Below are 144,179 nucleotides of genomic sequence, written 5' to 3'. Positions count from 1 at the left end.
ACCACGTGTGCTTAACCCATTGTGCTACCGTCGGACCCCCATGTACTCATTTTTAATCGTCCTGCCTTCTTTTCCCTTCTAAGTCATACCTTCACCTATTGCTACCTCTGAATGTCCTTCCTTTTTTCCTCTTCTATCTCCAGGTCTTGATAGAATTGGAGTTCAGAGCCCTCTGGTCATTTTCCCCTATCATTTCTCTCTAAGGACCAGAATTCTTTTGGAGATGCAAAAGATCAGAGTTTGTGCTTCTATAATTGGTTCTTTGCCGGACAGGAACATTGGCAGGTCAATCCATACCCGTAGACTGTTTTTATTTTTCCCCAATGTGGTAGAAGCCATTTTAGCTCCTGACATGGGTCAGTCTCTTGCTGTGTACTATATCTTTTTATTTTCCTCTTGCTAAGAACATTGCTCTAATAACTCACATGGAAGAGAATGTGGGCATGATGTACAAGGAGTGACAGGGAGAACTAGTTGGTATTAGGTCTATTCTAACTGTTTCTCTCATTTTCTCCACTAGAGAAGGGGTATTATCTCTGAGAGGAAGCATGAGCAAGAGAGGCTTATGTGTGGAGGCTTGAGTAGAAAGAAACCTATAGAAGCTTTTGAAGAAAGCAGCCTACAGTATTTACAAACAGCCTTTCAGTAAGGAAGTAATTGACCCTTGAAGTAGAAGAGAGAGTAAGTGAATAGGCACAGACTGTGCTATGTGAGGCAACAGGAGAGAGTTGGGCCAGGAGCTGGGCAGAATGTCAATCCACTAAATTCTCATCCAAATACTGCAAGTTAAATATTAATAACCCAATTTTTGAGAGGAGCTAATTGCTTTTTCCGGGAGGTTTTGTAACTTTCTCAAGGTCACAGGAAAGGAATTGGTGGGATAAAGACTTACTTAGCAAACATAAAAATACCCCAATTTTCTGTTTCTTCTCCACTTTGTCATGCTTCATTATAAATGATGGTGGCGGGGGCTGGGCAGTGGCACACTAGTTAAGCACACATATTAACCAAAAGCAAGGACTTTGGTTCTAGCCTTCATTCCCCACCTGCAGGGGGTCTGCTTCATGAGCAGTGAAGCAGGTCCACAGCTGAGTCTACCTTCCTCTCCCTCTCCCTATCTCCCAATCCTCTCTCAATTTCTCTCTGACATATCTAATAAAAATTAGAAAGAAAAGAGGAAAAAGATGGCCACCGGGAGTGGAAGATTGGTAGTGCCAGCAGTGAGCCCCAGAAATAGCCCCGGAGGCAATAAGAAAATAAGTAATAAATGCGTAATGATGGTAGAGTTAAGTCCCTGTGTCTGCAACTGCAAAGTGACCTAGCAGCAGAGCCGCAAGCATCAAACAAATTATCTTGAGATCTGCATGTAGACCTCAACTTCCTCTTGCTGACTTTGTGCTCTGGAATAAGGTAGGTCACATTCCAAGTCTCCATTTGTCTCACTTAACAAGTCAGATTAATAGTCATCGAGTCATCTGAAGTGACTGTTGTGCAATCATTTTGACTTGCAAAATGGCAATTGATATGGTTCAAATTAACACCTACTAATCAAAGATATTGTATGCATTGACACTGATGTATTTAAAGCACAAGTTCTATGTTGAAACTTAAATAGTAGCTATTTTATGGACACTCAGGAAAGGAAATGTCTTATGGTGAAAGATGTCTTCATGACTTATTGTGGAGAGCCTAGAATTGAGCGCAGAGGTGGACTGAAGAAGACCACTCAGTGGCATCTTGCATGCTCATGGACTTGGTGCAGATTAAAAAACAATTTAAAAATTAAAGAGAGAATAGGGATCCAGGTGGTACCACAGAGTACGGAGCACCATAATAGCAACTGTAAGACCCCCAAACTACATATGCCAAGGATGCTCCGTATCTCTCTCCCTTTCTTTCTCTCTCTCTCTTTCTCTAACTCTCACAAATAAATTCATCTTATAAAAATGAGAAAAGTTGATAAGAGAATAGAACCAAAGTGAAATTTACTAAAAGTTAACACTAAATCCAGAGGACAAGAAGAGGGGCTGGAACTGGCTAGAAGGAAGTCCCTTCCTTCATGACATTTGGAAAGTAGACAGCAGAATGAAAACAGCCTTTGTTACATTGTAGTCGAACTGTCAGGAGCCAGGCGGTGGCACACCTGGTTGAGCACACAGGTTACAATGTTCAAAGACCCAGGTTCAAGCCCCTGGTCCCCACCTATAGGGGGAAAGCTTTGTGAGTGGTGAAGAAGTGTTGCAAGTGTCTCTCTGTCTCTCTCCCTCTCTCTCTCTCCCCCTTCTCTCTCAATTTCTGGCTATCTCTATCCAATCAATAAAGATAATTTTTAAAATAAAAATAAATAAATAAATAAATAAATAAATGTCAGTAGTATCATCTGAGAGTTTTGATGCCACTTAAGTGTGATGCAAAGTCAATGGCTAAGGGAGGGAGCCAGAAGAGGTAAGATCTGTGAGGGGGTTGAGGAGAACATAGTGAATTATTCTGAGAAACATAACTGGGCTTCGGGGTCATAGTTTGTGTAAGCTAGGGCTTTAGGTTTGCAAATTAAAGAGACACCAGTTCAGTTAGGTTCTCTCTGAGAATATGCAGTTGCTCAAATGCAGGTGCAGAGACACTGGGATGTTGGGGATACGTCAGACAAGTGTGTGAGGGTTAAGGACAGAGAGTGCTTATGAGGTCCTTGGAATATTCAAAGATTCATAAGAGAGCAAAAGCATAAAAGGAAATTCAAAAGGCATCAAAGGGATGTTTCTGAATAGAAAGAACACAGGTGCTTCACGTTTGTCATCGTTATGATGGCAGTACGCTCTAAATTTCCTATAATGTAGATACTTCAGTTCTAAATATAGTGATGAAAAAATAGCCAAGATACTATGAGTGCAGCTACACACTGAGTTTAAGAGATGTCCTCTTCAAATTAAAATAGAAACAAGTTGAGCACCCATTGCAATCCATTGCGGAGGGCTAAAATAATAAAATATGTTTTTAAAAAATATTCTAATAAATGAAAACTTAAATACATGAACTCCTTAATGCATATTAACATTATAAAATGTAAATTTCTTTGAAATATATAACATCTGGGAGTCAGGCGGTAACGCAGCAGGTTAAGTGCATGTGGGGCCGAGCGCAAGGACCAGCTTAAGGATCCCGGTTGGAGCCCCGGGCTCCCCACCTGCAGGGGCATTACTTCATAGGCGGTGAAGCAGGTCTGCAGGTGTCTGTCTTTCTCTCTGTCTTCCCCTCCTCTCTCCATTTCTCTCTGTCCTAGCCAACAATAACGACATCAATAATAACTACAACAATAAAACAATAAGGACAACAAAAGAGAATAAATAAATAAATATCTAATATATATATTATCATCGGAGCCTGGAAGTGGTGCACCTGGTTGAGTGCACATATTATAATTCTCAAGGACCCAGGTTCAAGCCCTCTGTCCTCACTTGCAGAGAGGAAAGCTTCATGATCAGTGAAGTGGTGCTGCGGGTATGTAACTCTCTCTGTCCTTATCTCCCCCTTCCCTCTCAATTTATCTCTGTCTCTATCCAATAAATAATAAATTAAAAAATATAATATATGAAATCCTTAACTGCACAATATTATTTTCTATGGCAAAAATCTGATTAATCACACCTGGACATACCATGCTCACTGCCCAAGGTTAAATGAAAGTGACAGCCAAGCATTTTTCTTGCCTCTTCTTTGTGAACTAAATAGGAGAGGAGATAGGGCATTCTTCCCCATAAGGAATCCAACTTATTTAGAAAGAAGGACTGATTTAGAAAAAAAATAATGTTGATTTTTCTCTAGTTTCATTTGCTCTATTCCCACCTGTGTTTGCCTGTTTATTGAGCAATTTGCTTTATATTATACTGTCTTTAAGCCACCAGATGCTACCGTCATGCTACCATGATGCCATCCTGACCTTCCTGGACAGATAATCTCATCAATGTGTCCTGGAACCCTACCTCCCCAGAGACCTACCCAACTAGGAAAAGATAGAAGCAGGCTGAGGTTGTGGATCAACCTGCCAATGCCCTGTCCAGTAGAGAGGCAATCACATCTTCTGCATCAATAAATAATTTTGTTCCATCTCCCAGAGAAGGATAAAGATAAACTTCCATTAGAAGGGATGGGACATGGAACTCTGATGTTGGGAACTATGTAGAACTGTGTTATCGTACAATCTTGGTAATTATTATTAAATCACTAATAAAAATTACAAAAAAATGTCAATTTGTAACACCCCTAGTGTAATGGGTCTAGACACTGGTTATCAGTGGAACCAACATCCAAAACCTACCCACCTCAGCCTTAACTAACATCATTAAAAGTGGAACAAAAAGCCATTAAGTGCCTCTTGATATGATGCAATAACAACTGCTAAAATACTGTTAAAGCATACCATGAAAACACTGGCTGTGAAATATTCTTGCCCCTCCCCAAAAGAAAATTATTAGACCCAAATTTAACCTTGTATCTTGGTATAGACACCAACTGTCAAGAAATAATGGGACATTTAGAATGAAGTTATATAATACTAGTAAACCAATACAGAACAAAGGAAATGTAACTCATGTCTTCAAAAGAGTGTTTGACAACAGAATCAAGGGAAAGCTATTAAACAAGGACAGAAGCAAGGGGATTGGGCCATGGTGCACTGGGTTAAGTCCACATAGTACCCAGAGTAAGGATTGCAAACATCCCAGCTCAAGCCCCAACTCCCCACCTGCAGGGTGATCATTTCACAAGTGGTGAAGCAGGTCTGCAGGTGCCTATCTTTCCCTTTCCCTCTTTAGCTCCCCTCCTCTTTCAATTTCTCTCTGTCTATCCAGCAAAATTGAAAAAAATAGCCTCCATGAGGAATGGTTTCATATCATAGGCACCGAGCCCCAGCGATAACCCTGGAGGCAAAAAAACAAGGACAGAAGCCTAAGCAAGTTATCAATCCCATTCAATAAACAATCTTGTTTGGGTCCTCATTTGAACAAACTGAGGTAATAAAAGTATTTTTGAGACAATAAAGGAAGTTTAAATATGTTCTGAATATATGAAAATTCTGTTACATATGATCATACTGTTGTGGTTACATTTTATTTACCTTGATGAAACCATAAAACACAAGCTACAAATAAAATTAATATGACCCAGGCATACAAACTGACTAAACATAAATGACAAGACACTGGTAATTGCAGGAGCCATACTGCTCTCTCCAATCTGGGGTCAATTTGAAATTTTCCATGCTAAAGTATTTTCACCAAGTTGAAATGAAAAAAAAAAAAAAAGACAGTCTTTTTTGAGGAGTCTTGAGAACTGAGGCTTGCAGAGCCCTTTCATAATCTCTGATCACCTGCAATTTCATATTATGCACGAATGATCCAAATATCAATGGATTTCATCACACAGTTGAACTGCCATTTACCTTTTTGCAATGTCTTAATAGGATGCAAAGTCATCCAGCAATCTGTAAAGAGATTCTTGTCTTTACCATTTGGCAGAGAACACACACACACACACAAAACCAATTACTAGAAGCACTAAAGTCCCCTCCCACTCCAATCTCTAAGAAGCTGAGTGGCTATGATGGGATGAAAATTCACAACCAGCTACCTCAAAGCCAGCAATTTCAACGTTTGACTCACAGGTTCCTTGAGACAGAGGAAAAAACATTAAGTGGTCATTGTGTGTAGCCAAATGTGCATAAACTTATTTAGTTTACTCCACCACAACTCAAGAATCTTCACACTTAGATTCTCTGAAAAACAGGTACTAGAACTGTACTAAGTCAGAGACATGACAAGGGAGCACAGTTTGAGACAAGTTGTTCGACTTGCTTCTTCTTCTTCTTCTAGCGTTTGCCTCGACTTGCTTGAAAAATGTCATTGGAATTTTGATAAGGATTGTATTGAAACTGTAGATTGCTTTTGATAGAATGACAATTTTAATAATGTTTATTCTTCCAATCCAGGAACAAGGAATGTTCTTCCACTCTGTGTGGCCTTCTCTATTTCTTTTGGTACTGTCCCACAGTTTTTGTTTTAAAGGTCCTTCACCTCCTTGGTGAGATTCACCCCAAGGTATGTTATCTTTTGGGATTTGATTGTAAATGATATTGAGTCTTTTATTTCCCTTTCTGTTGGTTCCTTGTTTGTACTCAGAAATGCCACCAATTTATGTGTATTGATTTTGTATCCTGCAACTTTACTAAATTTACTAATTATTTTCAACAGTTTTTTGGTGGTCTTTCAGGTTGTCTAGATATAATATCATGTCATCAGCAAATCGTTGATAGTTTGATTTATTCTTTTCCAATCTGTATGCCTTTAATTGTCTGAGTGCAGTGGTGAGGACCTCTAGAACTATGTTGAATAACTGTGGAGATAGTGAATATCTTTGCCTGGTTTTCAGTTTTAGGAGGAAAGCTTTCAGTTTTTCCCCAGTGAGAATGATGTTAGATGTCATAATGGTATTTATTATGTTGAGGAAATGTTCTATTCCCAGTTTCTGGATGACCTTTGACATAAATTGGTGTTAGATCTTATAGAATGCCTTTTAGAATCAATTGATGTGACTATGTGATTTTTATCTTTCCTTTTGTTGATGTGATGAATCACATTGATTGACTTGCAGATGCTGAACCATCCATATTGTTAAGGAAATCTACTGTAAGTCAACAAGACTGGAGCTGAGGTGGGTGAAGGAAGAAAGGAGGCTTTTATTTCGCGTGGACCAAGAGTTCAGATAGCTCTGAAAAACTCTGCCCTCGAACCAAGGAACGGTGTAAGCATTTATATAAGGTTGTAGGCTTTAGAGCAAAAAGCATCATTACAGAAGCAGCAGCTGCAAGGTTAAGGGGATGATAACTGGACACATTGCTCAGGGTCTGGTTGCCTTAGTTATTTTTTTTTAATTTTTTATTTAAGAAAGGATTAATGAACAAAAACATAAGGTAGGAGGGGTACAACTCCACACAATTCCCACCACCCAATCTCCATAACCCACTCCCTCCCATGATAGCTTTCCCATTCTCAAGCCCTCTGGGAGCATGGACCCAGGGTTGTTGAAGGTTGCAGAAGGTAGGAGGTCTGGCTTCTGTAATTGCTTCCCCGCTGAACATGGGCGTTGACTGGTCGGTCCATACTCCCAGTCTCTCTCTTTCCTTAGTAAGGTGTGTCTCTGAGGAAGCTGAGCTCCAGGACACATTGGTGGGGTCTTCAATCCAGGGAAGCCTGGCCAGCATCCTGGTGGCATCTGGAACCGGGTGATTGAAAAGAGAATTAACATACGAAGCCAAACAATTTGTTGAGCAATCATGGATCCCAAGCTTGGAATAGTGCAGAGGAAGTGTTAGGGAGGTACTCACTGCAAACTCTAGTGTATTTCTGCTTTCAGGTATATATTTTGCAGTAATTTATGGATACGTGTGCACATAAGCTCTCTCTCACAGAAACTGGTGTATATCTAGGTTATGGGACTTTGTTAGAAAGTGAACTACCTGAGATGAAATTAGAGTGTACTATAAAAGGAAAGGTCTCACCCGAGTAATGAAGCTGAAGGGTTGTCATTCCACACGTGAAGTCTCTGGACACAGTCTGAGGTGAAGCATGTTGAGGTGGCAATCGTTGCGTTGGTTAGGTTGTGATCGGCGGATGCAATATTATTTGGTTTGGATTGGGAGATGCATACGGGAAAGTGGGCCCTATCCAAGGGTTCCAGGACTGGGGGAAGTAGGGGCTCTATAGTGGAGATGTGAGGTTCCTGCTGTCTTAGGGTTCAAAAAGACAATCGATAGTTAATGTTATCATCACATTATTTGTTAATTGGGTTGAAAAGTCCCTTTGTTATGGTTTGCTGTACAGTATCCAGTATCTTGTATATAGCTGTGCTATTGGATGCTTCTAATCTACTTGGTCTAGGCTTTTGAGAGAGTCCGCATATCAAATACACAGCCTATATATTAAAAAGATTCAGTTTGTGTTTTGAGAAACTTTGAGACATACAATTGATTTTCCCCCTCTCATATTAATTAACTACTGATTTATATGTCTACATTTTGCTAGGAGTGTACATAAACACCATTCCCACCACCAAAGGACTGTGACCCATCCCTCCCGCCCACTCCTACCCCCCACTGGCCCAGGAAGCTGCATGTCTACCCCTCACCACTGGGTTTTTACTTTGGTGCCCTACTTACAATTTGATCAGGTCCTGCTTTTAGTTTCCCGCCTTAGTTATTGTTATGGATACTTGTTATCTTTCTGCACAGCTGTGTCTGGGAAAGTTTAGCCTCAGCATAAGATACACCACTCAGGGGGAGAAGGGGCTACCTTTTAGGACAGCAGAAGCTAGTCAGGGTTACAGAAGCTGACATGACAAGCAAGTAAAGAAAAAATATGGCAGTAGCCTTAGTTACAGTTGGTAGTACAGGTTGGTAGGCTTGCTTTTTCTCTATCAAACATCTTACTTTCTTTGCCCTCTGTGCTGAGTTGGAACTTTCTCAGTCAAAGTTTAGACTGACTTTCATTGTCTCAATTTTGCTTTTACTTACTTCAACCTTCCACTTTTACACAACCACCTGATCTGTCTCAAGGTTTCTGCACTTAGTCTTTCTACACATTCTTAACCCTTTATTCTCAGTTATTCTGTTCTGTGTTGAGGCCTTCTTGCAAACACACCACAATCATATTCTAAGCACATGTTCTGAAGCTAAAATTTTGGAAATTCCTTATTATTATTTCCCAGGGATGAATCCCACTTGGTCTTGGTGAATCATTCTCTTCATACATTGTTGGATTCAATTTGCCAAGATCTTTTTCAGGATCTTTGCATCAATGTTCATCAGGGATACAGATCTATAGTCTTCTTCTCTAGTAAAGTTCTTTTTTTTTTTCTTTGGTGCTCAAAGTGATGTTCCCCTCTTAGAATGTGTTTGGTAGTGTTAACCCCTCTACAATTTTCATGAATACTCTAAGGAGAAATGGTGTGAGATCTTTCCTTGAAAGTTTTAGAGAATTCACTAGTAAAGTCATCTGGGCCTGGGCTTTTATTCTTGGGGAGATTTTTTTTTATTACAGATTCTATTTCAATACTAGATATTGGCTTGTTTAAGTTATCTATGACCTCTTGGGCCATAGGCTTGGCAGGTGATATGATTCTAGAAATGCTCCCATCTCTTCTAGGTTATCCAACTCATTTTATAGAAGAAAATGGTGCAACTTTGCAGGGCCTTCATGTCAAAGATGTATTTGGAGACTCAACCTTCTGGGCATGCTAAAACAAGAATAAATAAATGGGATTACATGAAACTAAAAAGCTTCTACACATTGAAAGCAAACTACATAAGGATAACCAAGCAACTGAATAAATTGGAGAAGATATCTGCATATCACACATCAGACTGATATCAGACATCTGTACTGAATTGGGACAAATCTATAAGAGAAGCAAAATAACTCCATAAAAAGTGGGCCACAGAACTAAAGAGTATTCTAAAGAAATACACATGGCCCACAGACACATGAAGAAATGCTCTACTTACTTACCATTAGAGAAATGCAAATTAAGACCACACTGAAATACAATCTTACACTTGAGAGAATGGTTTACATAACAAAGCAAGAAATGACAGATGTTGGAGAGGTTGTGAAGACAAAAGACTCTGTAGAGGCCTGCTGGTGGCACACCTGGCTGAGAGCACATGTTATGATGCACAAGGACCTGGATTCAAGCCCCAGGGCCCCACCTGCAGGGAGAATGTTTTGCAAGTGGTGAATCAGTGCTGCAGATGTCTCTTTCTTTCTCACTCTCCATGTCCCCCTACCCTCTTGATTTCTGGCTGTCTCTGTCCAATAAATAAATAAAGATAATAAAAAATTAAAAAAGAAAAAAGAATTCTGCTATATTAGTGATGGGTATGCAAACTGGTGCAACCCCTTTGGAAGACTGTATGAAGAACAAATAAAAATTGAATTACTGGGAGTCATGTGGCATGAAGCACAAGGACTGACATAAGGATCCCAGTTGGTTCCACCTGCAAGAGAGTCGCTTCACAGGCGGTGAAGCAGGTCTGCAGGTGCCTATCTTTCTCTCCCCCTCTCTGTCTTCCCCTGTCTCCATTTCTCTCTGTCCTATCCAACAACGATGACATCAATAACAACAATAATAACTACAACAATAAAACAAGGGCAACAAAAGGGAAAATAAATAATAAATAATTTTTAAAATTGAATTACTTTATGATCCAGCAACACCACTGTTAGGCATTTATCCAGTGAACAAACACTAACTAGAAGGGTCATATACACCCCTGTGTTCATAGCTGCGTTATTCACAATAGCCAAAAAGTAGAAGCAGCCTAAATGCCCATCATCAGATGACTGGCTAAGGAAGTTATGGGATATATATTCCATGGACTACTACTGTGAATCAAAAAAGATGATGTTGTGTTCTTTGGGACAAAAAGAATGAAACTGAGGTGGTTACGCTTAACAAAGCAAGTAAAGAGATGAAAGGCACCGTACTAGATGATTTCACTCATATATGGAATCTAGAGATTTTATTCACATGAATTTGCCAAGAGAAAAAAAAAAGACAGAAGCAAGCAAACTATAAAACTTGTGAGAGCCAGTGGGAGAGATAGCATAATGGTTATGCAAACAGAGGCTCCAAAGTCCCAGGTTCAATCCCTAACACCACCATAAACCAGAGCTAAGCAGTGTTCTGGTGTTTCTCTATCTCCCTCAAAAAAATTTTTTTAAAGATTTAAGCAAAACTTGTGAGAACTATGATGGTTATCTTTGGAAGGGTGGGGATGCAGAAATTTGGGGGTGGGGTGTGGTATGAACTATACATTATAGTCTTACAATCTTGTAGCATACTATTAATAACAGGTAAAAAGTTAAAGAAATGAAGGAAAGGAGAGAGAGAGAGAGAGATGGAAAGAAATGGCCACCAAGAACAGTGGAATCTCAATGAGTGAGTCATGCAGACACCAAATCCCAGCAGTAAGCACGGTGGCAAAAAGAAAAAGAAAAATCTACATTTTTAAAGGAAGAAAAGAGTGAAACAATGATCAAAAGCTATGATTGTCTGCCCTGCGACTCAGTTCAAATGTGAAGCAAATTGTTGATACATTTGGGTTCAAAACTTAGGATGTATATTTGCAAGGGTCTGCTGAAATCTTATCCACAGGATTCACTTTGGAAAATCTCCAGAGAAAGAACTTCTAGAATGAGGATTCTGAAGTAAAACTATGTGGATAATGCTTCTAATTTCCCAGAATATATATAATGTCTCATAATTAAAATGCCCGGGATTTTTCTTTTACTTTGATTTTTATTAGGTTATAAAACTGGCAGGATCATTGTTTGTGTTGAAAAAGGTTTCTTTTTTCTTTTTTTCTTTTTTTGCTTTTTTTCACTCCATCTTAATTATGGTGAGGCTGTAACTGTTGAATAAAGTCACTCAGTATTATTTCAAATACTCCCTGTATTATTTTTAATTAATAAACCCACAAGCCATTTTTATTTGCAGAAATAACTGCTTTTAAGTCTCAAAAAAAATCTTTCAGCTTGAAAGTAACAAAGTGCAGCATTTTTAAACGGACTGTTATATTATAACTCTCTATAGTGACAGGAAACATTAGAAAACTGACCCAGGGGACTCGAGTGATAGCACAGTGGGCTAAGCGCATGTGGCACAAAGCACAAGGACTGATCAGGATCCTGGTTCAAGTCCCCAGCTCCCCACCTGCAGGGGAGTCGCTTCACAGGCGGTGAAGCCGGTCTGCAGGTGTCTCTCTGTCTCTCTTCCTCTCTATTTTCCCTTTCTCTCTCAATTTCTCTCTGTCTCTATCCAATAACAAATAAATAAATAAGTAAAGCTAAAAAAAAAAAAAAATTACAGCTTTAAAAAAAAAAAAAAAAGAAAGAAAACTGACCGAGGAGGAAATTCAAAATATCCTAAAAAAGGCATCCCCTCATTCCCTTAAGTTTTTAAAGATGACCAAAAAAAAAAAAGTTTTATATTCCTCTCTGCTCTATTTTGCCAATTTGCTGAAGGCCTCTATTTTGGATAATCTGTGTGACTAGTACTGAATTTATTTCTGTGGTAATACGTGCACACTAACCAAATTAGGTTAAGCAAAGGATGTTTATTCAGAGCTTGCTGTGTGAGGTCAGTCATCCACAATTCTCTTGCATTTCAGCAAAGGCCTTGGGAGCAAGCTGAGTGGGAACTGCTGATAGTACAAAAGAGGAAGATTGGGGGGTTGTATGGTAGCACAGCGACTTAAGTGCACATGGTGCAAAGCGCAAGGACAGGCCTAAGGACCCATGTTGGAGCCCCCGGCTCCCCACCAGCAGGGGCGTTGCTTCACAAGCTATGAAGCAGGTCTGCAGGTGTCTATCTTTCTCTCCCCTGTCTTCCCCTCCTCTCTCAATTTTTCTGTCCTATCCGGCAACAATAACAACAATAACAACAGCAACAAGGGCAACAACAACAACAACAAAATGGGGGAAATGGCTTCCAGGAGCAGTGGATTCGTAGGGCAGACACTAAGCGATAATCCTGGAGGCAAAAAAAAAAAAAAAAGAGGAAGATTTCGGTTATGCCCTGGTAGAGCCAATATGCCCAGAGAAGCTGGAGAAAGGGAATTAGCAGATTCTCTTCAGGGCTGGAGAGATAGCTCATCAGGTAGACCTCTGTCTTGCCATGTGTGCCGCCCACTCACCATGTGGAAAGAGCCATGACACCGAAGCAGGTACTGGGGCTGTGATGTCTGTCTCTTTCCCTCTTTGTCTCACTCTCTCTGAAAAAAAAAACAAAAACAGGGAGTCAGGTGGTAGCACAGTGGGTTAAGCACTGTGGCACAAAACACAAGGACTCACGTTAAGGATCCCGGTTCTGCCCTGGGCTCCTCACCTGCAGGGGAGCCGCTTCACAAGTGGTGAAGCAGGTGTCTATCTTTCTCTCCCCCTCTCTGTCTTCCCCTCCTCTCTCCATTTCTCTCCGTCCTATCTAAGAACGATGACATCAGTAACAACAACAATAATATCTACAATAACAATAAAAAACAACAAGGGCAACAAAAGGGAATAAATAAATAAATTTAAAAAAACAGAAAAAGAAAAAGAAAGGAAGAAAGAAAGAAAGAAAGTGGAAGTGGTGAAATTTCACATGCTTGAGGCCCAAACTCAAAGGATTAATAATACTCTGGAACAACAGCAAAAAAGGAGGTTGTAATCTTCAAGATAAAAATCAGTGAAACAATGGAACTAGAGGTTTTTATTTGTTTATGTATTATTGTATAGAGAAAGAGAGAAATTGAGAGGGAAGGAGGAGATAGAGAAGAGGAGAGACACCTGCAGCCCTGCTTCACCACTGATGAAGCTTTCCCCCTGTAGGTGGGGACCAGGGGCTTGAACCTGGATCCTTGTGCACTGTAATGTGTGCACTTAATTATTAAAATATATTGGAGAGATCCCAGCCAGACATCTGTGTATTCACAAGCCTTCTAGGTGATTCTCATATGTGCTGGACATAGACTCACACTCTTAATATACAGTTTCCAACCCAACTGACCAGAGACAATTATGGAGATTGTTACTAGTATCTTAGTGAGACTGCTAAATTGTTTTATTTTATATTATAGAATTTTAGGAGTACAGTTTCAAGATTGTATGTGTAGAAGATTCAGCATAACTCCCCTACAGATAAAGCATACCCACCTAGACGCAGACCCTTCTACATGTCCCCCTGCTCCTCAACCCCACTCCTTTGTACAATCTTCTCAGCTACCAAGGAGTCTCAGGGTTAGTTTGGTTATGATTCTTTTTGCAAGTTTGGTTTTTTCTTAGTTATTTACATTACACATGAATGAACCAGTCCCATAAATCTTCGTTCACTGCTAAGTCTTCATTATTGCTGCTGTTGTTACTGCTAGTATTGAAGGAATGTTAATTCACAAGGTTGCATGTTTTATGTCCACCATTCCACCTCTCTTTATGTGCTGCTACTTCATGCCCACCACTAATGAAACTATGATGCTAACCCCACACACACACAACCCCACAAATCCACTCTGTACTCTCTGTCTCCTCCGTTGAGTAATCCAATTCTGCTTCAGTCTAGTCTTCTTCTTGGCCTACATCACAACCAGGATCTCATTTTTCCCAACCTGTAAGAGTACAGTTGTCATCTTACCCAAGAATCACAAAACAAGTTAACAGTCACTTCCAAAAAGCTGCTTCCCAAAGTTTCACAAATAACAAAACATTTGCATAGCAGCTCCTGGAATGTTTCCATGAATCAGTGAAGCCAACAAAGCCCTGAGATCTCACACAGCTATTTCCAGCTCTAGATTGATGAGTCGGAGTGTCCCTAGGAAGTGATATTTACTAACTGAGAGCATCCTAATTGTTAAAGTAGCTCTTGTGAGCCAGATCACATTCCTGCTGAAGATAAGGAGGCAGAGAGTTAAAATCGCTGCCTAGAACATTTAGCAACAGCTCCCTGAGTAACCTGCCACACACAGGTTTGCTCTTCCTTAATTATCTGGGTAATTGCTTTGGTTCCTCTACCTGCCTTTACCAAGAGACACCTGGGCAGCAGAAGAGTGACTAATTAAAGTACTTACAGGGCGCCTGTTGAGCAAAGCTTGAGGCTGTCCATCCCAATGCATTTGCTTCTCCATTGTCTGTGGGATGCTCCCATCAACACCTCCTCCATTGGAACTAATGAGGCCTTTCTAATGAATCCAGTCCCTGCTCTTGTGAAGGTGTGTGGATTGATTTTAATGAACTTGAAACTATCAGCAGAAAAAATAAATCATTTCATGTGAGAGTATGACATACTCAGACTGCCTTCCTAACATACAAATCTGGAGAATAGTTTCAATAAAACACCAGGTTTTGTCCAATGTTTTTACACCTATAGTTTTAAACTCTTCCATACACATCAAGCCAAAGGGCATCAAATTCTCTTTCTCTGAACTACATTGAGTATAATGTTCTTGTTCAGCATTGTTTCATGATAATGTTAAGAAGAAAAAAGCAAGACCAGCCACCTTTGACCCCCATGATGTCATTTGAGGACTTACTTTTGCTATGCATCATTTTGCTTTAGTCTTAGTTTGCAAGAAACTATAGTCCAAGTTAACTGAGGACCTGTTATACATTGCTCATGAGATAGTTATCACTGAAGTCTCTGAACATTGATAGTCAAGTTAGCAGATATTCCACAGGGGAGGGGGAAGGGGAGGTAGCATAAAGGTTATGCAAAGAGACTCTCATGTCTGAGGCTCCAAAGTCCCAGGTTCAGGTTCAGTCCCCTGCACCACCATAAGCCAGAGCTGAGTAGCACTCAGATTAGAAAAAAAAAAAAAGTACAAACAGATATTCCACTTACATGGATAAAAAGACATTTTAGCCTAGAAGATTTCTGGCTTAAACATAAAAGTCTAAGCATCCAGTAGAGTGTACACACCATCATACATGAAGTCTGGGTTTGAGTCTTGGCCCTAGTCTGCAAAGAGGAAACTTCCTGAGTGGTGAGTGGTAGAATGAAGTAGGTATCTCCCCCCCACACACACTACTTCGGTCCCTCCCTCTCTATGAGGAAAAAAATGGCCACTGGGAGTGATGGCATGGTGCAGGTGCCACACCCCAGCTACACCTTGACGGCATAAAACAAAACAAACAAAAAGCCCATATCCAAATACAAGAGGAACCCTGGTAATCTACAGGTAGCAAATACTGTAATATAGATCAGCTCTCTCCACCGGATAGCAGCAGGAAATTCAGTCTTCTGTATTCTAATATCCTTGTATTTGGGAGACAAAAAAAAAAAAAAAAAGCATTGCATGAATCAGGACAGGGCAATTTATACTGTGGTAACATCTAACTCCATAACGTCAGTGAATTATGCCTACAGATATTTACTGCTTGAGGGCTATATTGGGTTTCTCCAAGGAACAGGAAAATTTTGACAGATAGATAGAAATATGTATACAGATATCATAAAGATAGTTAGGTGGGTAGGTAGATAACCAGATAGCTAGAGAGATGATAGATGATAGATACATAGATAGATGATAGATACTGATGGATGATAAATAATTGTATCACATAGTTAAAGAGCTTGAGAAATCCCATGATCTGAAAACAGAAGACCTGGGATAACTGGAAGTACAGTCTGAAGGCCTGTTGGTATACATTCAGTCCAAGCACAAGTGGCGGGAGCAAGGTCAGGCCTGCTGTACAGCACAGCCCCAGCAGGCTAGGGCTAACTGCAAAGCGGGGAGTCCTGGACTAAACTGAAGCTATTTTCCTTATATTGATCATATAAAGACTTATTGGCTATATTGGATATGCACAAATAATACCTGGGGACTGTAAAAGAAGATCCCTGGAGGAAGTACATTGTGACAACAATTATGGCAGTGAGTGTGACAAGATCAAACATCGCCTAGGAGCCGAAGATGCTGTACCCGTTGGGAGGCTTTCAGAAAAGGAGCTATTTGTCACCATTATAGTTTATCAATTAGCTGGACTCAGACCAAAAGCCAGAACTATGGATGGCTTGTAGCATGAGTGGCAGACTGTGACCTCCATCTAAATATAAAGAGGCCCTATTGCTTACCCTCAGCCACAAACACCCTGCTTCCACTTACAGGCATTCATCATGAGTATTAAGTTGTGTAGTTAATTAAATAGCTAATGTTAGGATATATCGGTAGAAGTAAGCAAACTTTCACTAGCTAAAAGTTAGTGAACTTTCATATATGCAAAGGTTAACCAGAAGAGAGTCCCCATGGTGTGTGCTTACTTTACAGCAGATTTCTTTAGGTGGACAGCCTACTATGATCTAGTTAGACCCATCCAAGAATCGGTTAAGAAGAAAAGCTATTAGATCTAGCTCCAGAGAAAAGTGTTTATTCATACAGAAGGTCAGAACAGGGAGATGGTCAAAACGCAGTTGGTCATTTCAAGGGAACTTTCAAGGGGAAATTTAGACCACTCCAGACCAAGGAAAGTTTCAAGGGTAGATTTAGACTACCCCAGACCCAGGAAACTTTCAAGGGTAGATTTAGGCTACCACAAACCCAAGAAACTTTCAAGGGGAGATCAGGATGTCCCAGACCTAGGGAACTTTCTAAGGAAAACATACCTATACTAATAATAATAATGTTGTTTAAGGTTATTCCTGATGTTAATGAAAACAATTATATATGATGTTATCTGTATCCTTGATGTTCATGTCAACTATATCCGGGCTAAAAGTGTTTAAATAATAAACCTCTGCAGATAGAGGACAGAGACGCCTCTCTTCTGCACCTGAAGCAGCTGACGAGCCTCTCATGTCATTCATCTCGCTGACTCCCCCTTTGCTTCAGGGACTCTTAATTACTTTCGCCGGGGCCAGCTCCCGACACACAAGAGAAGATGAGATGTCCCAGAAGAAGCACTTGAGGCAGAGAAAAGGGGTGAACTCCTTCTTCATCTTCCTGTTGTTCTAACCAGGGCCTCAGCAATGATGCCCACCCACATGTAGGAGGGCAACCCAGTGAACTGAACCCCCAATCCAAATGCTAATTCCATCTCAAAACACCTTTATCAATATGCCCAGAATTGTGTTGAGTCAAACAGAGGGGCATCCTATGATGCACTCAAAGTTCCACCTAAAATTAGACATTATACTCACAGTTGATGTCAAATGAAAGTGAACTGTAGCTCTGACACGCGCCTTCTCAGCCCTGGGTCCATGGTGATGGAGCAGTACTGACTAGAATGTTATCAGGAAGATGCACTGATTCTTAATGCTTTGCCCCAAAATGACCTTTGTCTCCTTTTCACATTTCATTGACCACAAGAAAACAAATGATCCCAACTTGGTTCAGCAGAGCCAGAAAATAAAATCCTTCTACAGCAAAATATGAAGGGGGAAAAAATAGAGCATATAGCATTCAGAAACAGGGTTTAGTGCACCAGTGAAATCCCTATGTGACCCACATATTCATTCTCATTCTAGACCATCACCCAGGGACTCCCCTGCCATCACTACTGCTCTTCTTATCTCTTCCATACAAGCCTGGATCCTGCTGTAGGCAAGGTGAGTGGCAGGATTCTCTACTAATCCCACAAGCATACTATACGTAGTTAGATGAGCATTTCAGGACATTTACTGACGGCTTGAGAAAAGCATGGAGAAAAAAAATAGAGCAACAGTAGGAAGGAAATGTAGTTCCTTGGCTTCAGAATGACAATGATACCTTCCACTGGCTTGCTTCCTTCTTGGCTTCCACCAACTCAGTCATGAGATCCCTGAGAACAAGCTCCAACCTCCTGTTCCTCACTGAAAGAGGCACATAATCCAACACACCCTTACCCACAGGAATATGACCAGAATCCCACAAAGATTCACACTTGCTCACCATCAGTTCAGAGTCTTGTTAAGTTTAGCAGGTAGAGTTCAAGCTTGCTCATTTTATAAACAAAAAGCCCACTGAAGAGTAATTTTACTCAAACATTATGAGTGTTGCTTACCTGAATTCAGAAAAATGCACAGATATTCTAAATACAATTTACTATTGCTTTCACACACAAAAATTTTTGTGTCTGTATGCAGATATCTCTGTGCGTGTTATTTTGTACTCTGTTCCTTTCTTTTGCCATATATAGACATAGACATGACACAGACATAGATCTAATATAGATATATATAGTGTCTGAAATGACCATATCTGCATAGTCATAAATTTCATGGAAATCCTATTTTAGACGGAGTAGATAGCATAACGGCTATGCAAAGAGACTCTCATACCCAAGGCTCCAGATTTCAATCTCCCTGCACCACCATAAGCCAGAGCTGAGCTGTGCTCTAGTTAAAAAAATAATAATAAATTTTTAAAAATTAAGAAATAAATCCTATTTTACAGGAGGACAGGTGGCAGCACACCAGGCTAAGTGTATATATTACCAAGTGCAAGGACCTGGGCTTGAGCATATGTCCCCACCTGAAGGGGGGTCCACTTCACAAGCGGTGAAATATATCTTCATGTGTCTGTCTTTCTCTCTTTTTCTATCTCCCCCTCCTCTCTCAATTTCTCTATGTCCTATCTTAAGAAAAAAAGAAAAGGAGTGGCCTGAGAGGTGGCACAGTAAGTGAAGCATTAGAATCTTAAGCATGAAGTACCGAGTTCGATCCCTGGCAGCACACATACCAGAGTGATGTCTGGTTCTTTCTCTCTCTCCTCCTATCTTTCTAATAAATAAACAAAAAAAAAATTTTTTTTTAAAAGCAAAAGGGGAAAATGGCCCCCAGGAGCAGCAGATTCATAGTGCTGGTACTGAGTCCCAGTGATGATAACCTGGTGACAATGAAATAAAATGTCACAGAGCACAGGCGGGCGGGTCCACTATCCCTGCATTTCAGTAAACCTCGTGGACTAACCAATCGGGATGAATCTTTTTGCTGATGAAATTGAATGCATTGTATTTTGGTGCAGCTGCAGATAGATTTTTTTCCATAACAACAATAAATCCTGTTTTTCCATTAAACCAATTTTAAATATCCTATTTTATATCCTACGATTTATTACATTATAGACATTTCAGTATTTTATATAACAGTCATAATGACTACATAATATTTGCTATTATAAAACTATTCAGGCCTGTTAATTTGGTAAGTTCCTTTTTGACAGCCTCATTCAAAACCGCTTCGTGCATATGGATATTTCTGTGAGATTATTTCACTGAGGCAAAAATTTTAAGTATATAGTTTCTAATTGAAAATAATAAAAATTACTTCCTTGAATTAACTTTCTCTGTATTTCTCAAATTAAATTTATTTTATATAAATACATTTATATAAACATATAATGTTTTATAACTTTATGTATTATGCTATGCTGCAACATTTGGTAATGTACTTATTGGAAATAAATAATCCAGTAATGTACTTATTGGAAATAAATAATAAATAAGCTAATAACCTCCTGTGAAATACATACAATATACCTAAAATAGACCTACTAGCTTTTTCCAAAACGGAGACCCCAAATCTTCATCTGCAATATTCTTGCCTTTAGGTTCATGATTAGTCAAAAATTTGTTCTGCTTTATATCTTAACTCATTTTAACCACCAGGTTCCAGATGCTAGCATGATGCCAATCAGACCTCCCAGGGCAGATGACCCCACCACTGTGTCCCGGAGCCCCATCTCCCCAGGCCTCTGCCCCACTAGGGAAAGAGAGAGACAGGCTGTGAGTATGGATCGACCCGCCATGCCCATGTTCAGTGGGGAAGCAATTACAGAAGCCAGACCTTCCACCTTCTGCATCCCCACAATGACCCTGGGTCCATACTCCCATAGGGATAAAGAATAGGAAAGCTATCAGGAGAGGGGATTGTATGGAGCTCTGGGAGTAGGCATTGTGTGGAAATGTACCCCTCTTATCCTATAGTCTTATTAATATTTCCATTTCATAAATAAAAAAATTAAAAAATAAATACACACAATAATATTCACTTCTAGTATGAAGAAATAATCTCTTCTCCCACAAAAGAAATAAAAATATTTTGGGGGTTTGTGATTATTTATTTATTTATTTATTTATTTTACCAAAGCACTACTCAGCTCTGGCTTATGGTGGTTCAGGGGACTGAACCAAGGACCTCTGGTGCCTCAGGCATCAAAGTTGCTTGCAAAACCATTATGCTATCTCCTCCACCCAATATTTTGTATTGGATTAGAGAAAAATTATTTCTACATAAAGACCTTCAAATAAAAGAGAATCATATATTAGAAAAGAAGTAAATGTGGGGCTTGAGAGTTTATGAGGAGCTGTTATGGGCATGGTTTTTCTCTGCAAAAATTAATGTTAAGTAAATGGCTTTTCTCTCTCTCTCTCTCTCTCTCTCTCTCTCTCTCTGTGCATAGTCCAACCTGTGGGTGTTCTCAGTTTTCCTGAACAAAGTCTGAAACTCCCTTGAAAAAAAGAGACCCTAGTATATATGGATCATAAGCCTTTTAATTTTTTTATTATCTTTATTTATTTATAGGATAGAGACAGCCAGAAATTGAGAAGGAAGGAGTGGATAGAGAGCAAGAGAGACAGAGAGACACCTGCACTCCTGCTTTACCACTGAAGAAGCTTTCCTCCTGTAGGTGGGGACCAGGGCCTTGAACCTGGGCCCTTGAGCATTTTCACATGTGTGCTCAACCCCCTGACCCCGACCATAAGCCTTTTAGTTCTGAGTAACAGAAACCACGTGAAAATTAATGTATGCAAGAAAGTGAAATTTGGAGGACTGTATAACACACGTCATAAAAAAAAAAAATAGTTTAGCAGCATAATAGTCTGGGCATCTCACAGACCTTCTTAAGAAATAGAAAACTCGGCCAGGGAGCTGGGCGGTAGTGCAGCGGGTTAAGGGCCGGTGGCAAAGAAATAGAATACTCGGTAGTGCAGTGGATTAAACACACATGGTGCAAAGCACAATAACCGGTGGAAGGGTCCATGTTCGACCTCCTAGCTCCCCATCTGCAGGGGAGTCGCTTCACAAGAAGTGAAGCAGGTCTGCAGGTATCTGTTTCTCTCATCCCCTCCTCTCTCGATTTCTCTCTGTCCTGTCCAACAACAATGACTACTATAATAACAATAATAGCAACAACAACGATAAACAACAAGGGCAGCAACAAAAGGGAAAAAATGGCCTCCAGGAGCACTGGATTCATGATGCAGGCACAGGGCCCCAGCAATAACCCTGGAGGCAATCAGTCAATCAATACTGTGTTTGGCAGGCAGTTCCACACTAGAGAATAGGACATGCATTCCTGAGGCCCCAGAAGCTTGGGGTTCAATTTCCAGCATCTGTATATAACAGAACTAAACAGTGTTTCTTTAGCTCTCTTTCTCTGTTTAATATTTTTAAATCATCTTTATTTATTGGATAGCAACAGCTAGAAATCAAGAGGGAAGGGAGAGATTTTTCAGACAGAAAGCAAGTCAGAGAACAAAAGAGGAACTAAGCACAACATTGAAGCTTTCTTCAATGCGTGGGGGCTGGGCTCCAACCTGGGCCACAGGAGGCAAAACAGGGCAAGTTGAATAGCTTAAGAACACAGTTCTGGGGCTGACTGTCAGAAAAAAATAGTAACTTCTGTGCCCAAGAACACACCCTTTTTTTAAGAGCTAGCTTTAGGGTTGTGTAATCATCTTTTAAAATGAACATAAAAAGAGATCTCAATTAATACGGCAAATAATAAAACTATAATTTAAGTCTTTCCATATGGTCAAACGTAAAGGGAAAAGGAGAAAGAGTAACATTCACCAAAACCCCAACGAGCAGCACTAATATTTTAGATTAAAAATCTATGAATAGAGGCCTAGGTGGTGGCACACCAGGCTAAGTGCACATAGCATGAAAGGCAAGGGCCTGCACAAAGATCCTGTTAGAGGCCCCATCTCCCTATGTGCAGCGAGGTCGCTTCACAAGTGGTGAAGCAGGTCTGCAGGTGTCCATCCTTCTCTCCCCCTCTCTGTCTTCCCCATCTCTCTCAATTTCTCTCTTTTCTATCCAAAGAGGAAATTTAAAAAAAAAAAAAATTACAATAGAAGCAGTGGGTTCATAGTGCAGGCGCCAAGCCCCAGCGATAATCCTAGAGACAAAAACAAAGCAACAAACTGTTACTACAAAGGGAATTAGCTAATGTATTTACTCTCTCTAAAAAAGAAGTTGAGCTTTGGAAAATACCATTTAACCAGTGGCGTACCCAGTTAAGCATACAGATTACCAAGCCCAAGGAACTGAATTCAAGCCCCAGGTCCCCATCTGCAGGAGGGACGACCCTTCATGAGCAGTGAAGCATATCTGCAGGTGTCTATCTTTCTCTCCCTCTCTCTATGTCCCCATCCTCTCTCAGTTTCTCTCTGACCTGGCTAAAATAAATAAATGAAGAAATGGCCACCAGGAGCCAGGTGGATTCGTAATGTCAGCCACCCCAGCTAATAACCCTGGTGGCAATAAAAATAAATAAATAAATAAACAAGAAAGCAAGAAACAGGGACCAGGTGGTGGCGCACCTGGTTGAGCGCACATGTTACAGTGCACAAGGACCCGGGTTCGAGCCCCTGGTCCCCGCCTGCAGAAGGAAAGCTTTGCCAGTGGTGAAGCAGGTCTGCAGGTGTCTCTCTTTCTCTCTCCCTCTCTATCTCCCCTACCCTCTCAATTTCTGGTTGTCTCTATCCAATAAATAAAGATAATAAAAAAAATTTTAACTTAAAAAAAAAAAAAAGAAAAAAGAACGCAAGAAGCAAGGAAGGAAGGAAAAGAGAAAATACCATTTAACCCCAACTAAGGAAAACAAGAACTGTTGACAAAAAAGTAAAGATTATCATCTCTCAGCTCATAGGTAGCACAACTGACAAATATCTTGCTGCCATCTGGCTACCAACATAGCTCCTGGCAAAGGATTAGAACAAACTACCATTTGGTAGCAGATGCTGAGGACTAAACTGAACTGAACTGTGGCGGTGAAGATACAGGAGGGAACAAGCTAGAAAAGTGAGATAAGGGGCCTGGTGGTGGTGCACCCAGTTGAGTGCACATGTTACCACATGCAAGGACTAGGGTTCAAGCCCCCAGCCCCCACCTGAAAGGCTGCAGGCTTCACAAGTGGCAAAGCAGTGTGGCAGGTGTCTCTTTTTATCTTTCCCTCTTTATCTCCCCTTCCCCTTCTCCATTTCTCTCTGCCCGATCAAATCAAATAAATATATTTTTAATGTGGCAAAAAGGAAAGAGTAGGTTCATATAGAGATCAAAATTCCTAACTAGAGAATATTTAAGAGGGGAAGGGGGAGATAGTATAATGGTTATGCAAAGAGATTCTCATGCCTGAGGCTCCAATGTCCCAGGCTCAATCCCCTGCACCACCATAAACCAAAGCTGTACAGTGCTCGGGTAAGAAAAGACAGACAGAGGGAGAGAGAATATTAAAGAGGAAAAGATCAGGGCTGGGTGGTGGTGCAACAGGTTGAGCGCACACGTTGCAGTGCACAAGGACCCAGGTTTGAGTCCCCAGTCCCCACCTGCAGGGGGAAAGCTTCATGAGTGGTGAAGCAGTGCTGCAGATATCTCTTTCTCTATCTATCTTTATCTCCTTCTTCTATCTCCATTTCTGGCTGTCTATACAATAAATAAATAAAGATAATAAAAATTGTTTTAAAAAAAAGAGGGAAAGATCATGGGAGTTCTGTTTCCAAGGGTCTGGAAACAACTGGGGAGTTGACTCTCTTGATAGGCAAAGCAGAACAGAACAAAGCAGAGAAGCAGAAACACAGGACTTACATGCATGAGGTCCCAGGTGCAGTCCCCAGACCCACACTGTGCCAGTGCTACATGGCACTCTTGTCTCTCTTAGAACAGCACAAAGAAGCCCAGGGCTCCAGGAGGAATATCTACCCCAAACCCAGAGTTCACAGGATGGAAGTTTGCAGAATGGCAGAAGATATGTCAGTTCTTCTTTGGGGAAGGACTGACAATGTCTAAACCCAGGCACCTAACAAAACTAGGCAGAGAGTGGGCAAAATAGCTCATGTGGGCAGTGCATTGCTTTTCCAAGTGCATGACCCAGGTTCAAGTGTGGCCCAGACTACCCTGAAGGAAGATTCTGTGTTGAGCTCTTTCTCCCTCTCCCTCTCCCTCTCCCTCTCCCTCTCCCTCTCCCTCTCCCTCTCCCTCTCCCTCTCACGCTCTCCCTCTCCCTCTCTCTCTCCATCTCCCACTCCCTCTCCCTTTACTTTTCCCTCTCTCTCTCCCTCTCCCTCTCCCTCTACTTCTCCCTCTCCCTCTCCCTCTCCCTCTCCCTCTACTTCTCCCTCTACTTCTTCCTCTCCCTCTCCCTCTACTTCTCCCTCTCCCTCTACTTCTCCCTCTCCCTCTACTTCTCCCTCTCTCTCTCTCTCTCCCTCTCCCTCTCCCTCTCCCTCTCCCTCTCCCTCTCCTTCTCCCTCTGGTTCTGTACCTTTGCTGTCTCTGAGAAAGAAAGAAATATGGAAGGGAGAAAAGAAGAGGAAAAAAAAGAAGAAGAACAGGAGGCCAGGCAGTAGTGCAGCAGGTTGAGCACACATGGCACGAAGCCCAAGGACTGGTGCAAGGATCCCGGTTTGAGCCCCCAGCTCCCCACCTGCAAGGGGGGATTGCTTCACAAGTGTTGAAGCAGGTCTGCAGGTGTCTATCTTCCTCTCCCCCTCTCTGTCTTCCCCTCCTCTCTCCATTTATCTCTGTCCTATGCAACAATAACATCAATAACAACAATAATAATAACAACAATGATAACAAGGGCAACAAAAGGGAAAAAATAGCCTCCAGAAACAGTGAATTAGTAGTGCAGGCACTGAGCCCCAGCGATAACCCTGGAGGAAACAAACAAACAAAAAAAAACAAGGCGGGGGTAGATTGCATAATAGTTATGAAGAGATTCTCATGCCTAAGGCTCCAAAGTTCCACATTTAATCCTTTGCACCACCATAAAACCAGAGCTGAGCACTGCTCTGGGGGGGGGGGGAGGATAAGGAATAAAGAAAAGAGAAGAGGAGAGGAGAGGAGGGGAGGGGAGGGAAGGGAAAAGGAAAAGAAAAAGAAGAGGTTCACTAGATAGGTTGGCTTCCCTGGAAGGGGCATTCTGAGCATCAATAACAGTCACTTATGAAGCAGCCCAAAACAATTTCCAAATTTTAATATTTGGTGCGGACAGTTCTATCGATATGCTACTTCTACCATGGTCTGGTCTTTGGAACAGGCTGCGTTGTGAAGACCCTGCTGGTAATTAAGGACTTAGAAGAGACAGCTGAAATGGGGCTGCAGCAAAGCGATAGATAACTGAAACGGGGGGACCCTTTAGGATTTTGAAACTAACAATGTTCTGGATCATATTGCACTTTTATAATACCGGGAGTATGTTGAGATTTACAGCAGGAAATGAGGTAGACTGCTAGAGGTCTCCTCCAATGCCTTATGTCTTTGTAAATAGTTACCCCATCTCCAAAGGAGTGTTTCCCCTTGCTGTGGATAATTAAGAATAATAAGTGTATTGTCCAGGGTAGTTCAGAGAAAGAGAAACATAAGGATATCATATGCACATGTTTGTACATACATATGCACATGTTTATACATACATATATTCGCAAACATGTATCATATACATATGGGCGTCAGGGCCCTGTCAGGACAGGGCTAGCCTTAACTTAAAGCTCATGTTTAGCTTTGGTTTAAAGCCCCTGTTTTGCACATGGTATCTTCTCTTTTTTTAAGAGATATTTTATTTATTTATGAGAAATATAGGATAGAGAAAGAACCAGGGTGAGCAGGGCAGTGACTCATCGGGTTAAGAGCACATAGTACTAAGCATAAGGACTCAAGCAAGTGTTTCGGTTTAAGCCCCCAGCTTCCCACCTGCAGGGGGACACTTCACAAGTGGTAAAACAGGTCTGCAGGTGTCTATCTTTCTTTCTTTCTATCTATCTATCTCTATCTCCCATCTCCTCTTTCTCTCTGTCCTATCCAATCAAATGGAAGGAATGGCTGTGCCAGGAGCAGTGGATTCATAGTGTTGACATGGAACCCCAGCAATAACCCTGGAGAGAGAGAGAGAGAGAGAGATGCATGTCTCCAGTAACAGGACAAAAGTTACTCTCCAATGGCTGGAGAAGGTATGCTGTGTTCTGGAAATACCATCACTAGTACATAGCTACCTAGTGGCAAGAGTGTCAGGGTCCCAAAGCCTTTCCTACACCCCTTACTGTAAAAGGAGTGAAAGGATGGACACCATCATTACAGGGAAAAGAAATCAAAGTATCCCTGAAGGAGACGGCACCCCATCATTGAGCGTTTTCTATGTGCAATTCAGAGACAAAGTCCCTTTTATTACCTAGAGAGTGGTTTGAAAAACCCTGCACATTATGCACAGCAGAACCTCTAGGGGGCGGCCAAGAACAGAATATTATTCCCCTTACTGATCTGAAGCAAATCGAGCTCCTCATTGCTCAGGATGAGCCCTTCTTGACCCCCCTACCAAGCAGATTCCCTATTTGTGTGCTAAGTTAGAAGGCACATAGAGAAGGAAAGTGCTTGGAGACTGAGTGACACAGCAGAAGGAAAATGCAGACATAGAAGGAAAGTGGCCAAACAAGAATGGAAAGCGACAAGGACTGAGATCTCACCCAGCCCTGGCTTTATCATGCTGGAGGTCCTGGGTTTGAGTCCAGATACCACATGGGAGCAACATGCACCACATGAGAAAAGCTCCATGAATGATGAATGATGGAGTGGTGTGTGGTGTCTCCTTTCTTTGTTTCGCATTCTTTCTCTTCTCCCTCTCTCTCTCTCTCTATTTCTCTCTCTCTCTCTCTCTCTCTCTCTCTCTCTCTTTTACCAGAGTACTGCTCAGCTCTGGCTTATGGTTGAATGGGGCACTGAATCTGAGACTTTAGAGCCTCAGGCATGAGAGTTTCTTTGCATAACCATTATGCCATCTACCCCCATCCTTTCTCTCCATCTTAAATAAAAGAATACAAAAATTGACCCAGGAAATTAGGCTCAGGAATGATACCACACCTGCATGAGGCCCTGATGCCACATTATTAATTAATTAAATCAAATTAATTAATTTAATCAAATTAATTAAATTAAATAAATCAATTTGAGGCCCGGGAAGTAGCGCAGTGGATAAAACATTGGACTCTCGAGCATGAAGTCTTGAGTTCAAGCCCTGGCAGCACATGTACCAGAGTGATGTCTGGTTCTCTCTTTCCTCCTATCTTTCTCATTAATAAATAACTTTAAAAAAAATAAAATAAACCAATTTGATTTAAAAGAACAGGAAGCTCCAAGACAAAAGGATATGGGGCAAAGGGATAATTACCAACAAAATGCATTCATTTTCCTTAGGGTAGGGTAATAGAGATCATACATTGTGTGACTAGACTAACAGAATTCTGTTCTCACCATTCTAGAAACTGGAAGTCTAAGGTCATGGTGTCAGCTGGGCTGGTTCTTTCTGAGTTCAATCAGGGAAACTTTGTCCCAAGCTTCTTCACTGGCTGGGAACTTGCTGGCAATCCTTGACGTTCCTTGATTTCTTGTCTTTTCATCTTCACATGGTTCTCCATCGTGTGTGTGTGTGTGTGTGTGTGTGTGTGTGTGTGTCCCCAAATTTCCCCATCTTAAATCTTAATGATCATTTCCACTTGGGAAAAAATACCCTATCAGAGGCCTGGGCAGTGATCACCTAGCAGAGCGCACACATTACCATGCACAAGGACCCAGGTTCAAGGCCCAGTCCACACCTGGAGAGGGACAGCTGTATAAGCAGTGAAGCAGTACTGCAGGTATACTCTTTCTCTCTCCCTCTCAACAATCCTTTCCTTCTCAATTTCTCTCCCTCTCTCTTCATTAAAAAGAAAAAAAAAAGAGGCTTCCAGAAGTGGTAGATTTGTAGTGCAGGCACAAAATTTGTATTGTCACCATGCCAGTGACAATACATATAGGTTAGGGATATATATATATATTCATTTCATTTCCTTTTACTTGTTTTTTGCCACCAAGGTTATTGCTAGAGCTCAGAGTATATATGATTCCACCACTACTGGAGGCCATATTTCTTTCATTTATTTTTAATTTATTTATAAAATGGAAATATTGACAAGACCATAGGATAAGAAGGGTACAATTCCACACAATTCCCACCAACAGAACTCCGCATCCCATCCCCGACCTTGATACCTTCCCTTTTCTTTTTTTTATATTTATTTATTATTTATTTTCCCTTTTGTTGCCCTTGTTGTTTTTTATTGTTGTAGTTATTATTATTGCTGTTATTGTTGTCATCGTTGTTGGATAGGACAGAGAGAAATGGAGAGAGGAGGGGAAGACAGAGAGGGGGAGAGAAAGATAGACACCTACAGAACTGCTTCACCAGCTGTGAAGCGACTCCCCTGCAGGTGGGGAGCTGGGGGCTCAAACCCAGATACTTAGGCCGGTCCTTGTGCTTCACGCCATGTGCGCGTAACCCACTGTGAAACTGCCTGACTCCCATCCTTCCCTATTCTTTATCCCTCTGGGAGCATGGAAGCAGGAGCATTATGGGGTGCAGAAGGTGGAAGGTCTGGCTTCTGTAATTGCTTCTCTGTTGGACAGGGGTGTTGGCAGGTTGATCCATACTCCCAGCCTGTATCTCTCTTTCCCTGGTGGGGCACAGCTCTGGAGAGGCAAGGTTCCAGGACACACTTGTGAGGTTGTCAGCCCAGGGATGTCAGGTAGGCATCATGCTAGCATCTACAACTTGATGGCTGAAAAAGCATTAAGATATAAAGCAGAACAAATTGTTAAATGATAAGGAACCTAAAGGCAGCTGAGATTTGAGGTTTCCATTTTGGAAAAAGTTAGTAGGTCTATTCCAAGGGGCCCATGACTTTACTAATTTTTGCCTGACTCCAACAGTTAACATGCAGGTGGACCAAAGGAGGCCATGTCTCTTTCCTTCCTTTAGATAGAGGGTGAGCTACAGAGGAGAAGGAGGGAGACAGAGAGAGAAGAAGAAGAAACACTGAAGCACGGCTAATACTACTTGTAGAGCCTCCTTCTGCAGGTGCTCCAGTGGGCTATCCCAGGGTTCGAACCTGGGTCCTCATGTTTGGTAACATGTGTGCTTTCCTGAGTGAGCCACTTGTAAGTCCCTACTTTTTTTTCAATATGATGTCTAGACATTTTTAATTTTCATATACAGTTCACATGTGTGCCTGTTTCCTGTTTCGGCTGAACAACGCTAGAACCTAAAGCCAGAAATTTATCAGGTCGCTGATACCCCTCCCCTTTGTGACAAGATTTTCTGACTTGTTCACATGGTTCTCTGAAGATGATGACAAAATTATACATTAGAAAACACAAAGCAGAACTTGGACTGGGTTTGGCATATTGCACCAAAGTAAAGGACTCTCGGGGGTAGGGAGCGGGGTGGCTCAAAGTCCTGAAACATAATGGCAGAGGAGGACCTAGAAGGGGTTAGGAGTGATGTGGAAAACTGAGAAATGTTACACATGTACTAATTACTATATTTTACTGTTGACTGTAAACTATTAATCCTTCAATAAAGGAAAAAAGATACAAAAAAAGATTAAACATTAATTCACTTAAAATGTGGCATAATGTAGACAGTAAATATCAATCTTTATACCTGTACAACCTACTCAAAATGTTACATAAGTTTTCATCGTCCCTAAGTGGCAGGCATATTTGATCGATAAGCATCACACCTCATTTTTATTACTAAGGACTCAATTTGCAACAGGCCACTCAATATCATCATATATGAGTGGCTCCTGTTGGAGGTAATCATTTTTCCATTTGCCTAGTGGGAGAGAAATGAAGCTACATAGCAAGGGTGAGTTTTATTGATGAACACAGCAGAATGGTACCCCCTTCTTATTAAAGATGGCTTCAAGGAAGCAAGTGCATATACCATAGACAGACAAGTCAGGGGTTCCCTCACAAAGTTGCCTCCATGTAGAAGGATTCTGCTTTATGAAATGCATAGGTCTATAAATACTCTGACCTTGTCTGGAAAGGAAAGGGGTTAATGCTCTTCATGAAGACATTAATTTGCCATTCCATTTGGACTGATTACTCATCAGCCGCTCTCTCCTGACCAACAGTTCTGACTTACAAATGCAGTCTGTTTGCCTGGTGTTTGGCAGTGGTGTGCTGCCATCTATAGCTGGAAAGGAAAAAAAGGACCACATGGAATCAGTTCCCACTCAGCCACAATATGAGTTGCATGGACAAGAGCATCTTAGCCGAGAGGCAGTTACTCAGAACCTCTGGGTCTATACAAGAGACAAACACATTGTTAGTAAATATCTCAAATACTTATCCAAAGAAAGAAGAAAAGAAATAGTGAGTGACAAGCTAGAAGTGTCTTTTGACTCTTAAGACAAGTGAGGTGTGACTTCTTGCTTCTGGATTGCTGGCTGACTGACCTTAAGTTTTTACTCTTTCAGAACTTTTCCTTAAAATCATGTTGGGGGGAGGGGACGCGGGTGGTAGCGCAGTGGGTTAAGCACATGGTGCAAAGCGCAAGGACCACCAGTGCAGGGATCCTGGTTCGAACCCCCTAGCTCCCCACCTGAGGGGAGGAGGGTCACTTCACAGGCAGTGAAGCAGGTCTTCAGGTGTCTATCTCTCCTCCTCTCCATCTTCTCTTCCTCTCTCCATTTCTCTCTGTCTTATCCAACAGCAATGATAGCAGTGACAACAATAATAATAACAGCAACAACAACAATAAACAATAAGTGCAACAAAAATGGGGGGGAATAATAATAATAATATCATGTTGGATAGTTCTGTTGGCAAGGTCCATTGGCCATTGTCCCAATATGGATGTGTACTTGTGAATGCTAATTGAAATAAATCAGAAAATGTGTTCAACTTGGGCAGACTTTCCAATAATACTCTAAATTCGCAGAGATATTTTATTATGCATGGTTGTAATCACTACGGATACACTGTATTTGCTGTTCTATTGACATTTGTTACAAGTGCTTGTTATATTATTCCATGTTCACCAGTTTCCTCACTGAATAAAAGTCCTAAGTACCAAGTGATTTTTTTTTTATCAATGTAAAGCTTTGGGTACTCCTAACACATACGCACATGCACACACACATACATGCACATACCACACGCATGCACACACGCTAAATGCTACATCAATATTACTACCTCACTTAAAATGTGAAAGAGGCTAAGTTGAAAGCCCACAGGTAGAAGGTTTCTGATAAATTAAAAACATGTCTAAACAATGAAATGGACACACTCACACAGGAAAGGTAGAATGCGGGCTGTGGTCAGATGTTGGAAAGTCCTTGGGTATTAAGTCTTTAGCTATTTAAAATACTTCCTTTTTTCCTCTCTAATTTTTTTTCTTTATTGGGGGGATTAATGGTTTATGGTCAATAGTAAACTGCAGTAGTTTGTACACATGTAACATTTCTCAGTTTTCCACATAACAATTCAACCCCCCCTAGGTCCTCTGACATCATGTTCCAGAACATGAACCCCCTCCCTCACCCAACCCCAGAGTCCTTTACTTTGGTGCAGTATACCAATAAAATACTTTCAACTAGAACTGAAACAAATGAATTAAAAAGAAAGAAAGAACTTCAGGTGTGGAATGATAATCCTTCAGCTTCATTACTCGGGTGAGACCTTTCCTTTCATAGTATTCTCTAATTCCATTCCAGGTGGTTCACTTCCTAACAAAGTCCCAAAACCTAGATATAGACCAGGTCCCCTGAGATAGAGCATAAGTTAAAACATATCCATAAACTAGGGCAAAATATATACCTAAAAGCAAAAGTACACAATAGTCTGCAGTGAATACCCCCCCAACTCTTTATCTGCACTATTCCAGCCTTTAGGTCCATGATTGTTCAACAATTTGTTTTAACTCTCTTTTCAGCCATCAGGTTCCAGATGCCAGCAGGATGACTTCCCTGGACAGACGACCCCACCAATGTGTCCTGGAGTTCCGCTTCCCCAGTGCCCCACCCTACTAGGGAAAGAGAGAGGCAGACTGGGGGTATGGATCCACCAGTCAACGCCCATGTTCAGCGGGGAAGCAATTACAGAAGCCAGACCTTCCACCTTCTGCAACTCATGACGACCCTGGGTCCATGCTCCCAGAGGGATAAAGAATGGGAAAGCTGTCAGCGGAGGGGATGGGATATGGAGATCGGATAGTGGGAATTGTGTGGAGTTGTACCCCTTCTGTCCTACAGTTTTGTTAATGTCTCCTTTCTTAAATAAATTTAAAAAAGAAATAAAAGGTTGCTACATGTAGAAAAAAAACAACACATTGAACTCTGAAGCACGAGGTCCTGAGGTCAGTCCCCGGCAGCACATGTAACAGAGTAATGCCTGGTTCTTTCACTCTCTCCTTCTATCTTTCTCATAAATAAATAAATCCTTAGGAAAAAAAAGAATGAAAGAAAGTATAGGGGAGTCAGGCGGCAGCACAGCAGGTTAAGTGCAGGTGGCACAAAGTGAAAGGACCCACATAAGGATCCCAGTTCGAGCCTCCAGCTCCCTTCCTGCAGCGGAGTCACTTCACAGGTGGTGAAGCAGGTCTGCAGGTGTCTATCTTTCTCTCCCCCTCTCTGTCTTTCCCTCCTCTCTCTATTTCTCTCTCTCCTACCCAACAATGACAACATCAATAATAACTATAACAATGAAATAACAAGGGCAACAAAAGGGAATAAATAAATATTAAAAAAGAAAAAGAAACACTTAAAAGAAAGAAAGTATAAACCCGAGTGGTCCGGGAGGTGGTGCAGTGAATAATGCATCAGGCTCTCAAGTATGAGGTCCTGAGTTTTGTCCACAGCAGCACATGTACCAGAGTGATGTATGGTTCATTCTCTCTCTCTCTCTCTCTCTCTCTCTCTCTCTCTCTCTCTCTCTCTCTTCCTCCTCCTGCTCCTATCCCTCTCATTAACAAATAAATAAAATATTTTTTTTAAAAAAGGGAAGTATAAGACTGTGACATACCCAAGATTAGAGACCATATAATAATTCCTCAGTGGAAAAAGAGCTTTTCACAGGCAGGGGATATAGATTGGTTGACCAATGTCCATGTACAGCAGAGACGCAGTTACAGAAGCCAGAACTCCCACCTTCTGTACCCCAAAATGAATTGTGGTCCATACTCCCAGGATGGGAGAAATATTAGGGGAAGATAACCACAGTGCTCTGAACCCCAATTCCACTGCCACCCAGAATATTTGTCACCAGGAATCATTAATTTTTTAAGATTTTATTTATTTATTAACGAGAAACATAGGAGGAGAGAGAAAGAGACAGACATCACTCTGGTACATGTGCTACCGGGGATTGAACTCATGACCTCATGCTTGAGAGTTTGATGCTTTATCCACTGCGCCACCTCCCGAACCACAGGAATCATTGTTTTTATACCAGCACTGAAACCGAAGAGAATCTGGAAAACACAAGAGGAAGTCATGTGCTGTTTCTCTCATATGAGAGAGAAAAGGAAAAAGCAAGGACACTTGGAAGTAGTAATGGGTATAGGTGTGACTTAGAGAGAAAGTGAAGGCAGGGCCATATAAGTGAATAAAAAATGGATTAAAAAGAAGAACAGAAAGGGAAACTAAAAGCAGGATCTGATTAAATCGAGAGCAGGGCACCAATGTAAAAACCCTGTGGTGAAGGGGAGGATGGCCATTGGGCTTCCCGGCATGGTGGGGGGTGGGGGGGCCGGGGGTGGGTGGTGAGGATGGGACACAGCTTTTTGGTGGTGGGAGTGGTGTTTATGTACAATCCTATTAAAGTGTAAACATATAAGCCACTATTTAATTAATATGAGAGGCGAAAAACTGATGATATGTCTAGAACTTCTTAAAACACAGACTGAGTCTTTTAAATACATAGGCTGTCTTTGATATGTTCTCTCCCAAAAGCCTAGACCAGGGAGAACAGAAGCAACAGGTAGCACAGCTATATACAAGATGCTGGGTACTATACCCAAACCCTATCAAAGGGACTTTCCATGTTAACCCTATCACCAAATAATGTGACGATAACAATAACTATCCATTGTCTTCTTGAACCCTAAGATAACAGGAACCTCACATTTCCACTACAGAGCCTATATTTCCCCCAGTCCTGGAACCTTAGGGTGGGGCCCACTTTTCTGCATGCTGCTCTCAATTCAAATCAAATAATATTGCATCCGCAGATCGCAACTCAATCAACGCAAAGAGTGCCACCCCAGCATGCTTCACTTCAGACTGTGACCAGAGACTTCAGGTGTGGAATGACAACCCTTCAGCTTCATTACTCGGGTGAGACCTTTCCTTTCATAGTATTCTCTAATTCCATTCCAGATGTTCCACTCTCCAATAAAGTCCCCAAACATAGATATAGTCCAGGTTCCCTGAAATACAGCATAGGTTTAGCCGTGCCCATAAACTAGGGGAAAAATATATACCTGAAAGCAGAAGTACACAAGAGCATGCAGGGAATACCCCCAACACTTCATCTTCACTATTATAGTCTTTAGGTCCATGATTGTTCAACAATTTGTTTGGCTTTGTATGTTAACTCTCTATTCAGCCACCAGGTTTCGGATGCCAGCATGATGCTGACCAGACTTCCCTGGACAGACGACCCCATCAATGTGTACTGGAGCTCCGCTTCCTCAGAGCCCCACCCTACTAGGGAAAGAGAGAGGCAGACTGGGAGTATGGATCGACCAGTCAACACCCACGTTCAGCGGGGAAGCAATTACAGAAGCCAGACCTTCCACCCTCTGCAACCCACAACGACCCTGGATCCATACTCCCAGAGAGAGAATGGGAAAGCTATCAGGGGAGGGGATGAGATATGGAGATTGGGTTATGGGAATTGTGCGGAATTGTACCCCTCTTATTCTATGGTTTTGTTAATGTCTCCTTTCTTAAAAAAAAAAATAGTATATAAGCTATGAGCATGCCTGCCATTTCCCTTGGCAACTATTCCTCAACTTGCTTACTCTAATAAACTTGCCTCCCATATAAAAAAAAATGGCTATATATACAAACAGACAGAGATATAAAATCAACCCTAGGGTGGGGGGTAGCATAATGGTTATGCAAAGAGACTCTCATGCCTGAGGCTTCATAGTCCCAGGTTCAGTCCCCTGCACCACCATAAGCCAGAACTGAGCAGCGCTCTGGTAAATAAAAAATTTTTTAAAAATTAAAGTCGACCCATATCTGTGACTTTGGGAGAACTATGGCAGTTTTTACTGAAAGCAGATAGAGGCACGGAACTCTGGTGGAGGAATGGAGTGGGATTATGCCCCTGTGAGCTTATAATTTTTTAAATCATGACTACACTCTTAAAAATTAAATTAAGTTTTAAAAAAGAGAAAGAACTCTTCAAAAATGCCCATTTGACCACTCTAAGACTGTCTTTATTACTGTTATATGAATATAGTGTTTCTATATTTTCAATATGACCTTGAGTCTAGGTTATTCTCTATAGTCTAGTGCCAGGAGCATATTATTATTATTGTTGTTGTTGTTGTTATTATTATTCACCAGAGCACTACTCAACTCTAACAGTAGTACAGAGGATTGAAACAGTGACTTCGGAGCCTCAGGCATGAAAGTCTCTTTGCAAAACCATTATGCTATCTACCCACACCTAGAGCATATTAATTACTGGCTCATTAATTAATTTGCTATTTTCATGTCATGGGAACCAACAGAAGTATTAGGTTTAATGGTGCCATTGACCATGTGTACAACACAGCACAAGACAACTGAGTAGCTAAATTCTGGTGGCATCTAAATTGGGGTGACCGAGAGGCACTCAGCTGCTCTACTGCTGACGACTACACTCACATTACAGAAACACCGTCTCCCCGTTTAAGGAAAGCATTCAGTAACTAGTTGAATAGTTGAACTGGATTTCCATAGTCCATGAATGGAAGTCTGGGTCAACCTTCCTGTGATCTCGAGCCCCACAAGAACCACTACGGAAGGGGCACAGATAAAGGACCCAAGTCTAGGAGAAATGAAGTAATTCTCTATTGCTGGGCAGTGATAAGACAACACAAGCCGGCTTCAAAACTAAGTCCATCTCACCTCCAAATCCTTGCTCTTTATTTATCCCACCCTTCAACCCTCAGCCTTAGACCCATTTCCTTTCTGGAAGGGTTTGGATTTTTGCCTGAGTCACTGACTAAATATCATCAATTCCTTTAAGTCCTTGAGTCCATGCTTCCTCCTAACCCATTTGAAATGTCTTTGCAGCTGTGTGCCTTCGCAAATCCTAGAAAATACCAGATCAGTCTGGTAAGCTCTTGCATTAGCCAAATTCTCCTAGCATATCTTGGAAGCCAGATCTCCTCACTTGCATATGCTCCCCTCCTCATTCTTGTCATTTCAAACCCCATCTTAGATTACACATTCCTCTCCCAGATTCTACTCGTCTATCTGTTGAGCCAAAGCAGAGCTGAGAGGATTTTCAAAAATGTAAGAGTGGTGCGGAAAATATTTTAGCAGATTTGATTTTTCATACTTCACATCTACACCGCTGTGTTCATGGTGGTTTTATTCACAATAATCAAGGAGTAGAAGCAACCTACATGCCCATCAACAACTGACTAGGTAAAGAAGTAGTGGGGTATAAATTTAGTGGAATGCCACTCTGCAATTAAAAAAAACAATGATAATATGTCCTCCAGGACAAAATGGGTGGAATGGGAGGAAATTATGCTTAGTGAAGTAAGTAAGTGGAAGAAAACTACTGTATGGTCTTACTCTCTTGTGGAATATAGATAATTGAAACACATGAACTTGAAAAAAATAAAAAGAAAGGGGGAGGGAAAAAGGGAAGGAAAAAGAGGAAGAGGGAGAGGAATTAAAAAAAAAAAAAGGACCATCACTTGTCACTTCTATCAGAAACATTGTTATAAGTCCTCTTGTGGGCTTCTTCAGGACTATACCCTCACTATGAACTACCAATGGTAAGGACTGCCCCACTTTGTGAAGAGAGCAGGGTCAGCCTACTCTGCTACTTGAGGAAGACTGGTCCTGAAATGAGTGCAGCCTAGAATGTTCCCAACTGGAACCATGGACTGTGAACACAGACTGGCAGGGACTCGGAGGTTACACAGACTCCTGTGCTAAATGTGAATAGATATAAGCCCTGGGTCAGATCGACATGGTAAATGGTTATACTTTTATGTTTTCTTCAAGTTTGGGGGCTACTCTCTGCCTTGATCCAGATTTCTAATCCAGTTCTCAACTCTTGACTACCTCTTCCCAAACAATATTTTTAGTCCACCTGCAGGTTAGCTATCAAGCTCCAGCAAAAATCACCAGTCATGGACCCCTAGGAACATACCTAAAATAAACTTCCTAGCTTCTAATCACACTAAGACACCCCCACACACACATCTGCTCTATTCCTACATTATGGTTCCCATCCACTAGTCATTGTTGTTCTATCTTACAGACTTTCAACCAAGTTTCAGACACTATCATGATTTCATCCTGACTTCCCTGGAAGTCACCAATGTGTCTTGGAACCTCTCCAGAGCCTTATTCCACTAGAGAAAGATAGAAACAGGCTGGGGGTGTGGACTGACATGCCAACACCCACATGGAGCAGAGAAGGAATTACAGAAGCTTTCCACCTTCTGCCCATAAAGAATTTTGATCCAAACACCCATAGGGGAAAATGTTAGGGGAAGATGACCAGAGGGGTATAAACTTCAGTTCCATTAGGAACCAGAGACAGAAGATGGGGGGGAGAAAGGGGAGGGGAAGTACAGTCAGAAGTAGGAGATGACTTAGAAAGCAATAGAAGAAGGGACCATAAAAATAATGGGGAAAGATATAAATATAGATAAACAGTTATAGAAATAATAGCCTGTATCTGTGATCTAGGGAAAATACAGTTTCTTTTCTTAAGATTTTATTTATTTATTCATGATAAAAATGGTAGGAGAGGGAATGAACCAGACATCACTCTGGTACATGTGCTGCCAGGGATTGAACTCTGGACCTCATGCTTGAAAGTCCAATGTTTTATCCACTGTGCCACCTCCCAGACCACCTAATACAGTTTTCAATAAAAGTAATGTAGACACAGAATTCTGGTTGTGTGAATGGGGTGGAATTATACCCCTGTTATCTTATAATTTTGTAAATCAATGTTTCATCACTAGTAAAAATTAAAAAGAAAATAAAGGAGTAGCCAAACTGTCTTCAAGGCTTTGTGACAACTATTACTGAAGCATAGAATTTCAAGTCTCCTAAATGCATATTAAAAGCTCAGCTAAGTTCCAAACAAAGCATGTAAAAAGATTCTCTTTTCAGAATAAATGTATTTTAAAGGTACTAGTAGTGGTCACGTGCATTTAAGGTTGTCAAAGCAAGCAGAATGTTAGTTAGGAAAACTTTGTGATTAACATTTCAAAGCAGAAGAGATTCTCAGGTTCTGAGGTGAGTTAAAGAGGAATTTCTTTAGCAAGCTGAAATTTTAGTGGGCATTTTTATATTTAATAGTGTTCTGGGTTTTACTAACAGGATATCCTTGCAAGAAATTAACGTATGACATCAGAAACCATCATATCAAGATGGTATCTAGAAAATGACTTGGGTCCGTCCTCTTGGAAGAGTCACTGGAAGCAGCAGGTTTTCTGGACACTGCTGAAATGATGAAGACAGGGAGACAATATGGAAAGAAGAGTCAGTTATGATGGAAAAGGAAAGACACTCAGAAGTAGTAATAAGGGGCCGGGTGGTGGCGCATCTGGTTGAACGTACATGTTACAGTGCTCAAGGACCTGGGTTCGAGTCCCTGGTCCCCACCTGCAGAGGGAAATCTCTGCAAGTGGTGAAGCAGTGTTCTCTCTCTCTCTCTCTCTCTCTCTTCCCCCCCTCCCTCTCCCTCTCTCTCTCTGGTTAAAGCAGAGGTGGCACCAGGTGGCAGTGCACATAGTATGAAGCACAGGCCTGGCACAAAGATCCTGTAGGGGGGTTGCTTAGCAAGCGGTGAAGCAGGTCTGCAGATGTCTATTTTTCACTCCCCCTCTCTGTCATCCCCTCCTGTCTCTCTCAGTCTTCTTTCTGTCCTATCCAGCAACAATAACAACAATGGAAAAAGATGGCCTCTGGGCCAGGTGGTGGTGTACCTGATTGAGCGCACATGTTCCAGTGCACAAGGACACAGGTTTGAACCCCCTGTCCTAACCTGCAAGGGGAAAGCTTTGCAAGTGGTGAAGCAGGGTTGCATGTGTCTCTCTTTCTGTTTCCCTCTCTATCTCCCTCTTCTCTCTCTATTTCTGGATGACCAATAAATAAATAAAAGAAAGTAATTTTAAAAAAATAATAAGATGGCCTCCAGGAGCAGTGGATTTGTAGTGCAGGTACCGAGCCCCAGTGATAACCCTGGAGGCAAAAACAGAGGTAATATAGGCTGGCAAAATAGCTCCTTTGGATAAAGCACTGTTTTGTCATGCATGTGACCAGGTTGAATCCCGGTCCCCACTGCACTGAAGGATAGTTGGGGGGCAGGGGGTTGTACCTGGTTGAGTACACGTTACAATGTACAAAAACCCAAGTTCAAGTCCCCAGGCCCCACCTACAGGGGGAAAGATTTGCAAGTGGTGAGCTGCCCCTCTCTCTGAAAGAACACCATTGATTCTGGGACTCAGCAGTCATACTGACCAAGTGGCAAGACTCTAAAGTGGCTCGGGGGTTAACGAGACAGGGGATTGGCACATTTCTTTCTTGGAAAACCAAGTCACTTTCCAATCATTAGGGCAAGTCTCCCTGCCAGAAAGCGATATGCCCACAGTTGTTACCCAGCAGCCCTGAAGGGTGTGGAAGATACCCAGCGGTATCTGAGGAAGGAGAACACATGCAGAGAATCCTTTTCTGTTTCCCTTGATGCCTCCCAGTGCCCAATGCCTAGAGTTTACTACCTGGGAATGTCACCCCAACTGGCAGAAATAACCCCAAGGACGGCGCAGGGAGGACTAGCGAGTTCTAGAAGTCAGAAACATAGGATTTCTAATCTGGATCAAGTGCATAGGAAGGCAGGTACCTTATAAAATGAGCTCTCTCTCTGTTCCTGCAGTGTTGTCATAAATAAATAAATAAATAAATAAATAAATAAATAAATAAATAAATAAATAAATATAGAAAAAAAATAAATGAGAAATAACCATATTACAAGCGTGGCCTGGCAAAAACAATGTGGATTCCCGACCCCTAGAGGGAGCCCTCACTCAACTGGTCCTAGATGCTGGAATTTCCTTGCTAGAAAAGGAAATATAAACATGAAGGTTAAGTTTAATAATAAGAGAGTGGGGCCAATTCACATGCAGATTCTCATTATGCTATTTTATTTGACAGGACAGAGAGAAACTGAGAGGGAAGGGAAGGTGGAGGGAGAAAGATAACACTTGCAGACCTGCTTTATAGCTTGTGAAGCATCCTCCCTTCAAATGGGGCGTGGGGGCTCGAACCTGGATTCTTGTGCAGTGATATGTGCACTTAACAGGGTGCACCACCCAGCCCCCATTATATGGTTTCTGAAAGGATTCAGAATTCAAGCTGAGGAAGGTTTTTTGCCTCCAGGGTTATCGCTGTGGCTCCCTTTTGTTGTTTTTGTTGTTTTATTGTTGTAGTTACTGTTGTGGTGGATAGACAGAGAGAAATGGAGAGAGGAGAGGAAGACAGAGAGGGGGAGAGAAAGATGGGCACCTGTAGACCTGCTTCACCGCTTGTGAAGAGACTCCCCTGCAGGTGGGGAGTCAGGGGCTGGAACCAGGATCCTTACACCAGTCTGTGCGTTTTTTCGCCACGTGTGCTTAACCCACTGCACTACCACCAGACTCCCACTATTGTTATCATTGTTATTGTTGTTGCTGTCGTTGTTGGATAGGACAGAGAGAAATTGAGAGAGTAGGGGAAGACAGAGAGGGAGAAAGACAACTGCAGACCTGCTTCACCTCCTGTGAAGTGACCCCCTGCAGGTGGGGAATCTGGGGGCTTGAACCGGGATCTTTACGCTGGTCCTTGCAAAAAGGTGCTTTTTATTGCTCCCCCTCAACCGCCACTCTCCACCCCCAACCTCAACAATTACAACTTACTTACACTTCTATTATTCTGATAACACTTAAAGTGTGGATCACATGCCTTAAAGCCATTGAGATAGTTTGGCCACTACCTGAGATGTTTGGGCCACTGTGGCAACTGCACATTCACAGGGTGCTGCCCTCGTGGGGCCAGGGTCTAGGTTGGGTTCCCAGCCCACTATGACAGCAGCTCCTGTCATCCCATTAACATGCTAGATGCTTTACTGTTACATTGCCCTCGGTCCCGAGACCACTGTTATAACCGATGCAGGTTGAAATCTCTCAAAGCCTGGTACAACTCCACTTTCCTTCCTTCCTCTTCCCTTGAACACTTGCAGCTGTCATTCGATCTCACGGGTCTGAAGACTTGCTGGTGTCATCTTGACTCTATGGCTGGTCTAATCAATATAGTTTTTTTTTAAGTTTGCACTCCTGCTTTGAAAATAAAATATTTTATTTACTTTAATGAGGGAGATACAGAGAAAGACAGAGAACAGAACACTGATGACTTTTATGGTGGTTCTGGGAGATCAGAGCCTTGGGCATGAATCTCTAGCATAACCTTATGCTGTCTCCCCAACCACTAGTCAACATTTCTTAATCACAGGATGGTTGACATCTTGGAAGGATGCTCGTCTTCTGGGCATTGTAGGATGTTTGGTAACATCCCTGGCTCTATCCTTAATGCCATATCTTAAATTCACTATTTGTCTGTAGGAACTGCCAAAGGGTTACTTGGGATGTATAGCTACCCTCCCCCCAGTTGAAAGCCACTGGAAAGACCAAAAGACTATATTCCTGACTGCCAAGAACTCTGACAGCTGCTCAAACCTTGGCTATACGGAACTGGTTAGACACTGACTATAGCCTGGTTTTATTTGTTTATATAAAGCACTGATAGCCCTTAAGAATTCCTACATCTCTGCATATCTTAAGACTGAAACTACATAAATCAGAAGCGAAAATCTGTTTCTTTAGAAACTTGAGTGCTTAGATTTCAACTGTGATATTCAACTAATGAAAAATTCCTTTACAAAAACCACGGTCATCAGTTTTGACCAAAAGACTAAAAGTAGTAACTTAAAATGAAAAATGAGAAAGCAGAAATGGGATGTATTCAATTAGAAGCAATTTGATCTGCCGCCAATTAAGCCGACCGTGCTGCCCTCCCCCTGGCGCCCGGTGTGCAGTGGCTGCAAACAGCAGCCTCCTGGGTAGTGTGTGAGGCCTGTAGCTTGTACAGGCTGCCCTAAGGGACCCTGGAGACAGCCCTTCCTGCTCTGTGTTCATCTTATGCCTGACCTCCTGCTGTCCCTAACCTTAGGCTCCAGACAGGGATGTGAGATGCTTTGGGGAAGCCCCAGGGCACCGCCCCCAGAGAACACATTGGCCAGGTCATCATGTCCATCCGCACCAAGCTGCAGAACAAAGAGCATGTATCGAGGCCCTGCGCAGGGCCAAGTTCAAATTCCCTGGACGCCAGAAGATCCACATCTCCAAGAAGTGGGGCTTCACCAAGTTTAACGCAGATGAGTTTGAAAACATGGTGGCTGAAAAGCGCCTCATTCCAGACTGCTGTGGAGTCAAATACATCCCCAACCACGGTCCCCTGGACACGTGGTGGCCCTTCACTTCTGAGAGCCTCAGAGGTGTCCCTTAATCAATGACAATAAATCAAGATCCTGATTATCTTTAAAAGAAAAAAAAAAATCTGAGAGAACTTTAACTGTCACTGTGTCACCAAAGCTAATGTGTAGCTTTGCTACATCTGAAAAAGCACAGCAGAAGACACCATAAATAGTAGTAAAGCTTAGATTTAAGGAAACATGATCTTAGTAGAACATGGCTGGATTTGTTTAGTAGTTTATTGTGCCATTAGAAAACTGTATTATGAAAGTACCAACAAGAATCAACAGATGTTCTATTTGTTTATTTTACAATCAGTATGCCATTTTTTAAACCATTATGGCTTTAAATTTTCATTCTGCCCAACAGGTTTCAAAGAATAGTTTATTACATGCCTTCAGAAAACATTTAAAATATTTACAAATTCAAAATAGATGTTCAATAACAGAAAACAAGTTCACCTGAGAATTCATAACAACATTGCCATTTGATTTTTTTTTTTCCAAGTTGTTACTGTGGGTGAAAGTCCACAAGTGTCGTCTACTGCGTCAACTGTATTTCATTCCTTCTTTAAAACTGCTTAGGCTTTAAGCTGCGGAAAATGATGCCATACAATTTACAGGGGAAACCCAAGATTTCTGTCTGTATTTGCTCTGAATATAACAATTTAATGTATCACCTGCTATAACTATAGGATTTAAATAATGAAGAAATAATAAGGTACTGTTATTTTACTGAATTAGAGGCAACAGCTTTTTAAAATCACCAAGTACTGAGAAGGCCAGTTCATAAAATAAGGAACAATGATCATGTAAATATGTGATATACAAGCTGCAAGTCATCTTCCCAAACTTTCACATGAAGGGAAAGACATACACTGTACACACATGATCCGTCATTTGTCTTCGGCAGTCTTTAACAGCAAGATCAGCTTGAAATCTATTTCCTTAGGGGGAAAAAAAAAACTTCAGAAGTTGAATATTAAAACAGGAACTGATGTGTAAAGCTATGCGATATGTAGAAAGCACCCCACCTATGGCCAAAAGACAAAGGCTTTTTCTCTCTCTGTTCCTCTGTATTACAACTTGAAGATCACGCTGGTATGAGGTAGTGTAGTTACTTGTATTACATGCTGGCTGTTAAAAGTAATGCTAGATTTCAAGAAATATTATACTTGGCCAGTAATCAGAATCATTAAAATAAACCCTTAATGCTAAACTGCTTATATAAAGAGAGATTTAAACCTTAAAAAAAATCATATGTAAATTCTGGAGACAAGTAGGTCTTACCATAAAATAAGCAACCTTTGAAAGCAGTTATTTACAGCTGCAATGAAAGCAGAAACACTACTTGACATTTGCACATACACAGACTGGTCTGACCAACAGTTGAGAATACACTGAGGTAGGATAGGAAATCAAGGATTCCGTTGGCTTGTATAAAATTTTACACGTGTAAACCAGGATTTTTTTTTTTTACATTATTTTCTATTTCGAATTTTAAATTACAAGAACCTAAGAGACTATGTAAGGCTACACACACACACACACACACACACACACACACACACACAAGTTCTTGGTAGTATGTGATGCAGTATGGTGGAATTCTCCTCCTCCCTGATGAACTCTTGAGAGTACGATAATCTCCAGGAAAATGCTAACTATGAGTTTTTCCTTGTAACAACTGAGTCAGTAACAGGTAAAGCACACAGCCCACTGGAGAGACCAGCAGTATCCACCCCGCCTCCGCTCCCCACAGCAAACTGAACTAACTACTCCGAAGCGGTTAGCCTGCTCACCCCTGCGCTCTTGCTTCAGTCTTGCTCCTGCCCAGTGTGGGTCCCATATAACCCACAAGTCCCACACGAGACTCAGGCACAACCCACGGAAATCTCTTGGGTGTCTAGTCTTGGTGAAATGCAGGACTTTCTAACCAAAACACCATCAACTGCTCCCCCTGGACCCCTTAAAAGGTGGGTTCTGTAAATATCTTTGTGAACATGGACTTTCTTCTTTTTTTTCTCATTTCAAGTGTTGAAGAGGCCCAGGGGTCAGGCAGTGGCACACCCTGTCAAGTACATTTACTACCGTTTTCAAGGACCCAGGTTCTAACACCCCACTTCCCGTGTGTGTGTGTGTGTGTGTGTGTGTGTGTGTGTGTGTGTGTGTGTGTGTACGCGCGCGCTTCACAAGTGGTGAAGCAGGTCTGCAGGTGTCTATCTTTCTCTCTTCCCCTCCTCTCTCAATTTCTCCCTGTCTTAGCCAGTCAAAAGGGAGGAAAAGAAGAAAAAACTGGCCACCAGGAGTGGTGGATTCGTAGTGCTGGCACCAAGCTCCCTCTAGCAATAACCCTTGTGGCAATTTAAAAAAGAAGGAAGAAGAGGTCCATAGTCTCCATGCCTCTCAGCCAAGTCTATCACACTAGAACGGCTAAGAGTCACCACAGATTATGAGGTAGAATATAAAAATTCCACCACAAAATAGACTGAACAAACACAAAGACTGATTTTAAAATGCCCAACTCAAAATGTTTTGGGTGCCTTTCTGCACCCGTTTCGGGAAGCTAGCAAGATGAAATCTGATTTTTAGATTTAAACCCCTAATGGAACAAGATCAAGTTTCATCCCATTTCATGAGGCTGTGTTAACTGCTGCTGCATATACATTTTAGTTAAAAATGACATATTTTTACAAGTAAACCCCAGGACTTCAAAAACAGGATGAAAAATCAACTGTCACTCCTGATAAAGGCAGGCAATTTTCTCTCCCTGGGATGCCTGGTGTTCTTACATAGCTGACCTCTGGTGAGAAGGCCAACAGCCTTGTGCTTCAGGAAGCTCGCCAGGATCTCGGGCAGCTGAGAGAATGTTGCCAACGCATTCACACCTACCACATACCCTGACCGCTATTTCTTCTTCTAGAGGGACAAGGATGTGAGAAAACAAAGATCTTGATGAACACGGATGCGGTAGAGACTGAAGAGGGGGAGGGGGGAGGGAGAGGGGGAGAGGGAGAGGAAGAGAGGGAGGGAGACACACACAAACACAGAAACACAGAAAGAGAGAGAGAGAAGGGAAAAGTGATATTTAACTACTGTTTATGTGGCCAGAATTTTAAAAGTCAGTCCTGAGGAGTAGAAGCCTCTGTTGGCCGTTTTCCTGAATATTCCATCACTTAAGAATCTCAAAGCAAGTCGACCAACCTCTGATGTGGAAAGGAGCTGAAGAGCCAGTCTGTAGCATTCTGGTACAAAATTTTAATAACTCTGGGGACCTACGCAAATTTTCTCAGGTAGCTGACACTTTATTTCTTAGTAGAATAAAAACTCTTTCGGCATTTCTTGGAGAGGAAAAAAATTCTTTTCAATCAGTATATTGCAAAAAGAAAACCCAGATTAACAAATACAAGACTGCTTCTTAAGTAGAAATTAGCTGCAGATAGTTCAAGCTGGTAAGCCACTGTTTGATATGCTGATGTTCTCATTTTTGTGTTTACTTTGAATACTGACTAGAGCTACTACCAATTGTCATTATTCTTTTTTAAATGAGTTTAAAACCCTTACTACATGTCACACGACGATTTTTCAGTATCCAGGAAGCAAAGCAAAATCTGGTTTGCGTCTCTTGTGGAAATCAACAAGTCAGGGCCGACATCAGAGGAATTCCCATGACAAAAAAATACACACACACACACACACACACACACACACACTAAGAAGTGAAAATCAATAGTTAAGAGACAGATAGTTATGTTACCCTTTCAAGACAATGTCAAAGTTTAGTAGAAAACAGATGGTTGAAGGAAGTGAGGGGCAAGTTCACTCATCAGTAGTACATTTATCAGTCATCTGCTGACAGAAATCAGAGATGCCACCGCTGGGCCGACCCAGCTCCACAGGCCCGGCTGGCTCCCGGGGGGCGGCGCTGGGAGTGGGCCCAGCCTCCTGGCCTGGCGGGCAGCCCGTCTCACTGCTCCCGCTGGCACTGGGATAGCAGTGGCTCTGCTTCCTGGCAGGCAGCCCAGCGGAAGGCCCCTCAGGTAAACTCAAAATGGATGGCAGTGCAAGTTCACCGTCAGGAGTACTTTTTCTTTTCTCGGAAATTAAAAAGGAAAGTGGGCAATCTGAGGCCGAGTACTTGGCGAGTACTTGGATCTGTTCTTGACTCAAAGCTGCTTCTTTGCAGACTTGCTGGCAAAGTCCAGTCAGGTTCTGCTTGGTCTCCCCCAGCGTTGACAAGATGTGGTCTCGTTCCTTCAGTAAGTTTTCCTTTTCATTTTGCTGTGAAGGCAAAGAAGAGGAAACTATCACTGCATGCTAGCTCGATCGACATCCCCAAAGTGATCACTTTTCTATCTAGAAAGTTTCCTCACTTTAATAAATTAGACTATGGGAAATTTTTCCTTTTGATTCAAAGTATCTGTGGGTCCATAATCTCTCCCAAATTCTGAGGTCTACATACATCTTGGAACTCGGGGTTTTTCACACCTAATTCTTCTAGTTGGAACTGGGCGGCACTGCACTATCAAACACCTTTATGTTTCTAGCTAAAACATACTAACTAAGACATTGCACAGAGGGTAAAGGCTACACAGCCTGATGTCAATATGAGGCATGTTTGTTAGTTTGCCAAAGAGTTTATAATGAACTTGTACTTTGTTTTGTTCTGAATTTGTTGCTTGCAGGTAGGTACAGACTTAATATTTAGAGTGGGACATGAGAGAGAGAAGTGCAAGTATAGTAATGATACGTAACTAGTGTAATTCTAACCACTGCAAGATCCAAATAACATCCAGTGCTGAGCACTTATCTGGAGCCAGACACTGTGCCAAATATTTTCAAAAATTACATCTCAGCCATGTGATCCATACACTTCTTTAGATGACATTAGTCATGTTAAACCCACTTTGTGTTGTAAGTGGACAGGCACTGGGGTAGCAAAAGCTTTACTCCAGCAGGCAGCACAGACAGAAAAGACTCAGATAAATCCAAACTCAAAAGCTCAAGGGTTTAGCTTCTCCACACTCACTAAGCCAGGGGCTAGGGAGATAGTACAAAAGCAACACCAGAGGTAGGGGCAGGAGTAGATAGCATAATAGTTATGCAAAGAGACACTCCAAAGCCCCAGGTTCAATCCCCTGCTCCACTATATAACAGAGCTGATCAGTGCTCTGGTTAACAAACAAAATAAAACAAACAAACAAACAAAAAACACAACATGCTAGGCCTGCATCGTCCAGTCTCCAAAGGCTCCAGACTTGATCCCGGATACTCCAGGATCCAGAGCTGTATGCTGGCCTCTCATTCTTGCTCACATGGACATTGTCTCTCTCATAAAACAATGAATAAACAAATTTTCTAAAAAGCTGTGGGTTATGACTTCCTAAAGCGTAAAGAATTCAGAGGGGATAAAGGTTCTGTCTTTGTTAGTCATTAGTGGTTATTTTTGCCACTATGGTTATCATCATCTTTTTTTAATCCCTGAAGAAAAGTCTATCACAACATTTTTCAGGTTTTCCTGGTCCCTGCCCTCTGTCCACTACAGCTTGCTGCCGCTGCTGCTGCTGACAGCACGTCTTTTCCCCTCCACTGCTCCACCTCATCCTGCCTACTCTCCCACAGCCCTGTTTCTGATCTGGGACACCAGGTACCAGGCCGTCTAGGAGATTAGAGTAAATAAACCTTGATAGAGGGGTCAAAGGTTCCCTTGTGAAACTTATGACAGCTCTCTTGTCTGTCCTGTTTGTTGGCAGATTCTGAAGAGCTGAGAGTCAGTGTTTAGACAGTTTCTTTCAGAGTGCTGATCTGTAATTGCCAGCTTTTTAAATGGGCTCTTTTCTGGAATAAAAACAGCTAAAGGGGTGAGAACTATTTCACACAAAAGAACTGCTGTTGCTTTATTTTGAAGCTTCCCTACAAAACCGTGCGTTGAATCCAGTTATTCGTAGTTTTTAAATACTTAAGGCCAGCTAAAGCATTAAATTTTCATACTACAAAGTATCATCCAATTTGTCAGATTTTTATATAACTGTTCTGCCTAGAAAGTTGGTAGAGGTCATGGGAATGTACAGTAATAAATAAACAAGATCGGGGCCAGGTGGTGGCACACCTGGTTGAGTACAATGTGCAAGGACTCAGGTATGAGCCCCTGCCCAGTCCCCACCTGCAGGGAGAAAGCTTCACAAGTGATGAAGCAGTGTTGCAGGTTTCTCTCTTGTCTCTCTCCTCTCTATCTAACCTTTCCCTCTCAATTTCTGACTATCTCTATCTAATAAATAAATAAAGATAATTTTAGGGAGTAAATAGTATAATGGTTATGCAAAGAGACTTTCATGACTGAGGCTCCAAAGTCTCAGGTTCAATCCCCCACACCACCACAAGCCAGAGCTGAGCAGTGCTTTGGTAAAAAGGGAAGAAGAGGGAGTTGGATGGTAGCACAGCGGGTTAAGCGCAGGTGGTGCAAAGCGCAAGGACCGGTGGAAGGATCCCGGTTCGAGGCCCTGGCTCCCCACCTGCAGGAGGAGGTCACTTGACAGGCAGTGAAGCAGGTCTGCAGGTGTCTTATCTTTCTCTCCCCACTCTGTCTTCCCCTCCATTTCTTCCCCTTATCTTTCTCTCCCCCCTCTGTCTTCCCCTTCCTTCTCTCCATTTCTCTCTGTCCTATCCAACAACGACATCAATAACAACAACAATAATAAAACAACATGGGCAACAAAAGGGAATAAATAAATATTTTTTTGCTAGGTTTGCTAGTTGTAATTGTAAGAAGCTACAGGGCAAGAACAGTGCCTGCTGCTATCTGTTCAAACAAGAAATATATTGAATGTAATCAATACTCACTTCTTTGCATAGCCTCATACACTAAACCCAATGAGGATAAAAACAAAGCTTCCAGAAGAATGTAAACTATATTACTTCAAGCGTAATATCATTCAGCCAGACTCCTCAGTCAAAATCTTGGGCGAATTTCTGTTCTACATATTAACAAAGCATTTAAATCTGACCAAACAAAAAAGAAGAAAGAAAGAAAGAAAGAAAGAAAGAAAGAAAGAAAGAGAGAAAATGAGTATTTGCTGTTCCTCCCATAAATTAAAACTATTACCTAGGAAAGATACTAATAAGATGACAAAGACTATATAACATTCCTGTCTTAGTAAACTTAGGCTGAGGCCCCAGAAGTCAGAAGTTTGCTCTCTAACACCACCAAATGCCAGAGATGAACAGTGTTCTGGCCTCTCTCTCATGAAAATAAATATTTAAAAAAAGGCAAAATGACCAGTACTCTTACTGTTCCTACCCATGAAATAATACAGGATGACATCATGATATTCTTTAACTCCGCCCCAGAGGTTGGCCTCTTTACAACTAAAACCAGTATATCTGCTCCAGAGCTTTGTTGTGGTTATTTCCATAAATTAAATTCTCTTAATTTCTTTGTAATTGAAGTTAGTCCTACATGGCTAAGTATATAGGCAGCAAGCTGACTTTTCCATGTCACCCTGACTGTAAAACAGAAATTTACATCAGGAGTGCTCAGTATAACAACTTCTAGCCAAATACAACTCCATCACTTCAAGATACCACACATTAAAGACATTTACCAAATATAATCAATATCAGTACTGTACAATGTATTTCTAGAGTGGAGTTGAATTTTCATAATGTAACTGTATGACTCTTAATTTTGAACTACTATACAGCCTTAATCACACACAATACATGAAAAACTGAATAGATTATATGTTCTTGTGCCAGTCTGTATTATTATGACACCCCTACAGCTAAATTCATACTTTACATATTCAGTATACAATAGGCATTCAAATTTAAGTTAAAAAAAAAAGTCCTAAATATAATTCACCCAGTAAAGGAGTAAATCTGACACCAAAAAAACCACAGTGGTGACAATGTCTTTCCCTCCTAAGGATAAAGAGTACTCACAACTAGAAAACCAGTGACTAGTTGGTGTATTGCACCAAAGTAAAAAGATTCTGGGGTGGAGAGAGAGAGTTCAAGTCCTGGAACATGATGGCAGGAGAACCTAGTGGGGTTGTATTGTTATATGGAAATGTTATGTATGTACAAACTATTGTATTTTACTGTTGACTGTAAACCATTAATCCCCCTCCAGGAAAAAAATTTTTAAATAGTGACTACTGTAGTTCTTTGTGATGTAAAACCTCTGGATGGACAGCTCAAAGAAATGTATAAATGACCCTTGAAATAGGAACAAAACTCTCAATTTCATTCTTTTTTTTTTTAAGATTTTATTTATTTATTTATGAGAAAGATAGGAGGAGAGAAAAAGAACCAGACATCACTCTGGCACATGTGCTGCCAGGGATCGAACTCAGGACCTCATGCTTGAAAGTCCAAAGCTTTATCACTGGGCCACTTCCCCAAACACATCTTGCAGTGTTCTGGTAAGAGTGAGAGGGAAGGGGAAGGGAAAGGAAAAGAGGGAGGGAGGGAGGGAGGGAGGAAGGAAGGAAGAACAATAAAATAAAAGGTGCTGATTCCGACTGTCAGGTTAAAAAAAAGAAACAAAATGAAGCTGATAAAGGCTTTGCGGAGACTATGAGCAGACAGGTATATATATGGAAGACAAAATGCTACAACCCCTACCCGGAGGAATCTACTAACACCCATCACAATGACTTATGTATCTACCTTTATCCAATGAACAGGGTAAATTCACCATATTTAAGTATGAAATAACATATTTTAAGTATGAAAATCAGTATATAGTTACTTACTATAGTAACAATCTCTAATGTCCACCAGAATACTATGTGCTACAGTCCTATTTAAACACTATAGAGCTGGAAAAGGAATCCCCCAGCTACCCCAAGCATTCTAGGGCCACTGATTAGCAAAGACTGATGTGCAGATTTACTCTGGAAATTAACAGCTCGTTGGCTTTCTCAAAACATTAAGACCATAAAAATGCCCTCCATATATGACCTTGAAAACATTTTAGAATCATTATTCTCATGATATTCTCAAGATCCCTTTGTTTAAGTGCTAATCTAGTCTGTAATACTATCACTCTTAAAATCCACTACAAAGGTAAAGTTCCCACTTGACTGGCACTTCACCAGAAACAGCATATAAGAAAAGCAAGGGGGAGCCGGGCGGTAGTGCAGTGGGTTAACCACACGTGGCACAAACAGCAAGGACTGGCGTTAAGGACCCTGGTTCAAGGCCCCGGCTCCCCACCTGCAGATCTACAGGTGTCTTTCTCTCCCCCTCTCTCCATTTCTCTCTGTCCTATCCAACAACAACAGCAATGACAATAATAATAGTAACAACAACAAGGGTAACAACATGGGAAAAATGGCCTCCAGGAGCAGTGGATTCGTAGTGCTGGCACCGAGCCCCAGTGCTAACACTAAAGGGGGAAAAAAAGAAAAGAAAAAGAAAACCAGGTCCCCCAAATACCTGGCCTGAGGCCTTGAAGACATAAGGAAACAATGGTGAAAAGAGTAACAGTACTTGAGAACCCGTTATATTAGGGTTTTATTCTAGGAAAACAAAAAACCAATAGCCCAAGCAAGACCAAAGCTTACTGAAATACAGGGTCCTTGGACTCAATGTTAACAGACCAGAACAAGAAGTACTCTGCGTTTATAGGTTAATCTAGTCAGTGATTTGCTCTATGAAAATGAATGGCTACTTAGGATATAAATTCCCTTAAACAGGTCTGCTAAAATTCCATCCAAACTATGAAAATCTTACAAGAAGGCTTGTTAACTGGCCATGTTAAAAATTTTTTTTTTAAAAAAAGACATCTAGGCATAAGACTATGTCATATTAGTCCACGCTGTCAACCCTCCATTACCAAATACAAACTTCCCATAAAGCATAAAACTAGGGCTTTATTATTGGTGATTCTCTCTTATATACTTACTCTAACACGTTTTCTCTAGAGATAATTTGAAAAAGCCAGACTCTGAAGTGAGCTCAGGCTAGCTCGTATCTGGGTGAACAGGCCTCTGTCAGGCTCTGGGTTGTATCTGCCCAGACGTGAAGGCATTAGCAGCCAAGTGTCTGCTTGGCTCTCGAGACACAGAAGAAGGCACTTGAGTCAAATTACATCAGTTAGATGTTCTCTTCCCTGGGGGCCTTAGGACTGAAATTAAAATTTCTGTCTGGAATAGTCCCTGGAGTGAAACTATTCAAGACTTACTCGGCAGCCACCCTTCCCATATGCACACCTCAGCTCCGACAGCCACCCTGTGTGGTGGGCAAGCAGGTAACAAGAGGAGCACTGGGAGAGGATTCTCTGGATTCCTGGTAGCGTTCTACTTCCTTGCTTCTTGTTATTTATGGGGCCTGCCTCCACTCTTTGGTTTCTAAAGGAGACATACCTATATTATTACAACAAATGCCCTCACTTACTCACACTTCAAATTTGTTTCTGGTAGCCAAAAGGTCCCAGTTAACGCAATAGGGAAACAGAGTAGTGTCCTCTTCTGATGTTTTTTATTTGGATAAAAACTAATAAGAATTCAAATATCCCTTTTTCTTGTAAACTCACCAATGTTATTAACTATATGAAAGGACCTACCCTATAAAAGAGAGGTTGGAGACTAAACATAGGCAGACGTTAAGAAGGGAGCACTTAAGGAGAGAAAAAATAAAACAAGTAATAATGTAACAATAACATTAAAAGAAAAAGCTAACATTTACAGAGAATTACTATGCTTCAAATACTTCCAATATATTAGCTCATTTAAGCATTAGAAATGAGTACCTAGTTTTTATTAAAAAAAACATAGTATCCCACTTTATCAGATGAGAAATCTGAGGCATAGAGAAATGAAGTAGATGCCTCAAAGTTACACAGTATCACAGTCAAGAGTGTTAGTCATAATCTCACACTTTTAACCACTGTATCTCCTACCTCTCTTTGCTGACATAAAGGCAGAAGGGACAGAAATCCCAAAGATAATAGTATGATCTCTTCTACGGCATAGAGATCTGAATCTTAACATCAGTTGTCCAGCAAACCCATGTCTGATCGCAATCATAAAATGTAAATAAGAACTATACAAACATAAAAGGCTTATAAAGCATAAAAATCCTCTCCAGCCTATTTATTCAGTTACCCAGGCATATAGCAGTTAACCGATTAAACAAATGTAATGTGAAGGGTTTTGTTTCCATTTTTTGCAGGAGAGAGAACTGCATCAATTATACTGATGGCTGTTAAGTCCTAATTAGTTGAGGAAAAAGATCTAGAAATAGGTCGAGTTCAGAATTACAGGGCTGGGGAGACAGTCTACTGATTCTGCAAAGGACTTTCATGCCTGAGGCTCTGAAGTCCCAGTTTCAATTCCCAGCACCATTATAATAAGGCAGAGCTGAGGTGTGCCCTGGTGTTTATCATTCTCAGTATCTTTCTCATGTGTACCCAGCTGAAGCACACAGGTTACGATGTGCAAGGGCCAAGGTTCAAGCCCCAGATCCTCACCTGTGGGGGAGAAGTTCACAAGCAGGAAAGCAGTGTTGCAGTTAGGTTGGTCTCTCTCTCTCTCTCTTTCTCCTCCCTTTTCTCCATCCTTCCTTCACTCTCAGTTTTTCTGTCTCTAGCCAATAAATAGCAAATAAAATATTTCTTAAAAAAAGAACTGTAGTATCACAGTGCTTGACATAAGGACCTTTATGCCCAAGGCTTGAAATCCCAGATTCAATCCCCATCCCATCATAAGTCACAGCTGAGTAGTGTTCTGGTAAATAATAAAACATTACAACATTAAATTTTTATATGGGTTTAAAATAGTTCTATACAAATCTGTCTAAAAAAAATCTCTGAATTATAGTACAGGGTAATGACTTAAGGTAAAATGTTATACTCTAAAAGCAGGCAAGTCATTAATGTAAAGTTGAATAATAAGAAACGATAGGGGCCAGGCTGTGGTGCTCAGCCACTGTGACCAGCCGAGCTCACAGGTCACAGTGCACAAGTTATAACACGCAAAGACCCTGGTTCCCACCTGCAGGGGGGATGCTTCACAAGTTAAAATATAAAAAACAGTGTTGTTGGTGTCTTTCTCTTTTTCCCTTTTCATCTTTCCTTCCCTCTCAATTTCTGTCTATATACAAAAATAATAAAGTTCTTTAAAAAAAAAAAAAGAATACTAACACAAATACAAATCAATATACATTCCAAAAGTTGATGTAAATATTACTGAATCTGTAACTTTTATTCTTTGGTTTTAAGTTAATGATTCAGAAATACATTTTTATATCACTCATGCCATTATATGTAAAACATCTGGTTTTTCATACCTTTATAAACTTTTATCTTTTGTAAACATACTTGCATAATACACAAATTTCAAATGTTCAACCTTTTTAAAGGCATATAAATTTTTCCTAATTTTCTCTAAAAAAAAAAAAAAAGGGAGTCGGGCTGTAGCGCAGCGGGTTAAGCGCAGGTGGCGCAAAGCACAAGGACCGGCATAAGGATCCTGGTTCGAACCCCGGCTCCCCACCTGCAGGGGAGTCGCTTCACAGGCGGTGAAGCTGGTCTGCAGGTGTCTATCTTTCTCTCCTCCTATCTGTCTTCCCCTCCTCTCTCCATTTCTCTCTTTCCTATCCAACAACGACAACAACAATAATAACTACAACAATAAAAAAACAACAAGGGCAACAAAAGGGAATAAATAAATAAAATAAATAAAAAAAAGAAAGATCTTATTTATTAATGAGAAAGAATGGAAGAGAGAAATAACCAGACATCACTCTGGTACATGTGCTGCCAGGGACCTAACTCAGGACCTCATGCTTGAGAGTATATTGCTTAATCCACTGTGCTACCTCCCAGACCACCCACTACTTTTCCTCATTTTCTACTGTTTAATTTCCATTCACAGGTAGATTACTCAAGCTTAAAGACTTGCTACAATCACAACTTTAAACAATAATTAACAAAGAAACAAAATAAACATTCAGGGAATGTTCTTCCTACTCCCAATCACTGTTTCTCTAGCTCTACCTTTAGAGTTAACAACTAGAACATTAGCATTTATAGATATCAAAGTGATTATAAAGTACTTTATAATTTCTTTCATTTCTAATACGCTATAAAATTATCCTTAATTTTAAGTCATTAAAAAAGGTGCATCCGAGAAAGAGGGGGGGAGGAGGAGCTACGAGCAGCAGCAGATCCTATTCTCTCCTCTCCTCTCCTCTCCTCTCCTATCCCAGATCAACTAGGAATACCAAAGGAGACCACCCTGGGCCGAAACAAGACAGGACTAAAATGACCACAGGAACCCACTAAATCACCAGTGAGTAAAAACACGTGTGGCTGGTGACAGAGAGGAGCGTAAGGAGAGATTAAGTGACTGCTAACAGTCCAGCAGTTTATCAGTTGAGACACCACCTCCAGTCTGCTTCAACAACAAGGGGACAGCTGAAGGGAGGAGAGGACTTCCCAGAGACTCACCAAGTACAACTCTGAGTCTCCATTGCTACTGCACTCAGAATCTGGAGCAGCAACAGGGAGGCACACCAGGGGACAGAGATCTAACTGGGAAACTCAGGAGAAGACCTATACCTCTGTGGCATAGCTGAGGGGCTGTGAAAGTCTCTTTGCATAACCACTGGATTATCTCTGCCACACCCTGCTTTATCTCTTGGTCAGGAGTCAGTGATTAAGCTAAGAAACCTATTTATAGTTTAAAAGCCCTCAGGCTCCCATAGTCTACAGGGAAGAAAAAAGAGGCTTTTAAACCACTGAGCTCCAACTCAGGGATTAAAATACTATTTAAACAACTGTTAAATTCCACCACTGTGAACCCTTTAATTAACTTACTTAGACACAAGTCAATCCAGGCAATAGTGATTAGTAATTTGAAAAGTACTGAGAGAGGGAACTCATAACATAATATATAAAATGGTTAAAACAACAATAAGAAATATTAGAGAAACAAACCAGGACAAGAGTCCAGCTAAAAGTCCCCCAGAGGGTGAAGCACAAAACAACGAGTTCAACATCCAAACACTAGCTAAGGAAATAATCACAGGAGTAAAGAATTTGAAAAAATTGTAATAAGAAATACAGGAACAACAAATGAGACTATGGAAGAAAATACTAATTATCTCATGGTTATTAGAGAGCTGAAAGCTGAAATAGCTGAGCTAAGAACACAACTAGCTGAACAAGCTAAAACAGTATCAGAACAGGGCAACAAAATAGATGAACTCCAGAAAACAGTAGAGGGCAGAGAGAACAGAATCAATGAGGCTGAAGACAGAATTAGCAAGATTGAGGACGAATTAGATACAACTAAAAAAGAAGTAAGAGATCTCAAAAAGTGATTAATAGATGCTGAAAACAACAACAGAGTCCTATAGGATGACTTCAAAAGAAACAATATGTACATTATTGGCATACCAGAGGAAGAAAGAGAAGGAGAGGAAGAAAGCATTCTCCAGGCCATAATAGCTGAAAACTTCTCTAGTCTAAACAACGTCAAAGACATAAAGATTCAAGAAGCCCAGAGGGTCCCAAACAGAATTAACCCAGACCTAAAGACACCAAGACATATCATACTTAGAATGGAAAGGAATAAGAATAAAGAAAGGATCCTGAAGGCTGCAAGAGAAAAAGAGTCACCTACAAAGGAAAACCCATAAGATCAGCAGCAGACTTCTCCACACAAACACTACAGGCCAGAAGAGAATGTCAAGATATCTATCCAGTGCTCAATGAGAAAGGCTTTCAACCAAGAATACTGTATTCTGCTAGACTGTCATTCAATCTAGATGGAGGCATCAAAACCTTCTCATACAAGCAACAGTTGAAGGAAGCAACTATCACCAAGCCTGCCCTGAAAGAAGTTCTGAAAGGTCTCCTATAAACAATCAGACCACCATAAATAGGACATATATCAGAATACTCTAAAACTCAACAAGAATGGCATTAAAATATCTTCAATCTTTGATATCAATAAATGTCAGTGGCCTGAACTCACCTATTAAAAGACACAGAGTGGGAAGATGGATCAGAAAATACAACCCAACAATATGCTGTCTACAGGAAACCCACCTAACTCAACAAGACAAACACAGACTTAAAGTGAAAGGATGGAAAACTATCATACAAGCCAATGGCCCACAAAAAAGGGTAGGAATGGCTATTCTCATATCTGACTTTAAAAATAGATAAGATTAAAAAAGATAGGAATGGACACTACTTAATGCTCAGAGGATCAGTCAATCAAGAGGACTTAACAATTATTAACATCTATGCACCCAATGAGAAGCCATCTAAATATATCAAATGTCTACTGAAAGAGCTACATCAATATATTAACAGCAACACACTCATAGTAGGGGACTTCAACACCCAACTCTCTCAACTTGACAGATCACCCAGGCAGAAAATCAATAAAGACATAAGGGAGCTAAATGAAGAGATAGATAAACTAGAACTATTGGACATTTTCAGAGTCATTCATCCCAAGAAACTGGAATATACATTTTACTCAAATCCACAAGGGTCATTCTCAAGGATAGACCATATGTTAGGCCACAAAGACAGCATCAGCCAATTCAAGAGCATTGAAATCATCCCAAGCATCTTCTCAGACCACAGTGGAATTAAATTAACACTTAAAAACCAACAAAAGATTAGTAACAGTCCCAAAATGTGGAAGCTCAACAGTACACTTCTTAACAACTTCTGGGTCAAAGAGTAAATAAGGAAGAAATCAAAATGTTTCTAGAATTCAATGAAAATGAAGACACAAGCTATCAAAATATTTGGGACACAGCTAAGGCAGTCCTAAGAGAGAAGTTCATAGCTATACAAGCACACATTATGAAACAAGAAAAAGCACAAATAAACAAACTGATTGCACATCTTAAAGACCTAGAAGAAGAACAACAAAGGAACCCTAAAGCAACCAGAAGGACAGAAATCACTAAAGTTAGGGCAGAAATAAATAACACTGAGAATAAGAAAACCATACAAAAGATCAACGAAAGTAAATGTTGGTTCTTCGAAAGAGTGAACAAAATCAACAAACCTTTAGCCAGACTCACAAAACAAAAAAGGGGAAAGACCCAAATAAATCGGATACTAAAAGAAAAAGGAGTTATCACAACAGACACTGCAGAAATTCAACATACCATGTGAGGCTTCTATGAACAATTATATGCCACCAAGCCAGAGAACCTGGAAGAAATGAATGATTTCCTAGATACCTACCAACTTCCAAAACTAAGTAAAGAGGAAGTAGATAACATGAACAGGCTCATCACAGCTAATGAAATTGAAACAGTTATCAAAAATCTCCCCAAAAATAAAAGTCCTGGACCAGATGGTTTTACAAGTGAATTCTACAAAACCTTCAAAGAAGAACTAATACCTCTACTTTTAAAAGTCTTCCAGAAGGGGAGTCGGGCTGTAGCTCAGCAGGTTAAGTGCAGGTGGCACAAAGCCCAAGGACCGGCGTAAGGATCCCGGTTCGAGCCCCCGGCTCCCCACCTGCAGGGGAGTCGCTTCACAGGCGGTGAAGCAGGTCTGCAGGTGTCTTTCTCTCCCCCCCTCTGTCTTCCCTCTCTCCATTTCTCTCTGTCCTATCCAACAATGACAACATCAATAATTACAACAATAAAACAACAAGGGCAACAAAAGGGAATAAATAAATAAATATAAAATTAAATTAAAAATTAAAAAAAAAAACATTAAAAAAACTTTTAAAAAAAAAAAGTCTTCCAGAAGATTGAAGACACTGGAATACTCCCTGCCAGCTTCTATGAAGCCAACATCACTCTGATACCAAAAGCAGACAGGGACACAACCAGAAAAGAAAACTACAGACCAATATCTCTGATGAACATAGATGCAAAAATACTGAACAAAATTCTAGCCAACCAGATACAGCAGTCTATCAAAAAGATTGTTCATCATGACCAAGTGGGGTTTATCCCAGGCATTCAAGGTTGGTTTAATATACGTAAATCAATCAATGTGATCCACCACATCAACAAAAGCAAGACCAAAAACCACATGGTCATATCAATAGATGCAGAGAAAGCCTTTGACAAAATACAACATCCCTTTATGATCAAAACACTACAAAAAATGGGAATAGATGGAAAATTCCTGAAGATAGTGGAGTCTATATATAGCAAACCTACAGCCAACATCATACTCCATAGTGAAAAACTGGAAGCATTTCCACTCAGATCAGGTACTAGACAGGGCTGCCCACTATCACCATTACTATTCAACATAGTGTTGGAAGCTCTTGCCGTAGCAATCAGGCAGGAGCAAGGAATTAAAGGCATACAGATTGGAAGAGAAGAAGTCAAACTCTCCTTATTTGCAGATGACATGATAGTATACATGGAAAAACCTAAGGAATCCAGTAAGAAGCTTTTGGAAATCATCAGGAAATACAGTAAGGTGTCAGGCTACAAAATTAACATTCAAAAATCAGTGGCATTCCTCTATGCAAACACTAAGTTAGAAGAAACTGAAATCCAGAAATCAATTCCTTTTACTATAGCAACAAAAACAATAAAATATCTAGGAGTAAATCTAACCAAAGAAGTGAAAGACTTGTATACTGAAAATTATGAGTCACTACTCAAGGAAACTGAAAAAGACACAAAGAAGTGGAAAGATATTCCATGTTCATGGGTTGGAAGAATTAACATCATCAAAATGAATATACTACCCAGAGCCATCTACAAATTTAATGCTATCCCCATCAAGATCCCAAGCACATTTTTTAGGAGAATAGAACAAATGCTACAAATGTTTATCTGGAACCAAAAAAGACCTAGAATTGCCAAAACAATCTTGAGAAAAAAGAACAGAACCGGAGGCATCACACTCCCAGATTTCAAACTATATTATAGGGCCACTGTCATCAAAACTGCTTGGTACTGGAACATGAATAGACACACTGACCAGTGGAATAGAATTGAGAGCCCAGAAGTGAGCTCCCACACATATGAACATCTAATCTTTGACAAAGGGGCCCAGACTATTAAATGGGGAAAGCAGAGTCTCTTCAACAAATGGTATTGGAAACAATGGGTTGAAACATGCAGAAGAATGAAACTGAATCACTGTATTTCACCAAATACAAAAGTAAATTCCAAGTGGATCAAGGACTTGGATGTTAGACCACAAACTATCAGATACTTAGAAGAAAATATTGGCAGAACTCTCTTCCACATAAATTTTAAAGACATCTTCAATGAAACGAATCCAATTACAAAGAAGGCTAAGGTAAGTATAAACCTATGGGACTACATCAAATTAAAAAGCTTCTTCACAGCAAAAGAAACCACTACCCAAACCAAGAGACCCCTCACAGAATGGGAGATCTTTACATACCATACATCAGACAAGAGTTTAATAACCAACATATATAAAGAGCTTGCCAAACTCAACAACAAGAGAATAAATAACCCCATCCAAAAATGAGGGGAGGACTTGGACAGAATATTCACCACAGAAGAGATCCAAAAGGCCGAGAAACACATGAAAAAATGCTCCAAGTCTCTGATTGTCAGAGAAATGCAAATAAAGACAACAATAAGATACCCAGATAACACTTCGCTCCTGTGAGAATGTCATACATCAGAAAAGGTAACAGCAGCAATGCTGGAGAGGGTGTGGGGTCAAAGGAACCCTCCTACACTGCTGGTGGGAATGTAAATTGGTCCAACCTCTGTGGAGAACAGTCTGTGAAGAATAGTTCTCTGTGGAACAGTTCTCTGTGGAACAGTTCTCTGTGGAACAGGTTCTCTGTGGAGAACAGTCTGGAGAACTCTCAGAAGGCTAGAAATGGACCTACCCTATGATCCTGCAATTCCTCTCCTGGGGATATATCCTAAGGAACCCAACACATCCATCCAAAAATATCTGTGTACACAAATGTTCTTGGCAGCACAATTTGTAATAGCCAAAACCTGGAAGCAACCCAGGTGTCCAACAGCAGATAAGTGGCCGAGCAAGTTGTGGTATATACACAATGGAATACTACTCAGCTGTAAAAAAATGGTGACTTCACCGTTTTCAGCTGATCTTGGATGGACCTTGAAAAATTCATGTTAAGTTTAATAAGTCAGAAACAGAAGGATGAATATGGGATGATCTCACTCTCAGGCAGAAGCTGAAAAACAAGATCAGAAAAGAAAACACAAGTAGAACCTGAAATGGATTTGACATATCGCACCAAAGTAAAAGACTCTGGGGTGGGTGGGTGGGAGAGTACAGGTCCATGAAGGATGATAGAGGACCTAGTGGGGGTTGTATTGTTATATGGGAAACTGGGAAATGTTATGCATGTGCAAACTATTGTATTTACTGTTGATTGTAAAACATTAATTCCCCAATAAAGAAATAAAAAAAAAAAAAGTGCATCCATGCAGCAACAGCTGAGTGGCTGGGCACATTGTGGTCTACATACACATGGGATACTGACTACAGAACCAATTGTGGTAACTCACTACCTTCGGACCAGCCCACAGTGGGATACTACACAGCTATTAAAAATGGTGACTTCACCTTCACTCCATCTTGGATGGAACTTGAAGGAATCAGGTTAAGTGAAATAAGCCAGAAAGGAAAGGATGAATATGGGATGATTTCACTCACAGCAGTTGAAAAACAAGATCAGAAGGGAAAACACTAAGCAGAACTTGGACTGGCGTTGGGGTACTGCACCATTGTAAAAGACTCTGGGGTGGGGGAGCGTTCAGGTTCAGGAATATGATGGCAGAGGAGGACCCAGTGGGGGTTGAATAGAAATGTGGAAAACTGAGGAATGTTACACATGTACAAACGATTGTATTTTACTGTTGGCCCTAAGCCATCAATACCCCAATAAGAAAGTTAAAAAAAAAGAAAAGACACATACAGAAATTTTTCAACTTACATGTTACTGTATTACTTAAATGTTTGTGTTATGCTGATTTAGTACCATGATGATTATACTAGTGATTTCTAAACAATTTCAAAATTTTATTCAGAAACACATCTATTTATTTTATCCTGTTAAATATCTAAGAAGTTACGTAAATAAGAGCCTGTAAAATTTTCCATCTTTCAATTCACTAAGCTTTCTGAAAACGTTATATAATTTATTCTTAAAATGGCTATTGGAAAGCTTTTTTTTTTTCTTTTTTAACATGTACTGTATCACTGAACTACCTCCCTGGCAGGGCTAGGATCCATTTATTTATTTATTTATTTATTTATTTATTTATTCATACTATTATTTAGTATTGCTTTACAAAATTTTAAGTTTTCAGGGATATAGCTTTATTATTATTTTTTTTTAGTGTTCTGGTGATTTTTTTTTAATTTATAAAATGGAAATATTAACAATTACTATAGGAAGAGAGGGGTGCATTTCCACACAATGCTCACCACCAGAGCTCCATATCCAATCACCTCCTATTCTTTTTTTTTTTCCTTTGTTGGGGGATTAATGCTTTACATTTGACAGTGAATACAACAGTGTGTACATGCATAACATTTCTCAGTTTTCCACAAAACAATACAACCCCCACTAGGTCTTCTGTCATCCTTTTCCAGGACCTGTACTCTCCCCTGCACCTACCCCAAAGACTTTGGTGCAATCCACCATGGAAAACTTTTAAATTAATTATAATTGAACATTATATCTCATTTAGTAGCTGAAATAGAAAGGGTGGGAAGATAGAAGGTAGGAAAGAAGTGAAAAAAAAGAAAGGAAACAAGGAAGAAAGAAATTTAAAACAAGCAGGTGGATTTACCAATTTCTCAATTTCTGATTCAAGATTCTGTATACAGTCGAGCTTTCTCTTACGACAGCGCTGTGCAGCAATTCTGTTTTTACTTCTTCTTCGAATATCATGGATACAATCCAGTTGTTCTGGTGTCAGCTTGTGCATTTTCAACAATGATTGAAAATCATTTCGAGACAGTGAAATTATTCGCTGAGCATTGAATGGCAGCTTGACCTACAATGTGAAATAAACACTAGTGATTACTGCTATATTTTTAAATTATAGGTAACTCTAGCAAGAGAGAGATATGTATCTGTTTTCCAGACAATTCTATTTTAGAGAAAATGAGGAGGTAAAGAGAGAACCAGAGCTTCACTCTGGGGCATACAATGCCAAGGTCTGAACACAGGCTTTATCCTGTGCTTACGTTAGTCCCAATTTTTATGTGGTGAATTATGATAATGATCGCTAACAAGTATTTCTAATTTATTTCAGAGAGTTCAGAAGGCAAATAAATTCTGAAGCAGACACTTTACAAATTATAGATGCTAACACAAACACTTATGTACTGAAGAGGAGAGGAAAATTTAAGCTATTTAACAAGAGCATGATGACAGCTTATTCTAGCCTGCTTTTAATGAAATTGAAAAGTGTATGTGCTGTTCTCCAGTTTATATGTCTGGGTTACGCTGATTTAGTACTATTAGGGTTATACTAGTAATTTCTAAAGAATTTCACAATTTTATTTTGTCAGGACTGCAACAGTCTCATAAAACTTATTTTAAAAATACCCCCAGCCTATGAATATGTTAAAGTCATCTTTAACATATCTAAATTTTGAAAAAGAAGAGATTCTTTTTTTTTTAAATTTCCTTTCCCCCCTTTTGTTGCCCTTGTTGTTTTTTATTGTTGTTATAGTTATTATTATTGTTGTTGTTAATGATGTTGTCATTGTTGGATAGGACAGAGAGAAATGGAGAGAGGAGGGGAAGACAGAGAGGGGGAAAGAAAGATAGACACCTGCAGACCTGCTTCACTGCCTGTGAAGGGGCCCCCGCCCCTGCAGGTGGGGAGCCGGGGGCTTGAACCAGGATCTTTATGCTGGTCCTTGCGCTGCGCACCACATGCCCTTAACCCGCTGCACTACCGCCCGACCCCTGAAAAAGAAGAGATTCTATGGCTGAGGTAAATAGCATAATGGTTATGATGCAAACAGGCACTCCTCTTATGCCTGAGGCTCCAAAGTCCCAGGTTCAATCCCCTGTACCACCATAAGCCAGAGCTGAGCAGTGCTTTGGTTTAAAGAGAGAGGGGGTGGAGGGGTGTTCTATTTAAATATCAAAATTGAATGATAGCTTAAATTTTTTAATTATTAAGAATGCAAATGGAAGTCCAGGGGAGGTGGTGTCACAGACAACAGGCTCTCATGCCTGGGGCACCAAGGTCCCAGGTTGGGTCCTGGGCATCACCAAAAGCCAGCATGGAGGAGTGTTCTGGCAAAAGAGGAAGGGAGGGAATAAGGGAGGGAAGGAAGGAGAAGTACATTTACAATGCAATGAGACACTGGTCAGTTTCTCTGGTTACCTACTTAATCACTCAAGCTTATAGAAAACACACAAGTCATGTTTACGTTTCTTAAATGCTGTGTTTCAGAACAGACTGTATAGCTGCAAGCGCTGCATTTATAAATGCCATACAGAAAAAAAAAGAGCAATAACTAACTCCTACATCCATACTACTTCTTAAGGACCTCTTTCTTTAACTCTTTTATACGCGTCACCCCAAAGTTATAAAACCAAAGAAAATGCTAAACAACTAGTAAGCCACTATTATTACTAGAATTAAAATAGTATTTTACAGAAAATAGCAACTATCAAATACAAACTTTTCTACACAAATCAAGCTTGGTATGATTAATATTATGCCAGCTATGTGCGATTCAAACTACAATATTTAAAGATGTGTTATTTAATAGCTGGTATGCCTATGGGAAAATAAGACAAAATTAATGGCCATGAACAGGTGATGTAAATAAAACTTCACATGAGAAGTCACAGTCCTGTAATTAGTCATCACTAACTGACTATAATGTGACCAGTCCCAATATAGGAAGCCTGGTGATACTGATCAGAACTGTACACCCAGGCTATTTTCCAAATATTACTACACAATGTTCACAGAGTAATTATTCTTTTGTGGCATTTTATTTTATTTTTTCTTTTTAGATAAGAGACAGAAAGGTAGAGAGAGAGAGACAGAGACAGAGACAGACAAAGTGGCGGGTGGAGTTTAGCAATGAGACCACAGCACCAAAGCTCGTCTTTCAACGCAGTGGGGGCCAGGCTTGAACCTGGGTCATGCAAAGCAGCACACTACTCAGGTGAGTTATTCTGCTGGCCCGCAGAGTTTCATTTATACACCCGAACACCAATGTGTGACATCTACTCCAGAGCGAGAACAGGGACCACAAGATAGCTCACTTGCTTTGTCAATGGGAATGGCCCAGGTTCGATCCCAGCTCCCACAGGACTGAAGGAAGCTTTGGTGCTGTAGTCTATTTCTCTCTGACTCCCTTTGTATCGGAGAAGGGTGGCGTGAAGTAGTGAAGCCCCAGTGATGACCAAACAAAACCAGGTAACACAAACCCATCCACCTGAAATAAGAATTCGCCACACGCGTCACGTACTGGTCCCTGGTTTGTAGGGTTACGTTCCTCCAGTCCTAAAGACACAGCACAAGAGGCTGACACAGAGTAAGCCCCAATTAGACCTGATGAAACAATCACTTAGCCACACGCTTACTCTGCCCTCACCTCGCATTCTTGTTCTCTGGCAGAGCAGGATTCACTGTCTCCTTCTGTATCTGTCTCCGAGTCCTCTCCCAGGCTAATCACACAAGTATACGGACAAGGTTCCTGCGGGGGTTCTGAAGCATAGTCATCGTTGCCAATCTCCAAACTGCTTGAACAGCCTTCCGCACTGAGAGTACTTATGAAAGGACAGCTGACAGAACTGAGCGTTGTGAAAGTCCTCTGGCCCGGTTCAGGGCTCTCGCTGATCCTGATCCCTAACCAGGGACACTCAGACCGCTTCTGTGGGTAAGTCTGTTCTGAGCCATCTTTGGTCACAGTGGGTGACAACTGCACTTGGCAGGGGGAGTCCATGCTGCAGATATCACTCCAGAAACCTTTTGCTAGGTGCTCTGCCACTTCTCGCTCTACGCTGCTCCGATCAGAGGCAAGGCTACCGTCTTCCCTGGGGACAGGTTCAGACTTCAAATGCAGGTCTTGACTTTCACCAAACGCTTTCTCTTCTTGAGCATCCACACCTGACAAGGGCTTTTCCGTTAACGCTGTTGTGTTTTGCACACCGACAAAGCTCAAGTCACCATACTGGTCATATGTGTGGAAAAGAGACAGGGGATAGAGTCCAGGCGGGTCTGCAGAAGACTTGCAGGGGGGAGAAGTCTCCTCAGTTCTCTCTGATGGACACTGAGAAGCAGGATCAACTGTTTTAGTTTCTTCATGTTCCATTGCTGAACTGCTTTCTTCACATTTTAACATCACCTGCAAATCTGCACAGTCCTGGACCGCTCCTAGACTCTTATTTTCAGATGTCTCAACTGTCAGAACAGAGGATGTGTGGACATCTTCCACATCGGATTCCACAGGTCGGACTCTGTCAGTTCCAAATGCTTTCTGGAATTTTCTGTACTTGGGACATAAAGACGGTAAAGACAGAGCAGCATCTTTTTCTAAGCACATGGTTTCACTTGTCCGGCTCGGACTGTCTTGTAGAGGAGGGGATACCTCTGGATTTCCTTGACATCTGCTGAGTTTACACTGAGGCATCTGAGCATTTTTATTTTTTAAAAGCTCCTCCACTTCATCAACTTCTAAGTCTCTCTGGTCCAAAAGAGAAAAGTTAATGTCTGGTTTCTGACAGTGTGATGAGTAGCACTTTTTTCTTGGGCATTCCTGCTGGTCTGCAGTGGAGTCCAGAAACTTAAATCTAAGAAACTGAAAGCAGGATTCCTCAATATCCCGTACACCTAAAAATTCCACACATTTGCACACTTCGTCCACATTGTCCTTGCTTAAATACAGTGTAGCAGTGTAAGCAAACTGGATTAAAGGTTCAAATCCTTTAACTGTGACCTGTTTAGACACAAAATAAAAATAAATGCATCATTTTGGAAACTATTAAATTGACAAATACAAAAAGTAGCAGAAGGGGACTGGAAAAACAAGTAACTTGAGCAGTGGAAATAGCTCAGTACATGAACACAGTACCCACATGCCTGAAGCCCCAGGTTCGAGCCCTAACAGCACCAGTATGGTAGAACTAAATAAACAGTGGTCTGCTGTCTCTGTCTCTCACCCTCTCCCTCTCCCTCTCTCTCTCAAAATATTAGCAAGGAAAGAGAAGAAGAGAGAAAGAAAGAGGAAAAGAATGCCAGAAAAATATCTCACCAGTAGGGCCACTAGCCTTGTCATGTGTGGCAAAGTGTACAAGGAATTCCTTTGCATTATATTTTAAGACTCTATATTTCAACAATCAATATTCTTAATTCAATAATATCAACAAAAGTTTCTACTAAAAAGAAGTTACAATAACCCCAAACCATGCATTATCATGTTTTCAATGGCATAATGAAATGAAACAGGTGAGATATCTGAAAACACAGGATTTACACTCCAGTCTGAGTGAGTGCTTACACATACACGCATGGATGTATACTACAACTTGCCTCCCATATCAATGAGTCAAATCTTTGTTCTATTTGTCACTGCCACAAGATAACTTGAAACTATTAATGATAGTAAGCATATTTTCATTATGCTTTGTTCCTTTCTAAAAACTATTGATAGTCTACACTTGGCCTATCCTGTCATGTTCTTGGCACTGCATCATTCACTCTGACTTCTGCCACAGAACAACCCGTTGATTGTCCAAACTGCAGCTACAATTTCATGGAAGAATGCAAGGGCAGCAATAAATTAAATCATAGGCTTAATATCCCAACACAGAGCAGTCCCCACAGGCCTGCCATACAGAAAGCTCATGCTTTCTCCAATGATTCTAATTTATGCCCCAATGCCACACAGCTGGACACTCTTCCAGCTGCAGCCACTAACTTTATTTATTAACTAAATAAAGACATAAACTAAACAAAACAAGCTGTTCTAGGACGAGTCACTGTGAGGTCTCCCAGGCCCAAGAGAGAGGTCTCTGGCAGGCAGGAATTTAACAAAGACCTCAAAATTTAGTATTTAATCTCTACAATAAGCAAATGGGAGGGGGTAATAAAAAGAAGGGTCTATAAAGAAAAAGAAAAAGACAGCATAAAGTTTTCTGCTAATGCACTGAGACATTCCCAAGAGAGGAGAGGAGGAGAGACGACACTATGAAGTACCTGTATTCAATGAAAACAGGTCTTGAAAAATCAGGTGACTTATAGAACCCAGAGGCAGTCAGCTTCCCACCAGAGGAAAAGCTCAAGAGGAGAAGATGGGGTGGCTGTGTTGGAAATGACTCCTCCAAATGCCTTAGCATCCATGGCCTGTGCCCTGCTATTGGTCACTTTATCAATTTTATACAACTGCTTAACAAATACTGAACACTTAAAATCAGTAACTTTACATGTAAAGTGTCGTGATTTCCTGGGGGGGGGGGGTATGTGTTCTACTGCAGAACCTGGAGACTGCTCCTGGATATACGAAAAAGGAGTCAGTTTCGCTTTGTTTTAAGGCTTTATCTATTTACGTTGGGGAGGGGGCAGAGGGCAGGCGGGAGAGAAGTGAAGCGGAGCACAGCTCTGGCACATCTGACGCCAGGGATTGCAATGGGGACCCTCGTCCTTGAGAGGCCACCACTTTATCCACTGCGGCCATTAATTCTACTTTTACCGTCACAAACCCTAGCCGGCCGTTGTCGCTCCTGTCTCAGTGGAATGACAGTGATTTTCAGAGACACTGGCCCACTAGCTCACCTCCTCAGGCAGAGAGATATGAAGCTGTGCGTCAGCCTGGCCTACGAGTTTCGAGTGGAAGTAACTGCTGCATGCTGCCAGCACAGAGCGGTGGGCACGGAAGCGCTGCCCCTCCACAAGGACAGTGACATCGCACAGCACGTCCTTCTTCCGCTGGTCGTCTAGGCTGAGCAGGACATTGGCGCTGTGCACCAAAGACTCATAGGCAAAAACCGAGCTCTCACTCAGAGACATTCTGCGTGACAAGTGGTGTGTGAGAGGGCAGTGAAAGCATGCTTCTGATCGTCATCAGACCTGCAAAAGACATGTGCAAGATTTCACTTCAATAAAACTGTCTTCAGAAACGCTTTAGGAAATAAATGACAATGGCAAATGTGAGTGAAAACATTCATCACTGAAGCAGAAGTGAAAGCAAAAGGCTCTTAAGAAAGAAACTAGAAGCATTTATTCAATGTACTGCACAAAGTGGTCTTAATGAGTTGGTTCTCTGAAAGGATAAACAGAATTGGCAAGATTCTAAAAAAGACAGAAATGTCCAATACGATCAGTATGGGAAAGAGGAGGCGTTACAGCAGCTACCACAGAAATGCAAAGGCATATAGGAGAATGATGCCAACAGTTTCATGCCACTAAGTTTGAGAACCCAAAAGAAATGAGTAAATTAAAGGAGGGATGTGACGCGCAGTTAACACACTATACTCGCATGCCCAAGGCCCCAAAGGTCCCAGGTTCAAGCCTTGCTAACACCAGATGCCAGAGTTGAGTAGTGCTGTGGCTTCTCTCTCATTTGAAAATAAATAAATAAATAATCTTTTTTAAAATGGGCAATGTCTTAGGTTAATGCAACCTCCCAGACTGAATTTGAAGGAAAAAGAAAGCCTGTGTAGACGGTGCTTCACTAGTGAGTTCTAGCCAAGCTTCAAAGACCACCTATTCTATCCAAACACAGTTTATGAAAACAGTCTTACTGATCCCAACCCCAGAGAAGAACAATGAGCAGGAAGAGGAGCCATGCAGGAAGCAAGCCAGGAAGAGCATCCACTGCAGGCATAGGGCAGTGACCTTCAACAACATCTGATGAACCAAATCCAACAATACACTGAAAGGCTCGTAGATGGCAAAAAGTAGGATTTATTTCAAGGAGACAAGAATGATTCTACATTAACAGACACCGATTAACAGTTTCACAACATTTCACATTAATTTATGATATAAAAAAAACTCAACAAAATGGAGGTAGAAGGAACTGAGCTCAACACAATAAAGACTAACAAAAACTAAAGACAAAATGAAAAACACCACCATCAGAAAACGCAGCTACCATCATACTCAATGGTGAAACACGGAAAGCTTTCTCTCTAAGACAAGGATGTCCACTCTCACCACTATTATCCAATACAGTATTAGAAAGACCACATCAAACTAAGAATCTTTCTGCTCAGAGAAAACTATCTCTAAAGTGAAGACATCCTACTGAGAGAAAATATTTACATGGCATGCATCAAAAAAAAAGACATATTCAAAATATAGAACTCACAAAATTCAACAATAAAAACAACATTAAAAAATAGTAGACAGTAGAGATAATAAATAAATCACCAAAAGACATCTTGATGACCGGAAACAAATGAAATCGTGTTCAGCACGTATTATCAGGGAAATGCAAATCACAACTAAGTCTGCGTGAATGGCCATCGGATCCTGATGGAACTGGGTTCCAGAGCCCTCTAGTCCTCTTCCCCTAATATTCCTTCCCCTCTGGGAGTATGAACCAAAACTCCTTTTGGGGTGCAGAAGGTAGAAGTTCTAGCTTCTGTAACTGCTTCTCTGCTGTATAGACTTGAGGGCCCAAGCAATGGCATTCTCTGCTGAATAGAATAGAGGGCCCAAGCGATGGCACAACAGGTTAAACAAGCACACACATTGCAGTGTGCAAGGATCCAGGTTCAAGCCCCCAGTCCCCACAGTGAAACAGTGCTGTGGGTGTCTCTCTGTCTCCTGCTTCCCTCTCTATTCATCTCTATCCAAAAAGGAAGCAAAGAGGGAGGAAGGGAAAACACTAAGCGAGAGTGTAGAGAAAAGGAAACCCATGTACACTGCTAGTGGGAATGTGAACACAATCTGAGTTTTCTGAACGCTCCCTGCAGCATGAATGCCCTGCAATTCAGTAAGTCTATTCTCAAACTGCTGTACAAAAGAAGGGAGAAATAAGGATTGCTAATTCAAGCAACCCAGGCTAGGGGACTTCTACCATGAAGAGCGCCTATGTTAGCACAAACACATAAAACACAGCTAATAAATCATCTTCTACTTATGTGCTTGTCTTTCAAGTACAACTGTGTGTGCAACCAGCTATACCACTCCCAACCCCATACAGTATTATTTAAATATAGCTGACATGTTAAGTTCTTAAAAAGCAGTGGGAAAAAAAACAAAACCTCTCATTATGTAAATTCTACCCAAGGTTAAGGCTTACAAGCTATGAAGCCGGGCGGTGGCACACCTGGTTAAGTGCATGTATTGTAATGAGCAAGGACCAGGGTTCAAACCCCCAGTCCCTACCTGCAGGGGGGAAGCTTTGAGAGTGGTAAAGCAGTGCTGCAGGTGTCTCTCTGTCTCCCCCTTCCCTCTCGGTTTCTTGCTGTCTCTATCCAATAAATGCTAAAAAAAAAAAAAAAATTGTAAAAGGGGGGGGTGGGAATTACAACCTATCATTTCCTAATTCAGCAGATCACATGAAATTATGGCAACTACTTCAAGACTCTAGAACTCACTCTGTTTCTGTGTTGTGTCAATGTGGAGGGAGGGAGAGAGAAGGGGGGGGGTAGACAGATGAGAGTGGAGAAGGGAGGGAAGAAAGAGCCAAAACCTGGTCCCCACCCACAGGGGGAAAGCTCTGCGAGTGGTGGAGCAGTGCTGCAAGTGTCTCTCTGTCTCTCTCCTTCTCTACCACCCTCTTCCCTCTTGATTTCTGACTGCCTTTATACAGTAAATAAAGATAATGCAAAAAAAAGTTTATTAAAAAAAAAGAAAGTTGTTCTGAAAAATCCATCATCCTAATTTCAGAAAACATCGAAGTGGTTGGTTAGTCATCCACTTCTAGCCAGTAGTATAACTAATAAGTCATGACAAAACCAGGTAATAAGGAAACACATTCTTCCATTGTCAGCCAGCGTCTTAACATTTCACAAAGTTAAAAAAATAAAAGATACCACCTCCCACACTGAACCTACCAGACCAAAAACAGTCATTAATCATTAACCCCAGACTCAGATACTTGTTACACTTGAATTGCCATATGTATTTTTTTTACGTGTACACTATTCTTCTAATTCAAAATAAAGGTTTATTGGCCTAAGAAAATTGCTGATTCATTCTGTAGTGTTGATAAAGGATGAACAGGCATTTTTTTAACTTCCTGCACAATTTGGAAATAACTGTTGCTCTCTGCTCAAGATATACAACTTAAGTTTTATTTTTTATTTTATTAGTGATTTACAAAACAACAGGGGCACAATTCCACACCGTTCCTACCACCCGAGTTCAGTTCCCCCATTCCTTCCATTGGAAACTGCAGTACTATCCCAAGATATGAATGGATATATATATCATTTTTTTCAATAGCCTTGCCTTTCAAGGCACAGCCACACCAACTGTTAGCACTTCTGAATGTTCTTCCTTTTTTTCCTCTTCTCTCTCTGGGCCCTGATGGAACTGGGTTCCAGAGCCCTCTAGTCCTCTTCCCCTAATATTTCTCCCCCTCTAGGAGTATGAACCAAAACTCCTTTTGGGGTGCAGAAGGTAGAATTTCTAGCTTCTGTAACTGCTTCTCTGCTGGACATGGGTGTTAGCAGGTTGATCCATCCCCCAGCCTACATTTTTAAGTTTTAAGAATACAATCATCACTTGATGTCTTTGCTTTCTCAATGGTAAACAATAAGATGTCATGGTTTATCCCATTTTAAATTTCCTTAATTTACTTTTTAAAAATAACTTTTAAAAACCCAAGGGGAGGTGCAAAGCACAAGGACCAGTTCGAGCCTCCAGCTCCCCAACTGAAGGGGGAGAGTCGCTTCACAGGTGCTGAAGCAGGTCTGCAGGTGTCTGTCTTTCTCTCCCAGTCTTCCCTCCTCTCTCCATTTCTCTCTGTCCTATCCAGCAGTGATGACATCAATAAAAACAACAACAATAACTACAACAATAAAACAAGGGCAACAAAAGGGAATAAATATTTTTTTTAAAAAGGGGGCTAGGCAGTGGCACACCCAGTTGAGTGCACACATTCTCATGCACAAGGACGTGACTTCAAGCCTCTGGTCCACACCTACAGAGGGAAGTTTCATGAGTGGTGAAGCAGGTCACCAAGTGCCGGTAGTTCTTGCTCCTTCTCTATCTCCTCTCTCCCCTCTCAATTTCTCTGTCCTCTCAAATTATATAGAAAACGAGGGGCTGGGTGCTGGCACACCTGGTTAAGTGCACATGTTACCATGCACAAGGACCCGGGTTCGAGCCCCGAGTCCCCACCTGCAAGGGGAAAGCTTTGTGAGTGGTAAAGCAGTGTTGCAGGTGTCTCTCTCCCTCTCTATTTCCCCTTCCCTGTTGATTTCTGACTGTCTCTATCCACTAAATAGAGACAATTTTAAAAAAATTAGAAAGAAAAAAGAAAACAATGGCCACCAAGAGCAGTGACTTGACCATGTAAACACTGAGCACCAGTGATAACCCTAGTGGCAATAAAAACCTAAGGCAAACATCCAGTCCCATTGTTTCCTAACAGCAATTCAGGAGATAACGCAAACGAGAACCAAATTCCACATATACTAAAGTACTAGATTTTATTCACAAGTCCTACAGTGCTTTCTTTAAATTCTCAAAGTATAATGTATCTGACGCCAAAGCGTCATTTAAAGAACCAGGTTATCATCCACACGTTGTTTATCTTTGGAGAACAGTAACAGATGGTCTTTCTCCCTGGGCTCCCCTGCATCACACAATGAACTAGGTTGTCATGAAAATGTCAACAGTTTCTATAGTCAAGAAAAATGTAACCTTAAGATGTTTAAAAGAACATGATGCCTCAGGGTAGAGGAGATGACAATATTCATTACAGTCAGCTGACAAAAGCATGTGGGCATTCATCAAGGTGTTCATGTGCAGTTAATCCTCAAACCAAAGCTGCTTTCTGGTCAATTCTCATGTCATCACAATATCCCACTAGTAAGAACGATTCTTTTCAAAACAATTCTGTTAGCCAAGGATCTGTGCGTGCCCTGAGTGATCAGTGACCTTGGACACCAGAAATGATGCAATGGGCAACTTTCTTGGCATTCACAGGACAGAAGCGTCCTTCATCTGTGGCCTGTTCAAGTTCCTTAGAACTTGCCTTTCCCTTCTTTCTTGTCGCTGTTTGCATTTCTACCTTTTGTTCCTTACTTTTTGCCTACCACCACACCACCATCACCCTGTGGATTCCTTCAGACTCACTCAACTTCAGGTCAAGGTTTCCAGTGGTTAAGAAGACAAGGTAATACTCTTATCAGGGCATCTTTTAAATGTTCCTTGTCATGAAATACCCAGGATACCCAGAGTTTGTTTCCTCTGAAATCTGATCAACTGATCTTCGATTTTCCAAGTCATAGCAAAAACCCAACAAAATATCATGTGTACACTTGTAAGCTTCTGCCTTTCTTTTAAGGGATGCATTAATGGTCTTTATATACTTTTCCTATATTTTGGAGCTACGCTCTTCCCTGATCCAGCATTCTAGTCCTATTCCCAACTCCAACACCATCTCCCCAGACAATACTTTATAGCCACCTGCATGTTAGCTGTCAGGCTCAGGCAAAAATTAGTAAAGTCATGGGACCCTTGGAATAGACCTAAAATAGACTTCCTAGCTTCTTCCAGCATGAAGGCCCCAAATCTCATCTTCTATATTCTTATCCTTTAGGTTCCTGATTATTGAACTATTTGTTCAATAATCATTATATCTTAATGCTTTTCAGCCACCAAGCTGAAAATGATGCCATGACACCAACCTGACTTCCCTGGACAGCTGACCTCTCCAATGTGCCCTAGAATCTCACCTCCCCAGAGCCCTGACCCACTAGGGAAAGACAGAAATAGGCTGGGGGTATGGACCAACCTACCAATGTCCATGCTCTTCAGAGAAGCAATTACAGAAGCCAGAACTCCTACCTTCTGCAGTCCATAAGGGTCTTAGGTCCACACTCCCAGAGGGATAAAGAGTAGGGAAGCTTCTAATGGAGGGGATGGGATACAGAACTCCGGTGGTGGGAATTGTATGGGATTGTACCCCTCTTATCTCAATACTGTTGATTAGTATTAAATAACTAATGAAAAAAATAAAGGGATAATAAAAATTATTTTTAAAAAGTAAATTGAAGAAAAAAATCAAGAGGTTCCAAACCAAAACAAGAGTAACAGACTTCACTATTATCCTTTATTTTAATATATCTGGCAATTACTTTCTTTTCGCTTTATGTTGTTTTTCCTAGGCATATAAGACAGTTATTGTAGCAAGGGCAGTTTATCTTTTTGTGATGGATGTCTGCACGCCACACCAACCACCAAGTCAGGTCCTGCTTTCCTATGGTGCACCGGATGGATACCCAAAGCCCACTGGGGCTCCTCCCCACAACATCCGTGGCCTTGCTGCAACAAACGACATCCAGTTCAAATTTTACCCTGTTTTGCCTCCCTTTTCTTTTTTAAAGGGTGATTTCATTATTTATGAGAGAAGAGACAGGAGACACTGAGCAAGCCAGAACATCATCCCAGCACCTGCCATGCTGGCTACTGAGGCTGCAACTCCTGGGCTGCTACCTTAGTGAAGTTCTACCTTAAGTGAGATCATCTGGTCTTCTTCCTTTTCCTGCTAGCTGACCTTGCTTACCATGACTCCTTCCAGGTCCATCAAGAAGCAGCAAAGGAGATGACTCATCACGTTTCATGACTAAGCAGCATTCCACTGTGCATATGTACCACAGCTTTCTTCACCACTCATCTGTCACTAGGCCTCTCAGTGGCTTCTGTTGGGGCTGTTACAAACAGTGCTGCTATGAGCATGGGTGTACGTGGATCTCTTTGGACAGGTGTCTTTGTTTTTGTTAGATAGAACCCTAGAAGAAGAATCTAGGAGAGGGATTGCTGTGTGTAGGGTAGGTCCATTTCCAATGTTCTGCAATCTCCAGACTGTCTTCCACAGGAATTTAGTTGAGTGACAGGTAGGTATATATTGAGCTTTTGAGAAACTGTTGAAGTTTTTCAAAGCAATGATATCATCTCACATTGCTCTCAGCGATGCATGAGGATTCTGTTAATTCTACAGTCTCAGCAGCCCTGGGCAATGTCAGGTGCCATGATTAATGCAGAGTATAACTCACTGTAGTCTGAATTTGAGTTTCCTGAGGGCTAATGATGCTGAGCACCTGTACAATTACTAACTAGCCAATTGTCTATCTTCTTTTGTTAAGTTGTCTACTCAGTTCTTCCATCCAGGTTAAACTGGGGTGCTATCAGAGCTGTAAATCAGGAGAATTTTGAGTAGGTTGTGCCACGAATGTGTTTCTCAATCTGGGGGTGCAGGGTGTGGAGTCTTCTGATGAGCAAGGTACATAGCCCCATTTAGTAAGCCTTTAGTTTCTCAACATCACTCGGATACTCTGCAAAAGTTTAATTTATTCAGTAATGGGGTACAGGGTGGGAGGGTAGAATAACATCAGAGCATCCCTCCAACATCAGCAGTGCTGGGGTTTGAACTTGGAAACTTTTGCATGCACATTCTGAGCTCTACTGACCTTCCTAACACTGCTGTTAGTTTTGGCAGAGATATTACATATTTTTAGTCAAATATACTCCTAAGCATTCTTTTTTTTGTACTTAGTGAACTATGGAATTCACTGCTGCTGCTACTATGTAAATACTTTTTTTTTTTTACTACTATTAGCCTTGAATTCTACAGCCCTTTTTGTTAATTCAGATAGTTGCCTTATACATTACTTAGGATTGTCTATGTACACAAGCATGTCATATACAAATAAATCAGTTCTACTCTTTTCCTATCCGTGTATTTCTTTTTCTCCTCTTTTTATAATGACCTTTGAGAATAGTGTGATGAGAGAGACAGACAGCAATTTACACAGAAGACTTTCATGCCTGAGGCTCAAAGATCTCAAGTTCACTATCATACCAGAGCTGAGCATGCTCTGGTTTAAAAGAGGGGGGGGGTCCAGGAGGTGGCGCAGTGGATAAAGCATCAGACTCTCAAGCATGAGGTCCTGAGTTCAATCCCCAGCAGCACATGTACCAGAGTGATATCTGGCTCTTTCTCTCTCCTCCTATGTTTCTCATTAATAAATAAATATTTTTAAAAAGAGAGAGTGGTGAGAGATGATATCCTTGTTTTTTTTTTTGTTTGTTTGTTTGTTTGTTTTTTCCCAGAGCACTGCTCAGCTCTGGCTTATGGTGGTGCAGGGGATTGAACCTGGGACTTTGGAGCCTCAGGCATGAGAGTCTTTTTGCATAACTATTATGCTATCTAGCCCTGCCCGATATCCTTGTCTTATTCTCTTACAAAGAAATTGTTCAATAGCTCACCTTTAAGTACACTCTAACTGTAGCTTTCCTAGGACTTAGATAACTGATGGGGAGAAAGGAGGATGCAGTAGTTACTATCCCACTCAATTTAGGGTGGTGTGTGTACAGGAAATTCAGAAAAGAAAAAAAGAAAGAAATGTGGCTTAGTGGATAGGGTGTTATACTTTTAAGCATGAGGCCTCTAGTTCTATCCCTGGCATAGGCACTTGCCAGAGTGATGTTCTGGTTCTCTATTCTCTCTCTCTCTCTCTCTCTCTCTCATATCAAGAAATAAATCTAAAAAGGAAAAAAATGAAAAGGGAATCAGAAAGACAGCTAACCCACTGGATAAGGTGTCTGTACTGCCATGCACACAAACCAAGTTTCTATCCTGGCTCAACTCAGGAGGTGCTAACACAATGAAGGAAGATGCGTCGCTGCTGTGATCTCTGTCTCTCTCAGTGAAAAAGCCAGTCCAAGTCAAACTGCACAGGACCGAGGGCTGAGTCCCATGAACGAGGAAAAGAAGTGTTTCAAAAACACCAGAAGTGTGAAATCACCAAACTTGCTCATCCTCTCCAAAGGAACCCTCATGCCTACACTTTCTAAATATTCACCCCAGTATCTCCAAGGTCCCACCATCAGGGGCTAGAGGTGAAGCCAGTGGTTATCAGGGCACAAACACTAGGACTCTCGAAACTTTACAAACATACCAATTGGAAACCAAGGAGGGCTGACTGTGCAGAATAGCACTTTATAGCCTGATGGAGCATTTTTTCATGGTTGTCACAGTCTTCTAACATCTCAGTGTTCCTTGACAGACCCTCTTCTTCCAAACCCTAACTGCCGGCAGCTTAGTGCAGAGTCCTCAGATCTCACTTCTCTGCACACACTCCCTATGTCAACTCACTCAAGGACTGACTGGAAACTCCTGTTATATAGGGTGCCATCAGCAAGCAGTGTGCATTCAAACTTCACACTCACGTATACAACTGCAAACTCAAATTACTACACCTGTGAGTCTAACAGGGTCCTGAAACCTTGGTTCTTCCTACCTGTGGTTAAAATAAAATACTAACAATGCTTACGCAAGTTGGGTAATCTTTATTTCTCCATTAAAATTCTTTCTTAACACCTTATTTTTTTTATCAGAAAAAAGTGTTAGGTAGCAACCATAAACTGATAAAAGGTACCTTGAGTATAAAGGCAATTCACATTTGCTGCCTTGAAGGCTTCCAGGGAAAGTCAATTACTCCCACCCCATTCAAACTGGATCTTTCCTGTCACCAGTGGAGACTGGTTTGTCACTGAGTGGAAAATTCATGGGCATCAGAAATCACAGTAGCCTCCATTACAAATGATAGACAGTGATGCAAGAGCCCTGTTCCAAAAAAAATAAAAGGGAAGGAAACCCACTAAGTCAGACCAAGTCACAGAACAAGGGCAGATGTAAAGACACATCCTGCTTGTCCCACAAAGCTCTGCAAAGGATAAAGTGCCACACAAACACAGAGAATTATGAAACCCAAAAAGAAAATCGTCCTGAGACCAGGCGGCAGTGCACCTGGTTGAGCACACACACTGTCGTGTGCAAGGACCCGAGTTCAGGTCATAGCTCCCCCACCCACAAAAAGGAAGCTTCACAGGCGTGCAGTTGAAGTACAGGTATCTTCGTGTTTCTTTCCCTCTCCTCTCTCAATTGCTCTCTGTCCTGTCAAATAAAAGTATTTTTTTAAATGATCTTACGTTACTTTTATAATTTTTTGTTTGTTTTGCCTCCAGATCTATCGCTGGGGCTCCGTGCTGGCACTAGGAATCTACTGCTCGCAGTGGCCATATTTTCCAATTTTATTCAACAACTGAGAGGGGAGGGGGGGAGAAAGACAAGACACCTACAGACCTGCTTCACAGCTCAAGAAGGGTTCCCCCTGCAAGTGGGGAGCGGGGTGTAGTTATTATTGTTGTTGTGATTGATGTCGTTGTTGTAAGATAGGACAGAGAGAAATGGAGAGAGGAGGGGAAGACAGAGAGGAGGAGAGAAAGACACCTGCAGACCTGCTTCACCGCCTGTGAAGCGACTCCCCTGCAGGTGGGGAGCCGGGGCTCAAACTGGGATCCTTACATCAGTCCTTGCGCTTCACACCACATGCGCTTAACCCGCTGCGCTACCACCCAATTCCCTATTTATTTTATTTTTAACGGCAGAGAAGTGCAGAGGGAGAAAGAGAGGAAGAGAGTACTGCCAGCTCTGGTTTATGGTGTTGGGGATTGAATCTGGAACCTCAGAGCCTCAGGCATGAGAGTCTTTTGTGTAAGCATTCTACTCCTTCCCCAGCCTGGATCTTGGGCTAATTTAACAATGCCAGCAGAGCACTACTGGGACCAACAGGAGGACTCAGATAAATTTAAGGCTCTGCACTGTGTTTCTTAGTCTTTTCTTTTTAAGGTAAAGACAGGCAGAGAGAGACATGCACCACAGCACAGAAGTTCCCCTCAATGTAGCGATGTCAGGCTTGAACACATGACAGGTTGCACACATGACAAAGCAGGACACTGTCCAAGTGAGCTATTACCCCAGCCCTGCAAATTCTTCTGAAAGGTTATGAACTGCTACTGGTAGTCATTACAGAGAACAGTATGGAGAATCCTTACACAAAAACAGTAGAAACACCTTATGATCCGCAATATCATTCCTAGTTATTTGTTCAAATGACAAGAAACACTAATTTAAAGAGACAGATGCAACCCCCCCGCCCCCATGTTCACAGCTGCACTATGCACAACAGCCACATATGACACAACCTAAATGTCCAGCAGCTGATGACTGGACAAGGAAGTTATGGGACATATATACAGTCAATGGAGTTCCACTCAACAATTAAAAAAAAAAAAAAGACAGCACTGTGTCCTCTGGGACAAAATAGATGAAACTATTCTGGTGACTATGCGGAAGGAAGGAAGGAAGGAAGGAAGGAAGGAAGGAAGGGAGGGAGGGAGGGAGGGGACAGGACATCTAATGGATGATTTCACTCACATGTGGAATATAGAGAACTGAAATACACAAACTTGAAAAAGCAGAGAGACTGAGAAGGGAGGAGACAAAGGGGGAGAGACAGACAAGACAGACCTCCATCCCCGCCTGTCTCATCACTGGTGAAACTCCCTGTGAGTGGGGAGTGGGAAGCAGGGGCTCAAACCAGGGCCACCACCTGGCCTCCCTACACCCCTATTATCTTATAATCCTGTACATCACTAATAAAAGGAAGGAAGGGAGGGAGGGCAGAAAGAAGGAAGGAGGAAGAGAGGGAGGGAGGATGACAGGGAGGGAGGAAGGTGAAGGAGATGTATGTAAGGAAAAGGTTAGGAATTGCTGTCATTTTGTAACTTCACTCCTGCTTTGTAGAACCTCTTAAAATGTATTTTCATTTGGTGGACTGCATAGCGATGATAAACAATGATTCTGTGCCAAGCACTGTGCCAGTAAATGTGCCTAGACTGCATAATGTTATGCAAAGAGACTCATGCCTGAGGCTCCAAAGTCCCGGGTTCAATCCCCCACACCACCAACCAAACCAGTCAATCCTAGAAGTGTTGGGAAATCTGAAGCTTAAAGTCAGGCATCTTACAGAGAAGGTCGAGGTTGGGGAATTTCCAAGCCATAGAATTTCACCTGAGTTTGCAAAAGCTGATTCCCAATAAATATAATTACAAAGTTTAGTCAAATAATCATTCAGGGGCCTATAAAAAAAGGGGGGAGGACTAAAATATTTTTCAGTGCAAATACTGTTTAAGAAATGACTAAGGGAGTTCGGCTGTAGCAGAGCAGGTTAAGCATAGGTGGTGCAAAACACAAGGACTGGTGTAAGGATCCCGGTTCAAGCCCCAGCTCCCCACCTGCAGGGGAGTCGCTTCACAAGTGGTGAAGCAGGTCTGCAGGTGTCTGTCTTTCTCTCCCCCCCCATTTTCCCCTCCTCTCTCCATTTCTTTCTGTCCTATCCAACAACAACAACAGCAATGATAACAACAACAATAAAAACAACAAGGGCAAAAAAGGGAGTGAATAAATAAATATTTTTTTAAAAAAGAAATGACTAAGTAGGTATACACTACTACTGCTTTCTACCTGAGATGAAAAAAATTACTTGGCATTATTATGCTTTCTACAGTCTATTCCGAAATAATACCATTTCAGAATCCTGCTCTAACTACTTATCACATGTGGTCTAATATACTTAAATAGAAAGAAAAAGAAAAAAAAGAAAGAAAGAAGGCAAGAAACTATTAGTACAGCCAGTACAGCCCAGGAGGAAAGCTCTGGTCTTTTAAATACAAGGCGTGTACCATAGCAGTGGTCTGACCCATCTCTCTAGCCCATTCACTAAATGAGTAAATAAAGAAAATTTTAGAAAGAAAAAAACTATTAATTTCTACTTTGTGGGGCCAGGTGGTGGTTACAATGCACAAGGACTCGAGTTCAAGCCCCTGGGCCCCATCTGCAGAGGGAAAAACTTCAGGAGCAGTGAAACAGTGCTGCAGGTGTCTCTCTCTTTCTCTCCCTCTCTATCTCCCCTTCTCCTCTTGATTTCTGGCTGTCTCTATGCAACAAATAAATAAAGATAATAAAATAAATTTAAAATAAACGATTTCTACTTTGTGAGTTTACAACAATAATGTTAAGTCTTTACATCGTTTGTTTTTTATGTAGCAAAGAACCAAGGCACCGAGAAAGAGTTAGAATAAAACAGCAAAGTGCATTAGGCATATAAAAGTGCCCTGAGCAGTTTAGGAGTTCTGTAAGAGCACTATGTAGATAAACAGCATTAATCTTGAAGAAAGAAGAGAACTAGGAACACTAGCCACCAAACAATTTTCACTCATAAGAGGAAGTGATGTTTCTCCCTGACTCAACAAACTGGGTTCCAAAGAATCCTGGTCCATTCAGTCAGTGAATTTACCATCCTGTTCACTATTCACCAAAATTATAGTGGGGTGGTATCTTGAATAGAAAGAACAGTCTTCCCAGCACTGACACAGTCAGTAGCTAAAAAGTGTGGTCAGTGTTTTCCTTTCCCTGAAAGTATTGAAATGAGAGAGGGCTGGGAGCACTTTGCCATGGAAGACACAGGTTCAAGTTCTCTAGCACCAGGCAGAAGCAAAGGGAAAGTTTCACAAGGAGTTAGTGGGTGTTCTTTTCTCATGTGCTGTTCCTATTGAAAGGGAAGGAAAAAGAGTCAGTTGGGGAATGAAAGTAGAGAGCATAATAGTTATGCAAAGAGACTCTCTGATGCCTGAGGTTCCAAAGTACTGGGTTCAATCTCCTAAACCACTGTGCTGTGGTAAAAAAAAAAAAAAAAAGAAAAAAAAAAAAAGAAATACAGGCTTTAAAAAAAAAAAAAAGTCTATTGGGAGTGGTGAAATGTCAAACACACAAAGCCTTAGCAGCAAAAAATAAATTAAATAAATAAAAAATTATAGAACTTTAGTAGCACTGGAAGAAATACATGGATTTCTGTATGTAATTTCTGGTAGAATAGGACTTCTCAATTTTTTAATTTTAAGTAAAACAACCCCATGATCTGATCAGACAAGCAGTACTTGATTATGGTAAGAAATGGGGGGGAGAAGAGTCACCTAAAATTCCCAGCCCAAAGACAATTCTTCTACTCTGAAGTTAGGCATCTGTGTGGAGTGAGTGGCAGTGTCGGTGACAAACACAGATTACACATTGCTATCTGCCCAGTACTATTTACTGATCCTTGCTTTTGTTTTGTTTTGTTTTGTTTAATTGGCAAAGGGTTTTATTCTGTAGCAGACATGTTACAAAAATGTTGTCCTGCAGAAAGCAAGCATGAGATTATTCTAAAGAAAAGAAATCTGCTGACCCACGTTTTCAAAGCAAATCCTGCCAGCCCACAACTGAGTTCTCTGCCGCAGGTCATGCAGTTTCTGGGGAAGCAAACCCCAGTGCCAACCCAAGATGAGTCACTGAGCTTCGGCCAATCCTAGCGGTTGGTCCCTTTTCCCTTGACACTGACTGATTTCGACGGGGGCTTATGTGCAATGCCGACCCATGAATGGGATGGCATCCATGATGAGGCTTTGGGGAAAGGTTTTTCCTCAATGGTAAACAGCCTAGGGGGAAAAGGCTCTCTTCTTCCAAGAAACTGAGTCATATTCACTTCTGACACTTGAACTTGAGGCAGCCCTCTCATCTTGCAACCACAAAAAGAACTAGCCCAGGAGGAACACACACACACACACACACACACACACACTGCATCTTCAACCTTCTACCACTGGCATTATTATTGTTGTTGTTGTTGTTATTAATTGTATTGGGGTGCAATTTCTCATCTTCCCATAGTGTCTGCAAAACACTCTGGCCTCCAACTTAGATCCTTTAAATACACACACACACACACACACACACACACAATCTTCCTGAGCCAGCCTCCCCATAAAATTAATCGTTTTCACTGCTAATTTTCTCAGAAGAGTTGTCAAAACAAGCTGTTGTCTCTCACTAAACTATGTTAATTGACACTAACACCTCTCTAATGTCTCAAAACTTGGGCTTCTAATACTCTGTGGTTCCAAAGCTTGTCTTACATGCTACCATTACAGCTGTTAATATACTACAGTAGTGGTTTACTTATCTATCAAACTGTATCTTCTGCAATGTTCTATAATGTCAATATCTTGAAAAGACTGGCATATGAAGGCATAAATATTAGTTTAATAAGTCAAGTCTAAACCCAATACCTAACATATAAGCACACCACAAATGCTGAAATTTAACTCTCCTGCTGTCTGTGTACACCAAAAGCTTTATGTGTTTGTGTTTAAGTTTGGAAAAGTAACAGAACAAAGTACCTTGAAGCCTGAAGAAATAATGCTTTACTGTTCAAGGAACATAGAGGCGCTCAAAGTTAACTCCATAGGAGAAGGGAAGACGGTTCCACACTGTCATCCGAGACGCAAAGACAGGAAGCAAACAAGCACCTGAATTCCTCTGTCCTGCACCTGCACCTGCACTGCGGCCAACCTGCTCCACAGAGGAAACATTGTCCCAGCCCTCCAGTGCATGGGACAAAAAACAAAGGGGGGCAATGACAATAGGCCTGGCCTCAGAACCCAAACACACTTCTTAAAAACCTAAAGAATATGTCACGATTTTGAACCAGACTTGTGAAAGTGCTTCACCAGAAAGCTAACAACTGAGTAAGCTATATCCATAGTAACTCCAGACTGGGCTCTAACTGGCATTTCACTTGATTTCTCGAGGTGACAGTGGAACATGAAGGCTAAGAATGCTGTTCAGGTAGGGGGGAAAAAAAAAACTTTGCTACTTCAAAAGCCATCTAATGTGGGGGAAAAAAATTATCAAAATGATCAAAAGGAGCAGTGGGGTGGTGGTGTTTCCCCCCTGCCTTACTTCTCCTTCTAATTTAAGTGACAAATCTTATATAGAAAATGCTGGGAGTCAGGTTGTAGCGCAGCGGGTTAAGTGCGGGTGGCGCAAAGTACAAGGACCAGCATAAGAACCCCGGTTCGAACCCCGGCTCCCCACCTGCAGGGGAGTCGCTTCACAGGCGGTGAAGCAGGTCTGCAGGTGTCTATCTTTCTCTCCTCCTCTCTGTCTCCCCTCCTCTCTCCATTTCTCTCTGTCCTATCCAACAACGACAACAACAATAATAACTACAACAATAAAACAACAAGAGCAACAAAAGGGAATAAATAAATAAAATAAATATTTAAAAAAAATAATAAAGTGCTGAGCTGCACTGGAAATACTCCTCAGAAAAAAGCACATAAAGAGGCATCAGGTACTTTGAAAATGAAAAGACCTCTGGAACAGGATGTGATAACCACATGGAATCTTAAAATATATATGGTAACATTTAAGTTGAATACACACTTTGTGAAATCATCGATCTTCCAAAACAAAAAGAAAAAAAAAAAAACCACTTACTCCAAATTGCAATCTAATAATTACAGCACAATTACTGAGACTAGTAAATCTTTTATAGTCATATATTGTACTACTAACTCTGCTGTCTGAGTAACTCTCTCCACTGACTTAGTGAGCTTTCAAAAGACACTGGCATAATTCCAAGGCAAGGTGCTGAGGCATCATAAGGATATAAGCAAACAGAGCTGAGAAGTCTGGGAAGTTCCTCAACAAGAATCAGAGGCAGGAAAGTCAGTTTTTCAAGAGAGAGTGATCAATGGAGAAAAAGACAGGAGAGGGAGAACAGAACATTTCCTTGACTGCATTACATCATTCACAGTCAGGAAGGTGAACTATTGCTAACGTCCAGGCTACAAAAGTATTAAGGAGAAAAAAAAAAAAAAGACCCCAGTAAGTAAAACTCTTTTTAGTATAATTTCACCTTAATGGGGGTGGGGAAGTGGAATGTAACTGTTTGCTATGTCTCTGATGTAATCTAGGAGATAACAAAGTGAAGACAACTACCAGACAAAAGTTGAGAATATTTTATTACAAAAAAATGGCCTTTGCTAGGGCAGGGGACAGAGCATAATGATTATGCAAAAAAGGCTGTCATGCATGAGGCTCTGATGTCCCAGGTTAAATCCATACCAACCACTATAAACCAAAAGATAAGCAGTGCTCTGATAAATTAAAAAAAAAAGAAAGAAAGAAAGAAAGAAAGAAAGAAAGAAAAACTTTTAAAAAGGTTTTTAAAAGTCCTTTTGGGGGCTGACAGTGACGGACCTGGTTGAGCACACATGTTACGGTGTGCAAGGACCCGGGTTTGAGCCCCCAGTTCCTGGTCCCCACCTGCAAAGGGAAAGCTTTGTGAGTGGTGAAGCAAGGCTGCAGGTGTCTCTGTCTCTCTCCCTATCTCCCCCTTCCATCTTGATTTCCGGCTCTCTATCCAATAAATAAATAACAATAATTTTTTTTTAATTTTTTTTAAAAGTCCTTTTGAGAGTGGGGTTAGATAACATATCAATTATGCAAACAGACTCTCAAGCCTGAGACCCCGAAGTCCCAGTTCGATTTCCCCCACTGCCATAAACCAAAGCTGAGTAGTGCTCTAGTAAGAAAAAAAAAATCCTTTTGAATAAGTTTTGTAAAGTATTAAGAAAGCATTAAGAGGGTGGGGGTAGATAGCACGTGATAATGCAAAGAGACTCTCAAGCCTGAGGTTCAATCCCCTGCATCACCACCATAAACCAGAGCTGAGCAATGCTCTGGTAAAAAGAAAAAAGAAAGGAAGGAAGGAAGGAAGGAAGGAAGGAAGGAAGGAAGGAAGGAAGGAAGGAAAGAGAGAAGGAAGGAAGGGTTAAGATGGGCTTGGGTGATACTGATTATGCAAAAAGTCTTTCACACCTGAGGCACCAAAGTCACCAAAGTTCAATCCCCAGCACCACCATAAACCACAGCTAAGCAGTGCTCTAGTTAAAAAAAAAAAAAAAAATTAAGACAAATTTTAAATCTCTAATAAAACATGACTTGGCCACAGTTTCAATTACACTCAAATAACATTTTCAAAACTCTACTAGTACTGAGAAAGGAACCAGCATATCCAGTTGAGTTTTGAGTTAGCACAGATATGCCAAAGAAAATGTAACATCCAAAGTCACTGGCAGGTGGTTACATTCCACATATTACCATAGGATGACTGGTTCTGCTCCAGTACTGCATCAATGTAGTAACTATGTAATTATATAAAAGGTGGACAAGTTACTCAATCCGTCAGACCACAAAGACCTCAAGTCTATACTGCAGAGAATAGACTAGATGAAGAATGGTGTGTGCTTTATTTCTTCAAAAGCCAATTTCAATTCATAAAGACTATCTCTAGAGCATTTGGCCAAAACTCTTGTTCTTTTAGTAAAAACCTATGTTGCAGGGGTAGATGGCATAATGGTTTTGCAAAGAGACTCTCATGCCTGAGGCTCCAAAATCCCAGGTTCAACACCCCACCATATGCCAGAGCTGCTCAGTGCTATACAAAGAAAGAAAGAAAGAAAGAAAGAAAGAAAGAAAGAAAGAAAGAAAGAAAGAAAGAAAAGGAGGAAGAGAGAAAGAAAGGAAGAGAAAGGGGGAGTAGGGGAAAAGAGAGGGAGAGAAAGAAAGAAAAGAAAAGAAAAGAAAAGAAAAGAAAAGAAAAGAAAAGAAAACCTACGTCCTGTGCTCCTTGCCCTCATCTGGGTGTCTGAGATGCTGCTACTGAGTTTTTCATCATCACATTCACTCCAGCTATCTTTCCAGTGGCAGCGACCTGGTGCACACCCACCACGTGCTCTCCTGTCTCCCTCGTGATCAATGGCTGCCATTCAGCTCCAGGAGGCTGTAAAGCCCATGTAACCATGCACTTCCCTGATTTTGAACGCCAGATAACTGACACCTAGCAAGTATAGATATTTGGCAGCAGTGTGCTAGCCACTTTAACTAGAGTGTACTTCATTCTCAAACAATCTCTACGATGCGAATGCTATTATCATACACCACCCACCATTTGAAAGAGCAGAAAAGAAAACAAGGCTGGGTGAAATAACGTGCCAGGGGCTTCAAAGCAGTTAAGTAATGCCTGAGGAGTTTAGAGTGTTTGGATCCAGCTCTCCCACAGGTAGCCACTATGCTTACTGCCCTGCCTATTGTACACTGAATAACTGTAAACCCTAATAGTTGTTAATTTCACGTAGTGAGTATGCCAGAAGTGAAGGCTTCATGACTTCTTAAAAGTGGGTGTGTCTGTCTGTCTGTGTGCGCGCGCGCGCGCGCGTGCCCTCCTCCCCCCCATATATATATACTACTGCCACCAGGGTTACTGATACGGCTCAATGCCTGCATGATGAATTTACTGCTCCTGGTGGCCATTTTTTTCTATTTTATTTGATAGGACAGAGAGAAATTGCAAAGGGAGAGGAAGACAGACAGGGAGAGAGAACCCTGCACACTTGCTTCACCACTCATGAAGCATGTGTGGCCCCGCAGGTGGGGAGTGAAGGCTGGAACCCGGGTCCTAGTTCAAGGTAACGTGCATGCTCAACCAGGTGCACCCCCGCCTGGCCCCCTTAAGTCTATACTTTATCTGCAGCCCTGAGATGTTTATTCTTCCCACGGGACCTAGATTCTGGTAAACAGAATTACCTAAATATACCCTGAGTTACAGCAGATCACTTCACTTGGCATACTGTTGCTTTTCTTAATTATCATCAAGGTTAACAATTTTCCCTCTTTTAATTTAATAAAACAGAAGGAAATTAAGAGAAAGAAGAAGACAGAGGTGAAGAAGATAGAGGAGAGGAAGAGACACCTGCAGTGCTTGCTTCTCCACTACTCATGAAGCTTCCTCTCTCCTGCAGGTCAGGGTCAGGAGTAGGAGCTAGAACCCGAGTCCATGTGCTCAACCAGGTGTGCCACCACTCCATTAAGCAGAACCCTCTGGGAATTCAAGCTTTAGCGTCAAGGACAACTCTCCCATTAACAGAACATTAATCAGAAAGTCAGTAGAGGGAGATGATCCTAAAAACTATCTTGTGTTCACATTGTGAAGAAAATCTCTGGCAAGCGGTCAAGACGCTCTGAGCTTGCAGTCAAAGGCTATGCACCTGCTACTCTGAGCATCATTTCTCACAGTAGAGCAGGCTGGCGGGCTAGGAGAAGGAACTCAATGGTAAATAGTAACCCTCCCCCAACACACCTAGGAGATCCACTTCCGGGATTAACCACACTGGGGGTGGCGGTGCCACTTTCCAAGTGATTTGCTGAGCATGAAGTTTTTTGTTTTTTGTTTTTTACCAATCCCTATTAAAAGGAGCATAAACTTGGCCACTCAAAAAGTGGACTTCTTCAGCAGTTCCGAGTCATTTTTTAAATTAGCTCTTACATACAAAGCATACTCCAGAGTGTTGGGTAATTTCAGGCTTTTGGTCCCATTGCATGCTTTTATATATTGCCACCTTCCAGACGGTCAACATAAAAACAAACCTACCACCTGATTTGTCTCCAGATTCAAAATAAGACGGTGTTCTATGTAACGGGAAATCCTGTGCCTTTTCTACGTTCATTCCATACACCAACAAGGTGGTAAGGTGTGTACACTTGCTTCTAATTTTCAAGCACAGTACAAAAAGAATAAATCTACATGTGAAATCTTCAGTGAATATTAAGAAGATTTTGAAAGAATGAGAGTACTTAAGAGGAAATCAGTTCAAAGAAAACTTTCTTTTTTAAAATTTTCCAAGTATAGAGCAAAGGAAACAGCTCAGTAACTGAGCACAGGACTTGCAAGCCTGAGGCCCCTGAGAGCAGAGGTTTGATCCCAGCACTAACATATGCCAATCTGAGCAGTGCTTTGGCGTTTCTCTCAAATATAAACACTGAACACATGTGATGCTAACAATGGTTAATAAACCAGGTTCCCCAAGAGAAAAAGGGACATGTACACATTATATGACATACATGTACGATCCTTAATGTGCACCTGAAGCTTAATGTCTTTCTCACTTTACAGAAAGAGTAGCTTATCTTACAGTGCTAATGCTTTCTTTTGATGAAAGTTATATCCTAAAGAATCATAAGTTTAAGGCATAATATTGAACCTCCCTAGTCCAGAACTTAGAGCATTAAAACTAGTCTCTTTTGGGAGTCGGGTTGTAGCGCAGTGGGTTAAGTGCAGGTGGCGCAAAGCACAAGGACCGGCATAAGGATCCCGGTTCGAACCCCGGCTCCCCACCTGCAGGGGAGTCGCTTCACAGGCGGTGAAGCAGGTCTGCAGGTGTCTATCTTTCTCTCCCTCTCTCTGTCTTCCCCTCCTCTCTCCATTTCTCTCTGTCCTATCCAACAACGACAACAACACTAACTACAACAATAAAACAACAAGGGCAACAAAAGGGAATAAATAAAATAAATATTAAAAAAAAAAACTAGTCTCTTTTTTTCCCAGTGCATGTTAGTCATTCTGTTAGCCATGTCACACCACAAACACATCACCCCTCAAGTTTGCTAGCAGTGAGGGCAGCTATGCTTGCATCACGTGCTAATGTTCCAAGCAAGAAGTCACCATCCGGGATATAAACAGTGCCAGCTCCAGAGCTAAGGGAATGAGACAAGTATATGTGGTTTGCCCTTTGCCTGACAGCTCAGTCCAGCCTTGACTGAGACCAGTCCATTCCACCCATATTCTCCTGGTCCTCCTCTCTCCCTACCCAGGACTAGTCAAGGGCGGGTGGAGGTAGACAGCATAATGGTTATGCAGAGAGATTCTTATGCCTGAGGCACTGAAGTCCCAGATTCAATCCCCTGTACCACCATATACCAGAGCTGATTGGTGCTGTAGTAAAAAAAAAAAAAAAAAAAAAAAAACTAAGGGCTGTAAGACTAAATAAACGGTTCTGTCCAAACTGTCAGATCACTCTAGCAGCGCATTTCTTCCCTGGTTCCAGCCCTCTTGAGGCCAGGAGCCTGCCTCTAAAAGGGCAGTAGGTCAGGAGACTCTTTAAACACCTCTCCAGCCATGTGGCCACTTCTGACAGTGATCTAGCACTGCACCTACGGAGTACCTGGATCCGAAGTCACATACACAGAGAGAAACCCTCCTTGGGTCCTTCTCAACCCTGGGACACAACCCCCTGCAGCACCCCCACCCCCACCTCCACGCTGTGGCCTTTCTGGGCGGGGAGCATGTGAGAAGACTCTGCACCAGCTGTTCCGAATTACCTCTCCGGATGGGGGAGGAATGACTCAGCAACGCAACTTTTTTTTCAAGGAGTCACCCTACCTTGTTCTCCAACCAACACACTGAACAAAAGGCAAGCCACACCGCTGTCATTGCTTCCTGAGCAATAGCTCCGTGCCAGGCGATCAGATCACCAGCCCAAAAGGCATCCTACTCCAAGCTGACTCACCAACAGCCTTTTTTTTCCTTTTCTTTTCTTTTCTTTCCTTTTTTTCCACTACCACCAGACTTCTTTCATCCCAAGGTCCAAGTGGCAAGTGTCACCCAGCCCAACCCTTCCAGGAGGACTCAACAATCCGGGAGATTGAGAAGGAAGGAGGAGCAGGGACCGGGGTGGTGGCGAACCTGGTTGGGCACACACGTTACCAGGATGCGGGTTCAAGTCCCCGGTCCTCACCTGCAGAAGGAAAGCTTCTAAGTGATGAAGCTGGGCTGCAGGTCTATCTTATCTATCTCCCCCTCCTCTCTCTCAATTTCTGGCTGTCTCTATCCAAAATAAAAGATAATTAAAAGTAAAAGACTCTGGGGTGGGTGGGGGGGTGGGGTGAAGAGTACAGGTCCAGGAAAAGGATGGCAGAAGACCTAGTGTGTGGGGGTGGGGGTTTGTATTATGTGGAAAACAGAAATGTTATGCATGTCCAACCTATTGTATTTACTGTTGGCTGTAAAACATTAATCTCCCAGTAAAGGGGGAATTTAAAAAGAGAGGGAGAGAGAGAAGGAAGGAAGGAAGGAAGGAAGCCAGACGATGTCTTCCCGGGTCTCTGCTCACCCACGTGAAAGGGTCCGAGCGGCTCCATCACCAGCAAGTCCGCCCTTTCCATCTTCCCAGGAGGCCTCTGCAAGTCCCACTGGCTGGCACAGATCAGCCCCAGCGAGTGAATGAGTGAGTGAGTGAGTGAGTGAGTGAGAGAGAGCGCGACTGGGCTAACAGTCCTGACACCTAGGCAATTCCCAACAACAACAACAACAACAACAAGGGGGGCGCCTCTGCACCGCCTCTGCACCCCCACAACAGGCCAAGTCTTTGCTTTCTGGAGCGCAGAGTCCCAGCTGGCTCCCGGGCTCTCCGTCACCGCTTACAGCCCTGGGCTCACCGCACCCGCACCCGCACCCGCACCCGCAGCCAGTGCTTCGGGGACACCGCGGCCGTGACTCCCACGGGACCGACCCGCAAGCCGCGGGGCAGCCGCTGTGTCTGAACTGGGGGGTGGGGCGGGGGGGCGAAGGCGACAACAACAAAGGAGGGAGCCCTGAGGCCCCTGCGCTGCCCGTCACAGACGCCACAGCCCCGCCAGGAGAGTGGGGGGATTTTTTCCTTTTTGGGGGGGTGGGTGTCTGCAGACACACACACACACACACACACGCACGCACGCACGCACACTCACGCCAGTGCTGCGCCCGGGCGACACACCACACGGAGGCAGCAGGCACCCGGGCCCGTCCTCCTGGACTCAGACCTCGGCGAGAAGGCGGTGAAAGGGGGGCGGCCCCGGGGCGCCCCAGGAGCCCCCGAGCGGCAGGCGCGCGCACACACCCATTCCCGGGCCGCCTCCCGGTCGGGGGGGGGGGGGGGCGAGTCCAGCTGCGGCGCGTAAACAACCGCGCCGACCGGCCGTCCCTTCCGGCGGCCGCGATCGCAGCCAGGAAAAGGGGCCGCAGCCGCCCCCCGCGGACCTCGCCCATCGGCCACCCCAGTCCACAGGCCGCCGCCCGGGGCACCCCGGAACCCTCCCGCAAGCTGCTGTCACCCACTGCCCCCACCCCACCCCACCCTGCTTCTCCCGACCCCAGCAAGGCCCGCGGACCCTCCCGGGGCGGGACGACAGCCAGCCCGGCCGGAACACTCACCAGAGCCGAGGCGCGGCGCGGCGCGACCCGACTGCCGGCGGTGCGGACTGCGGTCAGATGACTCCCCGCCCGCACCAGCCGCCCCCTCCCTTCGCCTCTGCCCCGCCCCTCCACACGCCTCCGCGCGGCCGAGACCCCGCCCACCCGCGAGCGACCCCGCCCCTTCCATCCGCCTCGCGGGATCCCGCCCAGTCAGCACTGGAGGCCCCGCCCCTCGGCCCGAGAAGCTTCAGTTAGCGCGCGGGAGATCCCGCAGAAGGTGGAGGCCCCGAGCGAAACCCACGCGAGAGGTTGCGGGCCGAAAGCCAAAGGGCAGCGGCTGCAGGCAGGAGACGGCGTGGCCGGCGCTTAGCGCCCCGAAGTCACAGGCCGCCCAAAGTCCACCTGCTCTTTGCAGTTTGACGGCAGAAAGACAATAAAGCTCAGGATATCCAGGATCCCAAACGTTGCAGGACACGTGGGATGGAGCCACGCCGCCGCCGCCAGCCCCCAGTGTTCGGGGACCACCGAAAGGAAGCCCCCACGCCTTTGCCGTCAGTCAGAGCAGCCCTCGCAGCCTTCCCTGGGGGCCTGCGGACGGGGATGCAGCAGGTGCATCCCGGATTCTTTGAGGGCGGACATTTCCTGCAAACCCGCTTCCCTCTTGCAGGTGTCCCCTTTGCACCGTGGCTGCCAGGAAACTCAGTCCAGCCAAGTCAGCCCCTCCTCTGGTGCTTATCCAAATCGCTTAGCTTTAAAAAATGTGCATTTCCCAAGGCATCTCGGGACTCTATAAAGCACTGTCTCTGCAAAGAGAGATGCATTGCATTTTGATCTGTCCGTCTAGAGGAAAGAGTTGGGATACATGATTTGTAGCAAGAAAATGTACCGCGGGCTGTTGAGTTCAAATGGAGAGCCTGGGAAGATGTATTGGTGTGTTTTATTTATTTATTTATTTATTTGCCTCAGAGGTTATCGCTGGGGCTCAGTGCCTGCACTACGAATCCACTGCTCTTGGCGGCTGGTTTTTTTCCTGTTTTATTGCATGGGACAGAGAGAAATCGAGAGAGGAGGGGAAGACAGAGTGGGGAGAGAAAGACACCTGCAGACCTGCTTCACCACTTGAGACATTTGAGTGGCTTCCAGCATATGGGAGAAAATGACATTCCGTTGTAAGGGACTGTGAGTGATTCACTATGACCTAGACTGAGGGCAGGCTGTACTTTTAGTCTGGGAAGAATGGACCTCCAAAATCGAGGGAGGCAGAGCATAGGCAGGTAGGACTCAGATGACTTTCCAAGTTGCCTGAGTTCTCAGGAAGTACAGTATACTGTGAGAAATAAAGAAGTCAGGCTGTGGTGCACCTGGTTAAGCGCACACATTACAGTGCACAAGGACCCAGGTTCAAGCCCCTGGTCCCCACCTGGGGGGGGGGGGTCACTTAAGAAGTGCTGAACCAGGTGGTCGGGGAGATGGCTCAGTGGATAAAGCCTTGGACTCTCAAGCGGGAAGTCCTAAATTCAATCCCTGCCAGCACATGTACCAGAGTGATGTCTGGTTCTTTCTCTCTCTCCTCCTATCTTTCTTCAGTAATAAAAAAATAAATAAAATCTAAAATCTCTTATTAAAAAAAAAGAATGGTGAAGCAGGGCTGTAGGTGTATCTCTGTTTCTTTCCCTATCTCCCCCTCTCTTCTCAGTTTCTCTATCTAATAATAAATATATTTTTAAATAAGGAAAAGACAGTTAGGAATAGGACATGAAAGATTGCAGGTTACAATTGTGAGAGTTTTTGAGGCTTCACTGTCCTTCGACCATAAAGCAGCAGAATTATATTATTCTTTCATCTCACTTCTTTGTAGTTTCTTCAAGAAGATAAGCAAATCCTTCTCTTTGGGGAAAAAAATTCTCTTCACCCCTAATGATGATGGCAGTATTTTCTAGTCTGGAAATTATGGCATATACTCAGTTACTGAAAAGTCTTACCAAGATGTTGGAAATATTAAAGCAGTGAGACCCTACTTCCTTTGCTTCCCATCTTCCCCATGGGAACACTAGAGGTAAATATTTGAGGACTTCCATCATTTGTATTCAAAATCTCAGTTGCTTGTCAAAAAGCATATTCCAGAACCCTGTCCCCAAAGTCTCTAATTTTATACTTGAATGGGCCCAAGGACCTGTATTTTATATCAATTAAGATAATTTTCAGAAGTACTAAAATATGGGGTTAACATTGATGGTAGAGAATGAAATAAAGCCAAGTCAGAATGGGAAGGGCTTTCTCAGGCACCATGCTTGAAGTTTGGACTTTATCCTGTGGATTGAGAATGTGTACAGGACTTTAAGTCAGGTAATTTTATAAAATATCATTCACTAACTTTATGTTGCTTTATTTTCTTGTCTGTAAATAGCTTTTCACTAGCTGAGTTTAAAAAAAAAAAAATCTAGAGGGTCAAAAAATGGGCTTTAAGCTGATTATCAAAATAAAGTAAGCGAGGAGCCGGGTTGTGGCACACCTGGTTGAGCGCATATGTTTCAATGCACAAGGACCTTGGTTCAAGCCCCCAGACCCTACCTGCAGGGGAAAAGCTTTGCGAGTGGTGAATTAGTGTTGCAGGTGTCTCCCTATCTCCTCCTCTATCACCTCTTTCCCTCTCAATTTCTGCCTGTGTCTATCCAATAAATAAATAAAGATAATACAAAAAAACATTAAAAAGAAAGTAAGCAGAGGTTATACCAACTTGGGAAAACATCAGTTTTCCCTCCAAAGCAGTGGATTGAAGCCATACCATCCCTAACCCCTGGTTGGAAAGAAGGTTTTTATGGAAAATGAACACAGATATGTATAGACAAGGAAGACATTCTGGAACATGAATGGAATTTCCCCTAGTGCTTATCCCTAGTGTAGCCTGCCAGCCAAAGGGGAAATGGGGGCCACAGGACATGGAGGCTTGGTCCCACTTGGATCCAACTGGACAGGGAGGTAGCACATCAGCCTTACCTTGCATACTAAATAAATAAATGTAAATAAAATATGGTGTGGGCAGAGCTTGGCTTTCTGTAGCACCAAGTAGCAGGACCCCTTATTCAGTTTCACTGCTAATTGTCCAGTATGAAAATCCACTTCTTTCTAACACAACCCTGATGAAAAGAGCTTCAAGCACCACCCAGAGTCCCTTAACCAAGTGACCTAGTTCTGGTCAAGCAACACAAAGTAAATACACACGCAATGGGACTTCCAGGAAAGTTCTTGTTTTCCTGAGAATAAAAGACCAGCTCGGTGGAATGTATGCACCTTTGCCCTGTGCCTGCTCTTCCTCGAACAATTGGAGGTGGAGCTCCTTCCTTTCAAGCCTGAAGATGATAACTACAGACTAAGGGTTGCAGAGCTGGAAGCCAGAAAGAAGCTCAAGTCCTTGATGACTTCCTTGAGCAGCTGACCAATTCTGATAGCGGGTCAGACTTGTTATGGTACCAGACAAAGAAGCCTTATGCAGTTAGGCTTCTGAAGCTGAGCTTCTGTAACTTGAAGTCAAATGCAATCTTAACTGGTACCCTTTCTCATTCTCAAGGCTTTGTCAGATACCTTGTGTCATTGTTTAAAATATAGGTAATAGAGCCCTGATACCATACATTCTAAGTTATGTGGAAGTAAATACCATTTGGGTGGGTGTGTGTGTGTGTGTGTGTGTGTGTGTGTGTGTGTAAGAGAGAGAGAGAATACAGCCTATACTTACAATCTTAGAAGCTGGCTAATAAATAGCAAAAAGCATTATATGAGTGATGAAAGTGGAGAAAGGGCTGAAACTAAATCTTATGAAATACAAAGAACATTGTTATTGACTTCTCCTCCTCATTGCCTTCACCCCTGAGATATATAAGTAGGTGACAAATAAGAAAATAGACGCAGATAATCAGTACATGTACTCTGATAAAATTCCAGGAAACGACTTGAAACATGGGGAGGAGGAGGGAAGGGGACAGGAAATAGCCACCAAAAGTGGGAGAAAAGGAAGTTAAAATTTCACAGAACAGTTTCATGTTTTTAAACTCTGCAAAAACATTGGGAAAACATTTTTAAAATGTATGGAATTATTCTGGTAATTCTCTCTCTCTCTCATTATTGTTATTATTATTGTTGTCGTTGTTATTATTTGATAGGACAGAGAGGAACTGAAAGGGAGATAGAGAGGAAGAGGGAAATATAGAAACCTGCAGGCCTAGTTCACCACTCATGAAGATTCCCCTCGCAGAGGCTTAAACAGGGGTCCTTTTACATGGTAATATGTGCACTCAACCTGAAGCACCTATCTCTTTCTTGCCTCCTCCTCCTCCTCTTATTAACAAGTCAAAAGACACAGAAAAGAGAGTTCAGCAGTAAGCACAGAAGATACAAGAGGCCCCAGGTTATATCATAGGCATCACCAATAGCCAGAGGTGAGTGATCCTTAATTACAGCAACAAATCGAAAACCTGCCTTATAATGAATGCGTTGCAGGAGACTGAAAGGAGCAAATCTGCATAAAGTAGCCAAAAGTAAAGAGATATAGGTTCAAGGGGCCGGGCTGTGGCACAAATGGTTGAGCGCACATGTTACAAGGCACAAGGACCCATGTTTGAGCCCCCAGTCCCCACCTGCAGGGGGAAAGCATTGTGAGTGGTAAAGCAGTGTTGCAGGTGTCTCCCTCCCTTTCTGTCACCCCCTTTCCTCTCAGTTTTGCCTAGCTCTATCTATCCCGTAAATAAAGATAAGTGAAAAAAAAAATTAAAGGGACCAGGTGGTGGTGCATCTGGTTGAGGGTACATGTTACAATGTGCAAGGACCCAAGTTCGAGCCCCCGGTCTCCACCTTTAGGGGGAAAGCTTTGCAAGTGGTGAAGCAGGGCTGCAGGTATCTCTCTGTCTCTCGTCCTCTCTATCGCCCCCTTTCCTCTTGATTTCAGGCTGTCTCTAACCAATAAATAAATAAAGATAAAAATAATGTAAAATTTTTTTTAAAATAATAACTATGCGTTTAAACATATCTATGCAGTAAAGATATTGGGATAAGAAGGTAGTCCTGAAGGTGGTGTAATGGGTAAAGTGTTGGACTCTCAAGCATGAGGTCCCAAGTTCAATCCTAGAAGCACATGTACCAGAGTGATGTCTGGTTCTTTCTCTCTCTTCTCCTTTCTCATTAGTAAATAAATAAAATCTTTTTTTAAAAAATGTAGGTGATGGATTCCTTTCTGTAATAGGAAGTATGTTTTTATCTTGACCTGAGAATATCACCTAAGTGAAAGGAAACTTTAAAAATAATATTAAGCTTAGAGTCCCAAAAAAAATAATAAATCAACTTAAATTGATTAGAAAATTGCCTTCTGGCTAAATAAGATTTCCAGACACTTACTACAGGGACTATATCTCTCCATACATTCCTCAGGGTAAGAAAGGAAAGTAAACTGATGGCTTATCTCTAACTACATGTGTCCTCTTGGCTTTCCAAAAATAAGGTCCAACATAATTAGATTCTTTGTTCTAAGCAAGGAGCAGTCAGGCATAAAACCATTTCCAATCATCCCATGCTGTGCCTTAGAATAATAATAATAATAATAATCCCAGACGTCTCTATCTTTTTTTTTTCTGTTGTTGTTGTTGCAGAGAGAAATTGAAAGGGGAGAGGGAGAGAGAAAGGGAGAGAGACAGACACCGGCAGCCCTGCTTCACCACTTGTGAAGCTTTCACCCTGCAAGTGGAAACCAGGGGCTTGAACCTGGGTCCTTGTGCACTGTAATGTGTGTGCTTAACCACCCAGCCCCATTAGATTAGTGTCTTCTAAGCTGTTGTGGCCTTTGGGACAAAATGGACGTAGCTGGAAGTGAGGTGAAAGACAACTTCTGGATGTTTCACTCATATGTAGAATGTAGAAACGTGAAACACATGTGCTTGCAAAAAAAAAAAAAAAAGTTGCCAATGTGTAGCTATGGATGGGGGGGTGTCAAAGCTTTGGTGCTGGGTACGGTAAGGAACTATACCCCTATTATCTACGAGTCATCTGAGTGACTACGAAATCACTAATTAGTGGAATATCAATGTCTTTGACAGTGAAAACAAAGCCCTGGGAAGTGTTTGAGGAGAAGACTGGGGTTGCAATGGATACTGTCAGTGTAGTGTCCCGCCAGGCCCTTTGAACTTGTTTTTTAATACTTTCTTTTTCTTTCTTTCTTTTTTTTTTTTTTAACCAGAGCACTGATCAGCTCTGGCTTATGGTGGTATTGGGGGATTGAACCTAGGACTTTGGAACCTCAGGCATGACAGTCTGTTTGCATAACCACTATGTTATCTACCCCTGCCTTTTAATTCTTATTTATTTATTAATGACAGAGAAAGAGAAAGAGGAGAGAAGGAGAGGAGAGGAGAGAGAAAGAGAGAGAGAGGAACCAGACATCACTTTGGCACATATGCTGCCGGTAACTGAACTTGGGATCTCGTGTTTGAGAGTCCAACACTTGATCCACTGCACCACCCAGACCACGTCCTGTGAACTTCTTTTGCCAACTTGGTGCACCTATTTAGCTTAGCTCTGCTTTGCTTCTTCTCTGTGGCCCCTATTTAGAAGCTTTCTCTCAGTCTGCTGAAGCCACTCTCCACTCCACTCTCAACCGTAACCCCTACCCACCCTCCACCCCTACCTATGCAGTTTCAGAAATTCTTGTATTATGCCCTCCTTCATTGGTCTGACCAAACAATTCTCCATTGATGAAGGTTACAGCTCTGTGGGCCAGTCTGAAACAGGGAGTCAAATTTACTCAGTGAAGACCCAGGGTTGGCTCAAGGTGACCCAGGGCTCATTTTCATAGCAAAATCTATACCTCTAGGTGGGGATTGAAAGCCATATTCTAGACAAGTGACTTACATACAAAGTAGCATGATTTCCTGAGGCCCAGGCTCTACATGCTACCATGCTGTCCTCTACAACCATATTATCCAAGCCCTAAGTGATGAGAAATCTCACTTTTCTGCTGTTGGAAGAGAAGATTACTTCTGTCACCCTCTTCTATTGTGTGATCTACAATAATGAGCTTACTCATTTGAAAGAGTCCTGATTCCTCTTTGAGTCAGGCTCCAAGACACTCAATAACATTACTTTGTAGCAAATGTTTGGGGTTCATTTAGGATAATGCACTTGTTCTTATCATATTCACAGTCCAGGAGACTAGTATGCACCACACTGAACTGGGATATCTTTCCCTCTTTTTGTATCTGTCTCTATCTCTATCTCTGTTTTCTCCTCTTTTTTTTTTCTTCGTTTTAGCGAAGATTATGGCCTTTTGGTGACCCAGGATGTAGAACAGTGGTTAGAATATAGAATTTAACAGCATGAGATTCTGAGTTCAATCCCTGGCATCATATATGCTAGAATGATGTTCTGGCTCCTTCTCCCCACCCATATAAATAAACAAATAAAAAAATACATATATATATCAATTATGAACAGGCCTTGTGAATCTGTCTCTTTCTGTCTAAAAAAGTTGGCCTAAAGCAGTGAGGTGTCAGTGATGACAGAATAAAACAAAACGATTTGACTGTTAAAAAAAAAAAAAATGTTTATTTAATGAGAGAGACCAGCAGAGAGACCTAGAATATCACTCTAACACATACAATACCGGGGATCAAACTCAGGATTTCATTCTTGAAAACGCCAGTGCTTCTTCTTCTTCTAGCGTTTGCCCTTCTTCCGTAGCCAGTCAACAGGTCAGGTTGAAAGCTGTCAGGAGCTGCTTGTTGCTGGCTTTGAAAGTGACTGGGATCCATGTGGATTCAATCGGCTAGGAAGGATCGTGAGTTTCCCCAATGAATGGGTACTCACGGGATGCACCACGAGAAGGTCGATCCAATGCATCCCACGCCAGTGCTTTATACACTGTGTCACCTCTCAGACCACAGGTGTTTGCTGGCTAGGCAAAGTCTGGGACCAGAAAGTCTAAATGAGGTCAAATCTTTCTGCAACTGAGTTGCAACTTTAATATGTCTGCTTGGTGATTATGAATGTTCTTTTTAAAGAAGTATTCCATTTCTTCTTTTTTAAGTCCATTTTACTTGAGGGTTAACTGTTTATAGTGTAGTTGTTGATACGTGGGTGCAGTTTCTCATCTCCGTGGGACAGGTACTTGCAGGACACTCACCCCCAACGTGGATCCTTTCCCACCATCATAAACCAGACCTCAAATTTCTATCCCCATCCCTACCATTCCTGTCTCTTCCCTGCCTTCTGTTCCCAGAGTCCTTTGCTTTCTTCTTTAAAGACAATGTAACAGCAGGGAGTCGGGCGGTAGCACAGCAGATTAAGCGCATGTGGAGCAAAGCGCAAGGACCGGCCTAACTACCCCGGTTCAAGCCCCGGCTCCCCACCTGCAGGGGAGTCGCTTCACAGGCGGTGAAGCAGGTCTGCAGGTGTCTATCTTTCTCTCCCTTTCTCTGTCTTCCCCTCCTCTCTCCATTTCTCTCTGTCCTATCTAACAACGATGACATCAATAACTACAACAATAATAACTACAACAACAATAACAACAGGACAATAAAAGGGAATATAAATAAATATTAAAAAATTATTAAAAAATAAAATGTAAGGGCGGGAGTAGATAGCATAATGGTTATGTCAAGAGGCTTATGCCTGAGGCTAGCAAAGTCCCAGGTTCAGTCCCCTGTTCCATCATAAACCAGAGCTGAGTAGAGCTCTGGTAAAATAATAATAATAATAATAATTAATAGTGGCTGGGGCAGGGGTAGATAGCATAGTGGTTATGTAAAGAGACTCTCCTGCCTGGGGCTCTAAAGTCCCAGGTTCAACACCCTGTACCGTCATAAGTCAGAGCTGAGCAGCCCTCTGGTTAAAAATAAACAAAACAAAGTAAAAGAAGACACCTATAGTTCCATACCACAACCACCACCAACATTCTGTGTCGCTGTCCACATCTGGGTTGCTTCCAAATTTTTGACAGATGAGTACCTAAGAAAGTCGGGATATGTATATACTGTGGAATACTACTCAACTATTAAAAATGTTGAAATCTTCTTTGCGTCATCTAGATGGAACTGGAAGGCATTATGTTAAATGAGATAAGCCAAAAAGGGAACAATACTAGATGTTCCTACTTATGGGTGGAACTTAAGAAACAAGGACAGGAAAGGAAAACAAAGCGAAGCTTAGACAGAGTGGCACGTATTACACCAAAGCAAAAGGCTCTGGGTCAAGAGGGATGGGAAGAGATAGAGAGGGCTTTGGTGTCTTGATGTAGGAGGATGGAAAAGGTTCTAAATTTGGGGTGTGAGTGTTCTGCAGACATTTATCAGCATGAGGTGAGAAAGTGTGCCCATGTGTCAATAACCATCCTGTAAAACATTAACACAACAATAAAAGAGGGGGGATGCAAAGTTAATGGGTGAGGGGCTGGGTGGTGGGCATAGCTGGTTGAGTGTTCACATTACAGTGCACGGGGGACCTAGGTTCAAGCCCCCAGTCCCCACCTGCAGTGGAAAGCTTCAGGAGTGGTAAAGCAGGGCTGCAGGTGTCTCTCTGTCTTTCTTCCTCTCTATCTCCTCCACCCCTCTCAATGTCTGGCTGTCTCTCTCAGACAAATAAAGATAAATTAAAAAACAAAGTTAATAGGTGGCAATGCCAAAATTCAACTCAGTCATTCAAACTCCCAATGCTGATTGTTATGCTGCAACTTATAATAATAGTATCGACTTTACAGCCAGGTGAGTGGTAAGTGGAAGTAGTTCCTGTGAAAACCTTTAACGCAAAGCCCAGACAGTGAGTACTCATAGGATGTTATTACTATTTGATACTTGAGCCAGGTTTCAGATTCAATTACAACTGATGCCAATGTTTGTATTCTTGGCCATGGATGCTGAATAGTCATCCGTGTAAATTCACAATTTTGATCAGATTGTATTGGGAACAACTTTTAAAAGGCATTAAGGGGGTGGTGAGGATTCAATCTAAACCTTTTTTCACAAATAGAGTTAGGCATCTAGATATAAGTCAATGATAAGAGACACTAAAAATGTAAAATATTTATCCAGGAAATTTTTCCCCAGGGAAGAAAGTCACAAAGGTGTGGCCTGTTGAGCAGCTTTTTCATATACAGATGAATATATATACAGTTTGTGAGATTGCCAATGGGAAAACCATGAGAAAAGTTACTTTCTCTAATCTTTTGCAAGAAAACAGAAGGAAAAAAATATACATGTGTATAGTAGAATGTATCAGGACTTCATTGCGACCAAGATAGTGAACAGGATAAGATTTACTAGTCCACCAGACAACAGAAAATTAAAAGACAATGCACACTAGTGGTGTCTGGACATAGAATTCTTACAGCATAGGACAGTGCTCTCGGATAGAAGAGCAACAGCTAAGATGCACTTTGTGCATGTCCCAGACTACTATACGGAGAGAAGTAGTGCAGGTTCTGTCTGCTGGTTAGCCAGAGTTGAGGGGCTGGAGTTGTAACTGGATAAATCAAAGCAACTAGAATTCATGGAGCTGATTACTGAAGAAAGGGGGTGGGGTGGGGAGCTGCAGGGATCTATAGATCCCTCTGATGTTCTCAAATTAGTGATGGTCAGTGCATGCCTATGAATAAATGTTGGAGAATCGAGTCCGGGGATGGACTTTAGGCAGCAGCAGAAGTGAAAACTGGAGCTCATGTTATAGCTCAGGATTATATAAATCATAATGGAAAATCTCAATTGGTGGACTACTCAGAAGGTTATTGTCTGAGGACTGGGGTAAAATTAGTCCTAATTTTTTTTTTCTGGTCTTAACAGAACTTAAAAGCATGCCCTAAAAGAATCAGAGTATTTTTGTAATTTCATCCCAATAAAATGCAAGGACATTGATAAGAATTTAAAATATCTGTTACCTTACAAAAAAAAAAATCTATACTGAGTGATATCCAGTAAAAAAAAAATCACTAGGTTTCTAGAGACCTCTCAGAAGGCTAGAAATGGACCTACCCTATGATCCTGCAATTCCTCTCCTGGGGATTTATCCTAAGGAACCCAACACACCCATCCAAAAAGATCTGTGTATACATATGTTCTTGGCAGCACAATTTGTAATAGCCAAAACCTGGAATCAACCCAGGTGTCCAACAACAGATGAGTGGCTGACCAAGTTGTGGTTTATATACACAGTGGAATACTACTCAGCTATTAAAAACGGTGACTTCACCGTTTTCAGCCGATCTTGGATGGACCTTGAAAAATTCATGTTAAGTGGAATAAGTCAGAAACAGAAGGATGAATATGGGATGATCCCACTCTCAGGCAGAAGTTGAAAAACAAGATCAGAAAAGAAAACACAAGTAGAACCTGAACTGGAATTGGCGTATTGCACCAAAGTGAAAGACGCCGGGGTAGGTGGGTGGGAGAATACAGGTCCAAGTAGGATGACAGAGGATCTAGTGGGGGTTTGTATTGTTATATGGAAAACTGGGAGATGTTATGCATGTACAAACTATTGTATTTACTGTTGAATGTAAAACATTCATTCCACAATAAAGAAATTTTAAAAAAATCACTAGGTTTACAAAGTAACAAGAAAATAATAGTAACTCATAATAAAGAGTAAAGCAAATCAGAAGAAATAGGATCATTAGAGCAGGAGTAGATAACATAATGGTTATGCAAAGAGACTCTCTTGCCTGAGGCTCCAAAGTCCCAGGTTTAAGCCCCCCATACTACCATAAGCCAGAGTTGATCAGTGCTCTGGTAAAATAAATAAATAAATAAAATAAATAAATAGGCCCATTAAATGACAGGCCTATATAAATATACATGTGAAAGAATTAGTAGACAAGGACATTAAAACTACCACTATCTCTGTATGTTTTTGTGTGCAAGAATATAGAGGTATGATTCAGCATTTTAAGCAAAGATTTAGATGTCTAATTTAGATCAAACCCAAATTCTAGGGGAAAATTTTGTCTTAAATAAAAATTCCAGCAGAATAAAATAGGTATAGCAACAGATTAGACACCGTACAGGAAATTATTAGTTAATTTGAAGATACAACAATAGAAACTATCTACAAATAGAATAATAATTTTTAAATGAGCAGAGCATCAGTTAGCTGTGAGACAACCTCAGCACCCTAATGTATATTTACTAGAGTTTATTTATTTATTTATTTGTATTTTACTAGAGCACTGCTCAGCTCTGGTTCATGGAGGCTGGGGAATTAAACCTGGGACTTTGGAGTCTCAGGCATGAGAGTCTGTTTGCATAACCATTATGCTCTCTACCTCAGCCCTAGAGTTCTCAAAGGAAGGGAAGGACAGAGAAAAATATGTTTAGATATTAAAAGGCTTTTATTCAAATTTGATGAAAACTATGAGGATTGTTGTATGCTTTACATTGGATTGTTCTAGCTCTCCCCTTGCCAAGAAAATTGGTTCAGTCCTGCTAGTTTCGCGGGCCCGCTTGGCCCCGCCCCAAGGAACCCCGAGAGAGTTCCAGAGTTCCAGAGTTGCAGAGTTCGAGATTGCTTGGCGCCGCTGCGAGGGAAAGAGGCAGCAGAGTTCTGTCTGGTGATTAGTTTGGTTTAGTTTATGAATAGTTGTTCTTGAATAAAGAAATACAGCTTCCCTGCCCAGCCGTATGTCTCTGGTCGTCTCTGTTACCTGCCTGTGAAGCTAGCCCGGCCAGCTGGAGCCTCCAAATTTTAACAACAGAGGATGTCTATTCACAAACCTCAATCACACAGTCATCATACCACACAATTTGTGTGCACAGTGCAAACTAATTTAGAGTGACCTGATTGAGAAACTATAAAAGTTGTCAAAATAAAGGGATGAAAACCAAGCCATACTCAGAAACAGCTAAGAAGGGGACTGGGAGGTAGCACACAGGGTAAAGCGCCCATAGTTCAAAGGGAAAGGATTCTGGTTCCAGTCCCTGGCTCCCCACCTCAGGGGAGTTGCAGCTTTAAAGCAGGTCTACAGGTGTTTGTCTTTTCTCTCCCCCTCTCTGTCTTCCCCTCATCTCTCAATTTCTCTCTGTCCTACCCAACAACAACAGCAACAACAATAATAGCAGCAACAACAACAACAATGGAAAAAGGGTGGCGGCCAAGAACAGTGGATTCGTAGTGCAGGCACTGAGCCCCAATGATAACACTGGAGATAAAAAACAAAACAAACAAAACAAGAACTTTTTTGCATGAAGTTGAATCAGGCAAGCAAAATATTTTCAGTCAGTCAATTAGAAAGTGAAGTTAGCTATAAAGGAGAAAAAAAAGGGAAAAAAAGAAAGAAATACTTTATGATGTCAAAATGAAATTTACTAAAATATATGATCGAGAAAGAGAGAAAGAGAACACAGTGAGTGAAAGGCACCTGCTTTGCCACGTTAAAAAAAAAAAAAAAAAAACAGGTTCAGGAGGAGGGTAGATAGCATAATGGTTATACAAACAGACTATGATGCCTGAGCTCCCAAGTCCAAGGTTCAATCTCCCACACCACAAACCAGAGCTGGACAGTGCTCTGGTAACAAAAAAAAAAAAAAAAAAAACCCACAGGTTCACAGGTTCACAAGTTCACAGGTTCAAGCTCCTGCTCTACCACTTAGGACTAAGGACTAGATTATAGGGCAGCTTCAATATTGTGTTATATATTGATCTAGCTATCTCTATCTTTCCTTTTCTCTGAAAAAAAAAATCAGTCTGGAGCAGTGAACTCCCTCTGAAGATCAAAAAACAAAACAAAAATGTTGCACTCTTACTGAATATTAAAAAAATACTTAGCATCACAATTTATAAATAGATAATTTATGAAAACGTAGACTACATATAACTTATTATGTATATTTAAAGGTAATGGACTTGCAGCTAAATGACAAAATGTGTTCAAGTTAAGAAATGTGTTGCAGTTAAGAAAAATGAAATATATAGTGGTCTGGGTGGTGGCGCAGTGGATAAAGCACTGGACTCTCAAGCGTGAGGTCCTGAGTTCAGTCCCCCACAGCGCATGTACCAGAGTGATATCTGGTTCTCTCTCTCTCTCTCTGTCTCTCTCTCTCTTTCTCTCCTCCTTTAAAGCTTTAATATACCAAAAGGAAAGTTTCTTGCAGAGTTAGGCATTGAACCTAAACTCTTTCAATTCCATGCTCCAGCATGCTGAAATATAACTGTAACTGATTGTCATATTGAAATATTTGGGCAATTTTTTAAATCATATAAATAGTCACATAACAGAGCAAGAGTTGTCTATTTATTCATTTATTTACTTTGTTGAAAAAATATTTTAGGGGAGAATACAGGTCCATGAAGGATGATAAATGACATAGTGGGGGTTGTATTGTTAAATGGGAAACTGGGGAATGTTATGCATGTACAAACTATTATATTTACTATTGAATGTAAAACATTAATTCCCCAATAAAGAAATAAATTAAAAATATAAAAATATTTTAGGAGAGTCAGGCAGTAGCACAGCAGGTTAAGCGCATGTGGCGCAAAGCGCAAGAACCGGCATCAGGATCTGGGTTCGAGCCCCAGGCTACTCACCTGCAGGGGAGTCGTGTCACAAGCAGTGAAGCAGGTCTGCAGGTGTCTGTCTTTCTCTCTCCCTCACTGTCTTCCCCTCCTCTCTCCATTTCTCTCTGTCCTATCTAACAATTATGACATCAATAACAATAATAATAATAACTATAACAAGAACAATAATAATAATAACTAGAACAAGAATAATAATAACTAGAACAACAAGAATAATAACTAGAACAACAAGAATAATAACTAGAACAACAAGAATAATAACTAGAACAAGGACAACAAAAGGGAAAATAAATAAATAAAATATTTTTAAAAATTTTTTAAAAAGAAAAATATTTTAGGGGGCCTGGGCAGTGGCACACCCAGTTAAGTACAAAGTGCAAGTACCCTCACAAGGATTCAGGTTCAAGCTCCTGCTCCCCACCTGCAGGGGAGTCGCTTCAAAAGCAGTGAAGCAGGTCTGCAGCTGTCTATCCTTCTCTCCCCTCTCTACCTTTCCCTCCTTTCTCAATTTCTCTCTCTGTCCTATCCCATAAGATGGAAAAAAAAGGCTTCCAGGAGAAGAAGATTTATAGTGTCAAGCCCCAGTGACAAACCTGGTCTCAAAAACAAAACAAAAATATTTTACAAGACTGTTGTCACAAGTTTGGGCAAGAGTTATTTTGAAACAATTCATTATTAACCTATTATATGCTTGATATATATACATATATATATTCTGCATACATATATATATTATATTTTAAGAACAGTAACCAGTTAACACTCACTAAGCACCTATACCTGTGTAAAAAAAAAAAAGTTATAAGGTACCAGGGCCAGACAATGGCACACCTGGTTAAGCGCATATGTTATAATGTGCAAGGAATCTGGATTGCAGCCCCCAGTCCCCACCTGTAGGGGGAAAGCTTTGTGAGTGGTGAAGTAGTGTTGCAGGTGTCTCTCTCTCTCCCTCTCTACCACCCCCTTCTCTCTCAATTTCTGGCTGTCTCTATCCAATAAATAAAGATAATAATAATAATAAAAAAGTTATCAGGTACCTGGAGGGGGAAGCTACATTAGCAGTGAAACAAATACTGCAAATGTCTTTTGTCTTTCTATCTTCTGCCCCCTCTCAGTTTTTCTCTATCCTATCAAATAACAATGAATAAGTACATTAAAATGTATATCTATTTTTTAAAATAGGAGGATATTATAAATAACATCATAGTACTGGTTTCCTTGTGTTACTATATTCATAAAATTTAGCCACTTGTGGATATTACTGTGCTTTACTAGTTAAGAATGCTGAAAAATATTTTATTACATGTTTATACAATATCTCTAGTAATTCATTCTCCCATTGATAGACAACTGGGCTATTTTCCAGCGTTTGCCAGGAAATGACATGTGAATATTCTTGGGTATTCATTGTAATTAAAATTACTATAAAGCAGGAGATGCGCAGTGGGTTAAGCCACATGGCACCAAGCACAAGGACCGCTAGAAGGATCCCGGTTCAAATCCCGGGTCCCCCATCTGCAGGGGAGTAGCTTCACAGAAGGTAAAGCAAGTCTGTGGGTGTCTTTCTCTCCCTCACTTTGTCTTCTCCTCCTCTCTCCATTTCTCTCTGTCCTATCCAACAACAATGACATCAATAACAACAACCACAATAATAACTACAACAACAATAATAACTACAACAACAATAAAAAGACAAGGGCATCAAAAGGGGAAAAATACTATAAAACATAAATATTTGGAGAGCAGGAGGTGGCATACCTTGGTAACGCTCACATTACCATGCACAAGGACCCGGGTTCAAGCCCCTGCTCCCCCACCTGCAGGAGAGAAAGCTTAGCGGTGAAGCATTGCTGCAGGTGTCTGTCTGTTTGTCTCTCTCCCTCTCTATCTCTCCCCCTCCCCTCTCAACTTTTCTTTGTCTCTGCCCAATAATAAATGAAAAATGTTTTTGAAAAAAACAAATATTTTGGCTTCCACATAAAATAATACGTTTCACTAATGTTTCCAAGTAACTGATAACTCGGAATCATGCACCATATTTATTTTGTGCTAATCTATTCATACTAACAGATTCCATTTCTTTTAAAAAAATATTTATTTATGTATTCCCTTTTGTTGCCCTTGTTGTTTTATTGTTATAGTTATTATTGATGTCGTTATTGTTGGTCAGGACAGAGAGAAATGGAGAGAGGAGGGAAAGACAGAGAGGGGGAGAGAAAGATACCTGCAGACCTGCTTCACAGCCTGTGAAGCGACTTCCCTGAAGGTGGGGAAGTTCAAACCGGGGGTTCAAACCGGGATCCTTCTAGCGGTCCTTGAGCTTTGTGCCACGTGCGCTTAACCCACTGCACTACCACCCGACTCCCTCCATTTCTTAATTTATTTGTTTTTTTTATTGCTGTTCCTTGGGCTTTGCGACATGAGCTCTTAGCCCGCTGCACTACCGCCCGACGCCCCCCCCCCCTCAATCTAGAAAGCACCCTTCTAAGAGGTGACTAGCTTGAATTTCCTTGCCCAATTTTGATATCCATTTGTGGAATTAGATGATTTCAAACTAAATGTTTTCAAAGGGATATTTTCATACCATAAGTTTCTTCTGAAAAATAGGTACTTATTTTTGAAGTGTTGTATTTACTTTGAAGGGACAGATTTTTTATTTGTCAAAAAAATAAATGTTGTGTAGCATGACTAACAGTCATTTATCTTCGCAGAAAAAAGTCAACAAGTCTGTTGTCTGTATTATCTATGCCATCTTTTATTACGTCTTATAATTAGGCAGAAATTAAGCCAGGAATTTCTCTGTCATAAAGTATTTCCATGGTTTAATAGTTCCACCACTGTGATTTCTTGCAAAGGAGTCATAAATTATGCCCAACTCCGAAATGAGATTTCACAGTGTGATAACACATTTTTAAAAGATATTTTATTTTTTAAATTTTATTTATTTTCCCTTTTGTTGCCCTTATTGCTTGTTATTGTAGTTATTAATATCGTTGCTAGATAGGACAGAGAGAAATAGAGAGAGGAGGGGAAGACAGAAGGGGGAGAGAAAGATAGACACCTGCAGACCTGCTTCACAGGGGCTCAAACCGGGTTCCTTAGCCGGTGCTTGCACTTCGCACCAAGTGCACTTAACCTGCTGCACTACCGCCCGACTCCCGTGATAACACATTTAAAAAATATATTTATTTATTATTGGATAGAGAAAGAGAGAAATTGAGAGGGAGAGATAGAGAGACAGAGAGACACCTGCAGGTCTACTTCACCACTTGTGAAGCTTCTCCTCTGCAGGTGGGGACCAGGGGCTTGAACACTGTAATATGTGCACTTAACCGGGTGCACCACCACCAGGTCCCATGATAACACATTTCCATCAAGAGGTTTGTATTTTTCTCTGAGTCTGGACTTGACCGTGTGACTTGCTTTGTATAATGGGACGCTCACAAAGATAGTAAACCAAAGGCATTTGTGCGTGCGTGTGTGTTTCTCTTTCTGCTCTCTGCTCTTTATTAATCATCAAATGAGACCAGGATGGGTCTGCTGGAGGTTGAGAGACCATGTGGAACTGAGATGGATTGTTACAGCTGAACACCGGTACCTTCCAGCCGGCTGGCTTCTAGAGGAAGACATCTTAGACTATCAGTTGTAACGCCAACCAAGTCAGCTCAGACCAGAAGAGCTCCTTACAGAAGCATGAGAAAAAAATAAGGTCTGCTGGGGCCTAAGCGATATCTTACTGGATAGAACATATGTGTTACAATGAGCATGGTCCAAATTCAAGCCCAGGCACAGTCCGTGGGAAGTGCCAAAGGACCTGGGGGAGTCCCAGTGCTCTAATGACTCTTCCTCTTTATCTCTGTCTGTTGTCTGTCTCTCTTTCTCTTTTTTAAGATTTTATTTATTAATGAGAAATATAGGAGGAAAGAAAGAAAGAACCAGGCATTACTCTGGTACATGAGCCACCTGGGGATTGAACTCAGGTTCTCATGCTTGAGAGTCCAGTGCTTTATCCACTGCACCATCTCCTGGACCACCTGTCTTTCTTTCTCTAGCTGAATGAAAATGTCAACCAGAGTGGTGAAATCACACATGCACGAGGTCCCAGCCATGCTAAGAATACAAATAAATAGTAATTGTTATCATCAGCCATTATTAAGTTATGAGATGATTTGTTACACACTGGCTAAAACATTATATTAAATGCAAGGTTTTATACATTCTATATTCAAGGGTCTTATTTTTACAGATGAACATAAAGCTCACTTCTCGAAGCATAGAATTTATAATGTGCTCTAGATGTCTCAAAAATAAACCAATGATTGACCTGTTTTACAAAAAAAGAAAGTAGGGGAGTTGGTCAGTAGCACAGCAGGTTAAGCACATGTGGCACCAAGCACAAGGACCGATGGAAGGATCCCACAAGCAGTGAAGCAGGTCTGCAGGTGTCTTTCTCTCCCCCTCTCTGTCTTCCCCTCCTCTTTCCATTTCTCTCTGTCCTATCCAACAACAACGACAGCAATAACAACAATAATAACTACAACAATAAAACAACAAGGGCAACAAAAGGGAATAAATAAATGAATATTAAAAAAAATAAAATAAAAGTAGGGTCAGCAAAATAGCTCACCTTCACCTTCTGCTGCTTTGCCAGGTTTCAGTCTGGCTCCCACTGAACTGAAAGAAGCGTTGGCACATGTCCCCTTCCTCATCCTCTCACTCTCTCTTTTTTTGTTCTCTCAATCTCTCTCCCTCTCTGCCTCTGTAAATCAATAAATAAATATTTAAAAAATAATAAAACTTGATCATCACTTAACAACACACACAAAAGTTAACTCAAAATGTATTCAATTTTGAATATTAAACCTTAAACCACAAGACACATAGAAAGTGTGGGAATTACACTTCAGAGTCTGGTATCAGAGATGTGTCTGGAGGCTCAGCTCAACCATCAAAAAAGGCTAAAGGAGAATAAGCAAAGGAAGCCACATAAAAAATAAACCAGTAGCTGAAGGGAGCACTGCCAACCGTTCTTCCTTCTGAAAGCAAACAACCTCTGACTTATTGATGCATTAAAGACTTGAGTATCACTTGACTCAAGTCGATTACTTCTCAGTCAAGCTGAGTTTCTGTTCTTTGTTTTTAGGAAAGGTAAGTGAATAGAAACAGAATCTCTACATTTGCTTTCATTTTGGAGCTCAGTCTAGTAAGCAATGAGATAATGTCTATTATACTGCTTTCCTTCGCTTTTTCTCAAACATGCTATTCTACTATATCGAAAAAAGAGAACCCAGGTTCAAGCCCCTGGTCTTCACCTGCAGGGGGAAGGCTTCACAAGAAAAGGAAGAACAATGGTGTGATGAGTTCTTTTATCATTTCCATCAGGTGCCTCCTCTATGCACTTGGTAATATGGAGTTAACATTTGATATTGCTTGATATTGTAGATATTTAACTAGCCATTGGGATTTTCACTGAAGGCAAAATTAAATATGATATTTTGTCCAGAATTTGATAATCGTTGTGTGGAAATATTTATTTTATTTTTTTTACTCTTCTAAATCATTTATTATAAAAAATCAATTTTTTAAAATTTCTTTATTGGGGGATTCATGTTTTAGTCGACAGCAAATACAATAGTTTGTACATGCATAACATTTCTCAGTTTTGTGTGGGAATATTCATTAATGAATTTGTAGTGATCTGGAGTGACAAACCATACCAGTGTTTTGAGCACTGAGAGGGTTTCTGGTATGTGGGATTCTTGGTACTGCAGGAGGGGAACTTCAGAGAAAACTGAGACAAGTTCGTCACTGGTGATCATTTAGGCACCGACTGAAACCAGTGCTGTTATTTCTTGTTGCCCAGTGATTCTATTTAACTTCTTTTTTTTTAAAAAAAAAATTATTTCTTTATTTATTCCATTTTGTTGCCCTTGTAGTTTTTATTGTTATAGATATTATTGTTATCATCGATGTTGGATAGGACAGAGAGAAATGGAGAGAGGAGGGGAAAACAGAGAGGGGGAGAGAAAGATAGAAACCTGCAGACCTGCTTCACCGCTTGTGAAGCGACTCTCCTGCAGGTGGGGAGCCAGGGGCTTGAACCGGGATCCTTACACCGGTCCTTTGCGCTTTGTGCCACGTTGTGCTTAACCTGCTGCACTACCGCCCAATTCCCAACCTCTTTTAAAAATTTTATTACTGACTTGATAGTGAGTCACAAGATTATAAGATCACAGGATATAGCTCAACACACACCACCGAAGTTCTGTGAACCTACACACACTCCCAACAATAACCACTATAGTTCTCCCAAGGTCTTTGGCTACTTGTGTTATTCTTGCGAGTTTTTGTGTTTCAATTCTCTAAGTTCCACACAGGAGTGAGATTATCCCACTTAACATTTCCTGTATAAGAGCTCTACATATGGAGAGCTGGGCAGTGGAAAGTAGGTGATGGACAGTTTTTATTTTTCTAAATGGAACATGACACAAAGCTCTATTAAAGTAATTCTGATTTACAGTATACTGAGTAATACCTGAAATTCCATAGTAAGTGGAATGATTTATCATGGCACTTGCTACACACAAAAGTCTTCTCAGAGGGGGAAAAAAAAAAAAGCTGTGGGACTGGGTTGGGCGCACATATTGCAAAACTTGCTTTTTTAAAAATAAAGATTTCCTTACTTATTAATGACAGAGATAAAGAGAGGAAGTGAGTGAGTGAAGCAGAGCATTTTTCCTAGCGTAGGCAATGCCAGGGTAAGGTATATTTCTCAACATGTCAAGGGACATAAGCAGGTTTTGTTGTTGTTGTTATTTTGAGAGCATTGGTATTTGTCATTTCTTTCTTTTTTCTTGTCTTTTTCTTTTAAACTAGGGATTAACGGTTTATAGTAAATACAGTTATATGCACAATGGAATACTACTCAGCTATTAAGAATGGTGGTCTTGGAGCTGGGGAGACAGCATAATAGTTATGCAAAAGCCTGAGGCTCTGAGGTCCCAGGTTCAATCTCCAGCACCACCATAAGCCAGAATTGAGCAGTGTTATGTTTTTTTTTTTTTTTCCTTTTAAAAAATTGTATTGGTGTATTGCACCAAAGTAAAAGACTCTGGGGTGCGTGGGGAGAGTTCAGGTCCTGAAACATGCTGACAGAGGACTTAGTGAGGGTTGTATTGTTATGTGGAAAACTGGGAAGTGTTATGTATGTACAAACTATTGTATTTACTGTCAACTGCAAAACATTGATCTCCCAGTAAAGAAATGTAAAAAATAAAATAATAGGGGAGTTGGGCGGTAGCGCAGTGGGTTAAGTGCACGTGGTGCAAAGTGCAAGGATAGGCATAAGGATCCTAGTTTGAGCCCCAGGCTCCCCACCTGCAGGGGACTCGCTTCACAGGCAGTGAAGCAGGTTTGCTGGTGTCTCTCTTTCTCTTCCCCTCTCTGTCTTCCCCTCCTCTTTCCATATCTCTCTGTCCTGTCTAACAACTATGACATCAATAATAACTATAACAACAATAAAAAACAAAGGCAACAAAAGGGAAAATAAATATAATTTTTTAAATAAATAAAATAAAATAATAAATTGTATTAGTGATTTAATATTGATTTACAAAATTATAAGATAACAGGGGTATAATTCCACACCCTTCCCACCACCAGAGTTCTGTGTTCCCATTCCCTTCACTGGAAACTGCAGTACCTCCCAAGGTCACAGATGTGAGTTGACGATTATGTCTGTATTTTCCCATTTTTTTCTATGATCCTGCCTTCTCTTCCTTTCTAAATCACACCTACAATTATTACTACTTCTAAATGTCCTTCCTTTTTCCCCTCTTCTCTCTCTGGGTCCTGATGGAACTGAGTTTCATTTAGTAGAGTCTATCGTTTCTTTCCCTCTGGGAGTACATACTAAAATTCTTTATGGGATGCAGAATGGGAGTTCTGTCTTCTGCAATTGCTTTTCCACTAGACATGGATGTTGGCAGGTTGATTCATATCCCCAGCCTTTTTATTTCTTTCCCTAGTGGGGTAGGGCTCTGGAGAGTCAGTGAGGTTCCTGGACACATCAGTGAGGTCATTTGCCCAGGAAGTTCAAGATGGACTCGTAGCATCTGCAACTTGGTGGCTGAAAGACAATAAAATATAAAATCGGACAAAATGTTTAATAAATGGGAACCATAAAATAGGAATAAAGCAGATGAGGATAGGAATCTCAGGGAGGAAAGAAGCTAGGGATTCTATTTTAGGTATGTTCCATGGGGCCCATGACTTTAGTAATTTTTGTTTGAACTTGATAGCTAATATGCAGGTGGACTAAAAACATTGTCTAGGAATATGTAGTCAGAGTTGAGAATAGGGCTAGAAAGCTGGATTAGGGCAGAGAGTAGCTCCCAAACTTGGAGAAAGTATATAAATACAACTGTTTACCCCATCAATCTGATCCAGGGCTCTTTTATATTCATATTTAGCACAGGAGTGTAACCTGTGTAACACACGAGTTCCTGTCAGTCTGAGTTTGCAGCCAAGAACATTCTAGGCTGCACTCATTGCAGGACCAATCTTCGTCAAGTGGCAGGGTAGGGAGACCCAGCCTCCCTTTGCAGAGTGGGGCAGTCCCTACCATTGCTACTTTATAGTGAGGGCAAGATCTTGGAGAGGCCCACAAGAGGGCTTATGAGGACCTGAGCACTGTTCCCCCTCTGAATGCAAGCACAATCCTATCATTAAGTGTTCTAGTAGGGCTTATTTTTTTTATAACTAACATATTAGTTTAGTTCAAATTTACATTGCAGTCACATTTTATATACAACATATTTACAACAAGTTGCTGTCATTCATATAATCAACTCAATAATGTATTTTTGCTCATTTTTACTGGAGAGGAAATGATATATTTTCACAGAGGGTATGGAAATTGAATTCACAGCTTTTTTTTTTTTAAATGAGCTTTTTTTGTCACAGGCATGAGTCATTTCGTGTTGAATCAGCAATCTAATCCCCCAGTGTATCACCAGTTCTTTCACACAAAAAAATGTTTTTTAAAAAATGATTAAGGAGTCTGGCTGTGGCGCAGCGGGGTAAGCGCACGTAGTGCAAAGCGCAAAGACCAGTGGAAGGATCCCCGGTTCGATCCCCCGGCTGCCCACCTGCAGGGGCATTGCTTCACAAGCGGTGAAGCAGGTCTGCAGGTGTCTATCTTTCTCTCCCCCTCTCTGTCTTCCCCTCCTTTCTTCATTTCTCTCTGTTCTATCCAACAACGACGACATCAATAACCACAACAAGGACAACAAAAAGGAAAATAAATATTTTTTTTTAAACTTTAAAAAATTGTTTAAAAAAATAATTAAACTTTCTGAGGGCACGCTGCATATAAAGGTAGGAATTTTCAGGACAGGGAGACAGCTCACCAGGTAGAGTGCATGCCTTGGCATATGTGCAACCAGACACCATTTGGGAGATGCAATGGAACCAGAAGCTCTAGTTTCCCTGCCTGGCCTCCCATCTCTCTTTTTCTCTGTCTCCCTCTGTAAACAATTCACCCCAAGACTGGTGAGACAGGGCTTGTGTGAGACCCCCAGCTCCACAAAAATGAATGAATGATTGAATAAGTAATTAAAATGGAGTTTCTCCTCATTGGTTGCATTTGTACAAGGACATGACATGGGCTGTGGAGGTCGGATGATATATACCCTTCAATAGGAGGTGAGTCATTTGATGGTAAAGAGCATGATTTGTAAATGCATATGCTTTGCTGTGTAATAGAACATTCTCTCTTTTCTTTTTCTCTTCTCTTCTTTTCTTTTCTTTCATAAAATCAGAGACATAATAGCCACACTCAGTCTTGTTACTGCTTGTGACATCCTTAGAGAGGCTCAAAGGCCTTTGAGCTCAAAGGCTCAAAGTCTTTGAGCATTGGAACATGTGCACTCAACCAGGTGTACCACAACCTGGTCCGATAAATTGCTGATGGAGGCTTGCTTTACATCTCACTTGGGGGAAGCGGAAATGCTGATCATGACCACATGAGCAGACATGGGTTGAGAAGTGGAAGAATAGAAACACAAGCTGTCTGTACTCTTCAGACACAAGCAGCTCTGAGGGAAGAAGACAGCCTCTAAGGAGTGTCTAAGATCAAAGAAAAATTCTCTCTAATGGGGCCTAGGCAGGTGCAGGAATTGATTTTTTAATGTCCTATGTACTTAATTCACTTCAGTAAGTACTTATCCTAGTCAATCAAGACCTCTGGTCTTTCCTTGAGACCAGAGAAGCTCAGCTCTTACTGTTCACTAGAATCCCTTAGGGAGCTTTCAAACAACATCCAGTTAAAGCACAACCTTCAGAGGGGAGCCCCAGGATTGGGTGGTTTTGTAGTTCCTGCTATTGTTATTGTCTCAAACCGCCCCACCCCCACCCCCAAGCCTAGTACAGGATAGAGTCAGGATTGGAAACTGCTTTTGTCTTTGAAGCTGTGTTTCAAACCAAACTGGCTAGGTTTTACATCAATTCGCTCTTAAAATGTTGATTAAAGAAGTGTATTAAGTTGACATCTGTGCACACATGCGGGCCAGACAGGAGAAGGAGGGAGAGAGAGCAAACTCACTGTACAGGCTGCTCTCCTTACCACCGGACAAACCCAGCTTCTAAACCTGGAGTCACATGAAAATGCCTTTCCCTCCGGTGTTGGTGTTTCTCCCATTCCCTCTCAGACTCTCTCTGTTTCTGTCAGAATGAAAGAGACCCAGCTGCAATGAAGACTTGACTTTGCAGAAACTGATTAATCAACTTCTTTAACATGGTTTTGTCATTACCAGGACTTCAGCACTGTGAGCGAAATTCTTCAGATAGAGAGACAGAGACAGAGAGACAGAGGAGAGAAGGAAAGACACCACAACAGCTGAGCTTCCTCGAGTGCTGTGGGGACCAGGTTCGAGCCTGGGTCAGGCTTCTGCCAAAGCAGACTCGCGATTCAGGTGAGCTATCTTGTCAGCCCACTGCAATAGTTCTTTACAGTTAGTTCTGTGACTGTTTGAATGTGAAGTGTGTTTCATCTTTCTTGTGGTCTGAATAGTTATTGAATACCTTTTTAATTTTATAGTGAAATTCTAGAAATGATAGAGCCTGATGTATCCTTATGTGCATATTCTTCATGTTTTTTTTTTTCTTTAATAAAATTAAATGTACATCAACAAAACAGGAAATGACAGGTGTTGGAGAGGTTATGGACAAAAAGGAACTCTTCTTCATTGCTGGTGAATATGCAAACTGGTACAGCCCCTTTGGAAGACTGTATAGGACTCAAACAAATAAAAATGGAGTTACTTTGTGACCCAGCAATACCGCTCTTAGGCATTTACTCAGTGGAGAAACACTAATTAGAAGGGGCATATGCACCCTTATGTTCATAGCTGCATTAGTCACAGTAACCGAAGAGTGGAAGCAGCCTAATGCCCATCAAGAGGTGACTGGCTAAAGAAGTTATGGGGTATAAATTCCATGGAATACTACTCTTCATTTAAAAAGATGATATTGTATCCTTTGGGACAAAATAGATGGAACTAGAGGTGACTGTGCTTAGTGAAACAAAGAGATGAAAGACAACAACTAGATGGTTTCACTCATATATGGAATCTAAAAATCTGATTTACATGAACTTTCCAAAAAAAAAAGAATCCAAACAAAACAGAAGTAAGCCAGTTGCTTGTAAAACTTTGAAGAACTATAGTGGTTATCTCTAGGAGGTGGGACAGTGGAGATACTTAACCTTGGCGGTGGGTTTGGTGTGGAACTATACATTGTAATCTTACAGTTATGTAACAAACTATTAATAACAGATAAAAATATTAAAAAGAAAAAATTAAATGCATTTTATAAAACAATATGCTTGCCTTTCATTGGGATATATATACTGTATTTGGGATATATATATACTGTATTTGTAGATGTCCTATCTGTGTACAAATAATTTGAATTCCAGCATATTAATGAAGTTCCCCAAATACAAATCCAGGAGACTGGGGAATAAGCAAAAGAATATTTTGGGGGGCTGGGAGGTGGCATGCTGCGTTAAGCACACATGTTAGAATGTGCAAAGACCAGGTTCAAGCCCCTAAGGGCAGTAAAGCAATGAAACTCTCTTTTTCTTTCTCTATCTCCCCCTCCTCTCTCCATTTCTATCTCTATCATATCAAATCAAATCACTATTAAAGTAAAATAAATAATATATTTTTTGAAAAGAATGTGTTTCTATGACCCTGGCATCCTAAGCCTGCATGGCCCCCTGTGCACATGCCGGAAGGCTCAGGAGAATGCTCACCAAGTATAGAGCAAGTGACTCCAGTTTGGGACCAGTTTGGCTTAGATGCTGTGCCTCTCTCCACTTCTTCCTGTCTCTGACAAATTTTTGAACTTTCCTTTCTTTCTTTTTTTTTAATCAAGATTTTATTTATTTATTAGTGAGAAAGCTAGGAAGAAAAAAAGAAGCAGGCATCACTCTGGTACAGGTGCTGCCAGGGATTGAACTCAGGACCCCATGCTTGAGAGTTCAACACTTTATCCACTGCACACCACAAATTTTTGAACTTTTCTAAGCCCGCTTCTTCATCTGGAAATTGGACACCACCTGTTTCTCGTGGTTTTTTTTTTTTTTTTTTTTGAAGCTCAGATGACCCAGCAAAGAAAGCATCCAGGTATATTGCAAAGAGGAATTTTTTTTTTTAATCAGAGCACTGTTCATCTGTGGCTTATGGTAGAAAAGAAAAAAGGTAGGACACCCAAAAGTATTAATATGTGTAGGTGTGACTTAGGAAGGAAATGAAGGCAGGACCTTAGAAGTGAATCAAAATGGAAAAAAAAATAGATGACAGACATATAGATAGATAGATAGATAGATAGATAGATAGATAGAGAGAGAGAGAGAGAGAGAGATTTAGAGTCAACCCGCATCTGTGACCTAGGGAGAACTATTGCAATTTCCACTGGAGGCTGGAGGGGGACACAGAACTCGGTGGTGGGAATGATGTGGAATTACACCCCAATTATCTTATAATTTTGTTAGTCACTACTAAATTATAAGCAAATAAATAAATAGCTGGCGTTTTGAGTTTGGAGGAATAGCTAAACTGGGAGAGTACAGGACTTATATGCCTGAAGCTACTGGTGTGAACTACGAACCCAGTACTCCACATACCAGAATAGTGCTCTGACATGTGACTATATATATATATATATATATATATATTTGTAGTGATAGAGAGAAAGATAAAGACAGAGAGAGAGAGAGAGAGAGAGAAGAGTAAACAGTATAATGGTTATGCAAAGAGACTCTTATGCCTGAGGCTCCAAAGTCCCAATTCAATCCCTTGTACCACCATAAGCCAGAGCTGAACAGTGCTCTGGTAAAAAAAAACAAAAACAAAAAAACAAAAAAAACTAATGCATGTGCAAACTGTTGCATGTACTGGGGACTGTAAAACATTAAGCCCCCAATAAAGGGAAAAAATACTAAAAGAGGGGGAGTGCCTGACCAGAGCACTGCTCAGCACTGGCTTATGGTGGTGCTGGCACTTAAACTGGGGCCTTCATGCCTCAGGCAGTGAAGTCTTTTGCAGAACCATTATGTGGTCTTTATACCTTGCTTTGGTTCCTCTCTCTCTCTCCTTCTCTCTCATGTGAATCTCTATCTCATATGAAATAAATGAATTGAAACTTAAAAATAAATCATTGTCTTTTAACAGGAATATAGAGCCTGAGCAACAGACTGGAGCATATCCTGATGAGATTTTCTCTTTAGGTGAAGGTTGGTCTGTTAAGCTCATTAGAATATGGGAAAAATAGGACCAGAAAGATGTGCAGCAGTAGCACACAGGTCTTAAAGGGAGAGTTCCCAGGTTCAATCTTTGGTATCACATGAACCCAAAGATAGGAGAGTAGGGCACAGTAGCCCAGCGCAAGGACCAGCATCAGGATCTGGGTTCAAGCCCTCAGCTCCCCACCTGCAGGGGGGGGTCACTTCACAGGCAGTGAAGCAGGTCTGCAGGTGTCTATCTTTCTCTCCCCCTCTCTGCCTTCCCTCCTGTCTCCATTTCTCTCTATCCTATCCAACAACGATGACATCAGTAACAACAACATCAAAAACAACAACAATAATGTCTACAACAATAAAAAAAAATGAAGGGCAACAAAAGGGAAAATAAATAAATATTAAAAAATGAAAAACAAAGATAAGCTGTTCCTTAGGGGAAAAAATAGGGGAGGGAGGGGAGAAGGAGAAGAAGGAGAAGGAGAAGGAGGAGGAGGAGGAGGAGGAGGAGGAGGAGGAGGAAAGAAAGAAAGAAAGAAAGAAAGAAAGAAAGAAAGAAAGAAGATCAATCAAAAGAAGAGAAAAGAAGAGTCAGGCAGTGGCATATCCAGTTGAGCACATAAATCACCATATGCAAGGGCCTGAATTCAAGTCCCTGGACTCCACCCACAGAAGGAAATATTTAAAAGTAATGAAGCAGTGCTATGGGTCTCTCTCTCTCTCTCTCTCCATATATATATCCTCCTCAACTCTCGATTTCTTACTTCATCCTGCCATATAAAGGGGGGGGGGGGGTGGCCACTGGAGTTGTAGATTTGTTGTGCAGGCACCAAGCCCCAGAGATAATAAAAAACAGAAAAAGAAAAGGAAAAAGAGGAGGAGAGGAAGAGAAGTAGAGGGAGAAGGAAGAAGGGAGGAAAAGGGAAGAGAAAAGAGAGGAGATTAAGATGAAGAAAGAGGAAGAAGGAAGAGGAGACTGAAAAATGAGAAAGTTGAAGGCCGGGGAGACTAGACAGGCAGCTGATCTAGTCATTGCAGCAAAAGATTGTTATATCCTGAGCCAGCAGTGACAGAAAGAGCAAGAAATGGAAATTGCTATCTTCAAATGCAAAGATATGCTGTACAAAAATAATCACAAATATTCGATGAATGAGGAATAATATGTACAGCACATGTAAGCTACAGAAGGCCTTAAAACAATTATTCAAAGGCATCCAAGAGAAAAACAGTCACCAAACAAAGAAACTCTATTTAAGAGTGAAAAAAAAAAAAAGATAAGTCAGGAAGAAATCCTCAAGAATCTCTTAAATTGTGGTTACTGTAAAGAAGCAAGTCCCAGAGGAAGTCTCAGGGGATAAGTTTTTTTCCTGCCAGCGATAAAGCAAAGGAAATCCTAACCAAAGCAAACAAGACAGAATTGCACCGTTGGCTCCAATTTTATAAAGAGAGATGATTGATTTGCGGTGCACAGCACACAAATCACGTAGGCATAGCCTCCAGAAATTGGAGTTATGGGAGGAACATATGCCAAACGGCTGCACCCAGATTCCAGCTCCTCTTATTCCATGATTTTTTTCCTCCACCTTCTCCTGGCTCTTTCTAGCAGAAAACGAGTTTCCTGTGATCACTCGCAAGTTGAATGAATGAATGAATGAATGAATGAATGAATGAATGAATGAATGAATGAATGGATGAATTTGACCAGAGCACTGATCAGCACTGGCTTATGGTGGTGCAGGGGATTGAACTTGGTACTTCAGATTCTCAGGCATGAGAGTCTTTTTACAGAACCATTATGCTTTCTACACCAACCCACAAGTTTAAATTTCTCTCAGTTCTCTCTTACCTGTGTCTTTTTAAATCCCTTTCCTCCTAGACATTTGGAACTGCATTTTAAATAGTAAATAGAGCATATTGATTTTGGGGTGTCCCATGTCTGAAATCATCACCACACAGCACCACTTTGTCATTATTTTTTTTTCTGGTAGGACAGAGAGAAATTGAGAGGGGAGGGGAGAGAGTGAGAGAAACAGAGAAACTCCTGCAGACCTGCTTCTCAGCCCCTGAAATCCACCCCACCCCACCCCACCACCGCCGCAGGTGGGGAGCAGGGGTTTGAACCTGGGTCCTTGTGCATGATAACATATGTGCTCAACCTGATGTACCACCACCCACCCTTCCACAGTACCACTTTACACATAAATGCAAAATATCCCCCTGGACAGAACTAACTCTTGTCATCTAGTTCAAATAGTTAATGTTGAGTTTTGTTTGAATGGCTTAGTGAAACAATCCTGGTTGTAGAAGGAAGAGAACTATATAGATTTAACATATATCAAATCTCTCCTATTCAAATGGCATCAAAACAGACACTCTTCTTTCACTATCTTATTATTTTAGTTATAGCATCCCACGAATGAAGTGGAATTGTTATCATTTTACAGTTAAGAGCAACATAAGGAAATTTGATATTGGCAAGGATGTGGAGAAAAAGGAAGTCTGTTACACTGTCGAAGGGAGGGCAGAGCCAAGATGGCACCTTGGAAGCAGTGGCTGACATGAGATCCAGCAAGTTGAGCAGCTTGTGAACTAGGATTCTCTGGATAGGGTAGGATACTGGGCCGTCAGCAAGAGGGTGAATAAGGGGTCCTAAGGGTGATGCCACTCTTGGGTTAGAAAATGGAGGCGGGGTGGGGGGAGAAAGAAATATCTTTTGATTATTTCTGAAGCTCACCCCTCCCCCTACCTCAGGACCAGCCCCTGGGGGCTGGACAGCCTCTCCTCGCAGGCTCCCCACTGAGCTATTTTCTTTACCAAGATTCCTGGCTCACCAGGGGTGTCATTCTAAGCCTTTCCCTTTTTGTTTTCCTTCTCTTTTTTTTTTAAGTGGCTAGAGCTCTATTTGAGTGACAAAATACCTGACCAATCAGAGCCTCACCCCTGCCTGGGAAAGACTACCTGGAGGTTTTTTGTTTTGTTTTTCTCTTTTTGGATACTTCTTACAATTGGCTGTCTTTGCTCAGGCTGCCTGCAACCAATCAGGAGTGGTCCAAGCTGCAGACTGGCTGTTAGGTTTTTTTACTCTATTATATTTTATTATGACTATTATTATATACATGTGTCCCTTTTCCTCCCTCCTTCTTCAGGTTGACCAACATTAACTGTTATTGTTTTTTCCACTGCTAGGTGACTTGGTGTCCTATCCAGTGTGAGAGGAACTTGTTTCTCTCTACTTCTTCCCTCCACTCTCCTTTTTCCCTCCTCCTAGCTAATTCAATTAAAAAAAAAAAAGGCTCATTCCTTTCACTGCTCTTTTTTCTTTCTCTTTCTTGTCTTCTTTTCTTCCTTCCTCCTTCTTTTGCTTTCTGAATTCACTGATACTCATTTGTGAATTATTTTGGGGAAGAAATCTGACTCAAAGTGCACTGTGTGTGTGTGTGTGTGTGTGTGTGTTTGTGTGTGTGTGTCTTCCCTTTCTCCTCTTGCTATCCCTAGAATTTACAGTGGACATTAGATTTGCATTATTGTCTACTCTTGCTTTCCCTTTTTTTTTTATTTGGTTGCTATTTTTTCTTGGACTGGAGGTGTTGTTTGGCTAACTGGTATTGGTTGAACTGCATCAATCCTTGCTTCAGTTACTATTGTTGTAATTTCTGAGGCTGGGTGACTACATTCGTCATAAAGGTGTTTAATATAGCATGGCTTGTACTCAAAACACAACTGGAGAATGACAGAACAGAAAAATAGAAAACACATCAATAAAAAAATGGTTAAATCAAGAGCAAATAAAACTGCTACCACAATGAATCAAGACAGGAGCCCAGAATAAAATCCAAATCAGTCAGAAGTAACCATAGATAAGAAAAGTATACAAGCAACAATAAACTAATAATCACATAAATAAAGACAACTATGGAGGAAAGGGCTATCAGAATTAGGGAAACAATAGATGAGACCCTCAAGGAAAACACAAGGTACCTCAAGGTAATTAGAGAACTGAAAGCTGAAATAGCTGAACTAAAAGGTCAACTAGCAGAACAAACTAATACTATAACAGAACTGAAGAAAGAAGCTGAGGGAAGGGAAAGCAGGCTAACAGAAGCAGAAAACAGAATTAGCCAGAGGATGAGCTAGAGAAAACTAAGAAAGAGGTAAAAGAGCTAAAAAAAGAAATTGAGAGACACTGAAAACAACAACAGAGACATATGGAATGATCTTAAAAGAAGTAACATTCATATAATTGGCCTGCTAGAGGAAGAAATAGAGGAAGGGGAAGTAAACATTCTAGAGGAAATTATAGAAGAAAACTTCCCAGACCTAAACAACAGAAAGGACATTAAAATTCAAGAGGCCCAGAGTGTTCCAAACAGAATCAACCCACACCTGAAGACACCAAGACACATCATAGTTACAATGAAAAGAAGTAAGGATAAAGAAAGAATCCTAAAGGCTGCAAGAGAAAAACAAAAAGTCACATACAGGGGGAAACCCATGAGACTATCAGCAGACATCTCCACTCAAATTCTAAAAGCCAGAAGAGAATGACATGAAAGAAGAGCCCTAAATGAAAAAGGGTTTCAACCAAGGATAATATATCCTGCTTGACTTTCATTCAAACTAGATGGAGGGATCAAAACCTTCTCAGACAGACAACAGTTCTAAAAGACCTCTTATAAACAACATCACCATAATACTTGCTATATATCAGAGCTAAAAAAAAAAAATTATTGAATAATGGCACTACAATACACTAAATCCATAATATCAATAAATGTCAATGGCTTAAATTCACCCATTACAAGGCACAGAGTGGGATGATGAATCAGAAAACACAACTCAACCATATGCTGCTTGCAAGAATCCCACTTGACCCAACAAGATAAACACAGACTTAAAGTGAAAGGATGGAAAACTATCCTACAGGCTAATGGACCACAAAAAAAGGCAGGAACAGCCATTCTCATCTCTGACACAATAGACTTTAAATTAAACAAAGTAATAAAAGATAGGCAAGGCCATTACATAATGATTAGAGTATCAATCAACCAAGAAGATTCAACAATTATTAACATCTATACACCCAATGAGGGGCCATCTAAATACATCAGTAGTCTTTAAGTTGAAAGGAATTTGTACATACTAGAAAATGGTAGTCACTGCATGGATCATAAGTCAGTTTTCCTAACTGTATATTATCTAGTAATCGCAGTGACTTTGTCTTTTTTAATATATTTATTATTTTATTTTATATTTATTTATTCATTCATTCACTTTTGTTGCCCTTGGTATTCTATTGTTGTTATTGATGTCATCATTGTTAGATAGGACAAAGAGAAATGGAGAGAGGAGGGGAAGACAGAGATAGGGAGAGAAAGACAGACACCTGCAGACCTGCTTCACTGCCTATGAAGTGATTCCCTTACAGGTGGGGAACTGGGGGCTCTAACCAGGATCCTTACACTGGCCCTTGCGCTTTGCACCACATGCGCTACCGCCCGACTCCCATTTTATTTATTTTTAATGAAAGAGAGATACAGAATGAAAATGACAGAGCACTGATCAACTCTGGTTTATGGAGGTGCAGGGGATAGAACTTGGGACCTTGGGGCCTCAGACATGAAAGTCTCTTTGAATAACCATTATACTATCTACCCCCGCCCATGACTCTGTCTTCTAGAATGACAAACACTGCAAATGTCCTTATAAGATATAAGACTTTCAAGTATATATAGAAAGAGGATAGTGATTGTGCACCAGAATTCAGATCTCTTCTCCCTCCTCCTCCTTTTTTACACCAGAGCACTGATCAACTCTGGTTTATGGGGGTGTGGGAGGTTGAACCTGGGACTTTAGAGCCTCGGGCATGAGAGTCTCTTTGCATAACCATTATGCTCTCTACCCCCACCCCCAAGGTCTTTCAAATGATAAGAGGACAAACCAAATCTGGATAGTCATACAATGGGCTACTGCTCTCCAGCAAAAAGAATGAACCATTGATACATAATTTCATAAGAAAATATAAGAAAGCCTCAAAATCATTCAGTAAAAGCACTTTACTCAGCAAAGACTCAGATGACTACATGTATGATTCAACATGAATGAAATTTCTAGTGAAGGCAGTATATTGAGATAGAAAACAGATAAACGGCTGCCTGGGGGCTAAGGTTGAGAAATAAGTGCAAACGGAAGCTATCAATTCTCTTTTTATTTGTCTTTCTTGAAAGGAGAAGCACCACTGTTCTAGGCTTCCTCCACTCTATCGTGTGCTGCACACTTGGCAAGGCATGCACCTTACCTACTGAGCCATCTCTCCAGTACAGCAGCTATCAATTTTCTTTTTTATTTTTGTTGCATAATCAAACTGCTTAAAGTACAATGGAGAGACATAATGAGTACCAGTCAGATGGCAGTCATCGCTCTTGCAGTTTTATTCTGATGCGACATCATCTAACTTGTGCGGTATTCTTTCACCAGAAGCTAGTTACTACACTTGGCACCTACTTAAAAGAGGAATTGCATATGAGTATGGATACTAGGAAACAGGATATGACTTCCTCTTCCTGTCTCTCCCAGTTGTAAATCTTTCTACCACAACCAGAGAGGTGAATCAATGGAAGAAAATGAAATGTGAAAATAGAACCCACACTCCTTTTGAGAATTTTTTTTTAAAGAATTTATTTATTTATTAGATACAGACAGAGAAGAATTGAGAAGGGCAGGAGATAGAGGGAGAGACGTACCTGCAGCTTTTCTTCACCACTTGTGAAGCTTTCCTCCCTGCAGGTGGGATCTGGGGGCTTGGACTCAGTTCTTTGAGCACTGTTAACATGTGTGCTCCACCAGCTGTGCCACCACCTGGCCCCCCTTTGAGAATTTGTTTATGGTAAAGATAACATTCCATAACAATACTGAAAACTCTATTGCCCAACATGCCATTGGCAAATCAAATCATCTTTAAATCGTATCTCCAAATAACTAACTTTCAGCAGTCTAGAAAAAAAAAAATCTAGATATCTACCTCTTCTATAAAAAAATAAATTCCTGATGGAGCAAAACTACACGTGGACATGATCATGAATACTAGAGGTAGATATAGAGTTTCTAAAATCAATTATTGTCTTTGGAGTGATAAAGTAAGTTCTTTTTTAACTTTATGTTTTTTACATTTAGTAGTCCAAAAGTTAGTTAGTGTATGTATTCTTTTTTTTGAGAAAAGTATATTCCTTGTGATTATTATTGAGTTAATGTTGACTTACAATAATGTATATATTTTGGTTGTATCATTTCATCATTTCACATCCCATCCAATATGTTAGTTACCACACAACATCCACCACCAAAGTGTTAATTTCACACACATGCAGTCCATTACAGCCATTCTCTTTTTAATAATTTAAGTTCTACATCAGAATCTCAGTTTGTTTTTTTATTGACTTTATTTCTTTATTTTACTTGTGAGATCATTTGGTGAAGAAAAAAGCATTTCCTTCTTCTTTTTTTTTTGAAAAGCATCTCTTAAACTGATATAAAACCCAGAAACCATGAAAAAAATATATATATATATATCTTGTCTGAATAAAAATTTTAAGCACTTATATGGAACTAATAATCATAAAAGAATGTTTTACATATGACAAATAGCTTATTTCTTTAGGACAAAAATTATACTCATGAGGTCATTGAGATAGTACAGGAATTTACCCAACAGATTTTCATGCTTGAGGCTTAGAGGATCTTTGGTAACACTGTAAGCCAGAGCTGTGCTGTTCTCTGGTCAAAAAAAAAAAATTGTGTTGTAGACTTGGTAATGGTGCAGTAGATAAAGCTTTGGACACTCAAGCATGAAGTCCATAGTTTAAGTCTCAGAATCACATGTGCCAGAGTGAAGCTCTGGTTCTTTCTTCACTTTTTCCTCTCTCATCAATCAGTCAACCAATCAGTCAATCATTTTTTCCTTTTCTTTTTAACTGAAAGGGCAGAGAGAAATTGAGAGGGGAGAAGTAAAAAGGGAGAGAATGAAAGACACCTACAGCCCTGCTTCCTCACTCATGAAGCTTCTCCACTAACAGTTGAAAACCCAGGGCTTGAACTTGGGTCCATACGCATGGTAACCGTTGTGCTTAACCAGGTGTATCTCTGCCCAGCCTCAATAATGAAATATTTTTAAAGAGTAAAAAATAGTACTTTTAAATAAACAAAGAAAAAGATAATCTAATAGAAAATGACACTAAGACTACTCAAATACCCAAAAAGTAGATGAAAAGATGCCCAGTTGAAATCACAATTTAAGAAATCCAACACTGAACAAAAAAGTAGGTATCATGGGACGACAATCAGATCTCAGGAAAAGTGCAGAAGCTAGAAATATTGATTTTAAATGTGAAAATAAGTAGATGTGTAAGCCTTAACCCAAACTCAATAGGAGGCTTAATCCTAAGGAGCAATGGATATAAACTATATGATTTCAAGAACTTGGCTGGAACCCCAGATTTCTAGGATATGAAAAAAAAAAAAAAGACAAAGAGATGTTTGTCTTTTTTCTTTAGCAATGCAGACTCCCACCCACACAGCACAAAACCACACAGAACAAAAGTCACGTTGTAGAAATTCTGTTTCTCCTTTGTGATGAAAGTACACATAAGAACATTGGCTGTATGATGTGATTTTTAAGGGAAAGCTGACCAATTTTCTGCCTGGAAGAAGAAATGCAATCATAAAAAAAAAAAAAAGCTCTTTGGGAACTATGATGGAAATGAGGAAATGACCCCTTCCTCTTGTGAATAGTTCTGTGTTACTGTATCTAGTAGCAAATAAATTGACAAAAGAAACTGCTTGATAGAGAGTATAAAGTCTATTCCTGTGAGAAAGATAAGTTACATGAAATTCACTGATTACTCATACTAGAAGTTAATGTGACCAGAAGCCAAACTTTCTACTTTTTGAATCTTTTTTTTTTTTTTTTATAATCTTTATTTATTTATTGGGTAGAGACAGCCAGAAATTGAGAGGGAAGGAGGTGATAGGAAGGGAGAGAGACAGAGAGAGACGCCTGCAGCCCTGCCTTACCACTTGCAAAGCTTTCCCCTTGCATGTGGAGACTGGGGGCTCGAACCCAGTCCTTGAGCACTGTAACATGTACGCTCAACCAGGTGCGCCACCACCCAGCCCTGAAGCCAAACTTTCTATCAGGAAAAATATAATCATAATATGCAATCTATTTCTTTGCTGGATATTTTCTTTATACTTTCTTTCATATAAATATATCAGAGCACTGATTAGTTCTGGCTTATTGTGGTATGGGGGATTGAACCTGGGACCTCAGGTTGGAGCCTCAGGCATGAGTCTCTTCTGCATAACCATTATGCTATCTAACTCCGCCCACTGACTATTTTCTTTATATGCTAAGAATCATTTAGTAAAGGAGAACTAATTGGTTATTGCTTGAAATAATATTGGCCTATTATTTTTAAAAAATTTATTGGGGGTTAATGGCTTACTGTGTAGTCTTTAATGCATAGACACAACCGTTCATCTCCCTTTGATTGATGTCTAGGAGACACACCAAGATCCCAATGTCCCTTCATCCTATACTTTCCCTCTTCTCCCAGAGTCCTTTGCTTTGGTGCAGTACACAACACCCAGTTCATGTTTCACTTCATGTTTTCCCTTACTGTTCTTTGTTCTTAAGTTCCACTTATAAGTGAGATCATTTGATATTGGTGTTTCTCTTTCTGGCTTGTCTGACTCAATATGATGACTTTCAACAAGGGCAACAAAAGGGAAAATAAATAAATAGAATTTAAAATATTTAAAATATGTATGATGACTTTATGAGTTCTGACCACAAATTCCAATGGAGATGACCTCATCATCTTTAACAGCTACATAGTACTAACACTGACCCATCTTTATGTTCCTATAACCTATAAACTCAAAAAATAAAGTTAAAAGGGATCAAGATGGAGGACAGAAATCAGAGTATTTAGAGAGGGTAAAATCCAGAGACCAAATCGAAATTCACTGTCGAATTACTGGGCTGGATGGTGGCAAACCCATTTGAGCACACACACTAACCTGTGCAAGGACCCAGGTTCAAGCCCCTATTCCCACATGAAGGGGGAACTTGCATAAGTAGTAATACAAGTGCTGTAGGTGTCTCTGTTTTTCTCCTTCTTTACCTCACCCACCTTAATTTCTACTTGTCATATCAGGTAAAGAATTAAAAGGGAAAAAAAACAACAAATGAGAGTTGTGAGGGATTTGTTATGCGGGCACCGAGCTCCAGCAAGAACCCTGGTGGCAATAAAATAATTAATTGGTTGATTGATTAATTAAAAAATTCACTGTCTACTTTTATTAATTATTTTGTCACCAGGGTAATTGATGGGGCTTGGTACCTGCATGACTACACTGCTCTAGCAGCCATTTCTTTTCTTGATAGAGCGTGAAAAGCAAAGTGAGATAGAGATGGAGAGAGACAGAGATAGAGGGCGAGGCACCACAGCATCTTTCTACCCTTCATGAAGCTTCCTCACTGCAGGTGCTCCCCTGTGGTGAACAGAGGTTAGAACAAAGATCTTTTCACATAGTAGAGTGTGCACTTTATGGGGTGAGCTACCTCCTGACCCTTTTATATTTGCTTCTTTTATTATCAAGGGTTTGAAGTATGGAGAACATTCACATGTACATTTTTCCCCCCTTTTGTTGCCTATTGTTGCTGTCATTGTTGCTGGACAGGACAAAGAGAAATCAAGAGAGGACGAGAAGACAGAGAGGAGGAGAGAAAGACACCTGTAGACTTGCTTCACTGCTTGTGAAACGAACTCCCCACACACAGGTACAAAGCTGGAGGCTCGAACTGGGATCCTTAGCTGGTCCTTGTGCTTCGTGCCATGTGCGTTTAACCCACCGCGCTACTGCCCTGCCCCCTGTGCACATTCTTAACACAAATGAGGAAATACTCATCATGTTTTACTTGTACAATTAGTTTAAATTGTGATTTTTTGTTTGTTTGTTTAATGCATGCCCCAGCCTCATGCATGCATAACACCACCATTACTGGAACAACTTCTCATTCCTCGTTTCAGAGAGAGAAGAGAGGGGGAAGAGAGACACAGAGAGAGAGGTAAGAGAGAGGGATAGAAAAAGAAAAACATCATTAAATGTAATTTTACATGTAAGATGTGATTATAGCTATCCTTTCTGATGTTTTGTAGTAAGATTTCTATTTTAGAGCGGTGTTAGGTTCACAGCAAAATTCGGAGCTGTAGTGTGTTCCACATATCTCACCACCACGTATACACAGCACACACACACTATTTATCTTTCTTCTTTTTAAAAAAATGTCAAAATTATTCTCTTTATTTATTTGTTAGAGACAGCCAGAAATTGAGAGGGAAGTGGGTGACAGGGAGGGAGAGAGACAGAGAAACAGACACCTGCAGCCCTGCTTCACTACTCGCAAAGGTTTCCCCCTGCAGATGCAGACCAGGGCCTCGAACCCAGGACCTTGTGCACTGTAATATGTTCGTTCAACCAGGTGCCACCACCTGGCCTCTCCCTCCAATATATTATTCAACACCCCCCCCAAGAGCATACATTTGTCATAATTGATGAACAGACCTTGACACATAGTCACTCACGGTTCACACTTCACAGTTCACCTTAAGGTTCACTTTTGGTGGTGAGTAGTCTGTGAGTTTGAACAAATGCATACTCATAAATGTTAGGGTATTACACAGAGTAGTTTCACTGTCTTAAAAAGTAGCTGTCAAAAAAGAAAGAAAGTATCTGTCTCCCTGTGTACCTGTCTCTCATTCTATCTGAAAAGAAAAGAAAGGTGGTCACTAGGAGCAGTATAGCCATGAAGGTTCTGAGCCTCAGTGATAATCCTGAGCAAAAATAAAATAAAACAAAACTCTCTGCACTCCACCTATTTATCCCATTGGCAACCAGTGATTTTTTGTTATTGATTTATTTATAAAATAAAAAATATAGACCAGACCATAGGATAAGAGGGTTCCAATTCCATCCAACTCCCCCACCAGAGTTCTGCATCCCATCCCCTCCCTTGAAAGCTTTCCTATTCTTTATCCCTCTGGGAGCACAGACCCAGGATCATTATGGGGTGTAAACGATGGAAAGTCTGGCTTCTGTAGTTGCTTCTCCGTTGAACATGGGCATTGGCAGGTTGATTCATACTCTCAGCCTATCCCTATTTTTCCCTAGTGGTGCAGGGCTCTGGAGAGGTAGGGGGTCCATGGTACATTGGTGAGGTCCTCTGTCTGGGAAGTCAGTTTGGCATCATGGTAACATCTGCAACTTGGTGTCTGAAAACGCATTAAGATATAAAGCAGAACAAATTTTTTTAATAGTCAGGAACCTAAAGGCAAGAATATGGCAGAAGAGTTTTGGAGAGCTCCATTTTGGAAAAGCTAGTAAGTCTGTTTTAGGTATATTCCAAGGGCCCCCTGACTTTACTAATTTTTGCCCAAGCCTAACCACTAACATGCAGGTGGACCAATGGTATTGTCTGAGGAGATGGTGTCAGAGTTTGAAATAGGACTAGAAAGCTGGATCAGGGAAAAGAATAGCTCCCAAATATGGGAAAAGTATGTATGTATCTTTTTTTTTTTAGGTCTTACTACTTGCTTGCTGTTTGGGGTTGCTACAAACTATTGTGCACTTTTGCATCAAGGTATATATTTCCCTCTCACTTATGGGGACATGTACACATGTACTCTGTCTCATGGACCCTGATCTATATCTAGGTTCTGTAGCTTTGTTAGGAGGTGCACCACCCGATATGGAATTGAGGAGTCCTGTGAGCTAGGAACGGTCTCACCAGAGTGCTGGAGCTGGAGGGTTGACATTCCAAGCCTGGTGTCTCTGGCCACAATCCAAAGTGAAATGTGTCAAGACGGTACTGGTTGCATTAATTTGGTGGAGCTCAGCAGATGCGGTATCAAATGGTATGGACCTAGTGAAGTGTGCAGGAAGACAGGACATGTCCCAGAGGTTCCAGAACTGGGAGAAGTATGGGTTTTATAGAGAATGGGGAGGGTTCTTGCTGTCTGGGAGTTTAAGAAGACACTAGATAGTTACTATTGTAACCATGTTATTAGGGAATTTGGTTTACTTTGAAAATCCCATGGTTAGGATTTGCTGTATCATACAACACCTTAGCATGATTTATGTCATTTGATACTATTGACATATAGTTGTATCTTATATAGTGACACAAGCAGTTGCTTCTGGTCCCCCTGGGCTTAGATTATAGGTGATTTAATATTTCAATTAAACAGTCATTATTAGAAATGTATTAAAAACTTGAGCTCACTGTTAAAATTCAATCAGTTTATGGATTTGAAAGCTTGAGTGCTTAGATTGAGAGTATATTTTCAGAACTGGGGTCTATGCATCAAAAAGTATCAAGAGTTTCAATCTACTTTCCTCTCACATATTGATTAAATGCTGATTATAAGATTCTAAGTTAATAGGAGTGTACATAAACACCATTCCCACCACCAAAGGTCTGTGTCTCTACCCCCACCCTTCTATAGTGAAGCTAAAAATCTACTCTCTCCCCCTACTCAGAGTTTTTTACTTTGGTCAATATGCCAAACTCAGTCAGATTCTATTTTGTTTTTCCATATCTATTCCTCCTTCTCAATTTCTTTTTATGAGTGGCATAATCCCATACTCGCCTTTCTTTTTCTGACTTACCTCACTTAACATGATTCCTTCTAGCTCCACCCAAGATGGGTCAGAGGTGGGTTTTATAATGGTCCTGTGTAGAGAATAGAAAGACATGCATACAACCCCTCACTTACTCAAGTATTAATGCTGATGGTACAAGAATCTTAGTTCATTCATGCTAGTTATTGTAATGGCTCTGAGGAAGCATTTAGGAATGGCATCAAACCACTGGGATTCATTTAACTGTAACAGTGGTGGAGGTAGCTCTGTTTTGCATGGCTGAGTCTATGAGAGTAGCCAGAGAGCTATGCATTCGCTGAAATTTATCTACACAGGGTCTGTGTATAGCTTCTCTGGCATTACAAAAGTAATACAAATAACAACACCTAGTTGGGTCAAATCTCTCCTTATAAAAATGGCTCTTTTGGTTGTTTACAGAAATGTACACTTCAAATGAGTTCACCCTCTCACCAGTCAGTATCAACACCCCCATAGAGCACATCTGAGCTGTTTCTAGGGGCTTGGCTAGGGCAAGCTGTTGAGAAATGCAGCCCAGAGCACACAGGATTCCCGGCACAGTTAATTAGGGCTGATAGTCCAGTTTCCAGAACCATCCAAAATTACAGAGATGGCTGGTGTGGGGTCTGGACTTGCCTAAGCTCTGTCATCATCATTTCCTGTTTCTCTGGTAAAGGGCCTGGGGATTCGCCTGCCAAGATGAACACACTAAGAAGCTGATTTACTAACTGTTGGCAGAGCAAAAACAGAAACCCAAGTGATTTGAGGTTTCATGTAACACATTTCCCACTCACCTCGAAGGATAGTAAATCAACCCCTGTGGGTTAAATTGTCTGACTGTGAAGACAGTATTTTCAGCTTTCTGGATGCAGGGATAGGCATCACAGCTGCATCCTTTGTCATACAGAGGTTTGTGTGCAGGGTTGGCCATAAACTTCTGGAAATGGTGGGGTCGCACTCGTGATTTAGCTTCTTTCTGTTTGCAAGACACACACGCAAAGTTACCTAAGGAATGGTGCCTTCAGATACTCTAAATAGCGAGGCTTTACCTTCCTATTCTTTAACGTATGAACTTAACAAAATTGATTTATGGTTTCCAGTAGTGAAAATATCAGAATCTCCTATGGTTGCTTGTAAGTTCTGACAACATTATTGAAAGTGCTTAATTTTTTTTTTTTTGCCTCCAGGGTTATCGCTGGGGCTCAGTGCCAGCACTGCAAATCCACTGCTCCTGGAGACTATTTTTTCCCTTTTGTTGCCCTTGTTTATCATTGTTGTTGTTATTGTTGTCATTGTTTTTGGATAGGACAGAGAGAAATCGAGAGAAGAGGGAAGACAGAGAAGAGGAAAGAAAGATAGACACCTGCAGCCTGCTTCACCACCCATGAAGCGACCCCATGCAGATGGGGTCTGGGGGCTCAAACAGGGATCCTAACACTGGACCTTGCATTTTGCGCCATGTGCACTTAACCTGCTGCGCTGCCGCCCGGCCCTCAAATATATATATATATATATTGAGTACTTAAAATAATCAAGAATAATTTAAAAAACCCAAAACCTACAAGTAAATAGACATGGTGCTGGTATCCCACAATGCCCAAGTTTCTCACTCTTTCTTATCTCAGTTAATTAATTGAAAGAAGTCACTTCATTTCAACTTTCTAATTTAATTTTTTTTAGTTTTTTTTTTTTTTTTATAAAATGGAAACACTGACAAGACCATAGGATAAGAGGGGTACAATACCCACCATCAGAACTCCATATCCCATTCCTTACCCTGATAGTTTTCCTATTCTTTAATCCTCTGGGAGTATGGAACCAGGGTCATTATGGGTTGCAGAAGGTGGGAGGTCTGGCTTCTGTAATTGCTTCCCCACTGAACATGGGTGTTGACAGGTCGATTCATACTCCCAGCCTGTCTCTCTCTTTCCCTAGTGGGGCAGGGATCGGGGGGAGACAGGGATCTAGGACACATTGGTGGAGTCATCTGCCCAGGGAAGTTGGGTTGGCATCATGGTATCATCTGAAACATGGTGGCTGAAAAAGTTAAGATAGAAAGCAGAGAAAATTTTTTACTAATCATGAACCTAGAGGCAAGACTATTGCAGATGGAGATTTGGAGGTCTCCATTTTGTAAAAAGGTATTAGGTCTATTTTAGGTATATTCCAAGGGGTCCATGACCCAACTAGTTTTTGCCTGTACCTGACATCTAATATGCAGGTGACCTAAGCTAGTGTCTGGGGAGATGGTGTCATAGTTGGACAAAGAACCAGAAAGCTGGCTGAGGGAAGAGAGTAGCTTCCAAATCTGGGAAAAGTGTATAAATATTATTAACTGTAAACCCCATCGATCTGATCTGGGGCCCATAATTTTTAAAGCATGTAAGAATTACTAGCACTGCTGAATTTAATCCCTTAAAGGAATGGTAAATAAAGGCTGAGAAGTCTTTAATTGTGGAGAAATGAGGTCCCTCCTCTTTATAGAATTCAAAATATACATCTAGAGTAGAATAACATATTAGGACAGCATAGGAGTCAAGAAACTACCCAATTGTTCAGTTTACAGAGAAGAACTCTAAGGGAGGTTGTTTGGTCCATGCCAAAATGTCCTCCTATCTCTTGCCATCAGACCCATCTTTTGTTGCTAACTGGAGTTAAGTCAATAGTGTTCTGGGGCGGGTGGAAGTATATAGTTTTTAAAGTTACTTTTCAAATTTTTATTAGTGATTTAATATTTATTTACAAAACTATAAGATAACAGGGGTATAATTCCACATTGTTCCACCACCAGAGTTCTGTGCCCCATTCCCTCTACCGGAAACTGTAGGAGTTCTCCCAAGGTAAACTAACCCTTAAAAATTATCAAGCTCATTTTTTCAAAACACATTGATTTGAAGCCCAATGCTAGTGAGTAAACTCCCAATCGGTAGGGGAATCAAATCAGTATTATTCACTGGGAATCCCCTACCCTTAGAAATATGTCTAGCGGGAGTCAGGCTGTAGTGCTGCAGGTTAAGCGCAGGTGGCGCAAAGCACAAGGACTAGCGTAAGGATCCCGGTTCGAGCCCCCAGCTCCCCACCTGCAGGGGAGTCGCTTCACAATCCTTGAAGCAGGTCTGCAGGTGTCCATCTTTCTCTCCCCCTCTCTGTCTTCCCCCTCCTGTTTCCATTTCTCTCTGTCCTATCCAACAATAATGACAACAATAATAACTACAAAAATAAAACAACAAGGGCAACAAAAGGGAATAAATAAAATAAATATTAAAACAAAAAAGAAATATGTCTAGCACAGAGAAAGTAGCCAATAAATATATTTAAATGGATGCAGCCGCAATGGAAAGAAGAGGAACTTGATTTGGCTAGCTAAATGACCAGCAGCTCTTCTGATCATTGAGGGACTTACAAAAATCCCCAGTACTTCTTGCTTGAAGCTGACTTGCATAATGAGAATCACTCTGGCCTCATAAATTATGTGAGCTTAACAAAGGCATCTCAGCAAGTTATCTGGGGTAGTCATCATCTTCAGCATGTCTAAGGAAAAACAACATTTTGTGATGGAGAGTTATGATCTGTGTTTTGTGATATCATTGACATAATTACAGCACTTAAAATAAGGGGTTTTTTCCCCTGCTTTGGGATAGACCTGGTGATCCTCTAATGCACAGTGTTTCTGTTCGTCTGCTTGTTTGTTTTTAGATGAGGAAACAGTCAAGAGGAAATGCGGCACAATTCCATAAAGTGTGTTGGCATGATTCCTTTTAGAGAAAAACTTCCTCATCTATAAATATGACATTTACAGTGTACAAGGTACTCAGGCTATTTACATTGTACAACCCTAATCCTAAAAGATGACTTGGTTCGGGGACAGAAGAAAGGCAGTAAGAGATCTCATGACTCAAACAAAGAGAAGGTAAGGAAATAGAAAAATATTAAGACTTGAAACCAGACAGACCCATCAAGCTTTGTGTTTCTATATGACCACTGTCTGTTGGACATGTTTCCTAAAAAAAAAAAAAAAAAAAAAAAAAAAAAAAAAAAAAAAACTAGATTGAAGGAGGTGGAGACACGAGAAAAAGAATTAAAAATAAAAAAGTGGGGCTGCATTCATTTTGAAATAAAGCAGTGTGTGGATGGTAGAAGAGCTATTGCTAGAGGTCTGGGAAGAAACCCAGGCAAATTGACTGAGAAGATGCTACTCTAACAGAGGATTGCAAAAACAGTATTGAATCTTTTATTTTTTCTTTGCCTCCAGGGTTATCGGAGGGGCTCAGTGCCTGCACTAGGAATCCACTGCTCCTGGTGGCCATTTTTTCCATTTTTACTGGATAGGACAAAGATATTATTGAGAGGGGAGGGGGGTACGGAAAGATAGACATTTGCAGACTTGCTTCACCACTTGTGAAGTGAACCCCCTCCTCTCTCCTGATGCAGGTGGGGAACCTGGAGCTCCAACCTAGATTCCTGAGCAAATCCTTAATGCTTAGTACTATGTGTGCTTAACCTGGTGTGCCACCGCCCAGCCCTAACAGTCACTGAATCTTTAAGAAAGAGAATTTTTACTATCTTAACTCTTTTTCAGCCACTAGGTTCCAGATGATAGCATGATGCCAACCTGACTTCCTTGGGCAGAGAACCCTACCATGTGTCTTGGAGCCCCACCTCCCTAGATCCCTGACCCACCAGGGAAAGAGAGACAGGCTGGGAGTATGGATCGACCTGACAATACCCATGTTCAACAGAGAAGCAATTCCAGAAGCCAGACCTTCCACCTTCTGCACCCCATAATTCTTCTTCTAGTGTTTGCCCTTCTTCCAATAGCCAGTCAACAGCGTCAGGTTGAAAGCTGTCAGGAACTGTTTGTTGCTGGCTTTGAAAGTGACTGGGATCCATGTGGATTCAGTCGGCTAGAAAGGATCGTCAGTTTCCCCAATGAATGGGTACTCACGGGATGCACCACGAGAAGGTCGATCCAATGCATCCCATAATGATCCTGGGTCTATACTCCTAGAGGGATAAAGAATAGGAAAGCTATCAAGAGAGGGGATTAGATATGGAGCTCTGGGGGATAGGCATTGTGTGGAAATGTACCCCCTCTTATTCTATAGTCTTGTCAATGTTTCCATGTTATAAATGAAAAAAAAAAAAGAGAATTTTTTCCAGAGGGGGGAAACTATGGTTTCTGGTGAGAACGGGGCTTGAACCTGAAGCCCTTCTGCCTCAGAAGCTATGTGCACAGCCACTACACTAGGTCAGCCCTCTGCAAGAAAGAGAATTTTAAGTTAAATCAGTCTCTTTGGTGCATAAGTAAGATTCATTTGATCTAGCAATATCTGCCTCCCAGTTGAGAAGTCAAATAGTCATTATTCTCAGCCTAGTTTCACTACTCACCACCCAGATGCACCCAGAATCTTCTGTTTTGGAGAAGAAACGATATAGTGTTGCATCTGGGTGACAAGTCTAGCAGATGGAGACTTGTCTCAAGTGGCCTCCCCCAGGGCTCTGTTCTGGCTCCTATTTAATATTTACATCAATGACCTCCCAGAAACTTCTTCAAGGAAGTTCATCTACGCCGATGATATCTGCTGTGCAACTCAGGCATCCAAGTTCGACATCCTCGAGGAAACACTCACGAAAGACATGTCTCTGATATCTGATTACTGTAAAAAATGGCGACTAATCCCTAGCACTGCAAAAACGGTATCATCTGTTTTCCATCTACACCATGCCTCGGCCTCGCATGAGCTTAATGTGCAGCTTGGCGATACGAGAATCTGGCATGAAGCCCAGCCAGTCTATCTTGGCGTTACTCTCCATCTCACCCTGTCATTTCACGAACATCTCATAAAAACTGCAGCAAAGGTGGGCGCGAGGAATCACATCATTGCAAGACTGGCCAGCTCCTCATGGGGCGTGAGCGCTTCCACACTACGATCATCCTCTCTGGCATTATGCTATTCCACTGCAGAATACTGTGCCCCAGTATGGTTCCGTAGCCCCCATGTCCACTTGGTCGATTCCAAATTATATTCCTCCATGAGGATCATTTCTGGAACCATCCGTTCCACCCCGGTTCCATGGCTGCCAGTTCTTAACATCGCCCCGCCAGATATTCGTCGGGATGCGGCATCATCTAAGTTCATTTCCCACGTCTACGCTCGACCGGACCTGCCAATATACGCGGATATCTTCACCCACCCTGTCCAACGCTTGACGTCTCCTCACCCAATCTGGTCCCTACGCCTACACTGAACTTCTCTGTTCCAGACTCTTGGAAACAGAGTTGGCAGTCAGCTGAGGTAAAGAACAAACACCTCATCACAGACCCCTGCAAGCGTCAACCCGGCTTTGACATAGCACGTTATGACTGGGCCCTCCTCAATCGCTATCTAACAGGCCATGGCCGGTGCACCACTATGTTCCATCGCTGGGGAGCCAGAGATGACCCGAACTGCCCCTGCGGCTACAGACAGACTATGACCCACATAGTCAACGACTGCCACCTCTCCAGATTCAAAGGAGGTCTCGAAACTTTACATCAGGCTCAACCTGACGCTGTTGACTGGCTACGGAAGAAGGGCAAACGCTAGAAGAAGAACTACTCACCAGCTATGGAGCTCTGGGCAAGTAACAACTCTCTCTTGGTCTCAGCAACATCTCCATCAAGCTCCATGTTTCATGTCAGGACAGGCCTTCCCACAAACTGACATATCCGATAAAACCAAGTGGTGGGGAGTCCTGCTGTAGCGCAGCGGGTTAAGCGCACGTGGCACAAAGCTCAAGGACCTGCGTAAGGATCCCGATTCAAGCCCCCGGCTCCCCACCTGCAGGGAAGTCGCTTCACAGGTGGTGAAGCAGGTCTACAGGTGTCTTTCTCCACCACCCCCCCATCTTCCCCTCTTGTCTTCATTTTCTCTCTGTCCTATCTAACAACGACGACATTAATAACAACAATAAAAAAGGGCAACAAAAAGGAAAATAAATTTTTTTTAATTTTAAAAAAACAAATGGTGATTGTCATTATTCTTTTCTCTTTTTTAAATTTCTTTATTGGGGATTAATGGTTTACAGATGACAGTAAAATACAATAGTTTGTACATGTATAACATTTCCCAGTTTTCCACATAACAGTACAACCCCTACTAGGTCCGCCTCTGCCATCATGTTCCAGAACCTGAGCCCTCTCCCCACCACCCCAGAGTCTTTTTTCTTTTTTAATTATCATTGTTTATTAATTGGATAGAGACAGCCAGAAACTGAGAGGGAAGGGAGTGACAGAGAGGGAGAGAGACGAAGAGACACCTGCAGCCCTGCTTCACCACTCACAAAGCTTTCCCCCTACAGGTGGGGACCCGGGGCTCGAGCCTGGGTCCTTACACATTGTAGTATGTGCACTAAAGCCAGGTGTACCACCACCTGGACCTCAGTCTTTTACTTTGGTTCTATACACCAACAATTGTCATTTTTCATCTTTGGTATAGATGATTATGGAAAAGATTTACTGTTTCTTTTTCTCTTCTCCTTTGTATTTGAATCAAGTTCTTTTTGAGACTATTGTGTTTCATCTAAAAGTGGTAATAGGACTGAATTAAAGACGGTGTTGCCCCTGTTTCAACTTGAAAGAGAACAGCTAATGCAGCGAGTTCTGGCACAGTAGCTATTACTCCAGGAGGTAAAACTGCATGAAAGGCAGACAAACCAAGAACAGAAGCTTGGGACCCTGGACCCTCTCTGTTGTCTACTCTGCATCACACGCCCATCCCTTTCCTAGAACTAGGCTGTGAATTGTGTTCATTCATTTATTTGTCTACTCCTTCCGCTCAATACAAAGGTCAGGCATTATACTACATGTAGAAACAAGGAATAAAACTGGATGCAAATGC

The 144,179-nt window shown here is 41.4% G+C and overlaps 1 protein-coding gene and 1 non-coding gene across 7 annotated transcripts; one reads left to right on the top strand and one right to left on the bottom strand.

Annotated features, from left to right (window-relative positions):
- The first annotated feature begins 42,865 nt into the window (after positions 1 to 42,865).
- LOC132540601 (small nucleolar RNA SNORA70) lies at positions 42,866 to 42,999 on the top strand. The gene has a single exon (XR_009551794.1). It is a non-coding gene; the product is annotated as a small nucleolar RNA SNORA70 (small nucleolar RNA).
- Positions 43,000 to 43,643: 644 nt separating this feature from the next.
- Positions 43,644 to 94,339, bottom strand: BACH1 (BTB domain and CNC homolog 1). Of its 6 annotated transcripts, none has more exons than XM_007528554.3 (5): positions 94,260 to 94,339; positions 70,096 to 70,389; positions 66,917 to 68,260; positions 64,132 to 64,338; positions 43,644 to 47,634 (listed from the first exon to the last, which is right to left on the bottom strand). In XM_007528554.3, the coding sequence occupies exons 2-5, from the start codon at positions 70,327 to 70,329 to the stop codon at positions 47,173 to 47,175; spliced, it is 2,247 nt and encodes a 748-aa protein (XP_007528616.1). In that variant the 5' UTR covers positions 70,330 to 70,389; positions 94,260 to 94,339; the 3' UTR covers positions 43,644 to 47,172. The 6 variants fall into 6 exon arrangements, with proteins under 6 accessions (XP_007528616.1, XP_060054570.1, XP_060054572.1 ...); XM_060198587.1 differs by lacking the exon at positions 94,260 to 94,339 and adding an exon at positions 93,797 to 94,192; XM_060198589.1 differs by lacking the exon at positions 94,260 to 94,339 and adding an exon at positions 93,181 to 93,288.
- Positions 94,340 to 144,179: the final 49,840 nt, after the last annotated feature.

The sequence above is a fragment of the Erinaceus europaeus genome, chromosome 9 (assembly GCF_950295315.1).
Source record: "Erinaceus europaeus chromosome 9, mEriEur2.1, whole genome shotgun sequence".
Lineage (NCBI taxonomy): Eukaryota > Metazoa > Chordata > Mammalia > Eulipotyphla > Erinaceidae > Erinaceus > Erinaceus europaeus.
The sequence above is the reverse complement of the archived record's forward strand: the minus strand, read 5'-3'. Positions and strand labels throughout refer to the sequence as shown.

Coding starts and splice junctions, on each gene's coding strand:
- BACH1 (XM_007528554.3), bottom strand. CDS start 70,329: ATGTCTCTGAGTGAGAGCTCGGTTTTTGCCTATGAGTCTTTGGTGCAC. Junction 68,261..70,095: donor ATATCTCTCTGCCTGAGGAG/GTGAGCTAGTGG, acceptor GTGTCTAAACAG/GTCACAGTTAAAGGATTTGA. Junction 64,339..66,916: donor CCAGAGAACAAGAATGCGAG/GTGAGGGCAGAG, acceptor TTCACATTGTAG/GTCAAGCTGCCATTCAATGC.